Source organism: Apteryx mantelli, chromosome 5 (genome assembly GCF_036417845.1).
Source record: "Apteryx mantelli isolate bAptMan1 chromosome 5, bAptMan1.hap1, whole genome shotgun sequence".
Taxonomy (NCBI): Eukaryota; Metazoa; Chordata; class Aves; order Apterygiformes; family Apterygidae; genus Apteryx; species Apteryx mantelli.
The window spans coordinates 78,372,688-78,480,481 of NC_089982.1; the positions used below are offsets into that span (position 1 = coordinate 78,372,688).

The following is a 107,794-nucleotide window of genomic DNA, read 5'->3' on the forward strand; positions in this document are numbered from 1 at the left end:
AATCTGAGGCTCTCGGGGCTTTCCCAGCTCTGGGAAGAAACCCGGCCTTGGCGTGGGGTTTCCTCAGCCTGGGAGGACGAGGGGGTCTGCGGCTGCCAGGATTGACCCCTGCAGCCCTCCTCCGCCGTTCAGCCCCGAGGGCTGCGGGCCAGAGCGCGCACGGTGCCGGCAGAGCATCCCCGAGGGCCCGCGGACACTCGCGCAGTCCCTTCGGTCTGCAGGCACCAGTCTGCCTGGGCAAAAACCACAGCTTTTCACAAGAGCAGCAAAAGGACCCAACCCTGATGCAGGGCACCAGCTTCCCTCGGTAGAACAGGGATTTTATTTATTTATTTATTTATTTATTTAGCATGGACAAAACAAGTTATTTTTCCTAATAGTATCGAAGCACTTCCCTGAAATGTTCTAAAAACAAACAAACAACCCCCCAAAAGAGGTTCTGGCAGACAGATTTCACACCTGAAGTCAAAACCTAGACCCAGACCTAGGCAAAAAAACTGGCTAAAAAAGAAAAAGAAAAATGCAGCTGAATTTAAGCCTGAACCAAAGAGAGCAGTATTAGTGACAGCTAAATGAAACCAAATGAACTGAACTGATGTGACTGCATGACTGCAACTCAAAATAGTTAAAGCTTGTGAAATTATGAGCAACAGAAAACAGCTTTTTAATAGGAAACACTGGGCTGCAAAAGATGCCAACATTTAAGATGTCAATATATTTATGATAAACAAAGCTGTGAAAACCAGCCAAAGCACAGTCGTTATTCACCTGTACAGAAGCTTAACTGCCAGCGAGCCTTTTAGAAAGTCCGGGAGCACAAGCTTTCTCTATGAAAGACCATCCAGCTCCCTCACTGCCAAAACACACTTGCATAGTATGTATCATTTCACTTTTTTTGTTTGTTTCTAAGATTACTGCAAAAATAACTATATAGATCTGTTTTTCCAAATAAGAATTCCAAATAAGAACTTCTGAAATTAACTAGGAATAAATTTTAATATTTAATAAAACACTGAAGTTTCTCAAGCAGTCAGACATGGAATAATGTGACTCAACAATGTGGAAAAATCCCATTAATATGTCTTTCAAGATATTTTGCTTTTCAAAGTAATTCAAATAAAAAAGCCCTTAAAAACTGACCATGAATACAAAGCTACAGAACAAAACAGCCATTTAATTTGATCATTCTTCCTAGATTGTATGAAAATACATCTAACATATTCAACTGAAAATTATTTCCACGCTTTCTCATGTGATAAAGCACCAACAAATTTTGAATTTGCCTATTGTACACCAGTTTTGAAGAGTCCACTGGAAAAGGAAAGACATCTTTTCTACTTCAATGGTCAATACACTAAGTACATAATTTAATGCCACAAAATATGTCTTATTTGGATGTTATATACGTGAATTTATAACAGGAAAGTCTAAGTTGTTGAACACTAAAAATACTGAGTTGCATCATGAGAAAGCTTGCTTTTTCAAGGTTGTTTTCCCTGGTATTTGAACAACGGAAGAAGGGAAATATTGAAACAGCTTTTCTTTTTTTGTCCTTTTCTTTTTTTAAAACAAAACTTCAGCATCTTTCCCCAGTGCTGCCAAGTGAGGTGTGGAAGCCTTCATTAAAGGACTCTTAAAAAACCCTTTCCCGAATCAGAAACTAAAATGCTACCGGCTCACTTCCGAGCGACTTAGCTGAGCTCATGAGATCGCGCAGGCCGTACGTACTAAGGAGGAATAAGGTCCACGTTTCTTTTGAGCATCAGTCTCAGAAGTACACGATCAGCAGAAGGAATGAAGTCCTGATCAAGCCAGGGGCAAACCTCTCTTTGCAGGGTGCTGATGCCAGGCTTCACCGGCCCAAAGGTTTTAGGAGCAGAAGAGCAGAGCAGAGGTAGAAGGCAGCAGCAGGTCACGCAGCCGCTCGCTCAGATCTGCGCGCGTGAATTTAACGGCAGGAAGGGAGCGCTGCGAATGGCTGTTTTGAACACTGAAATGTTTATTTGCCCACAGACAGATACAAAACGGGTGGCTGCGCTGCCGCCTGCCGTACCAACGTGCTGCAGCCCCCACCTCAAAGGCAGGCAGGGAGCTGCAGGCTCCACGATCCGTCTCACCGCCGACGGCGTTTCTGCAACGGTGCCAACTAGTGACTCTTTGGGCTGGTGGCTTCTGGAAGTGGGTGTCTGCCTGCTAAGCCTGCGGCATCGCTGTTCCAGGGTGCCAGGGCTGTTACGTCTATGTACCAAAGAAAAAGCAACGAAACGACTAAAAATGTAACAAATTATAAAGGCAGTGGTTAAGGTAAGATTTTATAATAACTTATTTAAAGGTATTCTTATAAACCCTTCCTTACACGGTATAGTACCCAAACAAATAATGGTCCCAATGACATCAAATTCCTTCATTTTGTTTAAAAGTGACCACGAAAAGGTTTCTGCTTTGCTACCTGATCTCACCTTTCTCCCCTCAAAAAAATCAGTGTAAAAGAAACACATATAATACAATTTTTTGGCATTGATTCTAGGCACAGGCCTATGGTTCAGCCTTGGTATAACAAATATCTGTAGCAGAGGGAAAATTCCCCTCAAATATGATAAAGAAATCTTAATTTTTTCCTCAAGTGCAAGGCTTGGCATACCAGTTTGTTTAAAAATACATATATATAACACTTCCCCCCCCATTTTGAACTATTTTATGAAAATTAATTCAACTCCCAAAAGTGTTTATAAAAATTGATTAAAAGAACAAAATAGTTGTTTGGTTACAATATAGAAACCAAAGAGTTCAGGGCACAGTAATGGTACATTTGAAACCTGTTTCAATCCAAATCTTCTAATAAAACCAAAGTATGTATGTTTTGGGAACAAACAGGGATTTCAATAAAACCAAAATCTAAATCTGCAATCAAATCCTCAAAAAATATTTTGGAAAAAAACCATACACTTATGACATAGCAAGGCTTCATTTTCCAAAGGGCTACACAGAGTTTCTGCACTATTAAAGGCAAACTAAGCTAGAACATACACAAATTACTAAATGGACATGAAGGCGCACATTGTGTTTACATAGGCTAGATAATAATGGCACAAGTCAAAACTTACTTGTAACACTGCCTAATCACGTATCAATGTCATGCACTGGGAAGAAAACAGGTAAAGACATTTTTCTTTACCATTTTTTCCTAGTTCTAATATTATTTCCATTTAACTAAATCTTGTATATTTATCTCACTGCAAGTGAGAGAACCTAAGAGGAGCAAGGATTTCAAAACAGCTTTGCTCAAACAAGACAGTGGCGATAAAGATAGTCAAGAGCAGAGCTTGTAAAAAATAAAGAATGATTTCAGTCTGCCAAGTCAAGTAGCCAGTCTTACATAAACTGTATTTAAAGGAAAACAGGCTGAATTTCACATTAAAATTGTTCCTTACGTGCTGCTTCTTCAAAAAAAAATCTATTTCAGTTTTAATTAGTTGTTTTGAATTTATTTTTTGCACTTCAGTAGCTAGTCAAGTTTCACCGTCTGTTTCATTTGTGGGTTTTTTTGTTCATTGTTGTGTTGGTTTTTTTTTTAAACATTATCACAATGTCGTAATGCTTGGATCTCAAGTATTCCAAAGCAATGTTTGCCTCTGAGTTTTACTTGACATTAAGGGGGGGGGGGGAAATCAAATATCTTTTCAAATAACAGGTTTCGTACGATTTATTTTTTATTAAGACACAAAAATCCTAGAGTATTGGGCCTAGATTGCAAGACAATGTCCCTTTAATCCAGACTTGTACAGATCTGCAAGATCAAGTCATTTCTATTTTGCTGGAATGAAATACAGGAAAAAACAGTATAGAAAAAAAATCTCTTACAACGTAAGATTTCCCCTTTCTGGTACAGGGTATGCCTTTCACACCATGCACTATATTTCTTGGTGGAAGGTTATAAAAACATTTGTTTAAGAATCACCGGAGAGCTATTTTATAAGAGCACAAACAAATTATGTGTGTGGTTATAGTGAGATACGCACCAGGATTGTGAACGGCATTCAAGCGCTCGCTCAAAAACACGCAAGGCAAGCTAATCTCATTGGGACCACAGACCAAGCCATTTTTTACTTAAAAGAACTTGAGAGCTAATAACTTCTTTCAAAGATATACTATTTTAAACATCTGTTGGTTGACGAACACTATCTCAAAACCTATGTTTATGCCTACCTGGTTTGATTTTAACCTACCTCCAATCTGAAAGAATACTGGAGGGAACCTTTTACATTCGTAACAATTCAAGTGTAACTGTAATGCTGAGTAATAAGTTTGGTTTGTCCTGAAATTTTCTGAACTATGCTTGCCACAGTTCGTTATCAGTGCAGAAGCAGCAGAAGACTGCTGTGGTTGGCTCAGTGGATTTATAAAACAAAAAATAAAACAAAACAAAAAATCCCCCCTCCCCCCCCATGTAACCTTTACAGAATATATGTAAAATTGTGTCCTTCCCTGGTCATATTCACAACTTATCTACAAGATAGTGTTGGCAGTAGAAACTGCAGTCCATTACTATTTGCATTCAGCTCTCATCCATCTGTTCCTCTGCTTTCTCTTAGGCTTCAACTTGTTCAGTTTTTTGCGGGGTTTCTCAGGCTTCTGAGTTTCAACAGAATCCACCCCAAGAACATGTTCAGAGCAGCATAACTGTCCATTTAACATAGAATTTAGTACTGTCCCATCTTGGTGTTCCTTGCAGAAAGAATTTGGGCAGAAGTGGCAGAAAGAAACAGAAGGTTTGCCACAAACATCACAGTGGTGCCAAGGACACTCCCACTTTCCTGTGATTAAAGACAAAGAACAAAAAAAAATTACCAGGAAGAAAAAAAAGTCATAATCTTTTAAACAAGTTTTGTGTTTTAGCATCTGAACAATGAATACCAACTTTCCTGACAGAAGTAAGATGAGACAGCAACTACTGTGGCTAATCTCAAAAATCAAGCTCTACATCCTACTTGTAAAGCACAACTGACAGCATTAAGTAGCTGACTTGACGTAGTTTCATTCAAATACAGCACTGACGTCAAGCTAGTAGAAATTATTCAGGCTTTACTCCATAGCATTTTACAGAAGTTGGGAGCTAGGAGAATATTCAAGTATGCAGAGATCTGCTGCCTGCCATTACACCACTCACCTGTTTCAAGTTTTGCTCAAGAAGAGTTCATGTGCTTTATCTACAGATGCTCCTTTCTGTCCCAGCATATTTTCCTGGTCATCACTTTACTTGTCTCTGGGATAACAGACTTTGCCTGCTTCACTTCTTCACATCCCACCTGACATTCCTGGCTGTGGAACCAGGTAGCTCCTGTAGTATCAGCAACTGCAGCCTGATTGTCTACTGCCCTTAAAATATTCTTACTCACCTTATTCCAGATGCTGCTGCTATTCTTTTAGCAAAGGATCTTGAACTCAACTGGTGTCATACATTTCTTAGCAGATATAATCAACTTTCCTGTGACAGAGCCACAGTGCTCCTATTGGATGACATGTACTCAGTTACGCGCCTTCCTAAAACCAAAGGCTCGTTTTGCCAGAGAGGCAGGACAAACACCATCATTGTGTCTCCATACTCAAGAATAGCTCCTACACTATGCAGAAATGAAGTTCTCCCCATCAGAAAAAAATATGTTTTCAAAAAGAAACTTTTGAGAAGTTTCCAGTAAAATAAATGAGGTACATGCAAGTTAGTTATTTACACAAGTTTAAGAGGCAAACCTACTCACCAAAAGGACGTTTCACCAAACCAAGACAGGAGAGGTGATAAGCTTTAGTACAAGATTTCCTGTCGCACAACACCAGCTGGCCTCCATCACCACAACGGAAACAATCATCTTCAGATTCTTTCTTCCCCTCATTTTTCGTTCTACGTCTCCTTGTTCTCTTTTTGGTCTTTTTGCCTTTTTCCTCTGAGGCATTAGTGGAAGAATTCTAAAAGAGTAAGTTGCATATCTGTAAATGCCAGTTTTGCAACAAACTAGCAAAACTGTTGGCATGCCTTGCAGACAGCACATACAGGCAAAAATCTGATTTGGTACAGACCTGCCCTAGGCCTTATGGTGCCTATCCATGTTCATGAAAAACGCACTAATCCTTTTAAAAGTCATCTTGAAACCAACTCTTGTCCCTATAATTCTTCCTTACTGGAAAGCTCTTCCAATTTCTTATAACTGAAGAAAGATCTTTCAATTTCCAATCTAAGTTACTTATGGTTAATTTACCCCCATTTTGTTCTTGCACCAACTATCACTTCACTTCAGTATCTCTTTTTCTCTTCCAGTTGTGTATGCTTATGCTGGATTTATTAAAACTAGCATCCACTTCTCTTCTTTGAGGAAGGGACAGCAGAATTCCAGGAACTAAGACTGTGCCCGTAATGCCAGAAAGAACAAATCAAACCATATCCCTATTTTGATCTGATATTCTGTTGCTTGCGCTTTAACCTTCCTTCACTGAATCACACAAAATTAATTCTCAAAGCTTTTTCAACATCTCAACCATCCTCCCCCACCCTCTCACCCCAGTAATTATTACCTACTTTCTTTAAAATTAGCCCATTCTTTTTACCAGTACAAACAGTCCTGTAAAACTGAACTGTAACATTTTATTTCTTCATGGCTCTCTGCATAAATTGATCACAAGCTTATGTGAAATCCCACTTAAGCCTCTCTTCTGTAAGAAAAAAACAGCTATGTGAATCCTGGAGATTATAAGTCCACCTTCTGCAGCATCTGCTACTGAGCAGTGTGAAGGACATATTGAGGTGCAGCCTTTCTATAATCACAAGTGAGATTTTTATCTCTTGAGAATGTACTTGTACTTTCCCTTACACACCTATGTCAGCTCTTCAGAAAGCCCCATCAACTTCTGTTGGATTACAGTTTTTAAATTAAGCTGACATGAATCACGCAGGCCATTTCTTGATATCATTTGACACTTTTTTTTCCTTATATTTAGATTTCAAAACTCAAATTTTTTGTTCTTCATTTGAACTTCAGCTGAAAGATCTTTAACAAATCTAGCGCACATTTTAATGTTCAGATGGGGGAAATATAAATGGCAATGGTAGAATAACCCCATGGGTTATAGTTTGGCTCTGCAGGATAGGATTTACTCAATGAACATTCAGTTCTGTCCTACCATCTCCCCTTGAATTCACTCTAGCTTAGCACAAGCACCAGCGGCCAGAGTTCTTACTCTATCAGCGATCAGCTGCCAGACCCCTTCCCCTCTGTCCCACTTCAAAGGGGACTGGAATCAACTGAAGGGTTAATCCCTCTGCAGCCTCTTACTTCTTTATGCTCTTGATTCCAAAAGCTAGTGCCAATAGCTAGCAATATTTCTTATTCAGGACCTAAGGTAATTAATTTGCCACAGGAGAAGGTGGGGAAAAGTATTTCAGGGTGTTCCAAGAGGTGGTAGAGCTTGCTCTATCTTTACACCTCTCCCTTAGAAGGGCATATGCTTTAGCACTAAGATTATGCCTGAAGAATTTGTTGGCCAAAGAAGATTTCCACCCTCCCAGCAAGGGAAACAGAATAATCTTCTTCCTCAGCAGACAGGCAGCATCTGTTTATGCAGTGTTAACCCCTCCCTGACACCAGAGGAGGAGGTTGCTGTGTTTGCTGTAGCTGCCCCTATTGTAACATAAAACTGATCTACCAACACATACCCTGAAAGAAAAACAAGGCTAGTAGTTTGACAAGACACTGTCATATTCTCTTGACATACTACTTACCTTTGGTCTGTCCCCAAGAAATCCACTGCAGTTTGGGGCACCACATTTGCAGACTGTTTTTTCATTGCCCAGACAGTCAAGGTTGTAATTAAAAGTCAGCTCTGTCCCTGAGTGAGAGATAAAACATACCCTTTTATTGAAAGTGAAGGATAAGGTAAGGAAGTCTTCCAAAATTATTACACAACAAATAAAGGTTTCAACATCTCTCTTGTGGTTGAGTCAGTATTTGCTGATCTATCATCCTAGGGTTCCCCCCCTTAGAGCTCACAAGCACTGACAGTGACTAATTAGATGCCAGTAGATGTCTTATGCATTTTCACATAAATTGATTTGACTTCATAAAACTGTGCATGTGTCTGGTCTACATGCACACACATGCACAAATATACACACACACACACCAGAATATATGTATTTTGAAATATCCTCCTTCACCCACTCCTTAAGTTTATTATCTTCACTTGAAAAAAAAAAAAAAAGATACAGAAATACTGTTTGAGATCTTTAAAACAAAACCTGTATTTTACTCTTTTGACAGACAAGACAGTATGAATGCACAGATACTAACTAAGGCTCTTGCGATTCCATTACAAGCAAGCAATGAAGAGCTACCATAGGACTCATTATTAAGAAATTCACTATTAAAAACATTATGGTAAAAGGAAGACTACAAAGCATCTCTTCTGTGAGTGGAGCTCTCTACAAAAATATTTCACTGAATCAGTTAAATCATGACTGTTCCACTCATTTAATATAACCACACAAAAGGTTTAACTTAGTGAATTGGAACAAAAGCAACATAAGCTTATATACCTGCAGGAATATCACACACAGCAAACAGGCCAACACGAGTGTCTCCATTTACTGTCCATTTTAGAGTCTCACAATTTGGTTGGCAGCTGTGATTCATAAAACGAGAATAATTTCCTTTGGGGCCAGCATCAATAATACGGTCCTGGAGATCAAACCAGCAACAGAATGAACATTTTTTCCCCCCCACAAAAAAAGTTTTCCATAAATTATTTCAGTAGTTACATTCAAAACAGACATGGTGTTGCTACCCAGAAGCATACAGGCAAACCAATGTGACATGTTGTATTGAAAACTGTAGTGTCTCATGTGGCCTGGAATGCGACACTCCCAAAGCAATACTTATGATCTAGCTCACATTTTCCCAGAACCCATCTCAGCCACATGGCAGGATGAACGCTCTTGTGAGCACTGTGGTGGAGACGTTAAAGAACCCCTTCCCTCCAAAAAGCCTCCAAACTCAAACTCAGTCTGTTTACCTTTCACTTTGTATTCAAAAGACTGCTATGTATTTACAAATACTGTGCTCTATGGTATTTACCAAGTCACTGTGTGATTACTTGCAGTTTCTCAACAGCTTTCCTTCCCCAAACCAGCCTAGTTTAAACAAAAACAAGCTCTTGGTAAACTAAAAAAATAAAAATAAAAAATCCTATCCCTGCACACAATTACCTTTTAATTTCTATCTATTCCAAACATACCAGACAAAAAAAAAAAATCTTGAAATAGCCAGAAGATTTGAAACTACGATTCTTTGCAGGGCTGGTTAAGAAAGTTTTGCTTATTTATGAAAAATATAGCACCATTCTATCTTTGAGCCAGAATGACAACTTTATAGTTCATTTGGAAGGTTGAACAGTGGATGAAGAATTGATCGTAAGTTGCAGAGTTAAAAATTATACTGCTTTTTGCATCCTAGTGCTGTTTCAAAAGTATCTTATCCAGAAGAAAAAGGTATTTTAATTATTACACTCTCCTCCTCCTAATTTAAGTTTATAATGCACATATGTAATTGTCATGACTACACGTACATATAAATTCAGTGACTGCTTTGGCAAATGCCCAATAACTTGCCTTAGAAGGACATTTACACACACAGACACAGCTACTCTAACTGCATGCACAGCTCAAGCAAAGAATGGCATGGACATTTTTGAAAAATAGAACCACAGCAGTCATTTATTAACTACAGCAGGAATCAAATACAAGTTCAGTTCATATATTTAACATACTAACATTGTGTGTCAGTTTAGCAGACAAGATGTTATGTGTCTTAGGTGATAAACTCCTGTGCAGTAACACCTGGCTACAGGACAAGCGACCACAGTAGCTGCAGAGATGCACAGCACTACAATATGGGGCACAAGAAAGGTGGTTGGGATTGCAAAAATATGCAGAACTGACCGCCAGTTCCAATTTGCTTGGGGATTTTTTTTTTCCTATGTGGCTGTTTGGAGGGTGAAGCAATACAAAAAGGACATGTATGTAATCAATACCCCCCTGCTCCCTGTTTCCCATTTTCTTCTCTTTCTCAGGAGCAAAATACTCAGAGCTGCACAGAGAACCACAGGACATAGATTAATTCGCTGCATTGGCCAGAACTGATTTGTGAGGGTGCTAGCCGGCTACTAATGCAGATGATACTTTCAGGAAAGGGTTTCCACAAAAGCATAAGCCTAGTTTTGCTATAAATGAACAAGGGGACAGGTAGCTGAAAAACAGATTAAATGCCCAAAATAGGACAGAGTCTCACAACAATATTTCATACTACTCTCGAATGAGAATCTTTTATTTTTAAGTTTAATTTTAGTAAAAGTATTGCTAACAGTAATTATTTCAACTGTACATAAATTGCATCCTTACTATTTCACAAAAATTCATACCTTCCCTTAAGACCAGGCAGATAAATACTTCTGCTGTACTTTATTTCAAGCAGCAAAGCGTAATTTATAGACCTTAATACATGCTTTCTCACATGAAACAGAACTAATGTGACATCTGTACATACCTACACATCTATATCTATATAGAATGGAGCAAGCAGGCACAGAAGATACAACACTGGCAATATATGAAACTATGGAACAACACACATAGCTGAGTGCCCTACCAAGGCAATCAAAAGGTGGAAAGAAGATCAAGATTACGTTACAATTAAACGACAGAAGAAAATTTAAAATACTCTACCTTATCAATAGTAAGCATATAGAAGTGAGTAATGTCGTTTTCATGTGCATGTTTGATCCTTGCCATACATTCCTCTTCATCAATTAGCTCACCAACATACTCATTCACAAACTCTCCCTGAAGGATACAAGGTATCACTAGTAAAGTATATACCAAACCCACAGAGAGCAGCACAAGTTATCAATTCTTTGCTAAGCAAGAATGATTCATACCTTTTTTATGTCCCTCTTAGCAACCAAACCCCACCCTTTCCCATCGGTTTTGATGATCTTTGTCTCAGGGTATTGACGTTTTGTAAAGCACTGGTTTTGGCACCGTTCTCCCGCTGGACAAACTTGTGGGTGACATTCATACATCAGCATCCGATTTAGGCACTCAGAATCAAAGCCACAAGGATTTTCATCTGTGGGTTTGCAGTTGCACTTGGGAATCTCAGAAATGTCAGCAGTATATATCTGAACTTTACCACAAGGTTTATTCACCTGGATAATAAATTAAAATAGTTTAAATATCACTTTAAAACTTTGAATTTATTAAAAAAGTTACTACAGTGGTTACTAATTTGGTTTTGCAACACTAGATGCTCAAATGGAAGTGAAATTTCATGGTCTCATGACCCTAGAAGAATAATTACTAACACATACATCATTACAATCTCACCTCTTCAGTGCTAGTTTAGACCTCTTGAATATCTAGCATAATCTCCTCAAACCCTACCTTAATGTGCTTGTATGGTGGAGGTTTACGTTCACTTTCTTGAGTTTCTTTGGCTTCTCGCTGAAGCTTTATTTCTCGAAATCGAGCTTCAGCTTCTTGCAAAGCTAAAAAAAAAGAAGAAGAAAAAAAAAGATAGTTCTATCAACAGAAATGCAAGAAAGAGGATTACTCCCTGGCAGGCAGACCTGCCTACTCCTATGTAAGTCTGCAAATTAAGTATCTTCAATTTTCTAGTTAAACCATTTAATTTTTATTGCAAACTATGCTTCTAGAGTGTTAATGCTCTTTACAGACTTAGCAATTCTACTCTTTCTGTCTTCCAGTTACTCTCATCATTTGCTTTCCAGAAAGCCAAAATCAACAGAAAGAACTTCAATTAGATGCTAATCTTTTACAAGTCAAAAGAATGCTTCCAGTTCAAGTTAATAATAGTGACTGTTGCCCTGGACATTAAAACCAATTTTCTATTGAATAAAATGGACCTGCATAAAGAGGCCCAAGGCCATGTATGAAGAAAGCAAAGTGAGTATATCACAAGATTATTCTTGTTTACTTCCAGTTTTGTACCATTTTTGAAGACTTTTCCAATTCCTTTAATTCCTTGGTATCTACTTCCTCTGTCTCCCTCCATATATGGAAACACACGCGCTTGGTGCGTCCAATAGTAATCCTTAGAACCAAAGAAAAACACAGGAAATTCTCCGATTTCATGCTTCATTTTCTGGATATTTGGGGGAACGTTTTTTGGATGGCACACTTCTGCAGGCCACCATCTAGCACAGAAGTACAAATAAACAAAACACAATGGTTTAGTCAAGCTCTTTCTGCAAGAGATGGTTTAACAAAATCACCTTAAACTGCAGTAATTGATTATTACTTCTACGTATAAGATGAAAATAACCCACATTGCTTGGATCAAAACAAGATTAAGTTCCTCATCAAAAAAACCCTGGGGCAGATTTAAAATCCCTTCCTCCCCCCACTCAGTAGGCAATGAGAGAAGACTGGGCTAGAAAAGGAAAGCCCTACACTCAAGTCTGTAGGAGTCTGTTGCCTGTCTGCAAGACAAGCACACATATACAGCTCCTTGCATCTGGTTAACCTAATCAACACCTCTAACAAGGTCTGCAATTACTGTAATTGTCAAAGATCAAAAGACAGCTGATAATAGCTAATAATGCTTTGGAGGATAAACCCCACCCCATCTCTATCGCACTCAAATCTTAATGAAGTCTAAAACACTGACAACCTGAGTGACTTCTCTCTCACACAGGAAGGTAGTAATTTACCCAATTACAAGTTATACAAGCTTAATTATTTGAAAAGATCTCTGAAACAAAAGGGGTTGAAGGCTCATACACTGGAAGCCTAAGTCAGAAGCTACAAGGAGCCCCATATGGGTAATGCCTTGGCAGAGAGCAGTTATGAAGCCTTCAACTCTTTAAATAGGGGCGCTAAGAACAGGAAAGCTGCCAGGGAGATGGGGTCCCTTGCTCAGCGGAGAAATGAGAAATCTGTGCGCAGCAAGGCTGGCCTACAGAAGCAACCAATGGTGTGACCATTAATTAAAGCATGCCAATATTATTGCAAAATAAACAAAATAAATCTGTTCATCAGACCTGTAATTTCCCAGTTTAACCCAAATAATATCCTGGAAATGGAGTTTCTTCCCTGCCCTGCAGTCATTGCAGTACCAGCTCCCATCTGGCATTTCAATGTTTAAACAGTCTGGGTGAAACGCTGCCGGACATGACTCGCAGCACAACAAACTACCTCCTTCAGGAAAAAAAAAAAGAAAAAAAATTGAAAAACATCAAGACAAAAAAAAAGCTTTGCATTCCAACCAGGTTTAAAGCAGCGTGATACATATGTGGTAGGTTCAGTTAGAAAAAAAAACAGTTAAAAACATGCTGGTTTGCAACAAATACATATCATTTAGTTGCGTACAAAAACCAGGAGAGCCTTACTAATTTGAATGCCTGGCAGACTCAGATTAGTAATTTATACAAATTAACAAGCAAGCTAACAATAAAAAGCCAGAATAATGCACCACAGATTATAATTACTTTGTTTTAACAATTACAATATATTTAACATAGTTTAATATATATTAATACTTCACCGGATGCTAAATTTTAACAACAAAAATGAACCCTCATCAGATTTCTCTATTAAACCTTTTTTCTTTGGGGTGGGGAATGAGATCATCAGTTTGTTTCATGAATTACCAAGCGGGAAGTTAGCTGCAGCCTAACAAGCTGCTATGCTGCATGTTAATTTGTTAGCAAATCAGGTAAACTGTCTCCTCCAGCATTTAATCAGCACGGTGTATTCTGTGGTTCTCAGTAAGTAAAAAATTTATTTTACAGTATAAAGCAAAACATCATTAATTAGTGGCAGCTCTAGCACAACTAACACTGGTTCAATGTGCTGTATGCTGCTAAACTAAAAGCAGCTTTTAAAATATTTATGTTTTAATATTATGTATTAGCAACGAAGAAACAAAAAGCTTCAGTACATTGAACACAGGCGAAAGACCGCAGAAGTACTTCTCATTACGTTTCTCTGGCAAAGAATTAAATCAAGCTTCTGGTAGCTGGACAAAGCCCAATTATAAACATTCTTTAAGAAATTATATCTACAAACAACAGATACTCAAAAACTTGAAGCACAAGCTAACCTGAAGTTATTTCAATATCTGAGGAAACCTAACGTAATACGCCACATTTCTAATAATTTTTGTTAAACAGTTTAGTAAGGTAAAAATTAAATTGAGGAGTAAAACGTTTAGATGCTGCATATACGTAAGAGTGTTACATCAGTTTACCTTTTGAACACACAAAGCACCAGCTCACATTGACATGCGCATGATGACTTTTTCCCTTCATGGCAGTGAAATGGTTCGTACAGACAATGCTGTTGGAAGCGATGACTGCACATCCTGCAGCAATGCAAACGTCTCCAGCATGGTATGCAACAGGACAGCGAACACAACGCATCATCTTTCCTAGCAAAGCAGAACACTGCCATATTATTTTTTTTGAACTAACCTGATCCTTTATTTCATCTAAAAATGGTATTACTGCCTGAGAGTGCCTATATACACAAAAGTATATCAGCTATGTTTTCAAATTCTGCATATTTACACTCAGCAAGAATACTGAAATAACACAGGTTTTTAAAGAAGAATCTTATACTGAGTTTAAAGCACTATAATATTTAAATGCGAAGGCTTTAACTATGCATGACAGGACAGACAAGCTTTCCTCAGTCATGCGATTTTGTCTACAGATGTTCCAAAGCTAAAAATATGCACAGAATCAAATGACTTCAAATTCAAGGAGTCTTGCTACAATGCATGTGTATTCACAGTTCTTGCCCTCACTCTGATTGTCCTCTCTCTCACTAATCATCATATATTAATTCTTCCCAGACAATGAAATCTAGAAAACACAGTTAACTATAATCGAATGCTAGTTAACATAATTTGATAAAGAACACAAACAAGGTAAATACTTATGCCGACTAAAAATTAGGCAATTTTATTTAAAAAAAATTCTAAACCAATCAATAGCATACATATGCCTGAAAAACTGCAACTACAAGCAACTAAATGGACAGATTCCTTACCTTAGCATACCATAAATAGTCATAAAAATGTAAAAATAAAACTACCTTTTGAAACTCTTGGATGTGAAGGGTTACTAACATGACAACTTAGGCAGCTGTGGAGAGGACATCGAAAACCCCTGTTCTCAAACACAGTAAGGTGAAATTTTTTCACACAAGCTTCATGGTAGAATTTTCCACAGTGGGATACGACACAGCGTTTCACATCTGCCTTTCGCTCTTTACACACAAAACAGGTATGCACACCTAAGTGGTAAAAGTAATAAAAATAATGTAACTCATTTTTCATCCAACCCTGTGTATTTAAAACACATCTGTGGGTTTTTTTGTGGGCTTCTGTTTTGTTGTCGTTTAATAAATCCAAATCCAACTCTATTATTTGATGTAGCAATATATTTACTTTAACACTTTGGTTATAAGACCTTTAAACAACAATCTGTTCAGATACAGATAAATTAAAACTACAATGCAAAATCATCACAGTTAAATTGTACACAACACCCAAAGCCTCACTGATCTGCTTTTACATTCTTTTTATAAACCTCAGTACCATCAGGACTAAAACTTTGATTTTTTTTTTTTTTTTTTTAAGCAATAAAACAGGATTATGGGTTGTCTGTGACACTGCGAAATTTGTCGTAGGTCCACAAACCAAGGACAAGCATTCTCTAAGCGTCTCTCTGGACTGCTTGGGACAACTTTATCCTGAAGCAGACTTTTTCCAAGGAGGTTGATCACATGAACTGAACTCAGCTTATGAGCAAGAACACAAAATTTTACATGTAATGTTTTGAGATTAAGAACTTCCAAGCAGTTATTACAGAATTAAAAGCAAATGAAATTAATAGCAATAAGGTAGTCTTTTAATTGGAAAAGCAGGATTGATAGAGACACACAAAGGACTAAAAAGGAAAAGGACTGAAAAAGTTGCACTTGCTACTTTTGCTTGTTTCTAGGATTTCTTAGGTCTTTGTGACAGACTTTAGATTTGTAACTATACTATGAGTAAATATTCTGCAATTATTAAGGTAATGGAATTCGGAGTAAAACACTCAAGTTGCAAGAGACTTCGCACTAAAAACAGAGCGAAATTTCTACAACATGGCACAAATAATGGCAATAAACTCCCACCCTGTCAGGCACCAAAGGATAAATACGGTTTCTTCAGAGATACATACTCTGTTCAGGATGATTTCCTGGAATAAAGTATGGGAAAACTACAACTTTTTTTTATTAATAGAAAGGGACAGACTTGCCTGATGTACATTCACTACAAATGAATTTTCCTGCTGGTCTTCCAGAGAGCCCAAGGCAGCTTACATGAAAAGCTCGATAGCAAAGTCCTTCACACAGTAGGAGATCACCTGTTTTTTCACAAAGCTTTTACAACACAAAGGCATTGAATGTTAAAGAAAAGTTCATATGTGGAAAAGTGTTTTCTTTATTCCTTTTCATATATTTCTCCTCAAAATCTCTTTACTGTTGTTGGAATAAATTTAACAAGTGAAATAATGGTAATTTTACAAGCATCATCATGTGCCCTTGTTTCCAGTCGAAACAGGTAATAGAACCATTAAATGGCTAGAAATATCACTCACAGAACCATGGTTCATGAGTAAATACAATTTGACAGGAAAACAAACAGAAAAAAGGCTTTAAGATATTTTCCCTGAGCACGCTGATGCATCTGAGTAGGGTTAAAAAGCATGCTTATTTTCCTTTCCTTTGGCAAAAAGAAATTAATCTAGGTAGCATAAAAATGCTTCCATGTCTGAGCTGTTAGCAATGACACATGCATAACTAAAAATGAACTGAACAATAGTGCTGGCAGAATTTAAGTCATTAGCCAACATTTAAAGATAGATATAACCTCATTATCACTATACACAAGAAGAAACGAAAATATAACTGCTTGTCTAGTCCACTGCAAACAAATTTGATCTGCACAGATGTACTGTACTATCATTTCATAACCTAAGAATTCTTCTAGAATAGTTTCTGAGAAAGTTTTTTGCTTTCAATTAGCATGCCATATAAATATTGTTACCAATGGAAGTATTATTTTAATCTCTGCCACACTCAGAGCCTCACTCAGAAGCATAAAACCCACTGTATTATGCTTCCTCCACTTTATTAACAGATAAGCAAGCAGCTCCTCTCAATCATTTAACCAGTTCCCTAGCAACAGTCACACACTTATTCTGAGGTACAGATTATGCTCATTTTACAGATCTGGAAACTAAAGCAGAAAGGCTAAATGATTCATTTGAGGTCAAGGAAAAAAAAAAAATCAGGCATGAAGAATTCTGGTTACTGGTACAGTGGTCTCATCACTAAGATGCATCTCTTCCATGAGACAGAGACACAATAAACTTGCTGCTGGCCTAATATTGTCATTTATATATATATTAAAAAAAAAAAAAAACTTTTCTAGCAAACCTCAAAAAACACAGCTGACTGCTCCAGCTAACATCTCTCACCTGACACACATATTCTTTTTTTGTTCCTGCTCCTCGCTCAGATTTTTTGGATGATATAGACACTTCTGTCTGAGTTTCATCAGCACTTTCATAGGGAGACTCTGACCGCTCATCCCCTTGACCATCGGAGATCTGAAGATTAAACATACATGTTAGAGAAAGCAGTCATGTATGGTGAATTTTGTACAGAATATCAACTGAAGGAAATAAACAGACTGCAATTCAGACTAACAGATTTACACACACTTTTTTGGTTTTATTTTCCTCCCTTTAAAATAAGTTTGATTAAAAACTGAAAGTATGCACTTGTGGAAGTCTCATCAAAAGGACTATATAACAGTCATTTTCACAAACTCATCAGTAGCCAAAACAAAACATCAAAACGTTGTAATGTGGCATTTTACTTATACTCAGTCCTGTAAAAGTCAGCCAGAAATGCCTAGCCAGTAACAGTTCATTTTAGAAAAAAACTTGGTAAAATTTCAAGCTGCATACAAAAGTCTCTGACCCAGATACTCTCCAAGAAAGTGGGAGTAGTATATAGAGGAGAGGGAAAAGGGAAGAAGTGGCTCTCTGAATGCAGGTAAGGAATGTTGCAGCTAACACTGAATTACAAACACCACATAAGATGGATGAATTTGATATAATAGATATAGATGTATTAAAAAGCTACAGGATTTAAAAAAATATTCATAATTTACTTTAAAAAAAAAAAAAACCCAACACATTTAAAAAGAAAATATAGGGAAGTTTTCAGCTCAATAGAATTTAGGGCCAGAATGGACAATTCAGCCATTAGTCTTATCTCTTGTTATACCGGAAGATCGAATTCCATACTGTTGCCCCCAGATTGAACCCAATAAATTGGTTTTTGGCTAAAGCACATTCTCTATGAGAGCATCACAATTTGCAATTGCAAAAGAAATCTGTCGCTTCTCTTGAAGCTTGTTCTAATGATTTTTCAAACATACCATCAAAAATTGTGCCTTATGTCCCTTTTGAGTTAACTGCAACTCACAGTTGATGATGCTTTCTCCACGTATTTCAGCTATATTAAAGAATCCTTTGGAACCAGATATTTTCTTCCTGTGGAAGCATGCTGCAATTAAGCCTATTTTAATTGTTTTTGGTAAGCCAGAATGATGTCTAACATTCTCACTAAGGAATCTGTTCCAGCCTTAAGAGAATTTCGGTAGGTTTTCTCTAAAGCTTTCCTGTATTTTAAAAAGGTTGTTGAAGAACTGGGCATGAGAAATGGAGGCAATATTGTATTACAAGTCCCATAAATATAAAATCCAAAAGTAAAATCAACATACTACTCTTCTTCACTACTTCTGTTCACTTGTTTAGGGAACTCCACAAATCTTTTCAATACAACATTGAAACTAATTGTCAAGAGAGCATTTTTCCAATAGCTGTTTGTCAGGATACAGACCACCAATCCATATGAATAATTTCCATTCTGTTTTCAGATATATATATATATATATATATATATATATATATATATATATATATATAAAAAAAAAATCCTATGTTAATCTACATTAAAACACATCAAAAATGGCCCAGCTTACTAAGTAATGGAGATGGCTATGTGCATTTGCCCCATCAACCAATCTCCATGTCATCTGCAAATTTATTTTGAAATCAGGGATAATAATGCAAAGGCACATTGGGCCTACTATTAATTAGCCTTTATAAAACCCCATTAGAAACACCGTTATCGATCGATAACTTCTCACTATTGTTGCCAGTTACTTTGCTTTCCTTCATTTAACATTTGCTTTCTTTGACAATGTTTGAACTATTCTGTAAATTGGATCTTACCAATGTTTTTTGTCAGGTTACTTCCAAAGGTTTAAATGCATTTCCTCTGTGCAAACGCGTACTATCAAAGTGATCTGTATCTACACTTCACCTATGGGTATCTTTATAGTTGAAGTGATCTAACAATTCTGTCCGACTGTTTTAGGAGTGTTAGCATTCAGGGGGTTAAAAGAAACTGCAAGTGAAGTGATTGCTTTGTTCAGACATCAGGAAATCTCCGTCATCTGGAAGGAGCTGTGAAACAGTAAACTGCAAATGCAACCGGAGTGGGTTGCGAGGAGCAGCCATTTTGCCGAGAAGTGGCAGATTAAGAAAGGCAGTATCGGAGTTTGGCAAAAAAAACCAAAACCAAAAACGTTTTCCCTTATAGCTTAAGTAAACTCACACACATGCTTATTTCTGTTTAAACTATTCCCACAGCAACACTAACTAGCATGAGCAGTGCACTGCTCTAACTATTTTTTTAGTACCTCATTATATTCCTGTTACAACTAGCCCAAACCAGTCTTTTTTTTGGGGGGGTGGGGGAGGAGCTAGGAGCTCTTAGATCTGTTTATCTTTTCTTTAGAAAAACTTAAATTCTATGTTATAAACAAGACGACCATGGTCTGTACTGATTTTGCCATACGGTTGCTTCCCCCCAACAAAAAGTATCCTAAAGCCCTGAGAAAAAAACCCCATTGTGCAGCATGCCTGAAGGGTTAAGAGAGTCTTCGCTTTGTTGCAGCAAAAGCTATACTATATAAAGTCTTGCCCTTAAGAAACACCACATTGCTTCCCCCAGCTCTCTATTTTTGAAGGCAGAGCATAGAAACAGAACAAGTCCAGTGACAAATATGTTAAGTCACAGGAGAATAAGGTTTGTTGTAAAGCAACGGTTTACTAGCTTTTCCTTGGTTTATGCACTTGGAAAAACACTCAGATGAAGTTGTGGACCTCTATATAGAAAGGTAACCTTGCTGACAAGGTTGTCTTTCACAAACCCGTTAGGGATAGATCACAAAATCTCAGACAGCTGTGAACCACAGGCTGAAAACCATTTTCCTACAGAACTGAAATTTTACTATCTTAGACTCAATGCAATACGGATTCATTTAAATTAAACAGGCACTGAGCCAAAGAAGAGAGCAGCAGAAAGAATCAGACTTTGCAGCACCAACACAACCACAAAACCAAATCCTACCAGCCTATTTAAGACAAAACTTAGCAATTTACACCAGCCTATAGATTAATGCTAGATTTTGCACCCGAGACAAAAGTGTGCATACCAACATACACAACACCAACAAAATAACTATAGCGAATCCCCTATACAGCTACCAGACAGACCTACAGCATCTTTCAGCAAGACTAAGACTTCTCCTTTACCACCATTAGGAACCTCACACACTTCACAAATCAAACACTCTAATATATACTGAGCAGATAAGCAGGGATACCTGCTCACTGACCATCCAAATTCCTAAGACTTAATACATTCATAACAAGGTCAGTGTTGTATTTTCACTGCCTCATGCATGCTGCTGCTACAACACTAATCACTGCTTCGCTGTCACCCATGTCAAAGGTTTAGCAATCGCATCCAAGAGCCACGTTACATGTAAACCATGCAGAACTCGCACCCACCCCATCATCAGCTAAGAGTGTTTTCATACTGGCTTATTTTAGGGTGCTAATAAAGGGAGAGGCCAGCAGAGCCCCCCTTTAATTAAGAAAGGGAGCGCTTCTTGAGGATAATTCAGAGTTTGAGCCTAGTCTCGTGTTCTTTATCACCCAGGCGGGGAAGCCTCTCTAGTAGCCATCTCCTTTTGTAAAGGAACCCCGTCGTCTCTAACCACCTTTTGGGTAATCTCCTTCAGCAAAGAGAACTAGAATTCAACAGCCAAACTCCTGAAGCTATCCAGGGAAAGTGGAAGAAAATATCAGGGCAGTAAAAGGAGCCATCCCAGGCCTGCCTAAAAGAGGCTGAGGGAGAAAATCTTCATCTAACAGTTCTCAGAGAGGACTTGCAGCTTAATGACACGTACAGCGTCCCGCGACAGAAAGAGCTGGGAGAACTGTGTTCGTGCCCTAAGCAACCTGCAACAGCACAAAAAGGGTTTGGACTCACCAAGGAAACCGTCGAGTTTTGCAATGAAAGTATCTTTGATTTAAAAAAACTTAACTAGAGAGGATATACAATACAGCCTTTGGAAAACAGTTCACATGTAACAAAACACAACCACTTCTAAAATTAAACATAACAGTTTTGTGGTCTGTGAACACATGTAATACGTTACACAATGAATGATGTACTAATTCATATTAGAAATCACAGCATTCCATAAAAATTGGTACAGATCTTTCCTGGCTTTTCTTTTTCTTTTTAATTGCTGTTAAGATACAAATGTAAATCTCTCCCTTGTGATCATGCCAGAGCCTGTCTTGTCCTTATTTTTGTAATATAATCTCCTTAGCAAGGTAAACTGCATGCAATTAACTCTTCTGATATTTAGGCCAAGGTTCAAAGTAACCACAACACTTAGATTAGTGGCAAAACCTGTTATTTAGTAATTTGTAGCTATTGCTAGTTTGATGTTTTGCGCTATTTTACATTTGGAGTAAATCCTTATTTCCCATAAGGGCACATACTATTTGTAAGAGTGCAAATAGAGGGGGAAGGAAAGGCAAAGTTGTTCACTTCAGATTGACAGCAACTGACAAGTCTGTGCAATGTAATCACACCCAAACTCTACCATCATCTGCCTTTTTCGTTAGCAATTAGCAATGTTAAAAAAAAATACCTAGAAGATATTGTTCTTCTGCTGAAGTTAGCCTGCTGATGTATCATCACAAGCACCACAAAACTTTTTATTTGGTAAATCAAGCAGGTTTTCCTTCTTATTTCCTTGAATTAGGAAACTTCAAAAGTATTTTTACAGTAATTGCCTTTGAAAGCTTTCATACTGCACTGCCCTGACTAGATAGTGAGCAACCAGTTGATATTTCAGACTCAAATCTTTTTTTTTTTTAAACTGGAAACTGCATCTGTGTATACATACAAGAGAAGGGAAAAAATCTGGCCTAACTGAAATCAATCGGATTTTGGCTGCGTCAGAACTTAATTCAGGGATTAATGAGGTTCGGAATACAGTTGCTTGCAAAAGTGACAAATTCACCTTCAGATCCTCACAGCAATCTTGCCCCTCTCAGGTATATGAGTTATTAAACACTACTCACACAGGCAACAAAAATGACTTGAAGAGAACATGTAAGGAATTGTGACAATTTTTACAAGTTCACTACAGCTTTGTTGTTGGAAAAATATTTAGTATTGAGTCAAGCTGAAATAGGATTTTGAGGCATCTCTATATATTCTTCGGCTTTAGTATTACATTTCCCCCCATATTTTAGCAATGGAAAGATATAAATTGTGGCAACGTATTATCAATTTGTAAAAATTAGATTTAGGGATCTCATAGTATTTTGATCATACATCTCACGCTACTGCAACTTTTTTTTGATATTCGGTACACAGGCTTGCAATGGTACAGGAACAAGCAGATTAAGACAGTGTATCTTCAAAGTCTGGCTTTTGAATTAAGCCTGTCATGTCGTTAAAATTGGTTGTTCACAATAAGCAAAAGAACTATTTAATGGATTCTTCCAGAGAAACACAGATCTACTTTTAGAAAGACTATAAGAATGCTTATAAAAGCAATCTTCAGCATTAATTCATTACTAAATAACGATGCTTTGTATGTTGCAATATTTGATGTATTAAGCTAGACTACACAGCAACAGACACTGAATCTTGTTCCATAATACTGGATAATTGTTTAATCTCTAAATATTAGGACAAGATTTTCTACTGCTTCCTGAACTACCTCACCCCAATACGTTTGTGCAAAAGGGATGTACAATGTGCATACAGATGCACAGACAGTGTGTGCAGTGTAGTTTCCTTCTCAAGACAGAGGCTAAATATGTAAGAGGTCTTTTTAAATGAGGGTTGCTGAGCAGGCTAAGCAAGGAGTAAGAAATATGTGCATCTCTGCACATTTAAAATAAGACTTCAGATACTAGAGCGTTAAAAGGAAGTGAACTGAGTTGGCTATGTGTATTTTGTGATATTATATGTTTTGTTCTCAATTTTGTCCTTTGATTGAAGCTCTCTGGAAAGATTTTTTGGGGTAGGAAGATGATTTGACAAAAGCATTGTGTACAAAAATCCCCTTTTCATTTTTTTTCTTATTACAAGACTTCCCCCAGCTGCAATGCTGTGATTTTCAGTTAACAGCATAGTTCACCATCAGTAACGGTGTTCAGAAGTGGAAGGATAAGCACTAACATACTGAAACATCTCATACGCCATTCAGTAAGTCATCTGAATGCCGAGTTCAGCTCTACAAGAACAACAACAAAATCTTAAGTATTCTTTGCAACCAGGTACCTGATTCCAGTTTCAGCCACACGCCTCAGCAGAAATGCAAGCCAATTCTTCATTCCCTCTGGCTTTTTTCTTCCCCTACCCTCCACACCCCTCACCCCCCTCCCTTTTTTTTTTTTTTTTTTTTTTTTTTGAAAAGTTAGATACAAGCTGGCCGGTAAGCTCAGCTTTGCGTATTTCTAGAATCATGTGGATGAACTCTGCAAATGGTAACATAGGTTTCACATCCGGACGGTTGAAATTTCACATATAAAAAGAATGACAAGTACTGACATACTCCCAGTTGGCATCCAATCATACCGATACATGATACAAGAACGTATAGGCTGGAATTTAAAAAGTCAAATGATCCTGTGTTTCAAAGAAGCGGGTGAGGATGAAATAAAAAAAGTTATGTGGATATTTGCTCCATCCACTCACCAACTACTTGAGAAAAAAAACCCTTATATCCAAATTGCAGCCCAAGAATTAAAAATAATAGTAATAAATGTTTCAATAGTAAGAACATAAAATCCAACTGTTCTGCTTTTCAAGGCCGGCCCTCAATCAGCTGTTCACCTGGCCATTAAACATGCTTTTTGTTCCAAGTTTAGGATTAAGTCTCTACTCATTTTTAAATGATGTATAAAACCATCTTTGCTGGCTCACTGGTTATGTTGAGGGTTGTTTTCTCTCCCCCCCCCCCCCCCGCCCCCAACTACCTCCTGCCTTTTAAAGGGCTAGAATACCAATGTTTGCTAAGGCAAAAATAGATGCCTTAGGAAGCAGAGGCAAGTTTCAAATACTGTCTATTGTGTGTTAGCAAATGCAAAGTGAAAAAGGTTTGAGTACTCCATGCTTACTGGACTTGCTATGAATTCTCCTTTCCTACATCCAATTCAGACAAGCTTTCCCTCTCCAGTGTATGAAGGTTCAAAACAAATTTGGAAATTTAAAGTGAAAAGAGTTGCTAATATTTTTACTACGTTTTCCATCTATGACGCACACACTAGAACGGGCTCCAACAGTTACCACTCCACCAGTCGCATACCTTCTCAGATTTTTCTAGCTACCAAAGTGCAATTTTCATTAAAACATGTACATTCTTCCTCTGAACACTAACTCACTCAGTCTTATAAAAAACTTCTTGCATTACTTGTATTAATGTGCTTGTTTAACAGCACTTAATCATTAAGAGTACAAACTTTGACCTTAAACATATTCAAGACAATGTTGCTCTTCTGCCATGTTGTGCTTATCCTGTTATAGAAGCAATTAAAGGGCATTTTTTTCTGGAGCTAAAAAAAGTTAACCCTCCCACTTCCCCTTGTTTTACTCAAGCATCTCTTGTTTTATAATCCCTGCTGTAGAACAGCAAACAGAAACAAAACCCACTATGTATACTTATTTTAAAGTTAGGGGTATACAAAAACGAAAACAGAGCATGGCAGAAAATTATTATTTGCTTCTGCTTTTTCGTTTGGTAAGCAAGTCACTGCTACAGAAGGATTCATGAGAGAAAGGGCTCACAAACAAAAAGCAACCTGCCATCCTTTCTGAGTTGTTTCAAGATACTCAGCTGGCTTAAGTAGCATCGTCTCTCAAGTCACTCGCTAGCTTTTCAGGGACAGGTTGCATCTTTTTAAAAGCATTTTAGAAGCATGTTTCCATGACTTCTAAATGCTGGTGGCTAGTAGGTTCCACTATTCTTAAAGCTAAGGACATGACTACAAGCTCAGACTTCCTGAAGTGACTTTGGAGTCAGCGATTTCTATACCACAATAACCCAGGAAGTGGTCTGGTCTGAGGAAGAGCTTTCTATAGAAAGATTGGGGTATACAAACTCTTTAGTCCCTTCCTACAGAGGAACACCAACTGCAATTTTTTCATATTAACAAAATAGCTCAACTACTGGAGGGCTTTTTTTTTTTTTTTTTTTTTTTTTTGGATCTACGCACAGCTTACAGCAGGATAGGTCATTAAGCAACATACAAACAACAGATCAGACTGTATTCAAAAGAATCTCTTGTGCACCCACACGGAGACAGAAAAACTGACAGAGTCAATTGAGTTACAGTTAACATTTCCTTTATTTCAGTATAAGAATTCCTGAACTGAAGAATGATATTTTGGCCCAAACTGCTAGACTAGATAAATTCTTTAAGTATGCGGTGCCACAAGTGTACACAGTACTGTAATAGCAAAAAGACGGCCTGGGACAAGTTTCATTTTTATTATTAGCAGTAGTTAGACGTTTCAGATAAGGATATTATGCATTTCTGAATTTGCCTGGAAAGTTAATTATAACTCTGAGAACATTTTTAAACATTATAAAATTGCCTACAGATACTCATGATACTTTGGTATGGGATGTGGAATAAAAACCTACATTATGTAAACATTCAGTAAACAGAATCTCTGCACTCTGAAGCCTAAGTAATACACAAGATGAGAATAATTACATAAGAAACTTAATTTTCTACACAGAACGTGCTGCCAAAGAACAAGATTTGAGCCTAGAAATTTTTTCCATGTGAAAGTGGAAACATCATAACAAAACAATATGAGCTGGTGGGCAATGTAGGTCATTTCAATTATTAGAGGTTTTAGCAGAGGTTTAATAAGAAACAAGTCCAATTACTTGCAATGTTCCACAAAAACATACTCCTGACTGCTTATTGGTGGTGTAAATAGGAAAGAAAAATCTGTAAGGCATACAGGAACAAATACAGAAAACAACTGGCTGATAAGTCACAGAGGATTTAAAGTGACACTGTATATTAAATTATTCTTAAGTGTTGCTTTGTAGAGAAAGTTATCTTTGAAGAAAGCTAAAATGAAGTGCTAGAAGCACACTGATTTTGTTTCGCAAACTGCAAAGTTAGCTAATATACATATTTTTTTCCTTAGGGCAGTAGTTTCTTTAAAATATTATGAATTTCCTTCTTCATTCCTGTTCTCAGAATCTCAGAGACAGTTATTTTTACCTTGGGGAAGTGCACCTAGGAGATTTTAGTTGTATACTGTAAGGCAACTAGACGCCAGTACCAATAATGCAGCTGATGTACTTTTTAGTTGCAGGTTCTACATGTCCAATTATGACTGCCTTCTTGATCAAATTATCTTACCTTTTAAGATCTGTATGTTTTCTCCATTATGCATACATGCTAATACAAGTCTGCCTCAAATTGATAATGGCAAAAATATTGTTTAATATGCACAAAAACAGCCAAACTTTAGGCCATTTTTAGGCTTTGGAAACATGAGAAGTTGTAGCTATAACCAGCATCAAGTTTGTTTGACACTGGATGTTACAGAAAGAAGTAAAAATTCCCCCTGTGGAAGATACAAACGTTAAAAGCAATACCTTCAAAATCTTTCACAGGCTTATTTAAACTGCCATCTGCTGGTCAACTCATATTTCATGTGGGTATGATGAATGACAGACTAGCTAAGAATTTACAGTATTATATATTCTTTATTTTGTCCTCTCTTAAAAAAAATTACAATTTCTTTGACAAAGTTCAGAAGTAGTATCTAGACCCTGCAGGATATTATGACACTTATCTGCTATCAACAAATCCATCCAATTTAATGAAGCCAGCCAATAACCACAAAAATCGATTGAAAAGCTAAAGCAGATACGTCTCATGCAAACACACAAAGTGTGCTAATAATCCATCAGTAATGGTAATGCAAAGCCTTTTATATTTATTAAAAATACTGGTTACACTCTACTGGCACCTACTACGTTATTGGGGGAGGAAGGGGAGCATGGAGGTGGAAGGGGAAAAAAAAAGAAAAAAAAGAAAACACTGGTTTATCTTCCAAAATGAGAATACACCACCTGCATCTCTTCTCAAAAATACCACAAGGCTTTAGAGGGTTATACCAAGCCTTATATAGGCAATAAAGAACTATTCCGAGTTTTTGCAGACTTGGAAGTGTTGAGCATCTTTTTCACACTTAAACCCACCAGTTGCTCATTAAGAACTAGATTTTAAACAAAATCGTATCTCAGAAACTGTTTTGGAGGAAAGCTCTACTAATATTAAGTGTCTACATGTAAAATTAACTATTTGGTCTCATGATTAAATGCAAGTATGGAATTATTAATTTATGTTTAAGTACTGAATAAGAATTAAGATACTGCTAAGTTTTGCCTACCGACTTAAAACAAACAAATAAACAAAAAACCACACTACTGATCTTGTCCATCCATCTTAAAATACCTTAAAAGAGCCCAATTTTTTGAAGGGAGGGAAAGCCTACCTAGCCTCTGATATATCAAGTCTGCAAATGTTTGTCCTTAAGGCAGAAGACCTCCCCTCTTCTCTCCCTCCCACAAGTCAGATACTCAAAGTCAGTTATTGATTGAAAATTTGGCCTCAACTCTTTTTCATACTTCGAGCAAACCCCATCAAAATAAAGCCCCCAATAACAACAGAAAGCATCCAAAATTCTGAAAATTTTTATCAAATTAGATGCATCTTTCAAACAAGGAAAAACTGAACACACCCTTCCTATTAAGCACACCTTTCCTAAAATGCAGTTCCAGTGAACCGACATTTAAGAAGAGCTGTGTGCAACTAGCAACAATCATTGCCAAATAACAGTTTTACATCTGAGTTCCATTTTGGAACCAGCTGTCCACGTGTAATGTGAAATTAAAGCAGCAAATGGCCAGAATCCACCTAATATTGCCTGTGGAGGTGTACGTGCTTGTGGGATACGCAGTATCTTTTCATCTTTGTTAAGACAGCATTTAAGTCAACATTTAGAAGTATAATAGCGAACACAAAAATATAAAAGTGAATTATCAAATGTACTTAATGTTGAGAAGAATTACATCCTATTCAATTGGCTGAGCAAGACTGTTTCATCACTGCATCTCTGTGTTTATTTTTCTCAAACTCTTTTCCCTTATCACTCTGGAGAAGGTTTCTCTCTGGAGGAACACTCTCAGGCCACACATGCTTAGCTATTTAGACAATTGCTAAATAACGTTACAAAAGGGAAAAAAAAGGTTTTAAAGACACCCACAAGATCCACAGTTTATTTATATCTTTCCTTGTTTTGTAGAACGGATCAATAAGTTCAGAAACACATGCCTGTCATTTTTATTTTAGTAAAATATATCTAATATCATAGAAGACACTGGGTCCAATCCTTAGTTGGTGGAAGTTCAAGTCAGCGTAGCTTTACATCAGCTAAGGATCCAGCCCACTATAAACTATTTCCCCCTGCCAAAATCTCTGTTGTTTGACAGGGTATATTTTCTGTTATGTTGATCAGAAGTGTTTTGGTATTTTAAAACCTTTTAAACCCTTAAAAACAATTAATTCACTCCCTGATTTGTATATCTGTGTTTTGTGAGCAGTATATATACAATAGTTTTTCTCCTTCCCTCTTGTGTTTTTTGCTGTTTAGCAGTAGCCAAGTAAATTTAATTCAGAGCCAAGTTTTATAATTTCCAGCTCAGCCTATATAATCATCTGCACTGTTTTATGTGAACAGTTATGTCACAACCCAGAGTCCTACAAAAAAAAAAAAGAAAAAAAAAAAAGAGCATTTTATAGAGAGATTTCTGGAGATTTCATTTTTTAAACATGGTATTTAGGAGCAGAAGAATTTTTCTCCTGAGATCACAACATTTAGAGATGTACATTTCCAGTCAAAAGGATAGCAACTTCCTTAAATGGATCTGGCTGAACAGATGGTCCCAAACACAGCCATTAGACTGCAAGACCCAGTAGTAGAATCAAAAAAGCAGAAGCTGGTAAGTCAATAGACAGGAGTCTCTCAGTTGAGAAAATAAAATGAGAACAAGTATTACATTACGGGACTACTGCTCTAGAAAGTATTTCCTATGGGGCTTGTTTTGTTTGTTTTACTGGGGCTTTGGAGGGAGAATTTAGGGTGTGGTTCAAAATATTTTTAAAGTCACAGTAAGATATACAGCCATTAACATGCAATCTTTTTTTTTAAAAAAGGTAAAACCATTTAATGAACATAGTCTAGATATTTTAACTGCATTCATTATAGTGTCTAAGCACCTCATGCTTTTGTTAGACAGGGGAGAAGAAAGAATCTCTAGGATCGTTGGAAGTCCTACTGTCGTGTTAGCAGGAGAACATTTTCTCTACGACTTCTGTAATACAAACTGCTTGAAGCCGTCTGTCTACGGATATTTTACTAAATCCTATTAACTAGATTTTTGAATCCACCTGCAAAACAGCATGCATACTTCATCCTCATGCTGCCACTCTTTGGCCGATTGGTTTCAATAGTATAGATGACTTGGAGAATGGTTTAATTGATCGTATGAATACACTTCTGGTACATACATTTCATTTATTGTATGTCAATCGAGGAGAATTACAGTACCAAATATGCAGAGCTAAGACTATGATTAGTAAGTATCAAAAAGATACATCCTTCACTGCCTGTTTAACTCTACTGGCGATGAAGCTATTTGCATCACAGAGAAATAGCACTTAAACAGTCTGAAAACTATTTTGAGCTTAAAGGGGCTCTGCTCAGAAAAATGTCCAGTTCTAGATCAAACATAGGATTAGGAAACTTGCTTCAATAGAAAAGCTATGGCAACATGACAATATTGAGTTACATAATGTAACTAATGTAGTACACTTACATAAAGTCTGTAGAAGAAAATACAGAACACACTGGCATTTTACTTTGCCTCTAATAGAAGGTTACAATTCTAAAACTTTGTTGGTAAATACATTAAAAACCACAATATCATCTTGACGTCCCCAAATCAGACGTTCTTGTTACAATAAATGAATTCGCAATGCACACATTAACAGGTTTCACAGAGGCCAGAACTGTAACTTGTCTAGAGCACCAACGTTAGAGAATTCGCCTTTGTTTTTGCTTTTAAACAAAAAGATTCACGCCTGAAAATTTCTGTAATTAAATGGCTGTGTGCAAACACCACTTTTTTTTTACCTCATTCTCAGTTAAGGAAGCTGAAGGAGATGAACTCTTGCTAAAAGCAAGAGTTGAAGATTCTGCTGCTGAAGCCCGATTTCGCTTCTTCAGAGGTTTACATGCATCAGACAGATTTTTCGTTGCTGTAAAATAATTTTGGTTTACAAAGTGAAGTTTGGAACTTTAAAACGTTATCTCCCTGAAGCCATTTAAAATATTCCTTCAGATAAAGGAAGGAATGATTTAGGTAGGTCTTCTGGGCACCTACATAGGCCTGAGAGAATATGAAATAAGTTTCTGAAACCATGTGTTTTGGATTGGTTTTAAAAATAAAGAGGTTTCTATTAAACAAAAACGTACCACAAATGGTTAAGAAATGTTTTCCCCAAATTGCTTTATTAATTGTTATTAAAAATCAAGGTATCTTCTGACTTAAGACCTCTTTAAAGCAGAGGTAACAGTCATCTCCTCAGATAAACACTAGAAGGCCTGTGTGAGCTCATCACAATGTGAGTATTACCAATACTTTGATAACAAAAGGGTTAGATACAGGAACCAGGTACCAGACATTATCTATGACACGTCACCACTTCTACATTGCTCAGAACTTTCTGAAGCTTACTCATCTTTGGCATTTCATTATAACACCTAAAGACACGTGCTCTTACAGAAGTTACCTTAAACTGAGCATCATTAGCAAGGCTGACTTTTGGATTTTGGTACAAGATTATTGAGAATTCCCTCTCACACTCCACACTGCCTCCCATCAAGCATCATTTAAAAGGACTAAGATCGCATGGTAACTGATTGGTTTGATGGTCACTGCGCTTGTTTTATTGGACAAATGAACAATTGCAAATTTGAGCAGTAGGATTTGTATCACTGCTCTCCAAGACCACCGGGCAATAGCTTTAATTTGGTGCCATCAAATGGTGAACTTGCGAACTGCTGCTCTAAATCAGCAATACACAATTTCCATCAAGTATAATGTTGCAAAATGGTGGTAGTGAAGGAAGAGGGCACAATCCCCCCCACCTGTGGCTTAGTGGCTGTAACTTATTACTGCTTCAACAAAATTTAGCCGGCTGCCTCAGACAACCTGTTTATTTTAAAATTATTTAACTGAAAAAAGTTACATTAAAACTTATTCTGACCACATTACCTGACTGGTTCTTTTGTGAAGAGGAGGTTTCTGTGACCTTAGTAGAGTTTGTTTTTGCTGTTTTGTCATTGCTTGTCTCCCTCTGTCACAAAAAAAAATATGAAAAAATAAAAAAACTCCTAATTTATGAGTGGTTGGATAAAACTGGCAATTACTTCTGGATTTATGTTATTAAAAAGAAAGTGTCTTTACAAATATCTGAATGGTAATGTAGTTAAGCTATCCCCATTTTAGTAATTTTTAAAAACTCATTTACAGCACAGGGTACAAACCCGTAAACAAATGAGAATAATTAAAGTACACAGTATTCCAGCATCCCACTTATCCAACCCAAACTCAGCATATGAAAAAGGGGAGCTCTATACGAAAATAAAACACTTAAATTATCCTTACTATGCTTTGTCTAAACTGGTCAAATTGAAACCTTAATTATATAAATTTGAGAATAAACCCTGTGCAGAATTTTAAGTCTCAGATGCTTGTTTCCACTTCACAACCTATAGGAGTGACTTTTTTATTTTGTTTATTATTACTATGGTTAAGATTGTTCCAGCATTTCCAAAATAAAAAACATTATTTTCAAGAGAGCGTATGTAGTGCATAAATTTGCTCCCGTTTGATAAATTATCATAAAATCTTCAGGCTGAAAGCAGGGGAATTCCCATTAAGCTTTGTCAAAATAAGACACTGTTCCTTAAACACAATACTGCTATTCATAGATTTTTTTTTCTTTCTGTATGTTATGGATTCATTAAAGTAAAAAGCCACTGAAACTGTAGTCAAGAATGTTCAACCCTGACAAATGCTCACCTGATCAACAAGAAAAATTCCACAGAGCATAAGATTTTACATACTTATTTTTTCATATCCTTTGTTTCACACAATTTTATAAAAGATGCTCAGGTGAACACCTAAAAGGCCAGAGATTTGGTTTCCTTTGGAAAAATAAATATGAATGGCTACTGTACTACAGATGTGCCACACTGTACTTTTACTGACTTCTAAGTAGACTAAAGACACCTATCACTGATGACACTGGAGACTACCAATATCTGTTTCATAAGGCTACTTTTACATTTCTGCGTAAAAATGACTGAAGATGTATGGTATAATTCACTCATAGTTTAAAGCATCCTTTACAGAACCCCCATTGTGTAATGAGTATTTTATATACATCGTGAAAGCCCCTATGAACTAAAGAATTTTTCAGAACATTCCTATAGGTACTCCTTATGACTCAGTCACTTTGTATTACAGCATTCAGATTTCATAAGTAATAATTAAAGACACAAAAAGGAAAAGATGATGCATAATTCTCATGCAAGAAGTAAAAGGTCATGAAAAATCACTAAAACTTCTCTCTATCCAAAAGGACGATAATAAAAGTCTACAAGTGAACTGGAACTAACGGAAAGAAGGTGAATTGTTAGTGTTTGCTTTTTGAAATTACTACATAGCCATTTTGGTTGTCATTCACGAAATTTTCTTCCTAAGCAGCAGCATGTATAGCTAGAAGTACTCTGGGTTGGTGAAGGCAGAAAAAAGACTAAAGAGTAATTCATAAAAGAAATGGGAAAGCAACCGTTCTATGTCTGACCCTTCTGTGAACAGAAGTGCAAACTACACTCCAACACACATTTAGAGCTTCCAAATTACCTAATATTTACACATATTAGACTCCTTGTAAGTAATTACTGGTCAGATTAAGGTCTTCTCTTTTTAAATGTACCTAGCATATTGCTAAGTAAACATCATTAATGGTATACATCTTACCAGAACCATTTGTCTCAATTATTGTTTTTTTTTAATTTTTCTGTTAATATTCACATCTGAATTATAGTATTAAAGATACTAGAATTTCTTCTGCATGAACTACACTGCTACCACCATTTATTCCACTTGTGATAATCTAGGCTAATTGTAGCATCCAAATTCCAGTGGGACAGTAAAGAAATAGCTTTCGTGATAGTCAAAATGGGGGCTTCATGTAAGGAAGTAATTACAGTAAATAAACCTACTCGTTACTGGTATCTGGTATATTACAGTTAATTCAAACCAATTAGGCAAGTTCAGAAAGGGTCCAAAACCTCCTAGAATATGAAACGAATATTCAACAGCTAACTTCTTAGAACAAACAGTGCAAAAAACTGGCTTTGGTCCCTCTTTCTGAAAAGGAAACAGACTTCTCTAAGAGCTATCTGAAATTCTACGTATTTTTAATATTGAACCCTAAACAAATTGCCTGGACATCCACAATACCAAAGGTTAAAAAGCTGACTACTATAACCAGTCTACCAAACACAGACATCCATAAATGTGACTTCCATAATTTGTTTAAAATTAAGTCTATTATCTTTCCTTGTATTAGTTTTATTTAACCACTGTACCACTGAAGTCCTGAGATGGGGTTTGCAAGAGTATACTGTAGTAACACACCTGAAAACACTTGTGAGCTAAACTTTGTACACAAGTAAAACCCACCAAGTTCCCTGGTCTACATGCATGACTAAATAAGCCTAATGCCAGTGTCCACAAGATTGGGGCTGTCATCCATATATACAGTTCTAGTGACCCAAGGAAAAATCTCTCATTTTCACAAGCACTCTAATCTGAAAAGGAGCCTGTGATTTGCATGATAAATATGCTGTAATCTGTACTGCAATCTCCTAACTTAAGAAGTCGGACAGCATGCCAATCTAAAATGCTTTTATAGTCTTCAATCCAGTTCATAAAAAGTAGTTTTTCTGTTTTGCTTTACTTGCCTTCTCCCCCACTTTTGTCTAAATCAAGTATTGACTAAAATTTTAAAGTATTTTTTTTTTTTTTTTTTAACATTCTTATACACATCTCTGAATTCTGATTCATGGGAAAAGAAGAACAACTGTAACGCATGATGATGCTGAAATGTCATGCCTCTGCATCCTTTCTTTGGGAACTGAACTTTCTCAGCAAATATTTTCCACCACAATCTAAGTAGCAAGAACAACTTGTCATATCTCTTTCCTCAAAACTAAAGAAAAACCACTCCACAGCAATAAGCTCACATATTATCTCTGAAAAATTCACAATAGTTTGGTTTGATATAGTTAATAATTATTATTTTTTAAATCCTGAAAATGGAAATGCTGACAAACTTAACTACAGCAATGTGATTCGTGCTGCTATAAATCAACCCAAACAAACCAACAATATAATTACCTTCCGATTATTCTGTTTATCCATCCTGAGTCTTTTCCTAGGTGCTTCCTGAACTTCAAAATCTTCTGTAGGTTCCTTTGTCCTCTTTTTTTGGTTTCTTTTATTTCCATGTAAGTTACCTTGGGATGGGGGATGGGGGAAACTTACATGAAAAATAATCTAAAACCCACTTTGAAATTATTTTGAACTGATCTAATTATTTAAGTTACTTCTCTTTCAATCATTACTTTTAAAACATGGTTATACATTAACAGTTTGATGACCTCTTAACACTTAAGGTCTGGTTTTGGTTGCTGAAGGCTAGTTCTAGAACACATCCAAACTAACTGCTTAATACTCAACTTATTTTAGAAAGATGAATCTACCTGTATAAGCACTAGTTTAAGATCTGAATATTACTGCCCCACATTTGTTTCATATCGTCAGACTGCACATGGTTGATCTATACAGCTTTTAACTCTTCTGCCACTTTGTAACAGTGTCTTATCACTGAACCGAATTTTTACGTCTCCTTCAGGAGTTCTCCAAATGATACAGATGAAGATACTGGAGACATCTATTAAGAGGCCTCTGGAAAAGACAAGATATCACCAACCATATAGATTAATTGTCTCTTTCTGGTATGGCAGTTCCAGACTTTCTCTAACAAGCTTACTTATGTTTTACAGGAGACTAAGATCCCCTTTCTTTGTGAACCAAAATCCTAAGAACAGATTCACTTTGGTCATTTTAAACCAACAGACAAACTATTCACGCATTTATATGATCATCCACTGTAAAGTTCAAGCAGTTGGCTGAATTACAAAAGGTCAGTGACTAACCCACATAGCCTTCCTGTAAGTTCAGCTGTTGTTTGCACTCACTCTGCCTTTAAGAGAGAAACGAACGTTTAGGAAGTGGTCTGTTTCATCAGGATGAAATGACGACACTATTACACTCTCCGGTACTCTCTAGTTTAGAAGCTACGGAGTATTATTAACGAGAAGATTACAAGCTCTAGGGGCACAAACAGGTTAACTGAGAATTGCCCTACAGCTAGAAGCATTCTATTCCAATGGAAACAAATAGTTGTAAATATTAAAAATATAGCAATGTAAAATATGGATTATTTTCAAATTAATGTTCATCTCTAAACAATCTAGGACATAGTCTATTATCAAACTCTGAATCCACAAAACAGACCAAAATGGCTCCAGGAGAACCTGCTACTTACAAAAAGCCAGCAAAAAAAATCCCACAATATTTTTCCAAGTTAAAGATAGGAAGATTTGGGTGGGGAAACGATTGAACTGACATGTTTTCATTCATAGAGAACTATAAATGTACACAAATATATGTACTAGAAACACCTGGTACAGGTACAATTTCAATTACATTTCTTGCAATATGACACTGAGGAAGGTGAACAAAATTCAGCACTACAGTGTTTAGATATTTAATGTGGGATCCATTAAAATTCTAACGTCAAGGAAGACAACATCTGAGATAAAATAAAGAGATTATGATACGTGGGTGATTACATAAAAAAATACACTCAATAGCTACTTATAATGATGAACTATTTGCACACAACACAAATTTCAATTACTTCTGGATCTTGATCTCCTTTTAGGTGAGTCTTGAAACACTTTACGTTTGGCCTCTCCAATATTCTTCAATGATGAACCTTGAGAGATACAGAATGTGTTTTTTTTTTAAACTGATATCCAAATATTTGACACTTAAAATTTAAAGTTAAAAACTTTTCAATTTTCCACAAAATGATGTTATTTCACACACACACAGATAGGTAACAAAACTGACTGCCATTTTTTATACATTTTTTTCCAAGTCTCACAAACTTTCAAACACTCCCTCTCATTCTTGTCATTGCCCAAAGCAGCACCTGTTTGTTTCTAATACTTCCATAGCAGGTCTTCTTACAGTGCTGTAAAGCTATTTAAATTTGATAAATGCTAGTTATTTAAATTTGATAAATAAAGTTCATGCAAATGCCAAACTATCTTCCTTCTTCTTTCTCAGAGAAATGACTCCAAACCGCTTCAAATATTTTGTAAAATAATTAAGACCATTCATCGAAACTGAATTCTAGACAACAGTAACAAAAAAAAGGGAACAAAAAAAATATGTTCAGTCTTGTACAATGTCCTAAAAGCTTTGAGTAGCACAACAAAATGCCAAATGGATGAAAGATTCAGAATAAAGTTTGGGATACTTCTTCCTGAGTTGATGACGATATGAGGTAATATACTTTAGATATTCATATGAAGAAAAGGGGTAGTACTGATTACACTTTATAAATCATTTCCTAACTATTCTATAAAAACACAACTCAAGTTTTACACTAGTAATAATACTCCATCTTCCCTTCCCACCATCCACCCTTAAAAGGCAGTGGATGCAATGGCAGCTGCTTATGGGCAGAAGAAGAATGAGAAATCAGCAATCTCTAAACAGCAAAAGGTTTACATATAACAACTTTTCAGAACAATGAGCAAGAAATGTAGACTTCATGGGTTGCTTTTATTGTAACCATTGGCATTCTTTTGCTATTGGCACAAACACCAAGAATTAAAACTGGAAAACAGTGAAAGCTGTTTTCCCTACAGGTCTGAAATATGTGCTTAGTTTAACACCACTATGTATATCAAATTTAGTTAGAGTACACTAGCACAGTTTTACGTTTACCAGAGTCTTCTTCAGATTTGGGAGAGGTCACTATGGCAAACTTTGTGTTATAGCGAGCTTTCTGTTTTTCACTAAGCATGTTCCACTGCGATTCAAGCAGTTCTTCAATCTCATCACTTGAAGCATCTGGATGTTCAGCAACCACCTATATATGCAGAAATAGGGTTGTATTAAGAAAAGGTGACCATTGAAAAGAATGGCATACATACTTTTATTGCTTTGGAAAACTGGACACCAATGAACTACCTAAAGTTTCTGCTGTAGACAAAATTAGATTAAAACATTGCGTATCCAGTTTTTTTTGAATAAATACCTTCCTCTTCAAAATTATTAGAAGTATTACAAATTATTTTGAAAGTATCTATTTGCCTTTTAACATTCAGAAAATTGAGTAAGTATAAATCTTGTGACACAGTCATTCAAAAGATTCATATAATTTCTTAATGAAGTTTAAATCTATCCCACAATAAAGAAAACAGGCGAGCAATACTGGATTAAATATATGCTTGCCTTCAAGGATGTCCATCAATTCACAGGAGAACTAATTATACCTAGCTTAGCAGATAAATTTACACAAGCTATATCTTATGCAATGTTTTCCTAAATTAAAATAATGTATTGATGAAGTAAACTATTTATTTGAATATTAGGAACTCAAAAAGCTGTGCACCTCTTTTAACAATATGAGCATGATACATAACAGCAGTCAATGTGGAAGTCAAGAGACTTTCTGGGAAATCTATTCAATAAAAATAGAAAATCCAATATTGAAATTAAAAAGAAAAAAACAAAACCCCTCCTTCAGTATTTCCATAGTTCCACTTAAGGAAAACCAGATGTGATAAATCACAGAAGTCAGAAAGCTATCAGAGTCTAGAATCTAGAGAACCGAAATGGAAACTTTTAAAAAACAGAATCTAATTACCAATCATTCTCCAAAATCCCAACTGTTACGGGACGGATGTAACCAATACCCCAAATCATGAAGCAAAACAAAAACTAGGCCAACGAAGCCAGCTGTTCAAACGGTAACACATTTCAACAGACCAGAAATGCAAATATTCTGTGAGAAGTAGAAATAATTAAGTCTAATTTCTCAGAATTTAGTGTCTTAACATTGCATTTCCTGTTGTCAAACAAGGTACTTTGTTTGTACAAACAAGATACAGTTTAATGTCATCTCTAGTCCCACCAACATATGGATTAAAACCAACCAACCAAACCAACCAACCAACAAACAAGAAAAGAAACCTCTTGATCGACCAGAGCCCTGTGAAGTGACAGGCAAGGGAAACCCACAGCTCTTAATGGCTCCCTGCAAGCAGGAATCCAAGGCAACCGCCCAGCAGTCCTCGCCCAAGTCTTCACACTGTCATGCCCCATTCCCCGCACACAGAGCGGAAACGATGCGTCGGGCATCTCTATGTACATGAAAATCATGCACAGGCACTTTTCTAAATTTAACTGTGCTACAAGTACATATGGAAGATCTTCTCTTGGATCTGGAAGTTAATATTACTACAGATGTGGAGAATATAGTACTTGCCAGTCTAATTACCATCTCATCCAAGCAAACTATAACTTTCACTCCGATTTGTCTTGAGGTTCAGTAACTACTTATACACACGGAAATCTTCAATCAACCGTACTTCTGAAATTATTTCTTAATTTACCTCAAAAACAAATGTAAGGCCAAATCAATGAATTATATATATATATTAAAAAAAAGTATAGCCGTTTGCTTTTCACTGAACAATACCTTGATCCCAAGCCAGACACTCCCTTCTAATGATTATGACAATCCTATTTCACAAAAGAAGTGCACAAGAATGTCAACTGTACAAAATATAGCTGAATTTCTTTGGTAACAGTACAACATCCTTGCACAATGCATCACTACAAGTACGAAAGTGCTCATATGAAAGCTATGAAAGCCTTCAAAGCCTCCCTCAGGGAAGCGTGCCTACTAAATCACTAAAAACCTTTTCCAGCAGTCCATCCAATCTTCAAGAAGCCACCATTCATATTTGAAAATTTCAACTATTCCTCATCCTCCTATGCCCAGAAAAAGTAACAAAGAAAGTAGCAATTAATAAAACCAAATGATACATGAATCCCACTACTCACAAATCCAGACTCCAAGCAAGACACAGCAGACATGACTCTGGTTTTAAGACACCTCATGGTTAGTAGAGGCCTAGGAAGATAAGTCTTGAGTCATTCCTTTCCATTCACTTCCTTCCCTCCAAAGCCTGGGGGCCAGAGAGCCTCTTTTGGATCCATAGTTTTCTTTTCTCCTAAATATCTACAAGCAAGAACTAAAATAACCATACACTAAACACTCAAATACCAGCAAGACAAGCGACTCTCAACAAGATGTCCCCCCTCAAAAGCATCAGAGTATCTACAGCAGCAACAAACCCAACTCTGGGATGGAGAGCAAACCATGCAAGCTGAGCCAGACAAGCCTAACAGAAGGGGAAACACCAAATACTTCGCTTGGCTACAGTCTTCACCTTCCACCAAACGCACACAATTGCCATTTTAAAAGAAACATGACAGGTTTGAAGTGAACCTAAGTTATCTAAGTTTAGGTAACAATGCAAGAAGCATGAAAATTTCCCCACTTTGTCAGGGAACTTCAAATCAAGAGAGAAGGAGGGCAGGTTCTGACTAGATTAAAGGGACTTCTCAATCTGTTATCTGAAGTTTTCATCATCTTTTTTTGTTCTATGTACAGAATTGTTTCTATATCTAGTATTATGGATCATAATCATGCGGATTTGGCTCTTTCAGGCCCAATTTTACTAAAAGACATTCTAGGCAGAACTGGTATATCTTGAAATATATGTAATTTTTTGAAACTTATTTTCTTCTATTAGAATTCTGCAGAATGTTAGCCACTATGATCAGTGCAATTTCCAAGTTTAAGCCTATTTTCAGTTTCCCAAAATGAAACTGAAAAAAAAAAGCAATTCTTCAATGTCAAATAATATAATAGTCTTATTTTCCATCTATTAATTTAAAAACTACAGTATATATATGGTATGGAGCAAAACTTGATAATAAAAATATTATATCAGAGATGCAACACATCTCCACTGTCATAAGATGTGTTTGGCTAAGAGTCTGTAATACCAACCATAACTTCATCTCTTCTAGAGAAAAGTTAGTAATTTCAAAGCCCTCATTATTGAAAAGGCCTCATGTCACCTACCTTAAAGGCAAGGAAATCCCCCCCTGCCATTTTACAGTGAGAAAGATTCTGGTTGCACAAGGTTACTTATAGAAGAAAACTGGAAATAGAACTCATGTCTCAAATGTGAGAAAGACGTTTTTATCCATGTATCTTTTCAAAAGGAGTGTGTCAAATCTGTATTTAATAGCCTGGCTTAAACCCTCTCATTTTCAGAGTCAGCAAAATGAACTGCCAATTTTCTTCTCAATTTAACCAAAGCCACTAAAAAGTATACGCACACTATGTTCATTTTTAGTGGCTGACCTACAGGAAGCATAACCTATTAGCTGAAGCTACAAAGTTCTTAAGAGGTCCTAAGTTGAACTACAATTAGCTTACTTCCATACAACAGAATCTGTTTTTCAGTTTTTCTTAATAAAGTTCATGTTTATTGAAAGATTTTTATGTTAGAAAACTTTAACAAAGTCAAACATTCAATAGCTAAAGAGAGTGACGGAATTAAGCCACCTCTAGCTTCATTATCCCTTTATGAGTATTACAGAAGATTATACAAGAAAACATGAAACTCATGCCTTTTTCAGTGCACAGAACTGTATTGCAAATGGAGCAGAGGGTTACAGGAAGATAAATGATAGTCATGATTTAAAGTAATGGGCTTGAACAACAGCACGGTTTTTATACCTCTAACAGACTTCCTAAGGAATGTTAAACTTCTTTTTAAATCTACCTTTCCCTAGAGTGCAGTCCTCTCAAGAGGACTATCCCAGCAGATAAACACATTGACTGACTGTGGCTTTCATGAGCTTTGGACAATTGTTGAAGCTTCTTTTGAAGCTCAGCAGAAAGTTTTACATAAGTGAATACAGTATTTGAGGAGTTCAAAGACAAGGGAACACACTGAATGAATTAATCCACTTCATCTACAGGAATGTAGAAGTTAACTGTAAATGGATAGCCACAAACAGCATAACCTTGTTTATATTTGCTACAGCGTATGTATGTACTATATTTTACATACATTAAAAAAACAACTATGGCTATTAAAAAGGACTACTAGACTATGTAGGAAGATACTACTGTGACTTCTGCTGAAAGTACAATGGAATTATCACCATTTTGTTTACATTACCCATCTACATTCCCACCTTTTTCTGTTTGCGTCTAGACTAGGATTTGATGGAGGCATACCTTGTCTAAACTCAGAGTACTATGGATTCTATAGTAACAACTGTTTTTTGTTAACTAAAGTAAAAAAGGTATTTCTTTAAGTATAGAAATGAGAACAGGCAATCAACAACAGTAACAGCTAAAAGAGACTAACCTCATCTCTGTGCTTCTGACAAAAGACCAAAAACTGAGATACTGCATCGCCCTTTCTGCTTCGTGGAGTAGATGCTGGAGTTTTCTTTCTACTGAGAGGGGAGCCTATCCCTCTTTTGGATTCTGCCTGTTCAGATGACTTTTGAGGAGTAGTATTCTTAGTCCCTGACTGACTGCTTTCTTGCGTATCAACAGCGGCAGACAATTTTGACGTCCTTCTCCTCCTCTTGTTAGGAATGCCAGACTCCTTCATCAATTTCAGATTTTGAGTGGTTTCTTCATTTGAGTAAGATGATTCATCTATCTCCTCTAACGGTTCCACAGCAATGCCAACTTCCTTCGCCACTCGAGGATTAAGATGAGGTCTGTCCCTAACATAGATGAAGGTGTACTTGGCCTTCCGCTCTTCCACTGTCATGCCTACTGCTTCACTCGCTTGCTTAACGCCCATCTCCCACTGTGGCCGCAGCTTCCCTGAAACAGGCTTTAACATCTGCAAAAAAAAAGAAGGCAGCTTGAGACATCTTCTTGCTTTTGATTCCAAAACACCAACACTAATGCAAAACAATTCTAAGAGATTAAGCGCACTGTATAACTATAATTCAGACGTTCAAATGGGATTCTATTTGATTGCACAGATACCATGCACGAATCGATGGCAAGGTAGAAAAAAAAGATTTTTAAAAAGTAACATTGATAAGTCATCCCATGCTTTCTATTTGTAAGTGAAATATAAGACTATAATCCTCTGCAAAACAAGCCACCTTTAAAGCTTTCTAGTACATCTATCTCAGATTATTTGAGAAACAGACCTGTAACAGTAAAATAAAATTTTTCAAGTTTTGACTTATTTGGTAGCCTCTTACCTTTATTTTCTCTGCTTTAGTGAGGGCTTGTTTTGCACTTTCCTGGCATAATTGCTCAAACTGGTCTTTTTCTTTGAAAGGCACAAGGCTCTTCTCAAATATCCAGGCTCGCTCTGGGGCATCTCCAAAAAATTGAACATGATATTGACGAAAACTCTTTTTCTGTCCTGAAAATTAAAAACAATATTTAAGATATAAAATCTGAAAGTACAGAAACAACCTAAGTTATATCTTTTTATAAGCAGGTATATTTACAACAGGGAGAAACGCAGTACAACTGGTTTTCCTTCTGAAAACCCACTTACTAGTTTGAAAGTCTCCGAGTTAATCTATGAAGTTTGACACAAAACTCGCTATTTCAATCCAAACAAAAACAGGCTTTGCTAAATTAACTTAAGGTTACAACCACCTCTCAGTACTCTCAGTGTACATTATTTTACATGTAAGTTTGGATGTTTCTGAAAATGCTGCATTTGAAAACAAATTCAAAATTAAGTTTCCAAAGCCTGGATAGCCTGTGCACTCAGCCTCATCTCCGAGTCACCTAAACCTTATCTTTTAATATTCTTGAATAGAAACGCACTTCAGCTAATCTTAACAACTGTAATCTTAACTTGACCTTAACTAAGCTTTTATGGAATCAAAGCAAGAACTGAAAAGCATTTGTGTGGTGGAAGAGAAAAAAAGGAGAGGGGGGAAGATGAGAGAACAATTCTGAAATCTCAATAAGAAACATTCTAAGATTATAAAAAGGAATACTGGCTCACTGCAATAATTAATAAGCACACAACTTTCCTCTTCTAAAGACTTCACCTATTTTGCAGTGAAGGGGAAAGACAATGCTTTCAAAATCTACAAAAGGCGTCACAGTTAACAACAAACTCCTAAAAGGCAGAAGTAAGACTTAATCAGACTTAAGATGTCTTCTGGCATCTCCTCCCTAAAAACTTGCAGATTTGTTTTCTGGTGAGTGTTCAAATTACGATCCGATTAAAAAAAAAAAAATTAATTGTGATGACATACACTTTTGTGTTTATAAGCTCAGCCCTGCTAGAAAAGGATCAGTTACCCACCCAACAGTATCTACAGTTCTTCAAGATGTGGTGGCATTAGTATGCCAAAGACTTAGTCTAAGCCCAGATAACAGTCACAGCTCTTTGCTACAGATGTCTTCAAACCAGGTCTAGTTTTTTGCTAGGTTATTCATACGCAAAATGTCTACTATTATAATCAGCAAATACTTCTAGTCGATTGCTTCATGCTCCGTTACTGAACTTTCTAGGCCTAGAAAGAAGTCACTTTTGGGAATTACTCAGCCAAGAGGTATTTTTAAAGTGACTTGATTTTGGGTCAAGATAAGCCATCTGGAACAGTAGTATGAAATCAGTCTAATTAATGGATATGGGTAGAACCTTTTTTAACCACAACGGTCATGAGAGTTACAAGAATGATAATGACTCTCTCATTTGAAATCAGATACGAGAATGGCATAGGGAAAGGTCATGGGAACAGTAAAAAAAAAAAAAAAAAAAAAAAAAGGGAAAAAATTTTAAATTAATTCTTTAATAAAATTATTTTAATTTTAATTAAAGATTACTTTAATCCTTAAGTAAAGATGCCTTTACCAGACCAAGTATCTTCAACTTGGGGCTGTTATAGTTAAAAAACAAACAAAACCAAACAACCCCCCCCCCCATACTACTAAGAGTACAGAAAGAAAGAATATCGGTTACATGAGGAGATCTTCAGTGAGAGTCTAAGTCTGCTGAAATCCTTTACACTTTGAGGTACGCCTTGCACTTACAGCCATGTTCCCTTAACTGCAGCACACCAGGGATTGTTTCAATCTTTTATCTGGGAAGAACCTAAACTTAACCCTTTTTACTTACAGAATCATATCCTTCTCATTCTTTTGTTCTTCTCACAAAGAGCAGATTGTAGCCATAAGCTACATCTGGTAACCCGCGACATTTGCATGTATCACCCACACAATCCAGTAGTCTAATACATGTTCCAGTAATGCACTGCCGGGAGCAAGTCTATCACACAGAAATAAATTTTCTTGCTGCGGACAAAGTTAACTTATCCAGGGACAACTGGGTTCCAACGATTTCAGCTGTCTATGATGAAATAAGGCATAATTTTCATATTTCACCAGGATGTCCTAGCTGCAGACAGGAAGATGGCACATACTATGTTTGCCACCACCTGTTAAGATCTGCCTTTGAGCAACCAACAGCCCACTTCCAAGCAGACACAGATGCTCCCTTCCTTTTGCAACATAATATTGGATAGCAATAGCTGCCCAATTAAACAGTCTAAATAATAGTGCCTGGCACTAGAATAATCAAACCTATTTCTGAATCTTCAGGTATATTCTGTGGGCTGAATTCATATCAACACTCTTGGATGAAATAATGGAACCCTTTAAGAATTATTAAATACAAAGACATTATTTTTGGCTCACAAAATTCTGCAATCATAAGTTATCAAAGGTTGGAAAAATAATTCTGAGGACTCATCACTACTATTGTTTACCCTAGCAGCTGCTGTTGACCACTGTCAGAGACAGGATACAGAATGAAATGGACCTTTGGTCTGACTCTGTATGGACCTTCTTATATGAAAGCATGCACTCTGCAAGCTGAAAGTTATGAACTTTTCTCAAGCCTAAATAGCATGGATGGTGAAATCAAATATCACCATCAACAAGTTGAGATTGTTTATACACGCTCTTGATCCTAATCCTAGAAATTAGAGAACTAAAGACCTAGCTGAATACTTCTACAACTCCCAGATAAAATAACTCTTCTGTTTGGAACAGGGAATTATGACATCCCTCAAGAGTAAAGGGTAAGTGGAAGATAAGACAGGACTGAAAACAGTTACTGATGTTTTGATCATCAGCATGCACTTATCAGTTATGATGACTGTCCTGACCTAGTGGAATTTCCTGAAGGAAAGTTACAGAAACATCTCTATTAATTTAAAGAGACAAAAGTTAATTGTCTCAAAATATGTGGGCCCCTCTTTCTGTTAGTACTCCATGAGTATGACATTGTTTTTTACTAGCTTTTTATAGGAAGCTATGAAAACAAATCTACCACACAGCCTCTTGATAATGCAGCATGATCCTTGCTCCTTTCAAGGAACAGAGAAATTCAGTTAGGAACAAACAGCTCTATTTCTCTTGAAGTCCAGGTCTTCTGTGTCGTAATAGACCTAAGTAGTCCAAAGACCAAAATCACAGGGACTGCCTGATCAAAACTCTGAAAGACTGCTACCAGAAAAACTCATCTGAGGAGCCTGTAATAGCCACAAAATCATTCTAGTAGTTGTATGAAAGTTTGAAAGGGATCTCAAGAAGCCATTTAGTTCACCACCAACATCGAGTCCAGCTATATCTTAGAGATCCTCATCTAATTTGCTCCTAAAATCCTCCTGTGAATAAGATCACAATCTCTCCAGGCAATCAATTCCCATGCTTCGTTATCTTTATCATTTCAAAGTTTTTTTTTTTTTTAATATGTAGTCTAAATATTCCCTGCTACGAAGCTCTCTCTTCCCAGAGTGATAAGAGCTTATACTTTTTCCTCTGTGTGCTGAACTTTATTTATTTAAAGCCTGTTAACATGTTTTCCTTTTGCCTCTCCTTGTTACATTAAACAACCCCAGTTCCTTCAGTCCATCCTCGCAGGTAAGACTCCTAGATTTCTATTCATGCTCACTGCTGTTCTCTGAACTTTCTCCATTTGGTCCACATCTCTTGAAATGGGATGGCTCAAAAATGGATGAAATGAATGAAGTACTCATGCTGAAGCCATGCAACCACAGAAAAAGCAATGCGTTTACTTCATACATCTAACAAACAGCACTAGTCACACGTCAGTGTGACTTTGGTCTTTCTGCAACAGAACTACACTGGGTTAGTTTATGACTCCCAGATTCCTTTCTGCAAAAATGCAGCTTTCCACTCACTTCCCAACTTGATCATCTCCCAAGGCAAAAAATCTGCAGTTGGTTCTGCTGAACTGCATTTTTTTCCCCTCAGGCTGCATCACCACATTATCAAGATCATTCTAACTTCCAATGCTACATGTTTACAGTTGTTCCATACTGGAAATTTGTAATTTTAATGCAAATTTCGGAAGTATATTCCAGTCCATTTTCCAAGTTCTCAAAACAACCCTTGAGCACTACTGAAAACTTAAAACAATTCTCCTTACCTAGATCCTCCACAAAACAGAGCATTAAAATACGCACAGACTTGGAAATACACAGCTCAAAGTTACTGAAATCTGATGACACTAAAATTCTGTTCAAAAGAAAGGAAGTTGATACATCCTCTTGATCTAATAAAATACATGAAAGTATTTAGAAGCATAAATATCAAAAGAAGATGATGTGCTCCTACCTCAGTTTGATATTCTTATTAACTTCTTGCTTTTCCTCTTAACCCGAAAGTTTTCTGGATTTTATTTTTAGATTTTCTCCAAAGTTTCGGTATGGTTTGACATAAATATAGTAAAAAATAGTTTACAGAACTCAGCTGGAGTTGAAACTAGTGAGGGATGCAGTGGGCAGCAAGAAGGCAAAAGGAGGCTAAGGAATGCTCACTGGGGCAGGGGACCTACAGATGATTGACACAGAAAAGGCTGAGGTACTCAAAGCCTTCTTTATATTGATGTATGTTTGTTTGTTTGTTTTTTAAACAGTAAAGGTCTGCCCTCAAGCCTCCCAGGTCCCTTGTCCCTCAGCTTAGGGACATGGGCTGGAAGACTGAGGCACCACCCACAGTAGAGGAAGACAGTTGGGAAGCACTTAGGCAAATTGAAGATATTTGAGCTTATGGGACCGGATGGGATGCATCAGAAGGTTCTGAAGGTGTTGGCCAGTGTGACTACAAGGCTGCTGTGTATTATTTTTGAAAGGTCTTGGCCATTAGGGGAGATCCGTGATGACTGGAAAAAGGCCAACATTGCAAACATCACACCTATCTTCAAGAAAGGCAAGGAGAATGATCCAGGGAGCTACAAGCTAGTCAGCCCAATCTCTGTGTCTACAAAATTATGGAACAAATCCTCCTTGAAACCACGTCCAGGCACATGAAAGACAAGAAGGTGCCTGGGAAGAGCAGCACCAACTCACCAAGGGCAAATCACACCTAATCAACCTGATTACCTTCTATGAGGGGACAAAGGGAGAGCAGTGCTATTTAACTTTACTTTAATGAAGACAACTGACCTGGCACTCCACAGTATCTGCATAACCAAATTGTTGAGAGATGGTTTGGAAAGGCGGAAAGAAAACTGGCTCAAAGCGTTCTGAACAGTTCCAAGCCCAGTCGGTGGCCTGTCACTAGCATTGTCCCTCAGGGACCTATAGTAAGGCAGATACCGTTTAACACCTTTATTGAGGACCTGGACAATGGCAGACAGTGCACCTTTAGTAAGCTGGGGGATGATACTAAATTGGGAGAAGCAGTCAATTTGCTGCTGCTATGTGGAAAAACTCCACATGCTGGAGAAATGGACTGGTAGAAACCTCATGAAGTTCAATAAAGGCAAATGCAAAGCCCTGCACCTGAGACAGAATAACCTGATACAGCAGTATAGGATGGTTCACAGACTGGCTAGAAAAGAAGATTTGCAAAAGACCTGCAGTCCTTGTGAAAAGCAAGCTGAAAAATGAATCAACAGTGTATCCCTGCAATGAAGAAAGCCACATACTTGCATCAGCAAGAGTACAGCCAGCAGGTTGAAGGATATGCTTATTTCCCCTCTATTCAACACTTGTGCAACCACATATGGAATATAACGTCTAGTTTTAGGTTCCCCAGTACAACAAAGACATTGACATACTGAAAGGAGTCCAGTAGAGGGTCACCGAGGTGATTAGGGAGGTAGAGCACATGGTTTACAATAGGATGCTCAGGGATCATTTTCTTCTTAAGACTGAGCAAACTCATCTAGGGTTTGGAGAGGTCTTACTGCTACCTTCAGCTACCTAACTGGGTGTACAGAGAACCGATCAAGACTCTTCTCGGACACCCACACTGGAAATATAAGAGGCAACGGACATAGTTTGAAACAAAGGGAATTTCAAGTAAATACAAGGAAAAAATCTTCTCACCATGAAGGTTGTCTGCCACTGGAACAGGCTGCCTAGAGAGGCTGTGCAGTCTCCATCCTTGGAGACATTCAAAATTTGACTGGACAAGGCCCTAAGCAGCCTGCTCTAACTTGGCTGTTTTGAGACAAGGGATGGACCATGTGACCTCTAGAGGTCCTTTCCAACCTAAGGTATTTTATCCTTCTACAACCAGCACATATAAGCACTAGAAGTTTGAGGTTTCAGAATGGAATAAGAAACTGCAAATGAGATGAAGAAATGGGTATGGATACCTACTTATGAATGCGATTAACACTTGGTAGCCCCTACATTTAGAATCAATTAGTTTTGTTTGTAGATAATTATTGATTCTACAAATCACAAAAAATGCAGCTGCCTGAAATAGGAATTGTTTTTCATAAAGGATAATCATCAGAAGTATTTAATTCTCATTAGCTTTCAATAAAATTTTAAGCCCCACAGCACTTCTAAAACATCTATCCCAAGTCTTTTGTGAAAGTTATTTTTAATTCATTCTTAAGCATTATGCCCTGTTGGAAAAAATGTAATATAATGTCATACTGCAAACAGTCTCCATAAAAACAGTGGAAAATGTGCGCTATCAGATAATTTTTTTTTAATAAGACTCCATACAGTTTCACAAATCACAATTTCAAAACCTTTGTGTGAATGTCAAGAGTAAAACAACCCAATGGAAAAACCTCAGGCTGCTATATGGTCAAGAATAGTGCTTACGTGATTTTAATATCCCTCTTGATAACAAGAAACTGGTTCAGTTACTGATACAACTGAATAGATAAAATTAAGAAGAGAATTTTCGCCAAAATATTTTCATATATCTGAAAGAAATCTGGATGTTTGTAGCATTACTGACATACCTTTTAGTTTAGTGTAGGAATGAAGAACAGGATCAGCAGAAACCATACACGGCCACCATGGAAAACCAGACACTTTGGACCACACTAGATCTCCTATATTATACTTCAGCAGATGGACTTTGTCTTCTTTGACAGCACTTTGAGTAGAATCTTTCTTAGCAGGAGCCTTAAAAGAAAAAAAAAGAAAAAAGAAGAAATATATTATCACCATATTTCTCCTTCAGATGTGCATTGGAATTACTAAATAGCACACAAAAATAGATGACAGACTACAGTTAGTATTCTGTTTAAATATTCTAGTTAGATGTAAAAACATAGGCAGTAGTAACAAAAGGAGGGAAGTAAGAATTAGTACACTAGAATAAAGAGCTATAGTGTTTGCTAACAAACAATAATATTTCTTCTGTAATAAAAATTAAGTCACATTCTTTGTTCTCTCACAGGGAAAAGTTCCCACTTTATTTCTGTGTTTGTTTTGGGTTAGAAATACTGATGAGTAAGCTGTTGTTTGCCTTTATCTTTCCGAATAACTGCTGAGAAATCATCAGGAAGGCTTACTTTAATTTCAAACACGTTAACAGAGCATAGAACGTAGATGTGGAAGAGCCAACCTCCCTTTGTACTGACCATTGTTAATCAAGTTAAGTGCTACGCACAAATGTGTTCTTAGATTTAAAAAAACAAAACAATCCTCCCAAACTTAAAATAGACCGAAATACAGTCTTTATGTCTAAACAGAATCTACATAAATTACCAGTCAAAAAAAAAAAAAAAAAAAAGCGTCGCATCTTTCAGCTTTATTCTTTTATTTTTATTTTTTTTTACATGCAAAGGAAATGTGAAATAAATCCTTCCCCACACCCTTTTCCAAGTCTTTCCCCCCCACCCCCGTTCCAATTCTAGCAGTAGAAGCTAGTGAGTGCCCAGCTTGTATTCTAAAGCTGTTTTAACTCTTGGAAAACTATCACAGAACTACTTCCATTTCGAGGGATAGATTTAATTACTACAAGGGATTTTTCTGTTCTCCTATGACCCCCCCCCTTTTCCTTACATCATAATGAAGTCCAGCAACAAAAACATTTATTCACGCACTTAAAACTATTTCATATTTTACAAAGTTAGTTAAATTTCATCTTTTTCACTTCATCTGTTCTATTTGATATGAACAAAGAATGTCCTTGTCTACACAAACTAGATGTAAGAAAGCACAGAATGTGTCTCATTACAGATACCTGTAAAAAGAATTACATATTTTAATTTGCTTTTCTGGTTTTCTAATACTAATTTTATGTGCAATGTGTTAGCTCATTCATCTTTCCTGGTACCAGCTTAACATACAGAAGGCAGACCAGAGTTTCACGCTTTCAGAGGATTTAATGTTAAAGCTGGAACAAAATTCTGTTTTAAAGAGTAAAACTGGGGAGAAGGAAGAGAGAACACTGAAAAAAATCTAGAAATCTAGAAGGCAGAAGCATACAGTACTTGAAGCATTACGTTGAGTCAGAACAGATCAGGTTACCTTGTATAGATTTTTAAATGCAGAAAGTACTACTAGACTAATTACATATTATTTTCCAAACACAAAACCTAACAATATCTTTGACACACTGCAAAAGCATTTTTTGATACTCAAACACAGAAGTACACCCAGTCAGAAAACCTAAAGCTTATTGTAGTAAGAACCTTCTTTCCCTAAAGCTTTTAAAGCCACTGCTGGTAAACACACGGGATGCTATGTCATCTGATTGTTATGGACAGTTACTCATCCAGTGATTCAGCTTTTCTGATGAATTCAGACTTGATCCATATGCCTCCAGCCAGAGCCATGTTCCCATGTCTCAAGGTTTTTGGCTCTCTAAGGATTCTTGTAAGACTGTCAGAAAACCCCTCCCACTGAGCTTGCCTCAAGTCCAGAAATCTCAAAAGACCTAAAAGATTCCAAGCAGATGTGAAAAATCAAATGCTCCTTCTAGCTAATATATATACATATACACATACACACACACACACACATATATATATATATATATATATAAATAAAATAAATAAATATCCGAAGAACAGATCCTGGAAAAATGTTAATCCTAGAATACCTAAACCTACTTCAGCACTTAAACTGAATCAGTGGGATGAAATATTTTGAAATGAGTTAAATTTTCAAAAATGTGAATGCTATTCAGGATTCTAAATCTCATTTTTTATTTCAGTGCCCCCCCCCCCCCAAAGTGCAACTAAGCTGCAAAGATTTACAACTATAATCTGAGAAGGAGCTAGCTAGAATAATTAAAGGGCTCTAGCAGGGCTTCTTATCACAGCACAATCCAAAAGGGTTGGCAGGAGAGGGGTGACTATTGCATTTCAACATATCTACAAGCACTTAAAATTTTTTAAAATTGCTCAGAATTCTTATATCATATTGGATGATGACACAAAACTCAAAACTCACAACCCTCTGATAATACCTGCAAGCCTGATCTATACAACGCTTGCTACCTTTCTTTTTTATTGATAAAATGTATATACTTTGAAAAGAGAGGCAAAATACAGCACAGGATTCTATCAACATAGTTTTTTGAAAAGCTGTCACGTGAGGTTATTTAAAAACCTATAGACACTATTGGTATGAACTCACACATTTCCATCTTAATTTCCCTACACATCCTGTTATAGTTTGCTTTTGTCATTCTGGTAATCACTCTGATCTATTTAATAGGTATCTCAATAGTAAACAGATCTATTGTTACTGAGGTGAAATTCCTGGCACGTACTTTTGAGACAAGCAGCTTTATAATACTTGACAGTCTCTAGTATATCCTGAAGTTGTTTAAAAACGATAGAAAATGCTACATACTGAAAGGCAGTCACATGCATAGATTTTACTAAAGGTTTCCGGTTGGGGGGCTTTTTTTGGTCTTTTTTTGTTGTTTTTTTGTTTTTGAATTATCCATGGGCTGGGATGGAAGGCATTTCTACACAAATTTGCCGCCCAATTCCCTGATGGCAGGCTACATTACTGGATGATGAGAGCTGGAGCTTCTTTATGAGGAACTTGTACTCTCTGTAATTTTTATGAATGGGAAATGATCATGCAAGTAACAGAAGCAGAATAAAAAGTAGTAATCTGGCTTACTTCTCCCCCCCCTTCTTCTTCCTCTTCTCTCCTTTTCCTCCAGAAGGACAACCGAGCGTCCCTAGTGACATGTAGTCAGATACAAAGCAGGGAATCTGACCATGCGCCCTGGGAAAGTGAGAGGTAGCGCCGGGAAGCACACTGCCGGTGGCCTGTGTGAATGCACTAGAAGACAGGGAATATCTGCTACTGCAATAGCAGATCTAGTCTCTTTGTGATGAAACCTAAGCAAATTAAGACAGGAGATTTGTGGTTTAGAGCACAACTACAAAACTATTTAGAGGGAAGCTCACACAAATAAGTATATTAAGTTACTTTCTCCCCCAGTTTTTGCCTCTAATTTGGTGAGATTTTCTATTTCTTGAAGTTGTTCCCGTTTCTATTTAGACATCGTACCCACAAATGCTAACAAAGGAAAGCCTGCAGGGTTTGCTGTGTTGCAGAGGAGCACACATCAGTCAGTCTTTGCTTACTGTTACTGTTAAGTAAGTCTGGATTGCACTGCATCTCCCTGGAGTTTGTCCCATTCCATACCTTTTCCTGCAGTTTGGACAGAAGCAAACACACACGTTTAGTTTCCGAATCTCCCCCCCCCTTGTCCTTCCCTAATTACAGGGGAGCCCAGCAGCCGTGGAGCTGGCCACCCCCTCACTCGTCTAAACCACAAGGCTTGAAACCAGCCTCACTGAACAGCAAGAAGGAAACAGCATGAGAAGTTCCTTCTCTCCTGCTTTGGGAAAGGTTTCCTGGGGGTTCTGCTCTTCAAACACTAGGCTGCAAAGAAATTGCCTAAACGGATAGTGGAAGCATAGGGGGGCAGGTGATAACTACCGTACAGACGAGCCCTGATAGGGCACACAGCAGCTATGCGACAGGCCCTGCGCTGCTCAGCATGGCAGACGCGAGTTTCAGCAGAACTCTCTAAACTTCCTCGATTAGCATCCTGCTAAAGACCTGCTCTGAAAGGCAGCAGACAGATTTTATTTTGTCCTGGTGGGTGTGGGGGTGTAACAGAATAATTTCATTTACACAACTGAATTTTTCTATGATAAATTATACCTTTAGGAGTAAAAACATCTTTAAAAATTCATTTGCGCCAGCAATCACAATAGGCTGAGGAGAACCAAAGAACAAATTTAACATGCCTTTTCTTCTCCCATAACATTTCAGAGCTCTCCTTTGTCATTTCTCTCAGCACTTTCATGATCAATGAGTGACAGGCAGATTGACAAGAACTTATGACAGTGCTGTAAGCGCTCTACCAGCTCACCCAAAGAGGTGAAATGTGATCGCTTGGACATAGAAAACATTGGTAATTAACTTTACCTACAACTGATCCAAAGAATCATAACAATTTTCATTTAGTTCTGGTCTCACTAATACACATGATGGATTTAAACCCCCCCCCCCCAAACCAAAAACAAACAAAAAAAAAGTGCACCACAAAAACAGTTTACAAACTTTAACATAACCTGCATAACATGTAGCCTATGGCAAGCAAGACTGAAGACTACACTAGATAGAGTCTTACTATCATGGACAAGAACTTACGGTGAATGACAGGTAATTTCAAGTTAAAAACTATTTTAAAATGACTAAGGAACAATGCATTTAAGGATGGCATCTCCACCGCATTCAGAGCTTTACATTTGTTTGTACATTATGTTATGAAAACACCACGCTAAGTTTTCAGTAAGCAAGGGACAAAAGCATTTTAAAAACAAACAAAAACCCTCAAACCTGAAAGGCATAGCAGTTGGTGTGAGACTGAGATAAGTCATCCTCTTTTAAAATAATCAATGATAAAAAGTAAAGATGTTAATATTAACATTATCCGTTTTGTGTATATACGTGTGTGCATGTAGGTCCATGAAGAATTACAACCCCTCAGAATTACTGCAAGTTACCTGAAGTATCAAAAAGCTAATATATTACTACACAAACTTAGAGAGCTATAGAAATCAAAAGGAAAAAAGAAAAATCTAACCATCATTTTTTAGAGCTCAACATAAAATACAGTAAAATCCAAGCAATGCAACTTACAGATAAGAAATGCCATAGATTGTCAGAAAGGGACTGGACAGAGAACAATACTGAAAATTGATGGAGAACAAACCACCAGAATTTAATATTGAACAAGGAAGAGGAGAGTCATTAAGACAGATGAAGACAGCAAATGTTCTCCTCTGTGTAACACCACAGGGAAGTCGCTGTCGAACAACTTGCGGATATCTCCCTTCCTGTTTTCAATTCAGTTATGTCCCATATCCAAGTTTCCACTAGAATGCACTACCCTAGAAGGCCAGGCTACAACTACAGGCTGCTAGAGGTTCCCCTGCATCAAGAATAAAGATCAACTGGAACTACAAAGAAACTAAAACAAAATGGTCAAGGTTCCTAAACGGAATATAAGCAGTTAAAATACACTTTGAGTCAAACTTAGAACATGTAAACAGTCAAACCTGCTGCTTCTATGTCAAAAAGATCAGTGCTGCATGCTGACCAAGACCACTTTTTTTTGTGGTCCTGCTATCTACTTGTGCTGTGTTTCATCTACCAATACTCCCATTTTCTATCACGCACTTCTGTTAAAAAAAAAAAAAAAAGTCTTCTCTTGCCTCTCCTATCAGGAGAGGCAGTGAACTAACGGAAGTGGCTGTAGAGCAAACTCATCCATCCATAGGTTAACAAGCGATGGTAGTTTGTCTGGAGAAATACATTTAAGAAGTGGCCAGTGTTCAGGCTATGAAAATACAGTATCCACAGTACATAATTGCATTAGTGTTTTGTTCTGTTTTTTTTTTAACATCATTAATTCATAACTTAAAATAAATCTGTTTGTCCCAGAAGGACAAGTCCTTAGAGGCTCTAAGTTTACCCAAATAGCTCCCACCTTCACTGGGATGTGAGGAGTATATTGAGGTAGTAATTAACAACTAAATGAATGTGATAAAGATAAAATATGTTTTCATTTCATGATGCTATATACTGTTCATCATCTAACTAAAGAGTGCTGTGTAATTACATATTCTTTATGTAGATATATAAAGACATGCAACAGACCACTGCTTAGAGAAAGTATTTCAGGCAGAAAAGTGTAAATCTGACCCTCACAATTCTGCTTTTTCTTTGAAATTTATTATTGCAAAAATACAAGAGGATGAGGAGACAGGAAGAAAGAAACAATGGTTTGACAAAGTTTTGCATTCCATTTTCAGCAGAACAGAAGGAAACTTTTTAGATGAGCACTGAAAGACTGCAGTCTTCAAAAGGCCATTGCACCAACCTCTGCACAATATCTTGCTCTGAACACCTGCAACACCCTCCCAAAACATACATGATGCTGTGTATGGGTTGGAAGACCAAGGGGGAGAAGGACACGAAAAGCCCAGATTACAAGAAACAAGCTAACTATACTGGGGGTTTGTTTGTTAGTTTTTCAAATTTTTGACTATTCTATTCCAAGTTGGAGATGTAACTACAACCTTCCACAGTCAATTACTAGAACAATTACTTTCAAGGTATTTCTTCAAGTTATCTTTTCCTTTATTCTGTTACTAAGCATATGAAAAAGAAAGTCAAATAATGGCAGTGTGAAGAATTACTTCTATAGATGACGCTAGGTGTTTGATTCTTCCTGACACAACCAGGATTCCCCCCCACCCCCAGTCTGCTTAGTAAAGCTATCAAACGAGAGGACAGAAAAAGGCTAAGAAATCAATGCTCTACTTGCAGATACCCTAACAACTTTTCAGCAATTGCTGAGGCTCTTCTAAAGCAAGTGTCAGTTTACTGACAATAGGCTTGTCTCCTTGGTTACTTTCTACAAAATTATCTGAAGCAGTTCACGGACAACATGTTGAATACCACCACATAGGACCCTCCTCTGCAAGAGGGAAAGAAAGCAGAAGACCCATTTAAGTTTAGACAGGGGTTCATAATGCAGATTATTCATAAAGCAAGATAAAAGCTCAAATTTAGATTTCATATCAAACACTACTTTTGGTTACATTCGAATTATTTTTTCTGGCTTTGGCTCTCTCTTTATCAAATCTGCAGCAGATGAGGTTTGCTTTTTTTTTTTTTTTTTTTAAATGTTTTCACATTTAAAAACAAACCCGTCTATACAAGTCAGCACTCTTCTTTTATACAAACACTATATGAACAAGTATTTTAGAAATAAACTTAACAAGGCATTTTAGTAACTAGGATACAAACCTTTTTTCAGAGTAAAGAGTTGAAGAGAAACAGATTCAATCATTCACAGATAGATCCAGTAAGATGCAAGTTCTGGAACACTTCCCAACCCTCAATCTTTCCGCAAATGTGGAGAGCAGTTTCTTTCAGCTGCTTTACTGAATTTACATTTAGATGACCTCTTAAATCATAAGTTGCTGGCTTAGTTTTGAAAGGTTCCATGTTTCAGAAATCAGTGTTTAAATTAGATACAGCTTGATCAGAATGAATGAAACCTTTTTTTATAGTATTATAAAAGGATTCCTGCCTATATCCAACTCTTCTAACCTTCACCCACCCTCAAGAGTTTAAACTAGATAATGTGGTATCTGGGTGTATAAGACAGTGTGGATACAAGATGCTACAAAAGTATGGAAAAGCATGACTGCAGAGCGTGAAGGAGGTTTGGCACAGGAAACAAAGTTATTTCTGAAGAATTTCCATATGAATTTCACATCAGATAACAGAAAGAAAGCTAAATCATCTTAGCGTACCTACGAATTTTCAAAATGCCACATCCATATGTATTTTATTATCTGCATGTACAAAGGTTTCACACATCTTCAAGATAAGAATCAGCTTGGATCAGGGCATCATCCTTAGCATTCTCCTACACATTTACAGAGTTCAGTAGGCAAGAGTTTTCCCAAAGCACTTTCTTAATAGATATTCTTCTCTTGGTAGCTGACAAACATCCAAGGTAGCACAGGTGGATGTTCTGAATCCTTATCTTCTTGGTAGAAAATAAAAAGCCCAAATCCACACAATAGTGCCAACAGGCAACTAACTGGTGTCACAGAACACTGTTGTCTGGTGAAAGCAGATACCAATCCCTATACTTTTCTGTGACAAGAACACTTCTGAAAGAAGCGGTCCAATAGAACAAACACCGACTTGACATAAAGGGTCTCAGTTAGCTAGCTAATAACTTGATACAGGCCAAACACTACTTTGCTTTTGAGAGCAGACCTTTAAATCCAATTCCCACAGGTTAAAAACAGGTACAAGAGGTTTCTGGTAAGCAATTTCCATTCTGTTGTTATACAGAAGTAGTAGGCCCTCCTGTTCTAGGGATGAAGCCTGAGAAAGAATATCAGTGGTTAATCAACCTAGTAGGGAAGTTTGTTGGGGTGGGGGTAAAGGGAGGGGGGGGAAACATACATTATCTTGATTTGGCAATGCTGAAGCACATTTCTGAAACAGTCCTTATTCTCAGCGATAAAGGTATAAAGAAAACCTGGGAAACTCCAACTAAAAATAACCCAATTCTATATGAATATTAAAAAGCCTTTGCAGTAAAACATCATAAAGTGTATGATCAAAGTGCTATCAATTCTACAAGATCCCAAATTATTTTTGTTACTAGGAGCATTCTCAACATACATACAGGTTTACACTCATTTACAGAAAATTGAAGCTTTTATATCATTAGGTGCTGCTGTAAGGCCACAGGTTCACCTCCCTTCTTCATACAAGTGCAGCAGACCTCATTTAACAATAGTCTACACAAAATGTAGTTTTCCCTTTTGCTTCCAAAATAAACCATTTTTATAATCCCTCTTTGGAAGAAAGGAATTCTTTCCTTATTACTGACTACATATATTTTTAGCCTCTGCCCATTTTATGATGCCCAAGAGAACACTTTTTAGGTACTTCTGGTTTTCACAAAAAGTAGTAGTGCAAATTTTATCCAAGTCAGACCTGTTTATCTATAATAGGAGAATAAATAAACACTGTAATAGACAAACCTACGATTAGTGTCTGTACCTCTTCTGGAAGTCCTAAAGTTCATGTGTCCTACACAAAATCCATTCGAGAACAATGAAACTCACAAAGAAGGTTGATACCGTTCCAAGCCAGATCAAAATATTTTGCTTTTGTTACTTTGCATAAAGATTACTACTAAACTTCTTTCTTGACAAAAGGGGGCTTTTAAGGGCCAGAAATGACTTCTGGTGTAGATCACTAGTTTCCTTAAAATCTGCCTGTAAATCCATCCAAGTAACATAAAACTGAACTGCAGACCTAACTCTCAGTTACGTCTGAAATCATACATGCATTATTTTGGGTAAGTGGAACACTGAACAGAGCAGCAGAAGGGCTCCAGCATTCCCTGGACAGGAAAGCAATGAAAGTAACCAAATTCCTTGCCATACCAACCTATAATGGCCAATACAACACGAGGAGGAGATGTTGAGACAACAGTATTAATTTTTGGAGGAGATGCTGAGATGATAGCATTCATTTCAGTTATGGCATTACCAGTGTCATGACTGTTAAGTCTGCTCAACTTAAAAAATAAAAACCCAAAGCGTCATTAACCTCTCAGATGTGTTGTGGCAAACATCTGCTGTCAAGAAGTAAAAAGAAGTTAGTTTTTCCAGAAGGTGGCTTGTTCGCCACTTTGCTTATTCTATCATTTCCACCATAGTGCCAAAAAAGCCCACAAGCCCTAAAAATAAATCCTGGAATGCACACACAAACCATTGGCGAGTAAAAAATAATGCAACAGTTCCTGAGGTTCTTTGAAACACTGTAGCCAGATTCCTTTACAGGCGGTCAGCTCTCGGGGGTTGTTTCAAACAGCCTCATAGTTCAGACACACAGATGTGCTGGACAAGAAAATTCAAAGGTAAGTCCCTCATCTTCATTGCCCATATGGGGGCCCAGTTCGGGCTGCGTCAGGGAGGCTGAGGAAAAGGGTTTCAGCCACATAAGGATTCATGTCTATTACTGCAAGCAGTAGAGTGACCTCTAAAGATAACTGTCTTACTTTCTCAAAATGCATCTCTTTTATTCTGTAAAGAAATCACACAAATTTATTAGAATATTTCTAGATACAGGAGACAACCCGGTCAAGATTTTTAGATATTTCTGTGACAAATCATCTTTCTGACACCATGTTCTCAACACATATTCCCAAGAAAAATTGGCCGAGTGCTCAGAAGCAGTCAAAGAGAGTCAATTAAGAGGTAAAGATTATTTGTGAAGAAATAAGAGAACAATATAGAATCCATTATCAGTCCCTGTGTGCACCCACAATACATCTGTATCACAAACATCCTGTATTGTTGCTGGTCCCTCATTCTCAAAAAAGACAGTAGAACCCAAAGGGCATCAAGGTTTAGAAAAAAGATGATGATAATAACTAACATTATGGAATGGCTTCCATAAGGAGATCAGTGGACTAGGACTCTTCAAGCTGAAAGACAAAACTAAGCAGGGTTGTGAGAAGTCACCGCCACCAGCTCTAGAGACCTCTGAGCCACAAACTGCTGGAGGCTGAGCATATTCAAATAAAGCATCACTGTATGCTTTGCCATGTCTGTGCTCTCTCCTGTGCATCCCCTGCTGACCACCTGCAGAACTAGGATGCTGAATTAGATGCATGATCCTACTTGTTAAAGCTGTTCTTATATTGCATTTTTGTCATCCCTTCAAGACACTATTTCATATTTGATTTGGATTCTTCCACCAATGTATTTATGAATAAACAGAGGAAAAACACATTCACATGCAGAATCAACAGCTTTACCCACAAAGCATGCTTATTTGAGTCACTTCTACATACAAGAACTGGAAGTCTGGTATGGAGTGCCATGAACAAATACTTCAGGCTTTTTGAAATTAATTTTGCAGCCACTGAGACCATTCCATAGCTTCTGATCCCTCCCAAAACAAGTACACTCTTGATGCTGTATGCTTTGGGTATGTTTTAATCTACTAGTGTTTCTTTAAAATACTTTTTCTGTGAGGTGTTAAGAATGAATGACTTGTCTTCACTGATTTAAAGTTCCAAAGTTCTGACCCCAAGTCAGAAAAGATTTCACCGTCTGTGTAATCATCTTTCATAGAAGCAAATCTTCAAGAAGAAACATGAGAGACTGAGGGGAATTAGAGCAATGCAAAATTAAGCCAAAGACCCATTTTCAGTGATTTCCAGGAACTAGCAAGCTGAAGTTCAAGCATCTCAAAAATCTCTGGTATAGGAATAGTTCTTGTTAAGATTTGAGGCAATCTTCACTTAAACTTAGAAGTTTTGAGTTTGGGTTTTCTGTTGCTGAAGATGGCCAGTATTTTCCATTAAATTCTTACTATGGAGTTCACATATCTGCAACATGGAACACAGAAGACGACTGAAGAAGCCCTAATATGCTTCCTCCTGGGCTAAAGCTGAACTGTAGCTCAGGAATCCTTTTGAAGTGGCTAAGTCATTTCTCTTCTGGGTGATCCCTTCAGTAACAAGAGATTTTCGGATGACTTCTACTCCTTTGGGATTCTGATGATGGCACAAAGCCTGTCTTATCACTCAGCTTGAGGACAGGATCTGATACTTCAAGAACAGCCTATAAAAAAAAAAATTCAGTCCAAAATATCATTTTACCCTACAACTACAGCTCTCAACTCCCACAGTAATTTAGATATTAAGCTGCACTTTTTTTGATGAGTTAGGTAATCATACTTGACCAGGAATTCCTAATAACTAGCGATCAAAAACAACAAAGTCAGTCATTGTCGTCCTCCTGAAGAGGATCCATGTATTTGATGACTTTTTTTCCCTCGATTAAAACAGAAGAAGTCATCTCTGGGTCTGGCTGTTTTCTCCATTCCTGAGTAGCAGCTATAACAGGAAAATTAGGTATTGAATGAGCACAACTCTCCAATCTTACAGAGGGAACTTGTTAGTTTCCGCCCCTCACTAATGATGACATGCAAGCATTGGTCAGAGTAACATCACCACTTTCAGCAGTTCCCCCATCTTCCAGTATTGAGCATAGAAGCATAAAAACCAGCAAATAATCTTCAGACTACTTCTGTTCTAACCTGATTAGGTTTTAAGATCTTTGCCATTTACTGAGAAAGACACTATAAGATTAAGTAGTCATTGGATATAATGAAGTTGGCTGGAAGAGTTTCTCAGTGAAGATGAAATGGCAACACAAACATGTGATCCTGACTAATGAAATTCCTCCAGCAACTTGCAGTTGCTCCCCAGGTAGCTGCTGCAAAATCATTATAGACTGTACTGAGGAGAGAGAGCACCAAGCTGCCAAGTTGCTGGTATAATACTAGAAGAGGGCTGCAAGACAACAGGATAAGAAGCTATGTTGAAGATGCAGCTTTTGGATCGTGTATACCTCGCACAGCTGGAATTCATAAATGACCTAGTATAGCAGTGTGTGGACCTTCCAGGTTTGTTCTGGGAGGAGCATTGCTGCTTTCCTGAGCTACCGGGCCCATGTTAGGAAGGCATGCCGGAAAATTATGCCAAAAGGGTGAACTGTTGCTTCTAGACCCAACTGGACTTACGTCAAACAAGCTCAAATGTGCCAGTACCATACATACAGTTGTTCTTAGGGTTAGAGAGCACAGACACACTTTGGGACCACCAGCATGAGAGCTGCAGATGTATGTATCCTCTCTATTGCCTGCACAGAACCTCTAGATTACTTCAGGGAATCTGAATTACTTTATATTATTATGTGAAGTAAACCTCTGCCATCAGCCCCCAATGCAGAAGAGAATTATTTCACTTCTAACAAAAACATTGGTAGTGAGAAAACAACATAGGAAAGTCCTTGTTCTCTCATTCACAGCTGGTAGCACTGTAAGAATGCTCACAACTGATGAAAATATAATCACTCAGAAGGCAATCACCACCAAGCCTCCCAGCACTGAAGCACACTGCCACCAGCATGAGCAGCACTACAGAGTGGGTAACTCCCAGAGGCCATAGGTTTGGTGTTGATTCTAACATCTAACATATGATACATAATGCCAATAGCACAGAACATAACAATACCAATGTACTTTGGCATAAAAGTTGCTAAACGAAGCCTGGATTTTAAAACAAACTCCTCAGATGGTGACATGCTGGGAGAGAGGAAACGCAGGAGGGCAGGGAGGGAAGAGCCACAGTTTGCCTTACTTCCTCTACTTTAAGTTGGGGAAGTGAAAGCAAGACAGTTCTTTCTCAGGAGCCTGGAAAAGGTCGTGGTATCAACAGCAATCTAACTCAAGCCAGAGCTCAGCAGATCACATTTATTCCAGATTGAAAACTGACTTGCAGATAAAATTAAAAAAAAAAAAAAAGCTTCCTTTATGGTAACAAAAAATGCTGAAACAACAAGAAAACCCAACAACAGAGCAGTGGAACATTTGTTAACTGATATGCCTCTCACCTCAGCAGGATAGTAATCTGGTATGTCCATCAAACAGAGATATAATTACCTTACACAAAAGGCAGTATTTGAACCATGGCAATTTTTGCTAAATCAAAAGAGTAAAAGCTTGGACAACAGGAAATTGAGAGAGAAAAACAACCCAGAAACAAAACCAGACAAACAGGTTCTACATCAATCTGTAACCTACAATAAATAGGTATCTGTGGGCACAATTAATCTTTTGCTTTTGCTCCAAGGACATTTCTCTAACTTCCACTTAACAGCCACAATTGGCTACATAAAACCAAGGTACTATGCAGTAACATTTAGCCTTTGGATGTTGGTGATGAAAGAATACTTAGAGCAGGGGCCTGACCCCAAATAACACTGATAGTTAAAATATTTCAGTTGCGATCACACAGGACACATGTATATCACTAGTGCACACATAGGCAAACACTTAATCTCTTTCAGCATTCTCTCTATTATTGTTTTTTTTTTTTTGCCCTTTATGTTAAACCTGCACAGTTGCAAATCCTCTCTGTAAAAGAAAGTAAAGCCTTAGACTTTTTACAATCAAGGAATTATATCATAAAACATCCTGTGATCGTTAAATTGTTTTCTTTTTGCCCTTTGTGCTGTAAAAGTACAATATGCAAGAAAAAAAGCCAGAGGCTTGAATCTCTGTTTCAAGTACTCAGGAAAGAAGAAGGTTATAATTCTGCAAAGTCTGAGATTAGGCAGGTAGCTGTTCTGATTTGGTAGCCCACTGATTTGGTAGCCCACTGATTTGGCACAGGACCAAATAACTTAGACTGTCCAGACATCAAGTCTCAAGCACTCTGGAACAACTGTTCTCATGATTTTCTCCTGACCATTTCTGGCCAAAAGACAACTCAGAGAACCCACACCAACCTTTTTTTTTAATCTTAAATGAACCACTCATCAGGAAAATTAAAGGCCACCTTGAATTGTCAACCAATGTGAAAGGCCTAAACAGAATGACCAGTCACTCAGAATAAACTGGGTGGATGTGCATATTAAATATTGGTCCTTTTTCTTAAGGATAAAATAAAATGCATAAATGCTGAACCTGCTAATGTTAACAAGTAAAAATACCACTTCTTGCTTGAATTTATGATCATTAACAATGAATAGGACAAACAATCATTATTATTATTATTATTATTTTTTTTTACTTTTTAACCTCAGAGTAGTAATTTAGAGAAGTCTGAACCAACGCTAAAATATCCATAATTTCTTTTATAAAATTCCTGAAAATATATTAGTAGTGAAACATTCTAGGATGAATAATATATTTAAAGTAACCTGATTAATATTTCTGATATTATGAGAATGGTCATACAGATCTGTAAACTCATTGATTCATTGATTTTAACAGGTGTAAAAAAGTAACACAGCAGCAATGTATGTGGTTCTTCCTCATATGTGTAACCTTGAGAGAAAATAAAAATCAACATTAATTAATCCAGCTGACAGAAACCTTCAAACCTTCAGCTGACAGAAAACAGTAACATTCATTTTGCATTGAAGGAGTTTAAAAACAGTATGGGTTCACAAGGCATTCACTAAACTTTACCATGATTGTTATAACACTATTCTGAATTACTCATTGAGAAACTTAATATACGTGAAAATATCCCTGCTATGTAGGTTTCTTTATCTGTGACGGAATGAGAGCAAAGTACGTTCCTTTAAATGGAGTCTAGCGACAAAAACTAAATAAAGCAGAAAAGGGCTCCTAGCAGCATTGTCATTTTCAACTTGGTGAAGAAGAGAAAAGAAAAACGGCAAAACTCCAATTTCTACCCATGTTAAAAAACAACAAAAAACCTAGAAGAGTTTGATCACAGATGGTAATGACATTTAACAAAAATATCTAGACCTCTTCAGTGAATACAATCCACTGGGTTATAGTAAGCAAAAACAGCTCTCACAAATAAGGGAAGAGACTACATTTGAACTGGCAAAATCTGAATGTACAGATCCTATCTTATCAGCCAACTGACAGCTGAGTACATGCCACTTGTCTTTAATTCAAAACCAGGGATATAGAAATAATTATTTTCTGAAACACCTAGGTTATTAGGGGGCCAGAAGACCTCATGCTCCAAAAGTTAAAGGCTTTGTCTAAATTTAGAGGCCTCCCTAGCTCACGTGTCCAGGTGCACATCCTGGCCATGTCTTGACTGCATGTCTCGATGAAACTTTCATTTCATACATACCGTGCCCTGATCTCCACTGAGGACTGGCTTTATACGCATGGAAACAGAATTATGGTGTGCTCCTGGTCTAGAAAAGAAAAAAAAGAAAAGAAAAAAAAAAAAAGACCAGAACTAGAGTGCATCTGTTCTCAGTTGAGATAAAATAAGAATTCTGTAAGTGACCTGTTTGGGGGAAGCACCTACTGAAATACCTGAAAGAAAGATCACCATATTAACAAATGAAGTATCAATATAATTAAAAAACAAACCTAACTAAAGAAAGAACGTAAAAAAAGTATTACCTTCTTTTCAGTAGGGCTTGAAGTTTTTGATACTAATGCTGCTTCAACAAGACCCTGCTCAAGTAAGGAGTCATATTTTATGCTTCTTTTTCTGCTTCTCCTCTCTTTACTTGCTGGCTTTTGTTCATTTTCCTCTGATTGAGACACATCTGCACCATTGTCTCCACAAATTGAAGACTCAAAAAGTGGCTTCCCATTCATGTAGGTTTTAGTGATTTTCAGCTTAATCTCTGGAGAGCCATTCTTGATAGGAGTAGTGTTGGGTGGTGTTCCAACTCCTTTTATTTCCTGGGGCTCAAAACGCAGCTTGGCATCTTGGGCCCCAGATTCGCCATTAAACACACGCGAGGTTAAATCTTTCAATTTATCAGCTGGAATAAACGGAAGGGCATCGTGGCCGTTATATTTTTGCATGACACCTTCCTGTAGAGTGGCAGAAAGTTGTGCTTTGCCCAAGTAGACAGAACACTCACGATTCACTTCACAATTCTGAGTTTTCCCATTGGTATTTCCAAGGATCTCTGGTACCTGCTTCATTTTGATGTAGTTAATTTTTCGAGTTAACAGTTGAGAACTTCTTTTGATGCTAAAGTCCATTCAGTCCAGGTGTTTCCAGTCTTACACTGCTATATTAAGACAAAAAGAGAGAGAACGTTTTTAATAATACAGAAACGTGAAATGCTACCAAGTATTCAGACACAGATGACCCCACTAGTATAGCACTCAGAATATACTTCCTTCTAGTTTTTAAAAAATGTGAAAGCATTGCTTATAAACTTCATAACCAAAACACTTCAATATTGGTTAATACATATTAAGAAAAATTCCAAGAAAAAGATTTATTGATAAATCATCACTTTCAGTAAAGTAAAAGTGTAGACAGAGCAAAATTACAGCTTTCATTTTAATAATCTTCAGCATGAGTCTTGTCTACACTAATTATTCAAAGGTATTGCACCATTTAAAACAAGTAAGACTTAGACCTAAGATAATATCTGTAATAATGATGTTAAATAAATTTTAAAAAAGTGAGTAGTGAGTTTAGTTCTAAAAGGTTGTGCCAGAGTAAAAATCCCACAAGCTGCATTACTGTAGCAACTACACCATGGACAGCAGCATCACAAGTTTCTCCAACCTAATTCTACAAACAGGCCCTAAATCTTCCATCGAAGCACACCCCCAGAGAAAACAAAGGTCAGTCTTCAGACTTATTCCAAAGCTTTCTGGCTATGAGAGTGAATAAAAGGTGATGTTTTATATCATGAACACCTGTCCACTGGGAACCAGCTGAGCACCGATAAGAGTATTTCCTAAGGCCAGTGGCCACACTGTGCAAAATAAAAATCAGCAAAGCAACTGCTAGAGTGTTAGATTTTTAGTAATAATCAATAACATTATCTAATACTTATTTTTCATACAAAAAGATCTGAAAACATCCAGACAGCTAAAACTGCACTATTATCTGCTCTAGATAGGTTATCCAAGGGTTCTAAAAGCTAATCCTGCCCATTTCAGCATTACACAATCTTAACCTCTCAAACAAATGCATCTGGCATCCTAGGTAAGGCAGCATGGACAGCAGAAAATAGCGCCCATTTTAATTTTTAAAATTCACATACACAAACTCTTCATGTTAGCAGGTTTAAGTGTACATATATATATGAGATAGAGAAATGCACCATCATAATATTATCAAAGCTCAGGATAATAATCACCATATCTATGCTCAGGGTAACCAGTTTCCTATATGATTAAGTCCAAGAACCGTCACATCAAAGTTTCATCAGATCCAATCTCAGATGCTTCCAAGAGTACAGTAAAGATGAATAACTACTGAATTTTCAGTCACTACAAAAGATGTCTCTTTTGAATCTCCCCACCTTGTTTATTAAAGTATACATGTAATAATGCTTACAACTGCCTCATTCATGAGAGCTTATATACTTGCTACCTCTCTGTCTAGAGCAGCAGCATGGCATATGTCTATTTTAAATAATGTGCACAAATACTTTTAAGCAAACATTACCTTAGCCTGGTAAAGCTTGCTAAGGATGTCAAGTTGGACCTCAGAGCATCCGGCCAACACGAAACCTTTTCATGCACAAAGACTCGGGGCGGGGGGGGGGGAGCCCCAAATCAAAACCCTAAAAATCGTAGCACCATCAGTCCCTGCAAGTGCTCCCATCTTCCTAACATACTACTCTAATGTACCCACAAGAGGAAAAGGATGTCCCTCCATACCAGCTGCATGCGCTCATTTGAGAGATGACAGCATAGGGACTAAGGAAGTTATATTTTCCAGGGACAAACAAACAGCAGCCCTTAACAAGGTAAGAACAGCAAGGATACCTGAACGCCAAGGGAGTCTGTGCCAGGGAAGGTTCAAGCCTGTCTTTAACCAGGTGAAGTCTGAATAATCAACAAAGTCTCTGATAAAATGAGTGGAAATCAGTCAAGTATAATAGTATTTACCCTTTCTGAAAGGAGTCAGAGGTAAAAGGAAACCCCCCAAAACCACCAGAAGAGAAAAAAAGAACTCGCTAAACCCAAAGAGAACTCATTTAATCACAGAAGCTCTTCTCTGAAAACATGGACAATTTTTAAAAAGAAAAGCTCTAGATCCAATTAATAACATGCCAATGTTTCAAGCTCTGATTCAAGGGATTTCTTAACTGAAATAGCTCTTATTTAAGAAACAACTCATGACAATTTCTATAATCTCTACAGAAAGGCAAATCCATTACAGAACAAGTGAGGCTTACAGTTACTGATATGACAGTAAAATACACACACACACAAAGAACAAATTGTGGCAAAACCTGTATTCCACCTCCCACCCCACCCCCCGATTCTCACTACAGTAATTCAGAATACAAAGCAGAGCTTTGGGTTACGCGTCCAAATTCCTTCTACCTAAAAAACAAGCCTACAAATGTATAGCCGCCAATACCAGCTCCACACTGGCGTTTCTGTGGCTGGGGACGCCCTCCAGTGGTTACCTGAACCACCCAAGACACTGCACTTGCAACCTTCTTCGCTTAACAGACTGCTGTCAATCACAGCTTCTCACAAAAGGAGCAGCATCAAAAATGCCCTGTGCAACTGCCTCCTGTCCATGAACTACACGGTGAGCTTAAAAACATTTTTAATATGGTTCCACTAACCACTTATCAGGGTTTCTGGATCAAGACACCTACATTTTATCACATTTGTTCTGTTTTCATCTCTAGATCTACCAGTAATTTTTCTCCTGCTTATTAAGAACTCTTATTCTCGTTACTTATTTCTTTAAGTTAGAAAGCCATCTAGCAGATGGCTAGCAGAAAGCAGATCCGGACAACTCAAAGAAACAACAGTTATCTCAATCACGTTAGACTATGTTACTAGTGTACTCAATTTCAAAACCTTAGATGCACTGAAAAAGCGATAGCTGAAGAGCTTTAAAAAATAAAAGTCATCTTAGAAACCCAGAATAATTTATGTTGGCAGGGACTTCTGAAGGTCATCTGGTCCAACCCATCCCCTGCTTAAATCAGGGCCCATTCCAATCAAGCTGTTAAGGGCCTTGTCTGGACCAATAAATAACTAAGTAAAGAGATATGGCTTAAAGAAATTAAGTTATTTTCTTTCTTGCTAATAAATATAAAGATAGCAATTCAATATTACAAAAATAAGAGAAACAACAAGATTATGGGATGGAAAACCCAGAACTTTTAGGGGTTACCTTGATTTTACTAATATATTTGGAGATACACAACATACATTTTAGAATTTCAGTGAATGAATCTCACTACTATAGGTCACTACAAAAACAGCTGAAAACACTGGGAAAGGCCCCCAAAATTGCTGGAGCGTAGAGAGAGAGCGAGCGCGCGCACACAATTCCAGGAGCATATTCAGCAAAAGGAAGTCAATGCAGCCAAGTCTTCACCTTCCCATTTACTACAAGACAGTAATTTGAGACAGAAAGAGTGGCAGAACTTGTAGCATACAGATTTTAGAGTATGGAAAATACATCATGTTTGTACAAAGAATTAATGCAGGCAGATGAGTGGAGGCTTAGAAAAGAGGCAGAATACGGGCAAAGTAATAGACATGAGTACCTGGAAGCAAATACAGTCAAGTAGTCCCATTTGGGAGATTAGATCTCTAGAGAACAACTTAAGGTTAGCCACCATCTCCAGGATCACCGACAGAGGAAAGAGACATGGTCAATATGCATCCTTCGGTCCTCCTTTTAAAAAAAAAATAAATAAATAAGCAGTGCTGTGGGATTTTATTAGCAGGTCTGATAAGAAGCTAGGAAACCTACACTCACAGGAGTAACAAAGGGCTTTGAGAAAAAGTGGCAAAACTGAAGATACAGTTAAATTCCGCCCAATCTTTGCTCTCTAATATTTGTGACAGCACAATACCATAAGTAAGAAAAAGGACAAGGCATTTTGTGAAGGGAGGACAAAATAGAGCAGAAACAAAGAAAAAGAGGGAGGAAGGAAAATGATCAACAACAGAGAACCAAGCAGTGCTATGAGCTCAGAATTAAGGAGATCTAGAAGAGACGGCATGCAAAGCGAAGCGAGATGGACCACAGAAAAGATCTGCTCAGTTAGAGTTGTAAAGCAAGGTCCTGAGGCAGCCGAGTATATGATTAGATTTGGTAGTTAATTTAACTGTGCTTGTGCTGGAAAGCCATATCATATGGAAGCAAATGCAACCCCTTATCTCTTTCTAGATGACTCTATCTATAGAAAAGGAAGCTGGGGGAAGGGTAGGAAAGGGGACAAAAGTACCACACACTGTAAGAGTAGCTAATGAGCTTAAGCTAGTATCTACCCACATTAACTGTCCAGTGACCCAACAAGTACCATTTTCGCTAACAAGAAGAAAATCCATGAGAGCCAAGTAGTTTGCTGAATAAACATGATATTTTGACCTGTGAACAAATAGTTTTCAATAAGCAAACTGAGATTTGACTTATTAGAAAAGGTCTCTAGGTATTTTAATGGGACAAGCATATGTCCTTGTAATGGCTTTGTATACATTTTTATAGTAAAAACAAGCTTCACATGAGGCAAATTATTTCGCAGACATTTTAAATAATTTTATTAATTACTTGAAGGTCCATCATCTGACAGGAGTCATGTGCCAAATACAGTGAGCCTGCATGTCAGATTCCTCCTTCACTGTCCAGGCCACTATCATTTATGTGATACTTATTATTCATTTCTTCCACATCTGCTGCAATTTCAGAGATGCTTTTCTTGTGTGTCAGAAATAATGGAGTAGTCCATTCCTTCCAATTCTGCCAAAGGGAGTGAACAGAATAAGTAATCAACAACAAGCTTCACTATTAAATTCCACCTCTGTTTTGTCTAAGGGTTTTCTTAAAGCCATTTCTCAGGTGAATTGGGGACACCAAGTAAAAATTCACAGTAAAAGAACTCTACCCACATAAGCCATTTTTATTACCTATGAAGCAGGCTTTCAGCTGGCACTGAAAAAGCTAAGAGATGGCTGCTGTTTTTTTTCTGTAAGGTAAAGATAGTTTTGTGATAACAGAGCCTTCTCATCCTCTCATCAATTTTAAGACCAAAGGCTATCCTTATTTTCAGATGAGAATTAGACAAAATACTCTAGACATTAGACAAAATAAATTAGCAAAGCTATAACACATTCTGCTAATACATTTGAAAATCGGAATATGCTTATTCACATTATCTTGTATATAAAACCAGAGTATCAAATCGGAGTACAGACATATTCTGTCATGCACTATATTGTGACTGTTCCTCATTATATTAAAATAATGAAAAATTACTACAGGATCTAAACAGAACCTCCTTTTAACAAAAAAAGGCGTAACTGAAAACTGCATTGTGGGTTTGCCAAAAATTGTTATAAGCCAGCTCTATCCAGCAAATTCAAAAGCATTATCTTCCAAGGAGAAAAACGTTACCATAGTAGCTAATAGATAACTGAAAAGAATTATACTAAAACTTTCTAACAACTTACCATTAATCTTAGAAAAAAAGGAAACTTTAGCTCAAGGGAACCAATTTTAAGTTTAAAAGCACCTGAAGTAAAGACTTCATTCATCTTGCAGTATATATATCATGATTCCAGTTAACCAGTCAGCTGGCAAGGCCCGCATATGAAGTATTTTTAAATGACTACGTGAAAATTTTTGCAAATTTATCCTACATAATAATGTTCGAACAGAGAATTTGCATTTGCCCAAAAAGATCAAGTGTATTTTGAAAATAGCATGAAAACAGTTAGAATAACCAATGTACTTTCAGTTACACTTACAGTTAGTTGCCACCAAGTATCTTGAAAGAACAGTAGCTCTCTCCTTTCTAATTTTGTTTCTTTTCTAATGGATAAGATTTCAAAACTTATAACCATATATTTTCATCAACTAAAATAAATATTTACTGCTTTTTGCTGAAGCATCATACTAGCTAGTTGAGAACTGCAGATGGCAAGCAAAGAGTTTCTTCGCTTTAGGTGTTATTTGCTATTGCAGAAAGCAAGCTTACAAAGCCGATCACCTTAACTTTGTTCCTCCTCAGGAATTTTTTTTTTTTTTCAGCCAACCCTTACTGCTGAGGATAATAAGGCTAGAAGATTCTGCAACAGGACTCCTCCCTGTTAATTTATTTTCTTCAAAATCAGAAAAAAAGGATTCTTTTGTCACTGCTGAAGAAATTAAGTTTGTCAGTTTCACTCCTGCTGCTGAAGGTGGGTGGTAAAGGGAGACAGATTTGAGTAAATTCAGATTCTTGTAAAATGTGGTATTTCTGGCTGAAGAGAGATTATAGACACAACAGCGGTAGGACCACAAAACAAACAGAGAAGAATTGCTGTCTCCACTGCAAATAAGCAGGGGGGAACATTAGTACCTAAAATGGTAGAAACTTCATTGGATTTATCACCAGTACTTAATAAACACTATAAGGTGGACCTCAACATTGTTTGGCAAGTGGCTAGGAGGAAGGAAAAAAAAAGGGGGGGGTGAGGGGGCAAAAAGCCATGTTTCAAATCCATACTTGAGACTTTCTGTGTCTCTGAGGGTGCCCAGTGGTTCCACTAAAAGGAAGGCCTCTCTCTGGCAAAACAGGACCGGACAATACAGCCAGAATGCTTGTTCAGGCTAAGGTATTTACTCAGCAACTGAATGATGCCTCTTTCTCACAAGGGCCGGTTTTCTCTCTTTATATGCTTCTAGCTTCTGCTTATCTTGGGAAGGAAGAACCAAATATAACCTCAAATAACTCAGCCCTTTGCTGCAGAGCTCCTTCCTCATTTATGTTTTTCAGCTGTTCCAAGCTATTTGAATTTCCCATCCCTTCTTTAATACTACCACTTTTCCTTTTCAGCTTCCTACCTCTACTCCTTGCACCACATCTTCAGGACCTGGATCCTCTGGTTCTGAGGAATACTCACTGCAGCAGATTAAAGCACTAAAAATCTTTGTTTCGTCTTCACTGTGGCCAATGATTCGGCCCTTACTCCCATATGCAGTGATGACAGCATGGGAATTGCCTGAAGCGTCAGTGCGAGTATCATGAAAATTCTGATCGTACAAATTCTGAGAAGGGAAGATCAGATCTGGGATGACATCACAAAATAAGTTATCAATATAGGTAATGAAGCAATCGCAACATTAACAAAATGTTAATCTGCTACACTTCTATACAAATGAACAATGTTGCCCAGCTCAGACTACTTAACAACTGATTTAATAAAGAGGATACAACCATTTTATCTAGACCCTTTGGAACTCTGTAATGGTAATCTATCACTGCATTAAAACCTGTTCACCTATGCAAGTGGATTTAGATGTCAAAAGCACACACTGTGCACGGCAATCATTCTAAAAAGCAGTGTTGTGACACCAGTGATATATGAGGCCTTGTCAATAGCATGAAAGTTTAGCTATGTACATATATAGTAATGAAATCTTTTGCATAGAGCAGTATTTGGCCATGTCTTCTGCTGTTTATAAAAATATCAATACATTGGACTGATAAAGCACCTTTAATATGGAAAGGTAACACTTGTAAGATTTTTTTTTTTTTTAAATCCAGCACATTAAATTACATATTCCATAACATGAGTAAAAAAACTGGAAGGTAAAGGAACTGACAAGGCTCAGACATAGTTAATACTGACTCAAATGCACCACAGAATTTTGCTGATATACTTACGCCCATCACCAAGAACCATTATGTTTGTATCTGATCAACATAGTTATAACATAATCCTGGCCAAACTATGCTAATTTTGGTGTTATTTAAACATAAACTGTAACTATATGCATTCAATTATGCTAATTATTTTATCAATGAGTTATGTCAAATCAAAACTAACACACACAACTGACAGATGTATGCCAGGAACACTCAAACATGCCCGGAGTTCACAAAAGACTTGGAATGTTAGACACCCTCCAAACAAATCCAAATACCTGCTAATAAATGGCCTTTTCGGTTAGGACACTACTTTGAAGTACAAAGTCTCTCCCTATGCTGGGGCTTTAACATGCTTTTGCCAAAATGCATTACCACCATTTGCAAAGCTCTTGATTCCCTTTCCATTTCTTTCACTATGTCTACACCAAGAATCTCCCCAGAATAGAGATTAATATGACCGTTAGAGGTAAAAGATCTGGAATTTGAGGCAAGTTTTATGATCATGCAAATATATTGTAGCATACCCATTTAACTGGGGGACAAAAAGATAAAACATTTTCCAGTCCAAAAACTCAGTTCCTTTGACCTTTTTGCCCACTTTCCAAAACCTCTATGTCGAGGTGTTTGCATTTTTTTCTTGTGCCATTTTTGCTGTCCTCTCTGTCAGCATAGATTAGTTACGTTGATTGGCTCACTACATTATCCAATTCAGTTCTTTGGACAGATTTTGACATAACTACAGGTTGCCCCGAGAGGTGGTGGAGTCTCCTTCTCTGGGGATATTCAAAACGTGCCTGGATGCAATCCTGTGCAATGTGCTCTAGGTGACCCTGCTTGAGCAGGGGGGTTGGACTAGATGATCTCCAGAGGTCCCTTCCAACCTCAGCGATTCTGTGATTCTGTGATACTTCTTATAGGAAAATATAAAGAATTCTGAATGTATGAAATAAGTCTCATTATTCAATTGTACTTGCTATCATTATTTCCACAGTTTCTGAAGACTCAGCTGTCACTGTCACTTTGGAGCCAGGCATTCTGTTGATGAATGCTGATGAATATTGTGTACACATTTCCTACTACACACTTTAAGCCTAATACTTTTAGTTTCATTAATTATATACCTTGGTTTTGTACTATTGTTGAATTTCAGTCACGTTCCAGATTTAATCACAGCACTTGTTCCCAGTTTATTCTGGAATGCTACTACAAAACAGCTTCTAATAGACTGTATTTCGTGTCCACAGAAAAATCACAACATTAATTTCATCCTGAAGCATCTCATTGAAAGTTCCTGGCAAGTGCTCCAGATAGTGAAATAATCCATATTCATATCTTTCATCCTACACTGCTCTCCAAGGTTCATACTTTGGCTTAAATCCCTTTGGCTTTATTATGAGTGTAGAATCTGGGCATTCTTTACCAGAGATAACTCCCCAATTTAGATATTTCTGAGTGCCAGTGCAGTCAGGTTCTCTGCTCCAGTGGCATTCCACCAAGACTGGCAAGTTCCACAACTGATTTATCTGATACGTGATCTTACAAACCTCAGCTCCACAGACTAATCCATGCCACGGCAGGAACAGTTACATGCAAGAACATTCAACCTATTATCAATTTTGTAATAAATGAAATGGGTCACAAACACTACTCTTTACTGCATCTCTTTCCTACTGTTTCTTCTATACTCTGTCTGATCAGGAGCTTTTCAAAATATTTCAAATGGACTTTAGATCACATTTCTTACGAAATCTTGCCTAACTTCAGCCTTCTTTCTTAAAAAGATTTTTGTCACAACATCTTTCATCTTCTACTCCTTGGTATATTTATTATCTAACAAGACAGAATTACAAGAACAGGACAACATTCATTCTCTATTCTGTTTTTGACGGTGGCAAAGAAAGCATGGAATTCTGACCTTAACCTTCAAGGACAAATACGTTTAAAGATTATCATAAAATGCAAGTTTTTCTTTTTTTTGTGTGCATTTTAACATAGATGTGAGGTGTCAGTATCTTAATATTTTGATATGAGGTACTGACCAGAACAGGTTTCACAAAGACAAAGTTAAATGGCCAGTCTTTGTCAAGCCTACGGAACAAAACCACCTTACACTTTTCCAAAGATTTCACTGACCTGACAGAAACTGGTTCAACAGACAGCAGAAGAGAAAATTATAAAGTTTCTATTTCAACTGAATAATTCCTTATAAAGAAGTTGAATAGGCTCTAAAAAATACTCAAGTAATGTCTGACTCGCAAAAGGTTTTTTCTTTGTTAGCTAGTTTTAAATTTAACTCTGGCTGCAGAAGGTTACAGCTAGAAGGAAAGTAGTAAAGGATGCTATAGTTTTTCAGTGACTTGCCACATACATACCTGTATCCTTCCTCCAAATATGGATGAATATAAAATAGTTCCAATTTGTGTTGTGGAGCTGAATACAACAGTTCAAATCAAGATCAAATTGCTATCCTGAACTAAGTTAAAAATAGGACAAGTCAAAAGGATGGGGACAAAACTAGAAACTGAGCCATCATCTGTTGAGTAACCCTTGTAACTTAACACATATTTTAAACCATTTCACAGAATCACAGAATCGCTGAGGTTGGAAGGGACCTCTGGAGATCATCTAGTCCAACCCCCCCTGCTCAAGCAGGGTCACCTACAACACGTTGCACAGGATCGCGTCCAGGCAGGTTTTGAATATCTCCAGAGAAGGAGACTCCACAACCTCTCGGGGCAACCTGTGCCAGTGCTCTGTCACCCTCACAGTGAAAAAGTTTTTCCTCATGTTCAGATGGAACTGTCTGTGTTTCAGTTTGTGCCCGTTGCCTCACGTCCTGTCGCTGGGCACCACTGAAAAGAGTCTGGCTCCATCCTCTTGACACCATCCCTTCAGATACTTGTACACGTTGATAAGATCTCCTCTCAGCCTTCTCCTCTCCAGGCTAAACAGGCCCAGCTCTCTCAGCCTTTCCCTGTATGAGAGCTGCTCTAGTCCCCTAATCGTCTTTGCAGCCCTTTGCTGGACTTGCTCCAGTAGTGCCACATCCCTCTTGTACTGGGGAGCCCAGAATTGGACACAGTATTCCAGATGTGGCCTCACCAGGGCTGAGTAGAGGGGGAGAATCACCTCCCTCGACCTGCTGGCAACACTCTTCCTGATGCACCCCAGGATACCATTGGCCTTCTTGGCCACAAGGGCACATTGCTGCCTCATGCTTAACTTGGTGTCCACCAGCACTCCCAGGTCCTTCTCGGCAGAGCTGCTTTCCAGCAGGTCAACCCCCAACCTGTACTGGTACATGGAGTTATTCCTCCCCAGGTGCAGGACCCTGCACTTGCCTTTGTTGAACTTCATGAGGTTCCTCTCTGCCCACCTCTCCAGCCTGTCCAGGTCTCTCTGAATGGCAGCACAGCCCTCTGGTGTATCAGCCACTCCTGCCAGTTTGGTATCGTCAGCAAACTTGCTGAGGGTGCACTCTGTCCCTTCATCCAGGTCATTGATGAAGAAGTTGAACAAGACTGGACCCAGCACTGACCCCTGGGGGACACCGCTAGCTACAGGCCTCCAACTAGACTCTGTGCCACTGATCACAACCCTCTGAGCTCTGCCATTCAGCCAGTTCTCAATCCACCTCACTGTCCACTCATCCAGCCCACACTTCCTGAGCTTGTCTATGAGGATGTTATGGGAGACAGTGTCAAAAGCCTTGCTGAAGTCAAGGTAGACAACATCCACTGCTCTCCCCTCATCTACCCAGCCAGTCATTCCATCAGAGAAGGCTATCAGATTGGTTAGGCATGATTTCCCCTTGGTGAAGCCATGCTGACTACTCCTGATCACCTTCTTGTCCTCCACATGCTTGGAGATGGCCTCCAGGATGAGCTGTTCCATCACCTTTCCATTTATATATTTTTAGTTTCAAAATATGTCAAATACCATAACCTACATCAGTGGTGCCCTAAGGCAAAGTAATTTTGCCCAACAGAAGAATACTCCGAAATATGCATTGGCTAGCACTTCACTTTTCCATACTTAGTCAATTTAATTTCATTGCTATGAAATATTGAAAAAGATTTTCAAACACCTACTTTCCACATGTAGCTCATCACACCACTGTACTGTCAGAACAATTTCCACATAGTGGCATTATTTTTAGCATTAAGCAAATAGGATAGCAGAAACCTTACTTTTGGTTCAACCACAATTAACAGGTATTTGATTACAGTACACAAAACACATTTTTAAAGATCTAATTTATGGGATAGGCCATTAAATCTTCAAACAAAGAAACAACTTTGGATGTGTACTGAAGACTCAACAGTTTATCTGGCCCTAGGGTTCCGAGTTGCTTGTGAGCAGAGTAATGAATGCTGGACTACACATTAACCTATCATTGCTAGACACAAGGTATTATAGTATATTATCTGTTTTCCAGAAATCTTGGGTATTTTGTAGTTTGCTACTGAGCAGAAGGGCAGCAGAATGGAGTGTGATGCTTGCTCTTTACTAAGTTTATAACTATACTTCACTTATCCTAAGTTTCCCTTATGATAACACATGTTCAAAAACTTCCTTTTGTGCTGATGCAAGAAAATGTGAAGTAACTATGCTGGACACCATCAACTTAATAGAAGTGTTAAAAATAGTACTGTATATATCACTTGTATAATTTCTGTCAACATAAACTGAAAGGGGGGAAAAAAAATCCATTTGTATAGTTGTCTTATTACTTGCAATGATCACAAGTGATAAAAGTTCATAAAGCAGCTAACTTGAAGTTGCAGCCAAGGGTGAATTTAGGTAGTTTATCATGTTTTTCCCTCAAAAGCACTCTCAGGACCAAAGCCTTCCAAGTAACCATTAATTTTACAGAATAGCTAAATGATCCATTTGACTGGCTACATGAATTGACAAACTGTAGGGTGACTACGGCATGTCAACAAGGCTCACCTTCCCCACCCCTCTTTTGCTCAGATCCTCCACAATTATGCCCTGAAGGAAATTTGGAGTCCTCTCTCAAGCTCTGATGTGAAATTATTTCCTCTCTCCACCCTGCCACCCGATCATTTATTCTGGTCGCTGTACTTCATCTCTGCCTTCTCATTTACAGTACTAAGATGCTAGTACATCCTCAGTGAAGACATCTTTCAAAGCTACATCCTAGCTGGGAAATGATGCTGCATAGAAACATGGACTTACTTATCCACTTTGATCCACTTCAGAATTTCCATTCTTCCTTCATCCAAAGGCTAGATACCAGAATTATACCAGGTCTATCATAAGAATATTTCCTCAACCATAAAGTTATTTCATTTGTCTTTGTAGAAAAATGATGAAAGAACTCAAATAGTATAGCCACAAACATAGCATAAAAATAAGCAATCATCATCTACTGCATTATTATTAGTTCCATCAGGCATTTTTTATTTATGTATGTTTACTGAATGTTAGAATATCTGTTGTTTTCAGCAACACCACTCAGCAGTTGCTTCCCATAGCGCACTGCTCTTGAGGAGAGCTGAAATTTTTGTTTTTGGAAAAAGCAAGGTGCTTTACCCTATTCTACAGCGGCGATGCTTGAAATTTTCATGCATTCAGTAATCTTCTGTGCTTAAAATGTTACGAGATCTCTTTGTAGTTATGCAAGCATCTCAAAGGAGGAGCAACCAGAGGTGACCGAAACGCTGCAAGAGTTGCGTATGTATCTTCCCCTCATCTTAAACTATGCCCTTGATCCAGTAATCTGGCCAGAGCAGGTGAACCTTTATATATGCATGGAGTTCCAGTGCAGTCAATAGGCTTTGATCAACCACAGGAATTCACATGCATTTATCAGTCTGTAGAAATAAGGCCTCGCTTTGGAAACATACTGACACCAGTAGAACAAAAAGCAGGCTCAGAGCAAAAGTGAGAGGTGAAAGGGCCACAAACAATAGGACACTGAAAAACAATCCCTTCTTTCCATGCCTATGCTATTTTGCTAGCACATTGTTTCAAACACGCACTCAGATATGTATCACGTATATATATATAATTATTTATATATATACACCTCCATATGCATCAATATGCATCAATAATTTCATCAGCCAAATATTAGAAAGCAACCCCCTCAACAATCATTTTTGCTTCCAATCTAAATAAAAAAAGTTAAATTTTGTGTCATAATAATCAGTATCTTAGAAGCAGACTGTAATTTAAAGGCAATATTCTCATCTGCAAAATGACAACGGGCTTCAGAAAAAGCACGTAGTTCTAGAGATATTAAAACGCAATGTTTTCTTTATTCTTAAGAATGATTTGTTGGATTCATATTGAACTAAAAGGAGTTGCAAAATATATTCTACGTTTAATTTCAAATGTAGAAACTACTTTAATTCCACACCCTTAACGTATAACGGCCCAGTTTTCTTCTGTTATCTTCAAATAATATTTGATAAATTAGAAGATTTGACTGTACTTTCAATAACTGAATTTTTCTGACCATATATGATGGTGGATATTCCTATAACCTTCACAATAACTAGCAATATAGTCTCCAAGAATATCCAGAGATTTTACATTCAAATACTGTGAAAAATTATCATATTTTCTGATGGCTACAAACTAGATCAAAATCCCAGTACATGTTTTAATAAATGGGATATAGATACTTACTTAAAAAAAGCCAAAATGCATATACTATAAGTATTGAGCCCTGAATAGTACTGCAAAACAGTGGTTTTATTCAATGATTACATCCAACAGTCAAATAATACCGCACTGTGAAACTGAGGAGTTTATTAAGGTTGATATACTGTATTTCCTGAGTAAAATTCCCATAGCAAAACAAGCAAATAATCGTTTTAAACAATAAGTTTACGGAGATTCTACTCACATATGAAGATTCTGGTGAAGAACCAATTTATTCTTTTAGCCACACATTCCATGTTTAAGGAATTTTAGTAAGCATGTATGTTCACATAAACCACCAGCAAGGAGACTTTGCAAAATCTATTACAAACTTCACTGCCACCCTACAGTGCTTACAGCTACCTTCCTTAGATGTCTGAAAAGACTTAAAAGCCAAACATATCTTTCTTAACAGAGACCTCGTTCAGCTTACTCGGCATAGGCAGCATTAGCTCCTAAATTTGAGAAACATTATAAAGCAATTTTAATGCAAATGCCAAAAAGGAAACTATTCACACACACAAAAAACATGGGCAATGACTGATACCAGCCTCCTGCCTGTTTAATGGCTGTTAGCAAGAGGCCCATTTTCTCTGAAATCTGTTTAAATACAGTGTTTACCGTTTCTACACTTCTCCTAGTATTTACTCCTCCTTTCAGCCGACATATTTCAGAAAAAAAAAAGAGAAAAACAAAAACAAAAGCAAGTATAAATACGTTCAAGAAGTGTGGCAAATTCCCTTCTCCACCCCCAGAGTGGTAAAGCCACAGCGGATGAGCTGTAACTATGGCCTTGGGAATACAAGTTCCCCAGGCTCTTTTACCACACAAATATCAATTCAAGTTACAAGAGCCCTATCCTCTTCTGCTTAATGAAGATTGAGCCCCGGAGCCCGCCAGCCCCCGCAGGAATGTTTTCTCCCCGTTTTTCTAGCAAGGCTCTCCTCCCATACAGGTCCAGGGTGGACTGCAGAAGGGTGTAAGTGGAAGGATCATCACACCAGCGTTTAGTGGAGGAATAAATCAAACATGGCTTCCCCCTCCATACATTTCCAGAGTTACATTCGCTCCCGCTGCCGCTCGATCCCGGTCCTGCCCGCAGGGAAGGGGCAGGGGCAGGGGCAGCCTCCGCCGCCGCCCCCCGCCCGCGCCGCCGCGGGGGGGCCCCGCGGCCACCGCACCCCGCGGCGAGGCCGTTTAAATCCTCAGGGAGGGCTTTATTCCCCCCCTTCCTTTTTTTTTTTTTTTGGTTCCCTCGTTTTCTGTCTGATTTGCACTGATTGATTACCTCCCGCCCTCCGCTTTTTTTGTTTTTTTTTTCCTCCAGGTGGGCACCGCTCCCTCACTACCCCTTTATGCCTCCCCCCGACCTCCCGCAGCGGCGAGGAGGAGGAGGGCACCGGGGGGGGGGGGGGAGGATGAAGCTGCAACAGCCGGGACTCCGGCTCGGCATCGCTCCTTTCCGCTCCTCCGCCACTCAAGAGCCAGGCCCAGCCGGCGGCAGCAATCCTGCGGCAGCCCCGGGGGGGCGGGCGGCGGCGGGGGGGCCTCGGGAGAGCCAGGTAGCGGCGGGGGGAACAAACAAACAAAAAACCCGCCTCCTCCCGGCAAGGGCGAGAGGGGAGCGGGCGGCCCGGGCGATGGAGGCGACGGGGAGCCAAGCCCCGTTGCGGGCGGGCGGGGGGGGGGGGGGAGCGGATGCCCCGCGGCGGGACCCCGGCCCCCGCACCGCCACCGCCGCCGCGCTGCCGGGCAGGGCCCGGGGGGCTCCCGGGGGCTCCGCAGGCCGCGGGGGGCCGGGCCGGGCCGGGCCGGGCGGCAGCATCCCCGCGGGCGAGGCAGCCGCGCCGCCGCCGCTCCCGCCTCCGGCCCGGGGCCTGCGGGAACGTGCCCCGGGCGCCTCCTCCCTTCCCGCGGGAGGGGACGGGAGGGGAGGGGGCACGCAGCCGAGCTCCCGGCCTACTGACCTGTGCCCTAGCGCATCCTCTCCCCGGGGGCCGGGCGGAGGCGGCGGCGGTAGCTCGGTGCCGGGGAGCGGCGGCGGCGGGAGCCGAGGCGACACGGCAACAGCGGCGGCGGCAACGGCGGCGGCGGCGGCTCCGGCGATCCTGCGCGGCGGCCCCGCCCCCTCCTCCGGCCAGAACCAGCGCGAAAAATCCGGGCCGCTGATTGGGCGCCGCCGCTGCGCTGCCCCTGGAGCGGCTGTTTCAAATCCCCCCGCACGGAGCCGCCCGCACGCGCGGCCCGGCGGCCGCAGGCGGCGGCCGGGAGCGGCGCCAGCCGCGCCGCCTCGCGCGGGGACCCGGCAGCGGGCGCGGCGCGCGGGGCCCGCGCGCGCGGGGGAGGGGAGGGCTGGGGGGGGGGCCTGACGGGGGGAGGCGAGGCGAGGCCGCGGGGCGAGGCGGGCCCGGCCCGGCGGCGGCGGCTTGTGTCCCTCCCCCCCCCCCCAAACCAACACCGGGTCCGTTGCGGGGGCCCCGCTCGCCGCCGCGTCGTCCCCCGGCAGCCCCCAGCACCGCGCCGTCCCCGCCCGGGCTCCGGGCTCCGGGCCTGGCCGCCGGCTCGACGCGCCCTCCGCGCCCTCCGGCCTCGAGGCGCCCGCACGTGCGTGTTTAAAAATCCCGATTTGCGCCCCGTGTTCCCGCTGTGCCCGCGGCCGCGCGCGAGCTTCAGGCCCTCGGACGCTTGTAGGCCCCCGGCGGCGAGTTCTGCGGGCGGCCGCGGCCTCTTGGGGAAGCAGGGCCTCCTCGCTTGTCTAGTTGGGCGTCTTTATTATCCCTTCCATCAAAACGCCAAGTACGCGCGCTTGAAAACTGCCAGTTGAAAGCACGGCTGTTTTTTCGGCCAAATCGTTAAAATAATCTGTCACGTTACAACGAGAACAAATATTTTGAAGAATTGCCACGCGTGGCAGCATGCAGCAGGTAACGGCCAACGTTTTCAAGCCTTCGGTGCTTTGAACAGGGATTTTCAGAGCACCGAGGAGCCGCGGTTTCTGCGTAATGCCGGGAATATAGTTCCTTAACGCTACAGACACCGTGTTATATGGTGGGGAAAGGCCCAGCAACAGCCCTGTGAAAGTCAGACTGAACGAAATGGAGGAGGAGAACGTACCGGCATCGGGCTTTCTGGATAACGGTGAAACTCCGCCATCTGTTACAGCAGGGCTCGGATTATTTTTGCGTAATCCTAAACTTCTGTATGTTAATGCTTGTGGGTGTTTTTACATAGGTGTCTAATGGTAGGTGCATCTTTCTGAGAATGGCACTGAACAATTAAACAGTTTCCATTTAAGTGCTAATTACTTAGTAATGAAAAATTTAATCGTGAGCTGATTAAAACTTTAATCTCAAAGTGGCTAAAGGAAATCTGTCCATAGCGATGAAGGTACCTTAATAACTTGTTTTATAGCTTTTCTGTTAAAAATACACTATCCTTAAGGTATTAGACACATGTGAGATTTAGTTTTGGAATGCCAGCATTTATAGCATTAAAGAAACGGGTAAACAAAACATCATTACATTTAAAATGGCTCATTTAAGTTAAGCATCATGACAACTTTATATTTTCCAAATTTTTCTAATGTTCAGCTATATGTATTTTCAGAAGAAAATATGTTTTTGAATTAAAAATAATTACAGGCAGAGTATCAATAAAAACAGAAGTGCAAATATGTGAATCTACTGTGTTGCTTCCTACATAATGGTATATATAGATGCGCTTTTCTTCCATAGTTGAACAGTAACACGAACATATAAAAGCACCAAGCATGACATGCAGAGGTGCATGCTGTTTCCCACAGAAATATACTTAAGAAACCAGGTTAGTTATCAATAACTGGTATGCTACAAATGCATTATCTACTCACTCTTGGGAACAAATTCTGTGCTCAGGCATAATAATATAAATCCATCTCCATGTGCAATTTTTAAAAAAGAGTCACATTTTTATTCTGCACTTATTACTAATGCATAAGATCTTCCAGATAATGCAGTTCTCATGTTTGTCTTCCCTGTCAGTTGTTTAAGATTTAAGTGGAAGGATTTTGCTATCATGGTCAAGGTAACAACAAATCTTCCTTACTCTTTTCTATTCATATCGATCATTGGCCTTGTCTACACTACTAAGATTTGCAACCATGTAATTACATCCTGATAGACTCACCATGCAAATGTACAGCAAAACTTATGCTGGAAAGGTAACAGCTTTAACTGGAATAGTGCCAGTTTATACTGTCGTAGACATTGGTTAACATTTCTAGAACATAATGACCTGTTCAAATAGAAATTGTACATGCAGCTTTTTATATCAAAAACAATCTATTTTCTTGAGCACAAAATCTTTGCATTTCTTCTCCTGCAATACACAGAGGTTGATTCTTCACAAGATACAGTTATTTTACACTTTTGAAAACTGAGTTCAGAGAAATTTTAACCTACATTGCACAGGTGTAAACGACTGCACATGCAGCGGAGAAGGAAGTTGTGCTGACAGTCACATAAGATGCACACTGCATTATTTTTGAGGGATGGCTTTGAAATAATTGAAGTAAATGTCCCATAATCTAATAATTACAAACTCCTGTAATTTTCAGATTGAAGCTCTTGGTGGTTTTATTCTTACGATTTTGAATTAGCCAATATATTTTAACTTTGGTGTTTTTCAGATGGCAGAACAGATCACTGAAGCCAAATGATCTATAACTAGCGTAGATAATAGCATTCATTTATTAATGACTACTGTATCAGTTGGTATCTAAGATTTTATTGCTCTTTCAACTTTTATGGACATACTGTATTAACAAATAGACTCAAGATCGATATCCCTCTGTTCACTTCAATAAAGGAATTTAAATAAATGTAGTAATTGCATATTGTTGTGGAAACATTTAAATATTTTAGAGATTATCAATTAGTTACTAGGCCAAAAGATAATTTACAACCCAAACACTTTTCCAACATGATTTACACTATTTATTCAGTAATAATGATTGTTAGTGTTTCTGGCCTTAGGCATACATTAGGATATGCTGGAATTCTGAAGTTGAAAGAAGATTTATTTGTTGTTACCATAGGGAAAGACAGTGCCTGGAAGGCCAAGGCCTGTGTTGCAGTTGGTATCGTTTCACTGCCTTAGGCAGAGCTCAGAACAAATTGTGTGTGCGTGGCACTACTCCATACAACAGCGCAAAAATCTCTCCCCCGAGAGCTTGGTCAGCTCTGCTGACAAGGGGTAGGGGCACATTCTGGGGTATCTCTTGCTGCCAGGGATAATGCAGAGCAGCAGGCCCTGTGCTTAAGCTTGAAATCGCAACGGCGGCTGATCCCTAGGCCTTTTTGCTGGCAAAGACCACCTGTAATGCAGGTACAGTTAGCAAGCGCATTTAATCTGATTGGAGATCTTTGTGGCAGAAGTTTCATGTTTAATTACGTTTTTCTCCTGTACAGATCCTAGGCATTTTGAATTCCTTTTTGTGTCCCTATTTTTCTGTTTCAGGAGCTGATAGAATCATCTGTTTAGTAAATATTTTCCTGAATGCAGATCATCTTGGTGGCAATGTAAACATAACAACTGGTAGAGTAAATTGAAGTTATGTGAGTGCAACTGATGAGTTAATCAGATCATTCCAAATTACAGAGTAAAGCCTATCCATAGTGTTTATTGTACTACAGGTGTTTAATGAGATAAAGGGCTTACCAGGCCGTACAAAATCCACAAATGTAGATTTTTCTTGTTTCACTGACCTACAGTTTCTCCGCTCCTAAGGCTAAACACTGAAGACATTGTAGTTTTACTTCAAAATGTGAGTTCACTGGGAAAGTTAATACTGCCCATTGTCCTGTTCTGTTGTAGCACTGACACAGAAATATCTCCCCAATGTTGTCACTTATATCGTCATTACCACTCTCTTCCTTTCACATTGTCAGCTGGCAACCCATCACCTGAGCACTGACTTCAGCCATCAGTCCATGTTTTTCCTTCTTTACAGGGAATTACAGGGAGTAATGGCGGTTTCCAACCTGCCTGAACCCTGTCTGGACCTATGTTAGGTATCGCTAGACAGAGCCCCTGATCCTCCAGCGTGTTCTGTCCATGCGCCATCATGACTGCTAAGAAAAATCCACATTGGCATGTATGCGTTTATATCTTTGGCTATGCAACTTATTGCATTCTACTTAATAAGGAGAAAGCAAGTTGCTGATGCAGAATTAAGACAGAACAGAGTATTAAATGAGTATTTCAATATACTTTATATTAAATGTAGTATATTCATCCTTAAAGTATAGTACTAAGTGAATTTTTGAGACTTCTTAACTGAGAGCTCTATGGAGAGCCTCATAATGGGAGACATCTTAACTGAAACTACGGTCTATAGCTTAACTACTATTCAGAGTAAAAAATGATACCCTTGGTGAAAATACACAGTCCAATGTGAATCTTTTTCCCACTGATTTATGCACCAGTCTGTTTAGCAGATAATTTTCAGTGAGGAAAATAATGGAGCAAACACCACTTTTCTCCCAAATACCTATTTCTGCTTGCATCATTTCTGCTGAGCAGAAGGAAGGGCAGCCTCACTGAAGGAGCAAGGGCAGGAGGAATGTTGAAGACAGGAGGGAGTGGGATACATCTTCAGGGGAAGGCAGAGGCCAGGAGAGAGAGGAAAACTGAAGAGAATATCCCTGCTGTTTTCCAGTTTTGGGATGATGAAAAACAGCTGTACACCAAGTCTAAGTAGCTAACATGCTCCAGCCCAGTATAAAGTAACTCCAGTGCACTGATAAAGTTATCTATAGAAGTTATATGTCTCTAATTATCTTTGACATCAGTATGACTTAATTTAAAAATTGCTGACATTTAGAATAAAATAAATCTAAACTGCGTAGAAATACACAGCTTGAGGATCCAAAACACATTAACTCTTCCCTCTATTGACAGCTTAATAAGTTACTGTATTTATAAAGGTAATGTAGAAAGTACAAACAATGCATTAATAATCAGAATTACTTGTTATCACTATACAGCAAAATTACATTTTTGGGGGGTTTACTTGATATGAGCTTTTAGATCTTAGCTTGTTAAAGTTTAACTCCAAATTTTGAGGAGCTATTATGTATGTTTTAATGTTAATTTGGTTGCATTTTAAGTTACTGGTATTTATGCTCAATCTTCACATAACCATTGTCCAGCAATAAGCACAATTCAGTAAACTTTGTATCAAAATAAGTCTTGAAGACTTTTTTTTTTCATTTTGGCAGAGAAGAGACCATTGATATTTCCCCTGTACGCCAGTGCCAAAGAACAAAGTTTGTTAAGGGTTGAATAGGCCAGACAGATAATGCAACTTCTGTTTCCAGCAGACTCTAATGCAATGTTTTATTTTGCACATATATTAATCTTTGCTGCCTCAGTGCAAAATGGTGAGGGTAACTATGTCGGTCCTAAAGGTTAATTTCATTCTTCTTTAAGGCATGCCATTATTCTGTTAACAGTAATTGCTCTTTTTTGAATGATTAATTTGATCATACGAACTGTTTCTAATTATGCTGGTGGCTGGCAATTTCCTGTACTGAGAAACGGTAGCTGTGATCATATCCCATTTACTCAGTATGTATGCCTTGAGAAGAACGCTCATTGACAGACATTTTCAGAAGTATCCACTAATTTTGAGCACTGTTTGGGGACTTTGTATAAGACGCCCTGCACTCGTTCTGCAGCGGGGCTGAGTACTTGTGAATCCACTTGGCACATGAGGGTTGAGACAACTGGATTTGAGGCACAGGATGAGCAGGTTTGCAAATGCAGGCCTTACTGCTAAATCACCACCTGGGCTGCTTTTGTTTATTCTTTTGCTGTGAAAACTGAAAGGAGTAGGATGTGTTTCTTGCACATTTCACCATGTTCTTACACCATTCTCGAGCTTGAAATCTTAGCTCCTCTAAGCTATATTTGTTCGCCTCGGTTATTGTTAATGAGCCAGAGCTTACACTTTGCAAATCCGTGCAGGCGTACGAGGAGACGCCCTTGCCTGGGGCACAGACCCCTGGCTGGGAGGGCAGGGTGGCTGCCGAGCTGCCTTCGGGAGCTTCCCCGCCTTTCTCCCCAAGCAGCTCTACCCTAAACGCTGGAGTGGTCCTGCCGCGGCGGGTCTGGCTCCAGCACCGAATCTGCATCCAGTTTGCGCACACCACAAAAGCGTCACGCTCTCTCAGCTGCATTTACTCAGCAGCTGAACTCAACTGTGATTCACATGAAGGACGTACTCACCCGAGAAGAGGTGATGGGCCTGGCCGGTCTGGAGGAGGCAGCTGATGTGAAGATTCACCCACTTCATGTTGTCTTGCCCTGAAGTGGGGCTCGGCTGTAGGACCACTGCACTAATAATAGCATCATTGCCACGGACACAAGCCATCGCGTGTTGGACACGGGGCTTTTAGCACTCTCCTTTTGCAACTGCTGCAGCAACTGGGCATGCTGCATTTGCTGAAGGGCTGAGGTTACAGGCATTTATTTTCTTCTGTTTTGAGCTACTTTTGGTATGCATGCCAAATTTATTAGGATATGCTTTTTGTCTTTCAAAAATAATGAGACTGCTATCCGGACTCTAACAAAGAGGACAATCTCACCTTTCCATCTCTCTCTCTCTCTGTATGTTCTTTATTTCTCCTGCCAGTTCTCTGATTCTCAAGAGTTTCCTTCTCCATCAGCTTTTCTCATCATTCTGGCAAATTTCCATTTCTGACCATCCTGTTTCTCATTGCAAGGAGACTTCACCTACTCTGTCTTTGGTCTCCGTCATCTGCACTCTCTCAATTGCCATAGTGCCTTCTGGCACCACTCCCAACTGTTGCTTCTTCGACACAGGAATAAATTGTTTACACAGGTCCAAAGAAAGAGATAGGCACTTACAGTGGCACTCCCAGAGAATTCAGGAGCCTAAGTCTAACCTGTGAATCTAAGCTCCAACTTCCTTTTCACCCCAGAAGTTCTTTTAGGGGCTAGAAGAGGCACTTTCGCATTTGCCTAAAAGTATCCCAGTCCCAGCATGTAGCTCACCTACAATACCAAGATCCCAAAGCTGAGCATTCCCTCCAGCAATCTGACATACAGAGATCTTCAAAGTGTAATTAAATGCCATCTTAGATGCACATTGTACATGTGTGTTCCTGGTTTCATGTACACATGTGAAACAGTTAAATTTGAGTTACTTTGGAGTCACTCAGGCAAATGTATTTGCTTAGCTCCCTTTGCAACCCCAGTCCTGCATGTTTGAATAAAGCTGTAAACCCCATGGCCTGCCGGGTAAAACCCCGGCCTGCTCTAAGACACTCTAGACTTGCAGGAAGGAATGGCTGCATGGCCTTTGACGTGTGCCCCGATTTGCCTGTCACCTGTCCCCGTGGTTTCTTTGCAGGCGGCTGCAGACAGCCCGTCGGCCTGCTAAGGACTTGTGCCTTATGACACAGGAAAGCACTTCATCAGACTTCTGCTGGCTAGTTAAAATTGGATCCGCGATTCCCTCCCTCCACCTCTCCAGCCATATACCCCCTCTCTGATTGCTGTTGCCACCTCTGCGGCAGGGACATATGATCTGTTTGTGACTCAGCTGGGGAACGGCAGCAGTTTTCAGCCCTGCATGCAAAGGTAAAGTAACTCCATGAATGGATCGCAAGTCCCTGCTCCAGAGACAGCGGTCCCGGGGGCTGCGGTGGCAACAGCTTCTGCCGGCCAGCAACAATCCACTGCCGCCCGTCTGGCAGGGTCTTCATCTGCCTGATGCCATCTTAAAAGCACAGTAAATTATGAGGCATGCTCTCATAATTCACAGCGTTGCTGCCCGTACAAACAACAAATACGATTCTGAAGGACGCTTCGGGGGTGCTTTTTGCAATGCAATATAAACATACTGACTATGTCTCTGGAAAGGTCTGTGGATATGCCCACGCTGGGACAGTTGCTAGGGCTGGGCTTAGCTGGTTTAGTAAGGCACACATTAAAAGCTGTCAGTCCAGGTGGGAACATTTAACTGTGACTAAACGTTTGAACATTTGAGGTCTTGGAACAGAATTCCGCTTTGACAGTGGTCAATATTAATTAAAAAATGCACTGTGGCTTGTAACAATTAATTTCCAGGCCAGAGTAAATGATCGGTTATCCTATTCTTCCATTTCCCTTTCATGGCACCGTGGGCAAATTAATTATATGTTAAGTCTTTAAATAATTTTAAACATTTGATTTATGATGCAGCTATACTTGTCCTTTAAAAACTCCCAAGGGCAGGGCCCTAACAGTCCTCCATGTTTGCATGGCACCAGTACAGTAGCCCTCAATGCGGTGGTGGCCTGTAAGCAATAATGACATATAAATGTTAAATAATGGTGTCTTCTGAAGGAAGGAGCCGTGCATTTCCCTCTTTTCATGAGCATGCACCAGGCGTACAAGCACTTTGGAGTTCATAAGATGAATCCCTCTTGAACTACAAGTATCGTCTCTCAGCACGGCTCCTCGGGAGAAAATCTTGTCTTGTCCAAGCTTTTTGGACTTGTGCAGGCCTGTGGAGTTCACTGGTGGGTTTAATTGGCAGGTGGGCCTTATTAACCTGCAGCAAGGGTCTGTTTGACCTGCTTGGGTTGGTACAGCTTGTAAATAAGGATTCTGTCAGGGAAAAGAGATTCTCTTGTGCTTCGGACTATTTATATCTCTTATAACTGTGGTTGTTAAAGCTTATGAATAAACAGAAGGCCTGGGATGTGAGACAGAAAGCCCTGAGGGAGTCGTATGTGTTGTGTTTGGATTGCTGTGTTAACATCCTAAAATAAACACAGCATGCCAGGAAATGGGGAATACTTTTATTGTAATTACTATTAACTCACAGACCTAAATTATTGGTTATTGAATGAGTATGGCTGAGCTTGGTCGCAGAAAACAATAAAACAACCTCTTAATTTAACACTAGCAGCTATTGGTAATCAATGGGAATGAGGCATTTCAGCAGCTTCGTTTCCCTCCTTTATCTTTTTTTTGTATTGTTCTCAAATTTCAAAATTACTAATATTAATATTTTTACAGTTCAGGTTGATAATAAACACACAGAAATAGTTTTTTTGTGATCATAATAAAATTGTGTTTGGTGGATTCTCCATCAATGGAAATCTTTTAGTCGGGCAGGTATATTGTACTGAAAGGTATGTTCTACTTCAGATAAAAATTCCCTTCTGAAAAGTCTTTTGCTCTGTCTGATGCAGGTCTGACTAGAGGGTCCCCTCTAGCTCTAATATATGTGAATTTTTATAGGTGTATCTGAATCAGTGAAAAGAATTATAACGTAAAAAGCATGTTTTTCTCTCATTCAGAAGCCACCAATTTGGACTAGTTGAATAGGAGCAGGAATTTTTCAGATCGGTTTCCTTCTGTTTGAATCGATCTACTCAGACACCCAAATGCCACTGCAGATGACATGATCGTGGGTTTAGCATCTGCCAAAGTTGAGATTTAGAGTCTGTATTCCTTGTTCATTCATTTGAAAGTCAGTTTTGCAATATTTCTGCCTTCTGGGCTGAAAGGGCTCGATAAACATTCTTTGATCTTCATCAGGTTAGACTGATCTGCTACTTGAGCATTCTAGTGATTTTCCAAAATGTTAACAGTCACCAGTGTACAGAAAATTTACAATTATAAACATACCAGCTGCAAAAATACTTCGCCCAAGAATTGCTGCTGTACCACAGGAGGAGTTGCTCCTGGGCACGGACATGTATGGTATCACCACTGATGTGCCCTGAGGGAAGCAAGGCTTCCAAATTCTTCTGAGTCACCAGAACTTCACCAGCGGAGGCCACTCGGAAGACATGCCGAAACAGGCAGTGCCCTTTCTTATTTTGTTCCAGCTCTTTTCCAAATGGGCATCCTTTTTATGGGCTGCATCCCCTGGCTCCCAGCCCTGCTATGAAGCGGGACTGGCAAACTGCTGTGCACCTGTTCTGCACGGATTAGCCACCAGTGACAGCCCATGCCCCAGATTTCCTCCCCAGATACTAGCACGCTTCAGCAAGTGAGTCAGAGCCATTTGACTTAGAGCTTTTTATAGTTGCTGTTGAGGGTGATGATAACAATCACCATAATAAAGTCTAGTCCTAATCTCTCATGCTTAATGGTTTGCCATTGGTTGAAGAAGTACCATCCTGCTCTTCAACCCCATCCCTATTTGCTCTACCAGTGTAGCGAAACACTGTTAAGCTTTTACGATCATCTATCATTTTGCTGGAAAGGGAGTGTTGTCTGGTGGGTAAGATGCCAAGCTGAGTTCAGAATTGACTCCACTAATGAATTCATATTGGGAAATCTAGGACTATATTGCTTCCTCTGCTGTTTTGATTTTCCTACTGATAAATGCATTCATCTGAGAATTCAATAAACAACTCATGCTGAAATTCAAGCGTGCCAGGATTTTTTTGCAGAACTGGGCTTTACATTAAGTTCTTTAGGCCAAAGAATCAAATTCTGTCTGTACTGTATTCATATATGTCATTATGCACCCATGTAATTATGGTGATAATTAATTCTAACAGTAATATGCACTGGTTTTTTTTTTCTCCTTTGTCCAGTGCTAACAGGTCTTAATATTGTCCTAGTAGAAAACAATTTGTCTTATTAAAATTTCTTTTATTACTCTTGAAAACCGTGTCCATACAGCTAAAGGGAACAAACGTCATAAATTTGATCCCCTCTTAAGTCCTCTCTCTCTCTTTCTTTCTTCTCTCTTTCCTTTCTACAAATACATAAAAAGAATCAGGCACTTCCTGCTATGCCTTAGGCACAAATTTAGTTCCTGGTATATCCACTCTAACGTATTCAGGAAGGAAGGAATAATCTCTCTGAGGCTGTTATGTTTTCACGGTGGCTGCAGTAGCTGTAGCTCAGACTGTCCATACGGGACAAATGCTGGAGGAATTGTGTAATGTTTGATCTTTGGGAGTAATAACGAACAAGCCCATTCATAGGTGGAAATGATATGCTTGGACTAGCATTGTGCAATACACTGGAGCAGACAATGTTCCCGCTTAGAGAAGACTACCATCTGCTAGAATTAGATGAAGTATTTATACCAGCTGCAAAATGCACTGAATAAAAAGAATTATTTCTAAAATAAGCCCCTCAATTTTCCAGATAGGATAAAGTAAGATTGATGAGGCTTCACTAGTAAAAGGTGGAATTCGTGAAAGAGGAGGCTGTTAAGTGCTCTAGAGAAGAAGGATTTGCAAGAGAAGGATAAGATAAAGATTTGCCCAAAACAGGACTAGGAAGTGGCTAAGTGGGAACTGTGAGCTGAGCATGTGGGAGGGAAGGAAGCAAGCATTCATTTCACTGAACTGTAAGACAGGAAAAAAGGCTGGAGGGGGGCAGATTTCTGTTTCTAAGTCTGCTTAAAATTAAATGACTTATCAATTTTTATTCTGTAAGACAGTAGAGCTGTTCATTAGGCTTTTAATGTTGACTTATCGACTAATTTGTCTTCTCATTGTCAATAGTTCATATCTATGCTTTCTTTCAGTTGCTCTCTTTCCTCTCCAAAAAACCCACTAGGTAACAAACGCCATCTGTCTCACCTTTCAATGCAACAGGAGTTCTACTTTGTTTAAATCTTAACTACTTTGCTTCAAAGATATCAGTTATTATTTTTATGAAGCACATTGCTTTGGCTTCTTTTTCTAACTTTCACCTGCTAGCGGTCAGGGACAGGGCCAACATTCCCTCCCACCGTACATAAACCTTCTCCAGACCCCTGTGACAAGCTGATGTTAGGACAGGATAGCACAGAATAGGTTATACCGCTGGTGTGGGAGGAGCTGCCTGGTAAAGCAGCTTTTCAGCCTTTTGGGGAGTATATCAGGAATCAGGATCTGGCCCTGTTTTGCCATAAATTCATTGTTTTACTAAACACTTTCTGCAACTCTTAGTAAACAGACTGGTTCATAGTTTAATGTATTAAGATGCTCTTATTGTTGCTGTAAAAATGTATATAACCAAGAGATATTTCTGAGCAACAGAGTGGATTTGTGAAAATATCTGCATAATGTTTTTCCACTTGCTTTCAGCCCCGTTCTTGGATTTGCTGGCTGAGACAATGTTTGGAGTAGAGTCACATGATCAATCTGCATTTTCTTGCAGTATTCCTGAGCTGTTGCACCACTCTCTTTCATGCTAGGTATTCTGTTGATCTTTAAATCTAAGCTCCTTCTTTTAAGGGTAATAAATCAAAATTATACAATGTTTAGGATTTCAGTCAGAGAGATTATGTCAGAATTAGAACATTCCTGAGTGAAGGTCATATAAATCAATCCTTCAGTTATTCCATTTTCAGTTTCATTGTAATGAACAGTACCCTGCTTGCAGTGAGAAAGCTTATGGTGCTAGAATACTGATAAGATGATATTGCATTCAGAGTACATTTTCTGCTATTGGATGAAATCTGCAATGCGATATATGACATATGTATAAAGGTCTGTGTTGAAATGCCTTGAAATTGTCAAATTATAACATTCTAGAGATAAGGTTGGTTTGCAGAACCACTGAATCACCTTTATTGCAGGAGGAATTTTAATAATCAAAGTAATAACAAAACTCTTGTAGTAGAAATGTAAAAGAAAAACATATCACTCTTTAAAACCTATCTTATTAAACAAGTTAATATTAAATCATTGTGAATCTTAATATTGGGGTGTAATTTTTACATTAGGTGGTAATGCCTAACAATTAACATCAGTTTTCATACTCAAAGTACTTGACAAATGCTGTTTCTTATAATAACAAAATATAGCAGCTATTTTAATGGCTTGTGGAATTTTAATGCTGAGAAGTTAAGGGACTTGGGTTTGGGATCAGAGTGATGGGATTTGGTGTATATTATTCATGTTGTTGTCTAAATTCCTCTATCATCTATACATACAACCCTTAAATACTTGCTAATGTGTATATTGAACCTATGCTCGCAGGACAGTGTAAAGGAAAAGCACTCCTACTCACACACTTTACCCCGAGGAAATAGCCAAAGCATGTGTGCTTGTATTTTTTTTTTTATTTATTATACATTTACACAGCCCTCCACTGACATCTAATATACCAGAGCCTGTATGTTGCAGCCTGTCTACTAGCTTACTTCCTTTTTCCCGACTCTGCACTTCCCATCAACTTTCCACTGGTTGATGCACACCAACCTTGATTTGCATGTGGCTTACTCCAGTTTCTGTGCACCCCTGCCCAGCACAGACTGACAGCTGGAGGCCACCGCAAGGAGGAGGAGCTCTCCAGGGTTCTGCTTAACCTCAGGTACGAGAATTTGGGAGGATCAGGAATTGGGGAGAAATAGCTCAAATCTGCCCTTCGATCCATCCAGCTTGAATAAACTTGCAGAGGTGGGGCCACGTCCAATGGGTATATGGGGCAAGTAATGCACTGAATTGCTAAAGGTTCTCCGCCGCAAGGTTAAGGATGGAAACAATAATTCTAGCGACTCCCCGTCTACCTGCCTGTTTCATGATGTTCAGGGTAGTGCCCTGAGTGTGGAGCTTGCAATCCTCTATGACATGTTTCTGGGAAGGATAGTTTAAGGAGGCCAAAGGAGGTGGGAACAACGCTTGTGCTGGAGGAGACAGCTGAGGAGATGGAAGAGGCAGAGCTTCAGGAACGGACTGTGATGTTGTAAGCCCAGAAGTGGGTCTACAGCTGATGGATTCAGTTTCCAAGGATCTGCTCAGGAATGATCTCATGGTGCTGGGAATTGCAGAGTATTCCTGAAGCAAGGTAGCCTGCTTTAGCATAGCTTTTAACCAAAATTTTTGATGGGAAGTTTTAAGGGGACCTTAAATATTACCTTTCTAGAAGGTCTGAAAATCTGGAAGTCTAACAGTATCACCTTTTTATCAGCAGCTTCAGCTGGGACATTTGAAAGAGTCACCCTCTCCACACTACCAGACAGAGTGACCTTGACTAGGACTAAGCAGTCCAGGGAAAACATTTGTGGAGTTTTCACATTGCTCAGAGCCTGTTGTTCTGGAGCATAAGAACTGAGGGATGACAAGCTTAAGACAAAGCACAAGGACCACAAAGACCGTATATGATGAAAAATACAGGAACCAGAAGGAATGGGGGAGAGACAAAGACGCCCAATAAGAAGTGCACTGGCGTGTTATGCACCTCTCCAGGAAACAAACACAGATGTTAAGCAGCTTATTAGGCAGACACAAATCTCTCCAAATCCTAATACCAGAACTAGTCAACTACAGTGTGAATTTGAATGTGGGTACATGAGTGTGGGTGCAGTGTGCCTTGACACTGTGGAGGCTTGAAGACAGGTTTGCCACAAGCACTTATGCACATGAGCTGGGACGCAGCAATACAGATGTAACCTTGGTGACGGAGCCAAGATTGAAACACGCCGATTCATAGCTCCCAGCTCTGTGCTCAGACCACTAGACTACCTTCTATGTTTCTTTATCTGCAGTGATGAAATACAACACTCACTGCTGCAGGCGGAGTAGGCTAATGGCAGCAAACCTCTAAGCTTGCCCTGTTTCTCATACTTTTTCCCTAAGTACCCATTCCTGGCTGTGATCAGAGACTGGATAAAGGGACAAGTGGGCCTTTGGTTTAGCCTATACAGTTGTTCTAGTTGTTCCTTAACTCCAAATGGAGCCCTCATCCAACCTAAATAAAGAACAGGCTGTGGCACTGTAAGTTTCTTTGTTTACAGTGTCTTAATAAATTCCAGAACAAATGTACTCAATTTGGAAGCAAAGGAACATATTCTTGCTGTCAGCTCTACAAGCTCATCTTGAAAGCTGACGCACAAGTTGGATTCTTACTTTCCTGTACATCAACACGAGTTTGTAAAGCTCTGGAGGCAGAGGCTGCAAATTTCTCTTGCAGTACCTTCTCCTTGCCTTCACATCTTGTCTCAGCAGCATCTGCAACTCTTAGCTTCAACAGGTTTATGAAATGTCTCAACTGAATTAAATACGTTGTTACTGATATATGAGAAGGATTGAAATTCATTTCATCTTTATTATGGTAATGTGAAATTAGTTATGTTGACATCTCAGTAATAAAGGGAACAAAAGCTATAATATTTTTTACTGATGTAAGTAAAATGATTCTGTGGATAATCCTGATACGTTATACACCAAAATTATTTTTGTACGATGCTTTCTGTTCCACAAAATAATGTAAATATATGGATTGCATAGGTGTTAGTAGGAGCAGAATTTGCTCAGCACAAATAATCCATGATGTTACCTTGTTCCAGTTAATTTCTATCTTATCTCCATTTAATGATTCTCCTTGTGATACTTAAGTTTGTCATAATAAAGACTCTACTGGGATTCTAATCAGTGGTTTCTGAGGAACACTGTTACAACAGTGAATTGAGAAGAAGGTCAGTGCCTCAAGCAATCTGGGAAAGTACTTGGAACTGAGAAAAATGTCTTTCCTGTTGGTTTATTCAGATAATTCAAAATTTTAAACAGAAAGATAACCGATAATGATTAAGACGAAGTCTACTACCTCTGGAGAAATGTATTCTTATCAAAGCCCAAAACAAAAAACTTCCCCAACTAGATCTGTCATTTTCCATTTGGAAAATATTGGCTTGTTCATCTTGTTCTTTGAAATGTGCTTAACAGACAAAAATTCAGAGTAGTCAGAGAAAGGAAACACCTTTGAGATTCATCTCTAATATATTTCCATTAATCTCAATGGAGTAACAGCAATAGCATCTAGTCTATATGGTCTGCAAGGCTAGAAATGCAGTTCCATTGACAAAAGGCATGCTCTGGTTAAATCAATTTCTATAGCATCTTGTCTTGACATATCTGAGAGCACTATCTTTCTCAATTAATGTCAGCTCTGCTCTGGGAATACTCTGTGGTGGTTAACTGTTGCTGTTAGAGAGCTAACTTTAGATATAACACAGCTGGCTTATGTATTTTGCTGTTAATTTTTTTGGTAATGGAACAACAAATGTTAAGCAAACAAACTACTAGGCAGAATGCAGATTTTCCACCCAAATAAATCAATTTTAAGGATCAGAAAACCTGAGTGTTAAAATTCTTTTGACTGACTCCTGATAGAAAAATCAATGATAAACCTCAGGAACCGATTTAAGTTGGGTTTTAGGGTTTTCTTTTACCAAGATTTCTAAGTCTCTGGAGTATCAGGGGTTGCACACATGCCTCTATGCAAAGACCAACAATCTCTGGAATATCATTCTTGGGGAGCTGCTCTGCTTTCACTTCCACTTACATTAGTTACATTAGCAGAAAACCCAAACGACCCAACTCCTAACATAGCACAAGAATGGAGGAAGAGGGCAAAAATTTGGGCACAAATTGAAACATAGGAAATTCCATCTGAACATAAGAAAAAACGTTTGGATTTTTTGAGGGTGGTTGAACACTGGAACAGGTTGCCCATAGAACCTGTGGAGTCTCCAACTTTGGAGATATTCAAAATCTGACTGGACACAGTCTTGGGCAGCCTGCTCTAGGTGACCCTGCTTTGAGCAGGGGGCTTGGACTAGATGACCTCCAAAGGTCCCTTCCAACCCCAACTATTCTGTGATTCTGTGAAAAGCAGACATGATGTTAAGAGGGTATCAAGAAAACACTGAATGGATTTGAGAGAGAGATCACACACAACAAAGAAGAAACAGATTGAAGAAAGAAGACAATGGGATGCAAGTGCAAGGCAAATTTCTAATGCATGTCTCCTCGTTGCTTTCATGGTTAACTACCCACTAGAGGGAGACAGACTGTAACTTGTTGCCAGGAGGATTATGGCAGAAGTTGGACTTTGTAAAGATCTCAAAGGAGGAACCACTGTGGTAAGAAAGCCAAAGAAGATACAAGTTCCCTACCCTGGCAGAGTTTCATGCTGCAAAATTCTGTGTAAGTTGGATTGAACTTAACTGGATTTTACTGACTTACTTACCTACTTAACTTGAATTTAACTGGATTGAAATCCTTCCCCTTTCTGGCCTAGCTTTTGTTACACTTTTTCAAAAAAAGTCTCCATCTTTGTTAATGTGTTTGTTCTTTTGTTGGTGACAGCAATTCCTGGAGCAGTAAGGATGGCAGAAACAGTGTTGTGTTTGTCACCATGTGATCTGGGACTGCCTGAACTTTCATAGCCCCCCAGCTTGGGGCTAGCCATGCATGCCTGAATCAAGTAGCCTGGGACTCACCTGAAGTCAAGTGGCCTGAAACCCACCTACAATGACCCTTCATTCCATCTCAAACACCTTCTTTTTGGTCCCAATTTAGGACTCTGTATCCTGCAGTTTTCATTAGCCGCCCTTGGGTATTCACTTACCCTCTCTTATTCTTGCCTCTCTTTATTGTCAGAATGGAGAAGGCTCCTAAACTTCAAAGCAGGCTTCAGCATGTCCTTTCTTCAGGGGAAACCAGGAAGGACAGTAGCAATGGATGCTTAGTATTAGAAACAGGGCATAGGAAAAGAAGCTCTTCCCTTGCTGTGTCTGTGGAATACTGTGATACCATAGAAATCAGTAGTTTAGGAACTTCCAGAACCAGAAGTTGTATCTAGACAAGCATCTGTTGAGACACTGCTAGGCCTAGCTCTGATGAATTTATCTGTTTTCTTTTTGAATGTATTTATTTATACTTATGAGCTTTGTAACATCCTGTGGCAATGAGTTCATATGAAAAAGTATTTCCTTCTGTTTGTTTTAAGCCATGCTCCCTGATAAACTGATTGAATTATTGTGGTATTATGAGCAGTGATAATAACCATTCTCTATTCACTTTCCTCCCACCTTCATTATTTTCCAGACCTCTGTGTATTCCCTCCTGTTGCGGTACAGAACGCAGGCCCCAGTCCGGCCCCGGTTTACACTAGGATTCTTGAATGATACAGGGCTTTTCAGAGGCAAGCTATTAGCAGTGATAACAGTCTTCTCTCAACTCTAACCTTGCCTCTCTGCATAAGAACTGTTGGATAAATAAGTATGTAACACAAACTCAGAAAAGATGCATAATTATTTCCACACACACTGCAAGAAAGAAACACAGGAAGTTTGCAGTTGATAGTCTGGTGTCACAGATAGAAATGACTAGTCTAACGTGCTGTGAACTAAGTCAGAGCCAAAGCAATTATCTTAGGCCCATGAACCCTCAGGGTCAACTATACTCTCTACTACCATGCCTAATGCCAGAAAAGTTCTCTGACAAACACCAGCCATCAAAAACACTTCTTCCTCTCAAACTCTGTTACTAGTTTCCCAAATGGTCTGTAGTTATATCCTGCTCACCTTCAAATTCCCCTCAAAAATAGTATAGAGTTTCTGGGTACTAGCAGAGTCCTTTAACAATGCTGGTTTTAAGGATGGCTCTGTGTTTGTGAGTGCCCTGATAGGATCCTTAACACAAAACAGGTTAAGGTAAATGTAAGATAGTGTACTCCCAACAATCCAAATATAAACAACACATTTGCATTGCTTATCCAAAGCAATCCACAGAAATGAAAAAATATAGGGTGTACAGGACATTTAAGGACCTGGAAGAGCAGCTGGCCACACTCTGTAAGAAAACTAGGCACAGGTGCTGGGATTCAGCCCAGGGCCCTGATTCCCAGCTGGCACACTGAAACCGGCTTCCAGCTCCAAGAGAGTTAGATGTCTGTTCCTTGGGAGGAGAGGCCTCGGAAAGGGGAGGAGGTGGTTTTGTTAGCATGACAGGAAAGCACTGTTGTCTGAGCTGAAGGGGAGTGGAGTTTTTCTGTTGGTATCTGTTGGATTAGTGAAAAGAGAAAATGATCAATATATATTGTATTGGAATGACTGTGGTACTTGTCATCCTGACTGCCAAGCAGTCTGGATGGCTTCTTTTTACTTACAGTAGTCCAACAGTTATTCTTGCTGTGTCCAGTGCAGCCGACAAACTACTAGGTGTTTGCAATCTCCCAGCCGAGGCTTCCCACAAAGCTCCCTCCTGGAGTTGCATTCAGGGAAGAGTGCCTGCTTTGGGGGACTTTACTTCCCCTGGGTAATGTTTAAATCCAACAGTAAAGCTCTTTTATGTCAACTTTGTGTTTTCATATAAGCATATAACTTGCTAGCCACACTTCATACGATCACATAACTAGGATTAAAGCATGTAATGCATTACTGAGAAAGTAAGTAATCGCTTTAAGGTAACAGGATGTTTGGGGGTGACTGCCTCCTAAGGCTGTCTCTAAGGGATACTATAATAGTCATAAAGTGAATGGAGGCCTAAGACAGGCAGGAGAGAGGTTGCTGATTACATGGGAAAGCCCAGACAAAGCGTCCTCTGTTTCTGATGCCTGAAATCCAACCATATAAGAAAAAGAAAGGATACTGGCAAAGCACCACTGGGATGTAGTTGTGCTCATGGCTCTTTGTTATTTTTCCATAGTTTTACATCAGATTTTACCAGGTATTTTCCCCTCAATATTCTCATATACCTGCATATCAGTCCAAACCAAGTGCTGTCAATAGAGCTACAGCTTCACTTGCCTTGGAGGCTGCCATTCTTTCTGTGTTACAAGAACAAAAATAAAGAGGTTTATTCTCAGCCCTTTCTAATGCTTTATGATATTATCTGGCAAGCACCAAGATTTGGTTCTACAAACACATAGCCATGCATATTCCTTTACCACTCTAGGTCCGTTAATGTCAGTAATAGCAGACGGATACACACATATGCATTTGTAGAACTGGGGCCCAACAGCTTAGGTCCTCCTGAATGCAAGGCACAAACATCCAGGCAAACACTAATTTAGAAAATTTACAGTATAGAAGACAGTTGTAGAAAGGGAAAGCACACTGACCATTCCAAAGGAACGAACTCCTTTTCTAAAATCTCTTAATCTGCTTTTCATTATCTCTGTGGGGAGGCCTCTTGAGAAAAGCAGCTCTTTGACTTGAATAAAGGAGGGGCTGTGGGCTTGCAGGCTGGAATGGGGAGGTCATTGTATGGCAGCACGGAGGACAGGAATGTTAGTCAGGTCAAGGAGAACAGGATAAAAAAGTGTGAGATCTATGTTACAGGCTTGGTCTGGATTAGGTGGGGTAGAAAGTTTAAACCTGAAAAGGTAAACAAGAGAGAGTGATTCAAAGGTCGGAAAGGCATATTCTGACAGGTAACAAGGGTCATTTGGGCTGCTTGTTAGGAAGAGATATGGGCCAGGAGTGATAATATCATCAGCAAAGCCGGCAAGAAAGAGGTAACAATAGCTGAGACCCAAGAGGACTAAATTCTGCACAGGAATTTTAAGTATCAGGCTTCAGCAAATCAACCCATCCATCTTTAATATCTCTCTTATTTGTTCTTTTAACAGAAACATTTCCCTCCTTAGAGGCAGACAAAGCCCCAGGACGGCTAGGGGACAATGAGACTGCGTAGCTTTGTGCCTGCTGCACTGTCGTGCAACTGGGTGCATGTGCTGGACCGGCCAGAATCCTCCTGCTTTTCCCTTCTAAATCAGCGCTTATCGCAAGCACCCCCAGCCTTGCCAAACTGCTAAAGAAAGTTGCCTTATGTTATCGCCACTAAAATGGTCCTTGGAAGTAGCCCATTTTTCTCCCTGTCTTTTAGAATAGAGAGGTAAAAATTCTCCTAAAATGGTGTGCTGACCCGCTGCTGTTTCTTTAATCAGGGCAAACTTGATGGTATCCCTTTAGTTTGTAGGATCCCTCCTATTTTTCCTGCACTCCTGTAATACAGGCTGATTCAGTGGGAATTTTCAGGTAGATGAGTGCAGGATCAGATCTACTAAATCCAGGAGGCGGGGGGTAAGGGGGGTGTTCTTGTGGCTGCATGCTTTTCTTGTCTTGTTTCATGGTGGGTTTATGAAAGCAGAGGTGGCAGATTTCAGGCTTTTATTGACAGTAACACAACATTTGGTGTTTTTTCAAAGACCTAACTCTGAGAGGCAGATGATGGCATGAGATTATTGGCTTTCTGTGTTTCTAATGGCAGAGAGGTACTTGCAAACATTAAAGATTCCAAAAATCCTGGAGGCAGAGAATAACTCAAAATACATATTTTTAAAGCCTGTCATTCATAAAATCAAATCGATGACTTTGGAGACATGACAGGCAATTTCAAATACAACATTGCTAACACTGTTGCAGCATCAGACTTCCTCATATCATCTGGAATTAACAGGTGCATTTTTAACACTAGAGGCTCTTTTTTTTTTTTCCAGATTTTTCAAGGTGTAAATCAGTTTATCATTATAGCTACAGTCTTCCTTTCTCGCTCTGCATTTAGCCTGAACACTGCCTGCCCTCCCTCCTCCGTTCTGTCCTACCTTGGCCAGAACCTTCTAGCTTTTTCCCCCATCCTCCTCCAGTCCCGTAGACAGTGGCGCCCAAAAAGACTGCTTTGTGCAATGATTATGCAGCTTTTCCTCCTGTTTGTTTCACATAAGCTCCATCTGCTGGTTAAAACTAGCATCTGTACGATTTTTTTCTGTGAACTGCAAAAGCTACTTTGTCCTCAATTTGGAAGATTTTATACCTTATCTGTTTGAACTCTCCCAGCTGTGTTCTCCTTGGCTGCCTAAATATCATATTTAATTACTGGCAGCCTAATCAGTTACTTCATAGGGCAAATCTGGATCAAATCTATGCAATCTCTTAAAAGTATTGCTTTTCAACCTGAACAGGTAATTATGCTTAGGTCTGGAATGACTGTTTACTGAATGTTATTACTGCCATGGAAATCTCTGAATAGCTTTTACGTGTGTTATTGGAAAAGGCACCCAATACAGATTGCTTCTGTGCTGTTGCTAATGTGTAGGCACTGCCACTTGGTTTTAGCACATTACAGGCAGGGGACTGACCTTGTGACGGGGTCATACACAGAGAGCAAGTCTGTAACGCAGCTCCCACTTGAACTTTTACCTTTGGGCTTTAACATTTACAAAGCAACATGCTTTAGTTTCGTGAACATCTGCTCCAAAAATCTGTAATTATGAATGGGAGTATTTTTTAAAGAACTACTAATAATCTATCGGCTTTTTCCTCCATTTTGTGTCATAACAGTGCAAGAGTAATGCCATTTTTTTCCAAACTTATGCTGGATAGTGGTGAATAAAGATGAGGTTAATCCCATATAGTTAACTTTATTCAAAGAGACAACATGGGGATTGCCATGGAAACAGATTTTAAAGACTAAAAGCTTAATCCTACTTTTAAACACTGTATACGGACCTGTAGCGCTCCATAGCTTAGAGCCACAATTGTGCACACAAACATGATGCTGCAGCAGAGAAGTGGCGAACCTGTCTCCCATTAATGCTCCCACCTCCTCTTTCTTACAGCCCAGAGCATAGTGTGTTGCCACCTCCTTCCCCTCCACCCACTGAGTCTTATCTCCCCGATCCCTCGCCCTCTGCTGCCAGCTCAGTCTGTCATTTGGGGAACCGAGGCCTTGTTTGTGTAATGAATGTGGCAGCTCTGGCCCGAGTGTCTCAGGTTTGGTATTGCTACATAGCCTTTTTCACAAGTTAAAGGGCAATTATCCTTGTATCTGAAGTCAGGAGTGAGAATCCTGTTATCCATCCTCCAAAAAATCAACAGTAAAATGATCTAGGAAATGCTTGAGGAAGGGGCAACAACCGTGGTGAGAATGGAGGGATGCCCCCTCTAACCGCGCAGGTATTTGGCAGGCCACAAGGAACTCCAGTTTTAGCCACACTGATTCCTTGTCTTCCCTGTAAGTGTTTGCCTACCACCCATTAGGGGCTGTTGTGAAGTGGGAAGGAGCAAGGAAAAATGGCAGCGAAGAATTTTTTAGAATTATTTACTACTGGAAGTGTGTTGCAATAGGAGATGGAGGTTTTCTGAAAGAAACTAGTGCATTTATAGCTAGCTACCTTACAGTTCTGCACCCTGTTCATACTGACATTTGCCCCTCAAGTCTAGACAGATCTCTAACTTCCTCAAAGAGAGCTTTATGTTCATCTGATCCTTTTTCATTTCTATGCAAGCAATATATAGGTATAGGCATATTCTTCTATACGTCTTATGTGCATAACCATCTTAGACAAATAAAATATTTTTTCTTTTTTTATATCACCTGGCTTTCCTCATGTATCAGTGAAATACATGTTTTGATATTCCAGTGGATTATTACAGGCATCATAATTTCCTGTTTTTTGGGGCTTGTTTGTTTTGTAATTGTTTAGACAGCTCTCAACTTGCTTGTGTTTCTATTTAACATTCAGGGGGGAAAAAAAAGATGTTTAATATGAAATAATACTTTTGATTTTGTTTAAAGCCTGCATTGATTTTCATCATGCTCAGATGTACTAAATCTGGCTGAAGAGAAGGGCTTATATTTCTTCCTTTTAGATTCCCAGCCTATTCTTGTTACAAAACACATCATTTTCAACAAGATGGCTGACAACTTTTCAAACAAGATGGTTGCTTTAAGAATCAGGTCTAGTATGGCTGTAACAACCTAAGGCTTTTTAAAATCAAATCCTAGGAACTATGTGTATCACGTTTTATTCCTGGGATGAGTGTTTTCTGTGTGAACGCTTAGACTGGTGGTCTGAGCAGACTGGAAGATGTTTTTCTTTAGAGCAAAAACTGACCTGCATGGAAGGCTTACATATAACCTCCAGTCACTAGGCTTTTTCATATGGCAATAATTCATACAAGTACTTTAAAATCATTATTACTTAACATTTTTTTAAAGCACTGTTCCACAATACTAGGTAAGTGTACAAAATCAATTAGTATTTAGGAATGGTGCATCTGTTTAGTGAATTTTCACAGAATGCATATTTCTTTTTACGGTAGAGAACTGTAACTTCCAGAGATAAACAAACCTGGAACAAAAGAGTATACAAAAACATAACTGATTCAGTTCTGCAAAGGCTCGTGTATGTACATTGTCTGGCACATTGAATACTGAATACTGCTGAAATTAATGAAACTATTCAAAGTCTGGTTACTTGCATGCTTAAATGTGCTGAGGCCTCTGTAATCATCTCTTTGCTGTCTGATATCTCCTGTCACTAGTTTAATGACTTCACAGCACATTATTCGTGTTGTATAGACTTCATATAATGTCTCTACATAATTAAACAGCTTTGTTAAAGGATCTGCCATTAGTTGCCCCATTTCATTTGGTTTAGTTGTCAGCCAACCATAAAGAAAAAAGAATAACAAGAGAAGGATACAAACTCAGCCTAGTGAGAGAAATGTGCAGATTGGGAAGATACTGTTTTTTTTTTTTTTTTAATTGTCATATTAACATAAAGCACCACTGTTAAACTACATATTTTAAACAGTTTTAACCATTTAAATGTACTATGTATTTAAGCACTATAAAGCAAACAGAGCTGTCTAAAAATTTTGTGATGCATTTGGGAGCTTAACATTTAGAACAAGCTCTAATAAGTACAAATAATAATTCCAATTAAATTGTTATAAGCACTAAATTTAAAAAGCAGTACTCTTTTTGTAGCCATGATTATCTAAAGACATAAGTGAAAAAATGTAGTATCTTGATTTTATTGAGAATTTGATCAATTGAATACCCCATCTTCACATACTCTTTTGAATGAAAAATAAAAGTAGTATAAATTTAT

The 107,794-nt window shown here is 38.7% G+C and overlaps 1 protein-coding gene and 1 non-coding gene across 7 annotated transcripts; both read right to left on the reverse strand.

Moving 5' to 3' along the window:
• Nucleotides 1-1,979: 1,979 nt before the first annotated feature.
• NSD2 (nuclear receptor binding SET domain protein 2) lies at nucleotides 1,980-83,252 on the reverse strand. Of its 6 annotated transcripts, none has more exons than XM_067298311.1 (24): nucleotides 83,122-83,252; nucleotides 66,285-66,910; nucleotides 50,228-50,393; nucleotides 43,218-43,384; nucleotides 42,353-42,844; nucleotides 37,833-37,977; nucleotides 36,733-36,810; nucleotides 35,145-35,263; nucleotides 31,947-32,028; nucleotides 30,803-30,927; nucleotides 17,593-17,724; nucleotides 16,369-16,492; nucleotides 15,158-15,358; nucleotides 14,310-14,489; nucleotides 13,102-13,258; nucleotides 12,050-12,255; nucleotides 11,483-11,586; nucleotides 10,978-11,247; nucleotides 10,766-10,882; nucleotides 8,582-8,723; nucleotides 7,769-7,875; nucleotides 5,757-5,961; nucleotides 4,547-4,814; nucleotides 1,980-2,238 (listed from the first exon to the last, which is right to left on the reverse strand). In XM_067298311.1, coding segments are annotated over exons 2-24 (4,185 nt in total). In that variant the 5' UTR covers nucleotides 66,882-66,910; nucleotides 83,122-83,252; the 3' UTR covers nucleotides 1,980-2,237. The 6 variants fall into 6 exon arrangements, with proteins under 6 accessions (XP_067154412.1, XP_067154408.1, XP_067154411.1 ...); XM_067298307.1 differs by adding an exon at nucleotides 71,398-71,586 and having other exon boundaries at nucleotides 1,980-4,814; XM_067298310.1 differs by lacking the exon at nucleotides 83,122-83,252 and adding exons at nucleotides 71,398-71,586; nucleotides 79,682-79,730 and having other exon boundaries at nucleotides 1,980-4,814.
• On the reverse strand, nucleotides 8,860-8,990 carry LOC136992288 (small Cajal body-specific RNA 23). The gene has a single exon (XR_010884481.1). It is a non-coding gene; the product is annotated as a small Cajal body-specific RNA 23 (non-coding RNA).
• Nucleotides 83,253-107,794: the final 24,542 nt, after the last annotated feature.

Excerpts from the sequence above, each read along its gene's own strand:
- NSD2 (XM_067298311.1), bottom strand. The coding sequence starts at position 66,881 with ATGGACTTTAGCATCAAAAGAAGTTCTCAACTGTTAACTCGAAAAATT. Across the intron at positions 42,845-43,217 it reads CTAAAGCAGAGAAAATAAAG|ATGTTAAAGCCTGTTTCAGG; the intron begins GTAAGAGGCTAC and ends TTTTTTTTGCAG. Across the intron at positions 13,259-14,309 it reads GTGCTTTGTGTGTTCAAAAG|GAGGTAGTTTGTTGTGCTGC; the intron begins GTAAACTGATGT and ends TTTTTCCTGAAG.